The following is a 129,025-nucleotide window of genomic DNA, read 5'->3' as shown; positions in this document are numbered from 1 at the left end:
GTTTTGTTTGTTTCCTATTTTCCCAGACAAGGTTGACCAAACAGACTACACTAAAGACATATCAAAATACACAGACTTAACCCACAGAAACATTGCAAAATACTTGTTCTGTTTTACTATTAAAAATATTGTATTACCAAGGTGCCGCTAAATGGAAAGCAGTCCTTACGTGCGTTGCTCAAGCGCACATCCGAGAGCCGAGCGAGCGCCGTTTGATCTTGAGATGGGTGCTTTACCACTAAGCGAACGGACGGAGCAGACCCAAACTATTTTCCTTTCAATAGCCTGGTGTACACCAAACATAAATAATTTAACATTAGTGGTTTTTGCCAATTTTTTCAAACGATTCATGAAAGAATGATTTCGATCTAGTCAGATTTTTTGGACAGCTTCTCCACTCCGACTCCACACTTCACTCTTGCTTCAAAATATTGAGGATATTAACTCCAAACTATAATCCAGATTTTATAATATTTCCTATAGGCTTTAATTTATACTTTTCTTATAAACTTACCATATCATTAACCGTACCTGTTACTGGCGAAGACCCTATGGTCTTGCCCTCTGCTAATTTCAGCAATTTCATATAGAAGCAGTGACGCTAGAAACCTGAGATTTCTTGACTTTTACTTTTTTTTCTTGCCCCAACTTTTAATCCCGATTATGTTGGTATTGGTTAATTGTGAAGTTCACAATAAACGTTTTGTCACAACCAGTTATAAAATGCAAGAAATTTGCTGATGATCAATAGCTTGATTGACAGTTTACTATTAGCGTGCGGTTTTATTTTGTGTTTGTCGGCGGCGCTAAAATTCCATTCTTTACCCAGGCAGCAAAATCCGTCATTTTTACATTGATTCAATGTCGATTTTGCTGTCTGGGTAGGGAGTCACGATCTGACGCGTTATGAGTCATTCTTTGCTGGCAGACAATAATTAGGAAGGTAATTTGTTATTAGCGCAAATTGCTGTGTGGTGCAAAAAGTGCATGGAATACTGTTTGCACAGAAACGGAAAAAAAATTGATAAAATTCTGTGTTCAACGCAAGAATACTTTCAAAATAAAATGTGAACTGAGAAATTTGACCAAGAAATGGCGAAAATAGGTCAAAAACCGAGTCTGTATCACCTTTTCTTCCTAAAATACACAATCACGAGCCTATATTTTACGAAATAAATTGATTGAAGTGACAGATAAGGCTTTTGACCAACGGCATAAATTTTCTTGTTGTTATTTGATATAAGCCGACGGAGTAATTAGCAATAAGAGAGACGTAGACCTGATGGTCTCGGCCAGTAGGCTCTTGCCGCCAAAAGGAAGCAATAACAGATAGGCCTACGGTTAAAACACGACCTCGATCAACAACGTGGATGGTCACGTTGTCGACGTGTGAAGGATTGCATGCATTAATAAGCTACAAGATTATCCATGTCGGAATAGGGGAGATACGCCGGACTAAAATAAATTTCACCCGACTCTATGAATATACAACCACATTGAAAATAAAAGCATATTTAGAAATAAAAAAAATACTGCTTGAAAAAAGAAAACATAGGACCTATTAGAACAGGGCTACTCAATTATAGCGATCCGAATATGGACCTTAATTCTTCTTGTTGATGATAAACCTCGGCTTTTTGGAAGAATGGCCTAATTGCTAGGATTTCGTGCCTCTTTAAATATACTTTTACTGGGAAGAATCGCTGGGTAAAATCTTGGATTTTGCTGTCTCGGTGTTATAGGTAGTTACAGTTAGCCTACTATAGGCGTGCCTACGATTGGTTTTTGCATCTTCATCCTTGGACTGACTAAGTCTTGAAAGGTTATTCCTGGTAGTTTCGCATAGGCTACTTGTAAAAGCTTTTGAGCAGGGCCGGTTACCAAGACTGACAGAGTGAAGTTTCCGATTGTTGCCGGGGAATTATTCCATGATATGCCGCTGAAAGGAGAGCAGTGCTTAGAAAGCGTGCATAAGCGCACACCTAGAGATGTAAAAAAAAAACGTTTTTTTTTGTTTTAAAAAAAAAACGAGCTTCTTTTTTTGTTTTTTATCGTTTTTTCACCTATTTTGACATTACATGTCACAATATGCAGCAATTAGGGTACACTCATTGCAGTAGCGTCTCTTTCCACTAACAAACAGTCTCATAACTCGTATAACTTATTTCAAATCAGGCAATATGTCTGGTAGCCTAAAACAATGAAAATGTCTCGTAGCCTATATTTTTTCATTGCAATTTTGTAGATCTCAAGTTTTAACACACGAGCCATAAAGATTTCTGATCATCTTAAATAGTAGTAACAGTGTCCTATGGTTAACCCTAGCCTAGGCCTAAGGTAAATCTTGCAAGCAAACATTTTAATCAAACTCATTATAGTTTGGAAAACCAAGAAAGTTTTTTTATTATTGTTTCGCGAAAACTGTCAAAATTCACTTAACAGCTGCAGGGCTTTTACAAATAATCTCATGTTTATAGTCTTTAGCTTTGCTCTCACATGGCTTGGACTTGTAAATTGTTCTGTTATTTGTAGCCTATTACAAATGATCAGAAAAACCGCCATTCATTATTACTGAAACATTTTTTAGCATTGTGTTACGAAAATGGAGCTGTGGTAAGACAGTGTATTAAAAATCTTCATTGGTTTTGTTGTTTTACATTCTTGAATTGCGTCTCGCTTTAACCACAAAAAGACAATTAATGCACAAAATGCTTCAAAAAGTTTTAGTGTTTTGTTTTGATAATTTCGCAAACTAACAGCTGCTGCTGGTGGGCGAAAAAAAAGGGCTTCAGCAGGGCGACATTCGTCACTCCAGCGACAGCGCGCGCAGCCACAAAAACGTGCCAGTAAGTTTAGCGAAATTCGTTGGCGTACAGACAGCGCGCCGTTAACTAACTTGAGCGACTTTCGCGATCGAGGCGCTTACGCACAGCCGACTTTATTGTCGAATTTCGCCAGCGTTACGCCGGCTATGCGATGAGCAGATCGGTGGCGGCTGGATGGCGATTATCGCTGGCGCGTCGCCAATAACTTCGCTAGCGTGGAGCTGGCTAGACGCCAATCTTTGCTACTTGGGTACAAGGTGATGCTCTCGGAAGCAACAATCGGATTGTGATGCCGTCATGCATTGTTTGGCGAATCCGAAACAATTTTCCAGATCCAGATGGCAGTTACACAGGATTTCAATGGCCATCTGAAGGCACATTATGAGAAAGAGAGAGAATTTTTATTTATTTTTGAATAGTGATGATGAATTAAATATGAATGATGATTCGTACGATTTCTTCATTTTTCACTTCAAGTATATTTTAGGTTTTGTAGGAACGTATCCAGTACAGTTTTATTAAACTGCAAAAAACAATAAATCTTCGAAAAAAGCAACCTCTTGTACCAACTCCGACCAAACTGTGATCCACCAATTACATCTAGGAAGCGTTTGTTTCATCCGTTGCTAACGACGTCCACTTAGGATGACGTAATACCACCAAAGTCGTCCCAGAGCAGTGAAATATGGAGTTTCGCCTGTGGTGGCGCTGCGGAGCAGTCGTTTGATTAAATTACGCCCTAACCAGTCGAGCTACGAGGTTAAGATTAAAAAGTTCGCTAAGTGTAATTCTGCGCTAGGAAATGCTTTAAAAAGTTACTATACTTGGATCCAACCTGTCAGGGGCACTTTAAGCGAAAGCGGGCAGGACTTAGTGACTCTCATTTTGAAATGCTCGTGTTTTTAAAAGATGAGTAACAATAAATTTCCCTTAGAATGTGTTTTCTATAACAACGTTAAAATGACAGCGCAAACAAATGATAACATTCGTTTTCAAAGTCATTTTTGCGTCACTAAGGACTTGAGTGTTTCCTAGTGTCATTTTAGACAAAAGTAGCGGAAGAAGTAGCGGTAGCGCGCGATACATTGGCCCGAGTAGCGGCAGCGCGCGATACTTTGGCTCGAGTAGCGGTAGCGCGCTACTTTACAAGTAGCGGGTGCCCACCTCTGGATGTACAGTACTTCTATTTCAACATTTATAAAGCATATACATTAGCATTAGTAAATTACCACAAACAAGGTAATGATTGTGTGTTCTGAATGCTGCCATCTTGTTTTTGCCAAACTTTCTTCAACCTATTGAGTGTGTACAAGAACAGTGCCGGTCTTTGGGATGTGCAAACCGTGAGATGGCACAAAACCCACAAATTAGGGGGGACGCAATTTACTCAAAAACTGCAGTAATTTTGTCATTTTTAATGGAACAATTCAACAAAGGAATTAGCAACAAGAAAACGTAGAGACTCAACGGGTGCAACCTGTTTCGTCCCCTCAAAAGTTCGAAAAAAAAAAACAGAGCCGAAGTCGCTGATCGGAGTTACCGCAAACATTTCAAAATTTCTCTTGATCTTTTCAGGGGACGAAATAGGTCGAAATTTGATTTTGTTACTCCGATTTTAGGGTACGAAATAAGTTGCATCCAGACTCAACATAAAGACATAGCTTTATTTCCGAAAAATGCCAAAGAAAGCATGATCTTATCCTTTTGCTATGCCACCGGACAGCACCATTTTACAGTAGGCTAATATTCATACCCAAATTTTTGTTGAACATGCTCTCAGAATGCCCCAAATTCAAAGTAACTTTTCAAAATTTTCTGGGGATGCCCCCCAGACCCTCCGCCACTGGGTGTCGCCTTCGGCGATCACGCCGTCAGGCTTCGCCCGCCGACCGTCAAACCACCCCCCTCCCCTTTCAAAATACCCAGCTATGCTACTGAATTGGATCATTGTCATTGGGGCCCGCAAAGCATATTCTGCACAGGGCCCGAAATACCATAAAACCGGCACTGACAAGAATAACCAGTTCCGGTATACTAACATCGTAGGCTAACTTCTACAAAAGGAAAAAGAAATTCATTCAAAATCATTCAGGCACGTTTTAAACCTTTCAAGGTTTTGCCACATTTTCCCGTTCATTAACGTGCTGGTAGGTCTATATCGATTTTTGTAGTTAGTATCTTTTTCGTCTCTAACGCGTTAATGACGAAAAATAAAATGATTGATTGGTTGATGTGACCGTGTTTGGCGAACGAAGCATTAGCCTACATTTTTGCTCTCAACAAGTTAGTTATATACAATGCTTCTTTTAAAAAAATGGTAATGGTGCAGTGCCGGTCTTAGGGTATTTCGGGCCCTGTGCAGAATATGCTTTGCGGGCCCCAATGACAATGATCCAATTCAGTAGAGTAGCTAGGTGTTTTGAAAGGGGAAAGGTGGGTGGTTTGACGGTCGGCGGGTGAAGCCTGGCGGAGGGTCTGGGGGTCTCCCTCAGAAAATTTTGAAAAGTTACTTTGAATTTGGGGTATTCTGAGAGCATGTTCAACAAAAATTTGAGTATGAATATTACTGTAAAATGGTGCTGTCCGGTAGCATAGCAAAAGGATAAGATCTTATTTTCTTTGGCATTTTTCGGAAATAAAGCTATTGTATGTCTGTGTTGAGTCTGGATGCAACCTATTTCCTCTCCTGAACAATTCGCACCCCGATTTCATACCCTCACCCTGGTACGCAATAGGTTGAATCCTTAAACATTTCTAACCCTGACGTGATTGCATAGCACGAACAATAATTGTTGAGAGAATATAATTTCCAGCACATTCTCGGGCGCATCTAGAAAATGTTAATACTGCATCCCTTAGCTTCCATTCAAGCAGAAAAGCTTTGGACTTTTAGGTTGCTTCAACGTTTGATGACATTGAATCAGCATTATAACGGCAAGTTCTTTGCTAAGAATGGATGGGAGCAGTGTTGCCAGATTTTTTGAAAAAAAAGAGCCCAAAAATGCGCCAAAGCGATTTAAAAGTAGCCCAATTTGCCGTTGCGACGTCAACGATCGAGCGACAAAGGCGCAAGCTTTCTAGGGGGGTTTTGGGCATGCCCCCAAGAGTCATGGACAAAGCAACATCTTTGTCCATCATGCTGATTGTGTAGATACAAAATGCATACACTGTTACAACATAGCCTACAAGAAGTAGAATGTTCAATATTGAATCAAGCATTGTTCAATAGAAAAAAACTTAGACGGGACAATGCTATACAGACTTCCTAAAAATTCCTATTTTCAAATTCAAGATACAAATGGTTCCATAGTAGATGCTAACGCATAGCTTAAGCCCGTCAACTCAGACGAACTACTAAGAACCAAGACCCGACAAAATTCTATCATCAACTGCTAAAGCTTCATTTTCATAAATAGTGCTGTCATACTTCAGCACTGATGACCGGGGATCAAACAGCATTTTTCCAATTGTTGCAGCAGAGTTCTGATCCTCAAAATCGCTGACAAAAGTTGAAGTCCCATACGATTTCGCAGTTTGGTTTTGATTGCAGAAACTCTCGAAGAGGCACGCTCAACCAATGCATTGCTGATTGGTATACATTGTTAGTGTCAATTGAGCAACTTCTCTAAATTTATACTCCCCAGCACTGCAGCATTTCTAAACTCGTACACCTTGGTACAAAAAGTAGCCTACAACTATTGGTCACAGCGGTAAACCATAATTCTTCGTGGGAAAATTGTAACATAAAGTTCCCGGATCCGTTTGTCTGTACGTAATGACCGAAAAATAAACACACCTTCGAAACGTCTATTCAAAGTGTATTCCAGTAAAATTAGCCCGCGGTTATCGAAATGACTGGTGCAATGCCTACACCTCTAAAACTGTCACTACGATACAGATTACTTGGATAAAAGACGGAGAGTTTGTCCAGCTAGCAAGCACCAAATAAACCAGTTAAATGTGCGACCGACTTCCAACAAACAACTTCAAGAATGAATCAGAAAAATTTGTGATAACTCAAAGGCACGCCAGCAGTAGCGCGACGCAACAACATGTCCAAACAGGTTTAAACCGGTCTGACACGAGTCTTACGGACGATGGTGCAATTTTGGCTCATGTTTTAGGAATTTCCATGACGTAATATTCAGTAGACCCGAACGGTTTCTACATGACGTTTGACCAGGCGAACAACCGTCTGTAACATAACGGCCCCTAGTTATGACAGTCTGACATGGCATAACTAAAAAAGAATTGACGACAATTGTGAGCCAATGAATAAAAACACATGATACACAAATTGTTTGAATCACTCACGTTTAAGTTAATACGCAAATACAAAGGGCATGCAAAGAATGAACAGCAATAAGAGTAAACACGACGATACATGAAATTGGTACCATAGGTAGTAGGTACACGCAAAAAATGACGCTATCTACAATGGTTGCGATAATAACCGACTGTTCTGGGCTCAGACAAGTGTCGGCCACCGCAGACAAAACCAGGCTCAAACCCTAACACTTAGGTGTTCTTTACGGGGGCGAGGCACGAAATATCCCTCAACACATAGTCTACTTTCACTTTCCCCGTACTCTCATCATAGTTGCAGACGGCAACTTTAGCTCTACGAACCACAGGCTTCCCTTTCCTAATTTGTGGAACTACCTCATGCACCCTCCCAAGTTGATACTTCCCACGTTTACCAATGTCCTGGAGAGAACCTACCACTACAAGTTGACCAGGCTCCAAATTCTCGGCCATTTTTAGCCATTTTTTCCGGCCCTGAAGACCTGGCAAGTAAAAATCGATCCATTTACTCCAAAACTGATGAGAAAGTGACAAATTGAACCGATAATCCCTTCTTAGTTGGTCACGATCATGTGGTTGCCCAACAGCACAGTATGGGTCTAAGTATGGGGTCAAAAGTGAGGCAGGGGTGATGACAGTAAAATCCCTAGGGTCGTCACTCAAAGGTACCAAAGGGCGTTCGTTCACGATCCGAACGGCACTGCCTGTGTACGTAAGCAGTTCAATAAAATTGGGCTTACGAATTGAAGAGTCCAAAATGTGAAAAAATGCGATTTTAAATTGTTTAACCATTGCCTCCCAGGCGCCACCTTGCGCCGGAGCATACGGAGGTATAAATTCCCAGTTTATCTCTCTCTGTCTCAGGGCGTTGTGAAATTCAGCTGATTCTATCAACTCGGGTAACTTTATTTGAAAGAAGCATTTAGTCACATCAGCCATGAGACCAAATCTACCAAGCCGAAATCTAGCCAAGACATCTACCAGAGGGTTTAACAAGTCAGGACCCGAAAACATTACATCATTAACACAAGTTCCTCGAAATTCAGACTTGCCATCGTAAACAATGCGCTTTTTTAATTGTGACGTAACAAAGTATGGTAAATACCATTCAAATCCCTTGACATTTCCTGCTTCACCAGTACGCTCAATATAGCCATTTGACTTAAGATCTTTCATGGTGTCAGTAAGGAAATCACGAAGTTCAGGTTGTTTTAAAGCTTTCTTCCTTAAAGCAGCAACTCTATCTGACGCCAACACAAAATTGTTAGGTAGATCAATATCTTCCTTCAACGGAACAGGTATCTCAAATCGACCATCTTTCAACCCAATATTCGGTTCAACAAGTTCTCTAGCCAACTTATCATTGCGAGACAATTCACAGGTTTCATTTTGCAACGTCAAATCCTGAATGACTTTATTCAGGTCTGCTATTTCCATATCACGAGACTCAATTTTACGCTGAAAGCCAGAGATTACATCCGACTCTGAAGACGTCTGCACTCTGCACACTTTAGCAACGCTTTCCTCTAAGGGTGACTTACCACCACAAGCCAACCAACCGAGAGGAGTGAGTAAAGCATGCGGTTCACTACGATTTTCACCAACACGTTCTTCTTTTGCCCACATCAAATAAGCGTTGTCGTTGCCAATCAGTACATCTACAGTACTACAATCATTCAAATGAAACATATTCACGTCATGAAAATGACGGAAACCATTTAAATCTTGTTTATGCGGTAAAGTTTTAACATCGTCAGCCCAAGCTGGGTTAACCACCGAAGTTATATCACAAAACAGTTCATCTGTCTCTAACGACTGGATGTTGAGTTTGACAAGGTCAGCACAAGTAGCTTTCTGACCAGCCAGGGTATCCATTTTAAACGACGCTTTATCGTACGGTTTAAGATCAAGTTCACACACCAAGTCACTCGAAACAAACGTCAACTGCGAACCAGGATCATGCTGACAATACACCAACTTCGATTTGCCAGTCATTGGATTCAAAACACGAGCAGCAGTAACGCGGTTAAAGGCTGCTTTAACATTTCCAATCTTAACATTACGCACAGGAACTCTGGCACGAGCATCATCTTTCCCAACCGAATCCAGAGAATCACGTGACGTCACATAAAAATCATGCAGAAGAAAATAGTGTTTCCTATCGTTGTTAGGCCCACACTTACGACAGTTATTTGCATGAACGCAATCCCTAACCATATGCTGGCGCAAACAATTCAAGCATTTGCCAGCTTTCACAATGACATCTCTCCGATCATTAGGTGTCAAGCGCAAAAATTCTTTACAATTAGACAAAAAATGATATTCAACTTGACCACGTGACGAACAACAAATGCATGCCGGTAGGTTTTTACGTCTGGCTTCACCACCGCGCGGTGCGCCAACAACAGTCGAGTACTGCGAACTTCCTGACATCACATCATCGTGGGGTTTTACGGACGTCTGCCTAACCGGACATGAAGGCAATTTTCCTTTGCCAAACTTTTTAAATTGCTGCGACTCACCAGAATCGCCCAGTAGCATAATGCTAAAATCAGTCGACTTACGCGTTTCCTCTCGCACAACAAAATCGAACAAACTCTGAAAAGTAGGCTCATTAGTGCCACCATACTGATCACCTAAAAAGTCAAGATAACGCTGCTTAGCGTCAAACGGGAGTCGCTTAGCCAAATCCAAAACAAAACGTCCTTCTAATTTATCACGCTGACCATAAGCTTGCGCGTAAAGCAAACACTGCGATAATTCATCTTTAAACTCTTTCAGATCACTGGAAGAGGTCGAAGTCAATTTGCTACCATAGCGATACTTTCTAATTTCTGGTTCTGCGAAAAGACCTCCACGAACCCCAAAACGCTGGGACAAGCGAGCTAACGACATTTCTATCCTGTCTTTCTCTGACAAGCCAGGGGTATCAGAAACCAAATTAGCAATCGTTTGCGCAGCTGTCCTAACACAAGCTGCTTGTAACAAAGTCAAACAAGTCCCCTTAAAGGGCGAAGCTGCCATTAAGGCCGTAACACGATTTTTAAAGAAGATAAATGGCATATTATTACCATCGTAACCAATCAAGGCCGCCTTATCGAAAAACGTCCTACTATTTTGGTATTCAAAAAAGCAATCCTGCTGTTGAGAACTCGATTTAGCGGGAGAAGACAAGCTATATCCCTTAAGGGGCTGAGTGGGCGCAGTCACATGCACAGCCCGACCACGATCCTCACACACGTTAAAATCAGGAGACGCAATACGCCTCTCACAACCACCCAAATTACGTGTAGCTGGGCGATCAAAACCTAGCGGCGCAGAAAACTGTGAAGGGGGCAAAGCATTACTACTAATGGCGGCCCCGTGACCTGTACGCTCTGGGGGAGGAGTTCGGTTGTAATTCGCAGACCTTGGCTCTACAGCATTCGGAAGACCCTTAGCCGCGGCCCCGAGACCTCCTGAAACAGCTGGAAAACGTGTGGATTGCCCTGGTCTACTCACAGGTTGAACGGGCGTTTGGAAAAGGTTATGTAAATTAAACTGCGATTGATGTTCATTTCTGGAATGCCTAGAAGAGCTCTTCTTAGAGCTACGCCGGGAGCCCGCCTCTGATCGATATTCAGCTAAAACTACCTCTTTACGTTGTTCAGCCCTCAACTGAGCGTCTTTGAGTGCGAACTCAGCAGCTCTCGCTTCGGCTTTCGCGGCGGCCTCAGCTGCTCTCGCTTCGGCCTCAGCTCTCGCGGCCGCCTCAGCTCGAATGGCCTCAGCTCTCGCGGCAGCCTCAGCAGCTCTCGCTTCGGCCTCAGCTCTTGCGGCAGCCTCAGCTCGAATGGCCTCAGCTCTCGCGGCAGCCTCAGCAGCTCTCGCTTCGGCCTCAGCTTGTATCTGAAGCTCCTCTCGTCTTAGCTGCAGGTTAATTTGTGCCATTATCCGAGACGAAGTCCTAGACATCTTAGTGCTTACATTTGAGGCGCTATCCTCAGGATGTATGTCAGCATCCAACATAGGCCTATCTGAGAACTCACTTTCTTTTTGTTCAAAGTTATTTTTTAACGAGTTAAATTCGGGATCTACCCTATCACGAAGTTCTGCCAAGATTGCAGAGTTAAAGATTTTAGTCAAAAGAGCATGGAAATGCCGTAATTCCTCTTCTAAAGTAGATAAGTTAGATCGAAAAATTAACAGTTCCTGCTTATCACTCAAAGAACCTAGGGCTACAGAAAGTTCCCCAATTTGAGTCAAAATATCCCGTCTAAGATGCCGGGCTTCTCGAACTGACTTAGCCTCATCGTTATTGGGTCCCTCCCCAGAATGGCCTGCCCGACCGCAAAGAACATCATCAGGCTTAAACTCAGTCGAGTCTACGGCGGTCGAGTCCTTGTCGCCACCGAGTGTAGACATATTAAATGTTGGGGCTAAATTTAACAATTAAAAAAATTAAGTTACGCAAACACACAAAATTATTAGGCTACAGTAGTTATAAGAAACTTAACTGCAAAGACAGTAAAAATACAAAAAAGAATTTAAATGCACGATACCGTAGCTGTACGAGTATGAAGTCCTAAAGTCCACAAAACTTGCTTGGATTCTTCCACTTGAATCTACAAGCACAGATGGATTGTCTTTTAATCTTCTTTCTTGCCAATGAATGTCAAAGTTATTTTTCTTCAGTACCAAACTGAGAAGAAATGTCTTTACTTTTCTTTGCTTCTGTAAGAGTGTAGACTACCAACCAACAAATCTTCTTTTATTATTTCTTGTACTTCTAATTAGTTCTTCTGCACTAGCTGACAACAAACACGTCGTTTATTTTTATGCTTTCAAGTGCTTCTTGGCCTACCAGCTAACAAATTCGTTTTTTATTTTTCTTGCTTTAATTTCTTCTTGACCTACCAACTGACAAGAACTCGTCTTTTATTTTTTTTTTTGCTTTAATTTCTTCTTGCCCTACCAACTGACAAAAATCGTCTTTTATTTTTTATGGTCACAGCGGTAAACCATAATTCTTCGTGGGAAAATTGTAACATAAAGTTCCCGGATCCGTTTGTCTGTACGTAATGACCGAAAAATAAACACACCTTCGAAACGTCTATTCAAAGTGTATTCCAGTAAAATTAGCCCGCGGCTATCGAAATGACTGGTGCAATGCCTACACCTCTAAAACTGTCACTACGATACAGATTACTTGGATAAAAGACGGAGAGTTTGTCCAGCTAGCAAGCACCAAATAAACCAGTTAAATGTGCGACCGACTTCCAACAAACAACTTCAAGAATGAATCAGAAAAATTTGTGATAACTCAAAGGCACGCCAGCAGTAGCGCGACGCAACAACATGTCCAAACAGGTTTAAACCGGTCTGACACGAGTCTTACGGACGATGGTGCAATTTTGGCTCATGTTTTAGGAATTTCCATGACGTAATATTCAGTAGACCCGAACGGTTTCTACATGACGTTTGACCAGGCGAACAACCGTCTGTAACAACTATCTATCATTGTTTTTTCATCATACAAGGAAGACCAGTTTACATTCAGTAAATTTCTCCACTGACATTCAATTTTTCCAACTTTAATTTATAGCTTAGACACCAATAAAAGCTTCAAAAATTATGGCACTAAACCAAGATCATAACTATAATTTCCGATATTCGATACAAGTGCAATTTCGCTTTTTCCAGTCAGTCCTTCCGTTTTCCTGGATGAAAATGAATAGGCCTACAACATTAATGTAACAACAGTCAAAGCTGCTCATGGTCAGCGGTAAAATCAATCCTCATGCCGAATCATAAAAATAATGTCATTTTTTCCGTAATAAACCGAAACTTTACCAACATTTTCAAAGGCTCATCGGATTATACCAATTATTCAATTCTGCCAACTCAAAATTCACTGCCAAACAACTTAAGATTCTGCCAAATTTAAGCGCCGTATCGCGCCAAATAAGAGTCTGAAAGTAGCCCAAAAAAGCGAAAGTCGCAAACCAACATTTTTTGGCGCCAAGCCCAACTAAAAGTAGCCCAATTGCAGATAAATCGCCCAATCTGACAACACCGGATGGGAGTAGCCTAACTAGCCTACCCACTTCTACACTAATCAGCGCAATTTAGTTCAAGTGTTACATCACAATGTCTGGCTTTGATCTCCGAGTAATATTGATAAGGCAAAGTTGGTTACAAAATTAAATTATACGAGTAGGCTAAGTTTTGGTATTACAGTAGGAAAGAAAAGGCCCAAGAAAAATTCTATAAATGAGAATGAATACGATGAACCTGCAGTACTTGCTCTCTATCACTTTCGCTCACATGATACGCAAAAATAAACCTAAGAATAAAAGTCTAGTGAAACTTTGCACAGCAGAAAACAGTAACGTTACGTTAGTGCAGAAGTTTTCCGACTCCTGCCCAGAGCATTATGACGCAAGAAGCCACACGACCTTGTTCGGTGGAAGTTAATCAGTTATGTTGTGTAGGCCAGGGGTGTGCAACCTTTATTACAGGAGGGCCAGATATAAATGTCTGGGTGAAACCGCGGGCCGCACGTTTATTTAACATATGCTTTCTAGGAGTTGCGGGCACAAAAAATTAGTTTTTCTGTTATTCTTGTTATTCTTATGGCATTATTAGGGGACCTTATCTCGTTGTAGAAATAAGAAGTTAAGACGCATAAATTTCCGAAGAAAACTGCTATTCGAATTTATTGTCACACTGACTTTAAACGAGTTCAGTGAGAAATTTGCAGCTGAATTCTTTTCCGGGCGACTTCTTCTGTCTTAGAAAAAAAAATTTCGCACAAATACGTTGAGCCAAAAAGAGCCATTTTTGAAGCCATAAATTTTTTCAAATATGGAATGTCATCTTGGTTGAGAAGTTTTCGGTAAGAAACGATTCATTTTTAAATACTTTGCTTTCAAATCCGTTTTCTCTTGATGATCAATCAGTTCTTTGGTGTATTTGTGTTTTGGCCTACGTTATCATCAATATGTTTTTTTTTTTTTTTTGTGCGTATGCTGTTGTTGAAGCGCGGGAACGTTTCAATTATTATTTTTCTCTTGTAAGCTTATTTTAAATGGCAAAATCGTAATTTCCGTAGGGTGGCAATTGACTAGTAGACCGTATGGTCGTCTCGTTGTCTCCCTGTCGGTATGGGAACTTGTGTAACTTTTGTACTGTGTATATTGCATATTTCAAACATGTACCTATGTTCCTGTTACTGACAAATAAAACATTGATTGATTGATTGATTGATTGATTGTCAATGTCTGTGTTGAATGGCGAAGAGAATAAGATTTGAAGTCCTTGAAACGAGTCAAAAATTCATGCAATAATTTTTCAAATTGGTCCGCAAGTTCAGTTTTTTCCTCAGGATGCATTCCATAGCCTCTCAAAGTTGGAAAGTGGAAAAGATTTCCTGTCTGTATATGGGCTTTCCAAAGTCGTAATTTGTTTATAAAGCCTTTTATGTGACCATACATTTGATTTGCATAAACTGATTTTTTCGCTGCAGTCTTGTATTGAGATCATTCAGGTACGTAGTTATGTCAACCAAGAAAGCTGGATCACATATCCACTTTTTGTTTTCCATTTCTGCTATTGGGTACCTTTTAAATTTCAAAAAATTCACGACTTCTTTCCACAGTTTGTAAAATCGTCGCAACATGCATCCCAACGCAACTCGAAAAAGTAGCTACAGTAGCCTACATCTTTATGTGTCGTGTTGAGACCATCCAGAAATTTTTGAAACTGACGATGGTTGAGCTCTCGTGCTCGAATAGAATTACTGCCTTAATAACCGCGGGCTCAAGACGTGTTTGAACTTCAAGGATTTTGAGCACAAATTTTGCTGGTGAATAATACAATGCAAAATTGCTATGTCATCATCGATTTTTCTCTCCTTCAAGGCAGACTTCAAGAGACCTATGAATCCAATGCCAGTTTCGGACATGGATCAAGCACTATCAGTTACGATTCCGCATAAGCTGGACAAGTCCAGTTTTAGCTTCTCAAAGCATCAATTATTTCAGTAAAGATGTCAGCACCAGTTGTCGTGCCCTTCATTGACTGTAGTGACAGAAGCTCTTCCGTTTCGTTCAAGTCTTTGTCCACTCCTTTTTACATATATGGCCATCTGTGTTGTGTCCTTCTGGTCCGTACTTTCATCGATCGCAAAACTCCATGAAACAAAGTTCTTTTCCTTATCCCTGAGAGCGTCACTAATATCACAAGCAAGATTATCGATACGCCTCGCTATCGTCCCCCGTGACAGACTTATTTTCTCGAACTCACTCTTCATTTAGGGCACATTTCTTTTGCGACATCGATAAGACACTGCTTTACAAAATTACCGTCAGAATACGGTTTTATAGTTTGAGCTGTTTCCTGTGCAATTCTGTGCCTCTGATCTACTGACGTTCCAAATAATTAAATACAATCAGATTAGCGGTGGCTGGTGGGAGATTTCTAAAATGGTTAACAGAAGGTGCGAAATGTAACCTGCAATAATCCACTCTAATGAATTGTTCGCACGTAGACTACCAGACTAAACTAAATTATAAACACGTTTCGCGGGCCGCACACAATTCAAAATTGGCACATCTTTGCGGGCCGCACAACTTCTCTTCGCGGGTCGCATTTGGCCCGCACGTTGCACACCCCTGGTGTAGGCTATTGGGCAGCTACATGGCACTTTGACTCTTCAATGGTCTGGTCTGATGAAGGCCTTTCAGAGTTAAGAATTATATCAACATAAAGTGATTAAGCATGACAATCGAAGTTAAATCTGGTGTGTCCGCAGCTTGATGCGCAACGAGACCTTGCAAACGGGTATCAAACAAAAGCGGCCTTAGCGAGACGAGGGCAACAAAATTAGGATTTTTTTATTGCTAAAACGCATGTTGTACACAATGACATCACGCTGAAACAAAAAACTCGCAAAGTTAATTTGGGTTTCCCCGCCTTTTAACAAAATCGAATTTTGACCTATTTCGTCCCCTGAAAAGATCGAGAGAAATTTTGAAATGTTTGCGGCAACTCCGATCAGCGACTTCGGCTAAAACTTATTTTTTTTCTCGATCTTTTCAGGGTACGAAATGTTTAATGGACGAAATAAGCTGTTTTTCTATGTTTTCTTGTTGCTAATTCCTTCATTGAATATACTTGTTGAATTTTTCCATTGGAAATGACAAAAATTACTGCATTTTCTGAGTAAATTGCGGGCCCTGTGCGATCGCACGGTTCGCACACCCCAAAGACCGGCACTGAAACTCAAATTAAAAATTGACTACAAAAATGCACTTTGAGTCAAATTTTAGTTAAAAAAAGAACGCTTCCGGGTAGTATCGAACTCATTCCCTCTAGAATAGGAGCCGGCGAAGTATCGCATGCGCCACGGATCGAGTTGAATAAAATTGTGGAAGTTAGAACTTATATACGCGCTTCTCGTCTTTTGCTTTGAAAGAGAAAAAGTGACTGTATAGTGACGTCATAACCGGTCAAATTGTGTTCAGATTCAAAGACCGGCGCCGGTCAAATAGCCACTGCCTTAATTCAATGTTTCTCAGGTCTACTGCCTCAAACATGCCTGAAAATGAAGAAAGCGAAACAATGTAGGACTATACAAAAAACATATGCTGCCAAGCCAGGGATATCTAGAGAAGGCTCGCAGCGATTGCCTTATTCTCATGACACTACCAGGGCGGTACTTTGTAGTGCTTTAAACATGTGGTTCTTTTTAAAATCGTAGAAAGTTTTGTAGTGCAGCTGGTACAATGAGCAACAAAAGACAGTTAGCAAATGTTACGGAGAGCATATTTAAAGAATAGGCTACTTGTTTACAAAGACAGTTGAAAAGTTACCAGTAAGCTGTTTTTTTTTTAACAAAGCCTTTGCAGTAGGCTAGATCGGTGCTACTGAAACTTTTTTCGTTTTGTTCACCCCTGGCATCTATCTCCAGATTTCATTCACCCTTGTCTCATGATATGATAAAACTATCTCGTCTATATATAACAAAATATTTTTATTTGATATTTATAAAAAAATATTGAAATTTATAAAAAACAATTAGTTTTGATTAAAAAATGAAAAACTTAGAATTGATTTTGCTTTTGAAAATTCTCACCTGTTCACTGAACAGGTTGAACACCTGAAATAGCCAGCTAGAAATAAACAGCCTAGACCAGGTAGTGACTACCTGTCTAGCATGGCAAAACACAGGACATATTGCTGAAAACAACTAAACATGCAAAATGAAAATTCAACTTCTGGACAAAAACTTATCGTGCGCAAAGTTTGAAATAAGTTCGAAAAAAGGGGGAGACTTAATTGTTAACGATCAACAAGAAACTTAAATAACAACATAGGAGAGTGAACGGCATGAGTCATGAATCGAGTTTTGTACGCACTACTGCACAGTTTTACAATCAGCATGAGACCAATTTAAAAAAACGTCAAATAAGCACTTACAATAGTTTTTTGTAGATAGCAGCCTCATTCAATTTCCATAACAAGATTTATTAAACTACTATCGGTGCCAATTGTCATTTTACGATAAACAAAAGCGATTCTATTGCCAGACGTAATAAAAGCATTCGTATCCCCTTCTCTAGATACCCCTGTGCCAAGCATACACACTTAGGAATTTCAGCAGATCAATAATACCATTTTCACTAGTTTAATGTTTTTCAAGAGCACTGTAATTATTATTATTATTATTATTATTTATTTGCGTCAAACAAAGTTGTCCATATCCAAAACAAAAACAACGAAATAATACACAAACTGAAAATGCACAAAGATCACAGAGAGCCACCTTGGATGCCGTCGGTTTAAAAGCTCACTAAATGGGCTATCTACTGTTACAAATTTATATACAATGAGCGTTGGAAGAATTGAAAGTATTCAGAACGATAAAAACAATCAGATGACATCAGGTCTGATATAAAGCGATTGGAGGAGTGAATGCAACGGTTGATAAACGAAAACATGTTTTTTCTCAATAAAGCATCAAACGTTGTTATATTATACATTACTTGATATTCACGGGCACTGACATAACGAGGCAAGTTGTGCAATATTCTAAAAGAGTCATTGTAAGCAACACGTAATCGTTTTATACTAGAAGATCTAAACTTGTTCCACAACTGGGATGCGTAAAAGGACATACAATAAGAGCGAAATACAACGTTTTTTACAGAGGGTGAGCATTTAGCGAAATGAGATTTTGCATTGTTTGCAGCACAGTACTGAGAGCGTACCTGCCTTGAAATATCATTTTCATCTGAGAGAGAACTCTCAATAAATACACCCAGGTATTTTACAGAGTCTGTGAACACAATTTCAGATTTACCTAGATGTAGCAGAGGAGCACGTGAAAGATAAAAGTTTTTTGGGGAAAATAACATACCAAATGACATTTTAGAATTGAAAGTAATTTCATGTTCAACAGCTTTCATGTTCAATGAAACTCAGTTGCAAATTGTAAAAAATTTGCACCTTTTCCAGAAAAATATGAAAAAAAACAAAAAACGCGTGGTTTTTGGACAATTTTTTTTTTTGAAAAAAACACGTTTAAAAAAAAAAAAAAAACGGTTCGTCTTTTTTGCATTTACATCTCTACGCACACTCCAAAAATCGAACCAGCGACGCATGATCTTAAAGCTTCTTCGTTCTCGAAATCTCGCGCTAACCAACTGAGCCACCGGGTGGGACTATTTCTAACTGCAATTTACTTCACACTCACTCGCCTACATGATTGCCCAGCTGCTCATTATTTCATTACCAACTATAGCGAAATTCATCCGTATTATTGATTCATTCAACCTTCACATTCGTTTGATGTACCGTAGGCTACAGTATTACGATAGGCTAGGTATGATATAGTTCATCTTTGAACAACAATCCGCTCAATAAAAAGTGTGAACATAGACGAACTATCGATATAGCTCTATCCAGTGGTGGATTTGCAGAAGATTAGCTTCCGGAACGTTAGTTTTTTTACTTTCCAAATGTGTTAGGTGCGGTAGGAGAGATTCAGAAGTATGCCCTCATTAGACTTTGAAACAACACACTTGATGTAGGCTACGTGTTTAAAACGTCGGCAAAGTAAATATCATAGTTTATAGATGATATAACGATGTTCAATGCAAATATTCGTATTTTAGTAAAACAATAACACAAAAATTACAACAAGTTCCACAATTTTTCAAGAAATTTATCGTATTCAAAACCATAAGACGTTTGGCGACTTCGAGTCTCAACTTTCTCAGTAGAGGACCCACCATTCGTATAAACAGTTACAGTGTGAGAGAAGCACGTTCAGATGTCAGTATGAGGTTCATCTGTGAAAATCTGCGCTCACACTCGCTCGATGAAATTGGAAGGGATTTTAGTGACGTTATCAAATTTTGAAGAATCTGGGATCTTTTTGTCGTAGTCACATATTCACGAAGTCCCCTCACAGCTTCGCGTTCATCTAAGCGAAATCTCTTTGCCACTTGAATGATTTCGTTTTCTCCGTGTGTCATTACTGTTTTCTCTGGTCAAGTAGTTGGATCAAGTAGCCTACTTTGCAGGCGTTAATAAATGTCACACAAGATCGAAGGTGTACCAATGATGTAAAAAGAAGAATCGGTCAAGCAAAAGCGTTATTTTGGAAATGCAACGAATTTTTAAGAGATGTAGAATTACAATTAAAACTGAGACTTCTATCTTGTTACATCAAATCAGTCTTGTTATATAGAAGTTAAAGCTGGACCTGCAGCAAAGAAATTCACTAAAAAAATAATGCTTTTCAGCTATGGTGCTACAGAAGAATACTAAAAGTAGGCTACATATAAAAAACACATTACAAACGAAGCAATTAGAAAAAGAATCGGAGTAGCTTACAAGATAGATGGGCAAACGACTTAGCAAAACAAACGATGAAATTCGCGGGACATATTTTGAGAAGATCGGCAGGACAGCTACATCAATTGGTTATTGAAGGTATGGTGGGAGGAAGGAGGTGCAGAGGAAGAAGGCAACGAACTTGAAAAAATGATGTAAAACAGTGGGCTGACTTTTCAAGCAGCGAAAGAACGTGATATGTGGATTGTGAAAGCAAATGACAGCCAACTTTCGGATCGGAGACGGCACATGATGATGAATAAATGACGAGTCTGTTGAATTTAACAAGCGATGAATGGACTTTCCCAAGTGATGATAGAAAATGTGGGGATTGATTGGCGGGTTATTTTTGTAATTGATACTTCCACTGCTCAGACATAGGCTACAAGGCTACTCTGAATAGGGCAAGGCGTACTAAGAGTGGTGCTAAGCAGCGGGAAACAGTCAGTAATAAAAATGGAAAAATACAGGAAAAACTAATTGTGACATAGTAAGGTGGCTGAATAAAATATCGGAGTGTAAACGTCAGGGTGTCCCGCTAGAACAGTCAAGCTGCCTCAAGGTTGCACAATAAGGGTCAAATGAATGATACAAATTACAAACACCATCTTAACGCTATACTCTGAACCGGGACTTTGACTTAGTAAAGTCCCGAACTCAGAACAGGGTAAAACATAATAAGAGCATAGAATATTTGAGCTTCCGGAACGCCGTTCCGGACAAGTCAACTTTTTGATCAAACTTCCGGAGCGGCGTTCCGGACCGTTCCGGCTGAAATCCAGCCTTGGCACTATCCATGGGACAGTTTGATAGTTGCGCAATGGGCTCTGAACTGATTATTTTTTTTCAAACACATGCTTGTTCTGACAGAATTAAAAGCTTATTTTGCTGTGAGGGTCAAAAATAAAAACAACTGAACTTTACATATTATCAGCATGAGAAACATTCTATAACCATATAGGAAGGGTTGTTATTGTTACCAACAAAGACGGAGATTGTAAAGTGCAGTTGCAATAGATTATACATACGCATGATGATTTAGATTAGAACAATAATCTAATTTGTGATAGGATTGGTTGTCTTCAAAACCAGTTGGAGTTGAAATTACCTTCCGTAATACAGCACAAGATGGTGCAGGCCTTTCTGGAATGACGCGTTCGTTCCGTATCATAAATCTCCCATTGCTTCACTGGTTAGGTTTAGGCCTATCAGTTAGTTTCCAACTCTGGTAATGTCGTCGTTGTTGCGTTTATAGGACGGGGCTGGTCAAAACAGTCAAAATGATCGGACTTGTAAAACCAATCAGACAGGGAATGGACCACCCTTCCTTCGACTTTGTGAAAAAAAGGAAGCGTCGAGTACTTTTTCTCATAATTCGGATTAAAGATATTATCGTAATTAATACCATGGATAATTCTACATAAGTGACAAAATCCTGTCGCTCTTCTGGTATAAGTCAACTTCTCAATGTCCATCTCCCTCCATTCTAAGTATTTGCGGTAAGCGGTGTCGTTCTGATCCAAGTAATTCAAGTACTCTACCAGCTCACTAACCGTGTAATCTTCGGCGTAAATGAAAGAATTAGGTGGGGCCGCTGCGACATACTCTGCTTTGAGAGCTCCAAACACAACAGGGACAATTCCATTTTCCAGTGCTTTTCGATAAAACTTTTCAGTAATGTAATCCTTACAGTGATAGCTGTTCTCAAACGCAAGATAGAATTTATACTTTGCAAAGGGCCATTTCCAAACACCGTTGTAGAAACAACCACCAGCCAGCTGGACTTTCAAACCATGAGCAATTAATTTTTTAGCCAGGGCCATCCTCTTCCGTGCACCCCGCGTAAATCCACAGTTGGAAACCACCCACAGAACAAGTTTAGTCTTCCTCTTCATCAAAAGATCGATGTGGTAAACAGACTTTCCACGAATGGACTCAACCACACGGACAAGGTAATCATAAGGATCATAGACATCAGCATCTCGCCTGGAAAAAATGTTGTGTGAATGGCAGACTTTTATGGTGGTTGTCAAAGAAAGCTTTCATTCTAAAGTCAAATTTCAAGACAAGTTTTAAACTAATCCTAACTTCGTAATGTTTAACTTTTGACAATTTACGGAGCGGAGATGTTGAGTACGATCTAATAATTTATTATAGTACGGTAGTATATAGCCCAATGGTCTGCGTTCAGAAAAACAACTAACTTAAGACTACACAAGCAAACGCATGAATGGTGCCTTACATAGAAACTAGTTGATTCAAATTGTTGTTGAATCCAGTTTGGCTTAGCCTAATATATACAATTTTTGATTGAGTTTCGCTTTTAGCAGCATGATCGTTGCTTACTTCACAATCTAGATTTTAGCGACCTGTTTGAGCCTGATGCTGCGAGTTCGCTGCTGGTAATCGCGAATTGCACTAACTTTCGGAACACAGTTTCGTAGTCATGGGCTATTTTATTCGTCATAGCACATGACTAGGAAACTGTGTTTCGAAAACTAGTGCAATTCGCTATTACCACAGTAAAAGCGCAGCATCAAGCTAAAACAGGTCACTGAAATCTACATTGTAAAGTACTGTATATATATTTTTGTGCAACACGAGAATGTTTCAATTAGACGATTTATATATTTAATTGGGACACATAACAGAATTGGGACTATAAATGTAGATTAAAGTTAATACAGCTTTATGTTGCTGTTGTAGGCTACGTTTTGTTGCCGAGTTGATGACTGTAGAGTTATTAAACTGCACTACCTCAGAGTTTGTGAGTAATTTTGAGTTTTTGAAAATATATAGGCCTACGGCAAAATTTGGGTAAATTGTGTTTGCCCCCCCCAAAAAAAAATGTTTTACTCTGCAAAGGCTATGATCATTGTTGATGTCGTCTACGGTCTCTTCCTAGGCAATACATTCACAAAAGGAGGAAGAAGCCATTTCCCAATGGTGCATGGTTAAGTGGAAAAGCTCAACTAAGTGGAAAAGTACGAAGACGGTTGAGGCGCACCCATGCTTGTCTTTGTAGTGTCAGGCCGTAGTAAAGTAACTAAGTACCAACACTGTACCATCTGTGCTTGCTAATTTTACCAACACATGACCATTGACCACTCTATTCAAATTTCTATTTACAAGTGACTCTGCACCAACAATTCATGAAAAAAAGTTCTATTGACCGAACCACACTCCAATCAGAAAATTTAAAGCAGTACTGTAAACATGTTGTTACTGAAACATTAAAGTATATTATCTGTGGATCCCTTGAGATAGTGGGCCCGCCCCCTTTGACTAAACACTGCAAATGTATCATAAGAGAAGCCTACCGTACAACCAAACTACCAAAAATAAAATTTTGCAAGATTTTGAGCAAAAGATTAAACGACGTTGACTAAACAAATACAATTTGGCTCAGTTGTTTGGTTTGAAACTAAACAAAAATCTTAAAACGTAGGGTACGGATTGATTGCATATTTTTGATAGGCTACTACAAATAAAAGTCGATTTCGTTTACAAACCATCAACTCAATTTAAACTCTTCCGATGATATTTAACAAACCTGTAGCTCATAGTTAGATTAAACATGTCATCATACACTTCAAGGTCATACTTCATGTTGTCGTGAAGAACCGCTGATGGTTCTAAAACCCAGAACACAAAATATTGGTCCGGACGACGCCTGAAAAACAAATGCTGCTTGATGATTGTCAGCAACAACTAAAGAGCAGAAATCACTAATGCTGTGACTATCATTTACCGACACAGTCTTGTAAAACCAATTCGCTACTCACTAGGTATTTTTCGTATTATAACCCATGGATTACGCAGCTTAGCTTTTTTGCACAACATTTATAATACGACAGCTAAGCTATACCGGGAAAATTCGTTGTACACTGGAACTGCTTTGTTAAATTAAACAATCAATCTAAAATAATAATATTAAAACTCGTAAGTTGGAGCGTGGTTGAAATTATTCTGTGTGCAGCTGAACATCAAAAATTGGCTGCGGTGTTATAAAAATCAATCATGGTTTCTTATTATTCAAACGTTGCAACTTGCAAGCATTCAGAGGTGGGCAGCCTTCATCCAATTGTCAATTATTCCGAGTTAAATAGGCTATTCCAGAAATATGAAAATGGATATTAATTCTGACAGTGCAGTAATTTAGTCATTCAGTGGATACAAGCCCAACTATGGAAACAAAGAAAAATAGGCTAATCAAGCAACTACTTCAACGCACTTCTCGTCAGTAACCTTCTCAGCAACACCTGGCGCATGAAATAATCACACTAGGCAACTATATTTTAACAAATAAATTTTACCAGGGCTGTGGAGTCGGGCGAAAAATGTAGGACTCCATCACCTTGATTTATCACTGGCCGACCCCGACTTCAGTGTTGCCATTTTTTTTAATTTTTGCCCTTTTTATTTTTTTAAAATTTAAATTATGATTGAAATTGGAACAGCAACTTTCATAAAAACTAACAAGAGCAAACACTTTTGTTTTCTGGTAAAGTTGTAGAGATCAACACGAAGAACAAGAAACAATACTTTGTAAAAGGATTGCTAACAAAAAATTCAACGACTACGACTCTTGACACGCCAAAATCCTTTCAACTCCACAACCCTGGGTTTTACACTGGTTAAAGGATGAATAGATTACTGATAGTTTGGGTGTTCATCGAAGGACAATTATCGTTTCTAGTACTAGTTGCGCTGATGAAACTGCGCTGAAGTAAACAAATTATTATTATCAATGCACCACGGCAGAAAGTTGCTTCATCAACATTACATCAAAACATTGCAACATACTCAACCGGAACGACAGAAATCTATTACCAAAACCTTATAAATCATTATTGTCTCGACACGCAGGCTTCATGCCTGCTTGAACATAATTGGGAACGTTATTGTAATTTAATGTCGTTAGGAATTTCTGTTGGTCTTTACTGCTTCTAATCTATGTTTATTGTTGGAAGTTGTTACGTAATTTAACGTGGAAAGTAACCGCTCACATATCATTGGCCAATCTTTAAAATATTGTGTGTTTTATTTTTTCTTGCCTTCAATTGCACTGCACTATATAACTTTTTAAAATTTTATTTTGTATGTTATTCGCTCTGAGGATGCGCATTGTCATGGTGCGCGAAACGTCAGTCAAGCAATGAACCAACCTGTTTATTGTTGCTTTTACTTACAATTTCATCAGATGAACGTTGCAATTAGCGCTAGAAACGATAAAGGATGAATGTCAGTGTTTTAAAGCATCTACATGCACATAGAACCACCAGGATTAAGTTGCTAAACAAGTGTTTTGGGTCAAAGAAAGAAATATTCCCATAATCTTTTTGAAGTCACTTTCCAAACGATATAATGGCGAAATATACAAGGTGAGTATGAATAACATCAGGTGCAAGAATAAAACATTACTTTTTTAATGGGAGCTTCCGGTTTAGTTTAGTAAGCAGTTCAAGAAAATGAAATACCACTGCTTTCGTATTTGGCTTCTTGATCTGAAAATTAAAGAAACCAGGAAATAATCAGCGGGCATTTTCCTAACAAATAACAAAATTTATCTTTTCCTGTGATTTTCTTGCATTTATAATCCATCTTGTAGGCTAGCGAGAAATTGTTAGACATTTCGGAATAATATGCGTTTCCAATAAACTTCAACGAAGCATTGCCTTATTGCAAATACGCAGCTAGAAGAAGCATGTTTGTTCAATCAAGAATGAGATGCATAGACTGCAAAGCAAGAACACACTGCTAAGTATTCCGAGCTTTGTTGCATTTTTGCAATACAAAAACAGTCTAATAGTTCACTATTCGAACAGTCTGACATGCTGGAAGTTAAAAGATGAAACAAAATTTCACGTTTTTACAACCATGGTGTCTATGTCAATAACGTAGTAACCGCATGTCATTGCACTGAAGAGTGTGGTATACTAAGGTAGAAATTAAATATATCAATCAACCAAATTGCACAAGTAATTATCTAAATATGTTTAGACTGGATGGTGTTAACCATGGTGACCTCTAGTAAAAGGTCATGTCAACGCTTGAGAGATTTCTTCGACTGGCGGCTGATTTTAAATCGCGGCTGGAGCTGCAGTGCGAGTATCGTACGTTTAGAGCGTAATGAACTTGTGATAAGTGCAAGTACAAGGTACTGTGTAAAGCAAAAGCAGTGTTGCTTACAAAGTATTGCGTCCTAGTGTTGTGTAAAAATATTTCTGTAGGTGATGGTTTGCCTCAATTGCCTTGTGTGCAGTCAAGTAGGTTTCACATACTAGCTTACACAAGTATAATGGTAGGTCTAAGTTGTACCTTACTAAAACTGTAGAAAAGCTGGTTTGTTTGGAGTTTTAGGTATGAAATAAGTTGGTTTACACCATAAAATGCACAGAAGCAACTATATGATGTTGTATGGTATTCCTTTCTGGATTGTTCAGTTTTGAAAGCTGTTTTGTATGCTAAAATCTAGGTAAATCAGTCTCTCTCCAAATTTTGTTCGCTACCTACACCTATGTCAGTAGTTGGCCTACAATCATTGTTTTACCTTTAGTTGTAAACCTACAGTAAAACAAATACAGTATAATAACCGTTCAGCTAACTACAGTACAGGAGATAAAGATTCAATCAATCACTGCTACAGTTGCTGCTTGTTAGTGTAAAGTTAATCATGCCATTAAAGTGCTGTGTTCCACTGTGTAAAGGAAACTATGATTCAAGCTCATCAAAATTATCAGTCTATAGGTTTCCGAAAAATGAGCAGGAACGTCTTAAATGGATTAAAGTAATCCCACGAGCAAACTTGAATGTGACTAAGCATACAGTTGTGTGCAGAAAGCACTAGCCTAGTGATGCTAAATTTGCTTCAGTGCATGGCAAAGAATGTCCAATAGACCCACCATCAGTATTTCCTTGTATACCCAGCAGTTGTCTTTCAGCACCATTACCTAAACCTCGTCCAACAAAACGAGCTCGGTTATCTGTTAGAACCCAACAACCAGATGAGATTGAACAGTTCCAGAAACAAGACTGCATAGATTTAAATAAAGTTGCACAAAACTTAAGTGAAAATAGCAATGTTGTTACATTTAAAATTGAAAAAAGTGTAGTTATTCAGTCTGCAAAATATATGTGTGGTGTGCCACTTTCTGTCATCAAGCTGCAAGAAAATTTTTCATTCCAGGCATACCATTGTGGAGCATCGTGCTCTATACCTACATTAGGTGCCAACAAAATATTTCAATGCAAGTCATGGTCATGCTTACACGAAATCATCAGATTTCTAGAAAACAAAGAAATTGAGCACAAGAAAGAAATTGTATTCAGTAATTTAAATGCTTTAGGAAAAAAATCAGTTGGAAACGTAATTTACACTCCTCAGGATATTGCTCGGGCTTTTGATTATTTCTGTACATCAAGGAGTTTATACAGCAGATTGGTTAATGATTATGCATTGCCTAGTATTCGTACTTTGACACGAATAACCAGTAAGGTTGAGAAAATTGATGATGTGACTTTTGTGAAGAAAGTGTTATGTGACTTACCAGTTGAACAGCGATGGTGTAACATACTGATTGATGAAGTTTACGTAAAACCATCGTTAACGTACCATGGTGGTAAAGTATTTGGCAAAGCTGTTGACCATCCAGATAAATTAGCCAAGACTATCTGCTGCATAATGTTAAAATGCTTATATGGTGGGCCACTATTTGTTGCAAAGGTTTTACCAGTAAGTAACTTAACTGCTGAATTTCTAACCAGCCAGTGCCATCCAATAATGCAAGCTATCGCTGAAACAGAAGGTGGTAAGGTTTTAGCCATTATTGCAGATGGACACCAGGTAAACAGAAAGCTCTTCCAGGCACTAGCTATAGTTGAAGATAAACCATGGTTACTGCACAAATGCCTGCAGTTAGCATGCTTCCTTGATTACTTCTGCACTCCTTTTGTCACGTGTACTCCGCGAGGCAGTACTCTGTTTTATTCGTATCATTTCATTCTGGCAGGCTAGCGAACAACAGCTTCTTTTGTTCTAGTTCTAGTGTTGAGTTTAACAATCTTACGTTGTGTATTTTGTTGCAGAAATTGCGATTCGATCATTTTTCTTTTGTTAATACATTCAAGAAAAATAACCGTCTTTGTTCATGATCGAATCGCAATAGGATAAGGTTAATTTAAAGAAATTTGTGGAATGGTGGTGATAACATGCGCCTTTCCCAACTGTAATTTTGAAACAGCCGACGTGCCCGAAGCGGTTGCTTGTGTGGTGCTGCAAAGTCACACGTACAGTCATGCTGCTACGACGCGCAACGCTCCAGCGCCCGTAAACCTTGGCCCGAAGCTAAATCGACCTACTGTAGATATTGGAGTTTCTCCAGAAGAATGGAGCGTGTTCACCAGAAGATGGAAGGCTTTTAAAGAAGGTTGCAGCATTCCTGATGAAGCAGCGTCAGTCCAGTTATTTCAATGTACCGGCCAAGCCCTAGGGGACAGCCTTCTCCAAGCTGACGCTGAGACAGTGAGCAAACCTGTAGATGAACTTTTGCTTGCAATGCGACAACTGGCCGTTATACCTGTCGCCACAGGGGTGTTACGGTCAGCGTTTATGGCGATGCACCAAATGCGCGACGAAAAATTTCGCGCTTTTGCAGCTCGTGCTCGAGGAAAAGCGGATATATGTGCGTTCACTACGAAATGTTCCTGCGGGCTGAAAGTTAGTTATACAGATCACATGATCCGCGACACACTACTCAGTGGAATTTCGGACAGTGAGATTCGTCGCGAAATGATGGGAATGGACAAAGTATTGTCGATTCCCATCAACGATATCATCGCCTTTGTCGAGATTAAAGAAATGGCTCGCAATGCGGTACCATCTCATGACGTTTCGGCAGTGTCGACGTTCAAGCGCAAGAAAAGCCAAAGCCCTATTCCAAGAGACCGTGGACACATCCAGGCAGCACCTTCCTCTCCCAATTGGTCACAAAAAACTCACTGCCCTAAATGCAATAGATTATTCAATCGTTACAGAGAAGGCCCCAGAGGTTGGAACACTACGCCTTATTCCCTTTGTCTCGAATGCTTTCGGTCATCTCGTCATAAAAACAAATGGGGCGCTCCTCCTAAAGATGCATCAGTCGGAGCACTCTGTGTAGCACCTACTGTACCTCAAATAGGCACATTTGCCTCAACACAAACTGACATCGCAGCCCGAGACCCAATGTTCTCAACAATTCGTGGTCCTCACCACACATTCCAAAAAGGGCATTGGACACCATCCCGCATGCGAGAACATCCCACAGTTCGGGTAGACATATCTATGGATGACTCATGTCATCAAGGCAGGTACACTAGCGCGATAGCACAAGTAACAGCAATCGCAGATACTGGTGCCCAAATAAATGTATGGTCACTGAAGAACTTTGTGCAATCCGGCTTTGGACAAGAGACCCTTGTACCCGCACCAAACCTAATAGCTGCAAATCGCTCTACTATTTCCATTACAGGAGCATTTCGTGCCATCATTCGGGGTACAGCGCACGGCTGCAATGTTGAACGTCGGTGCATGATTTACATCAGTCCAGACGTTGACAAGTTATACTTATCTCATGACACACTATTGCATTTAGGTGCCCTATCCCCGAAGTTCCCAACTCTAGGGGAACATCAGATCAAGCAAGAAATGGCGCACAATCTTATCGAACCAGAAATCAACGTCGTCAGACTTGTCAACGGTGGATGCACAGTACCCAGCAAGCAACTGGAGTCGTGCACTTGCCCTCAACGTGGTGCAGTTCCAGCTCCCCCAACCAAGCTTCCGTTCCCATGCACACCTGAAAACAATGACAAGATGGCAAACTGGCTACTCCAGAGGTACGCCGCATCCACTTTCAACACTTGCCCGCACCGCGCGCTACATTGTATGGCTGGTCCTCCCATAGAAATACATGTTGACCCCAACGCGAAACCAGTGGCCGTTCATACACCAGCGTCTATCCCCTTGCATTGGCAAGAAAAAGTACACGCTGATCTCCTCCGCGACGAGGCTCTGGGAATCCTTGAAAAAGTCCCCCACGGCGAACCCACCACATGGTGTCATCGCATGGTTATCACACGCAAAAATGATGGCTCACCACGCCGTACTGTCGACCTGTCCCCCTTAAACAAATTCTGCCAGAGAGAAACCTTCGCCTCCGAAGCTCCATTCCAGCTGTCCCGTCGTGTCCCCGGAAACACTTGGAAATCGGTGACTGACGCATGGAACGGCTATCACAGTGTTCCACTGCGTCCTTCTGATCGGCATCTCACAACTTTCATCACTCCCTTTGGAAGATGGCGCTACACTAGGGCACCGCAAGGATTCCTATCCTCTGGGGATGGCTACAATCGCCGTTTCAATACCATATTAACCGATTTTGTGCGCAAAGAACGCTGTGTCGACGACACAGTGTTCTATGATAGCCAACTGGAGGAACATTGGTGGCGAACCATAAAATTCCTCACTTTAGTGGGACGGGCGGGCATTGTCCTTAACCCTGACAAGTTTCAATTTGCCCAACGCACCGTAGATTTCGCTGGATTCCGTATCTCAGAAGCAATGGTCGAGCCCCTCCCTAAATACTTGCTCGCCATCCAAGAATTTCCAGTCCCGAATAATATCACAGACATACGCAGCTGGTTCGGATTAATCAACCAAGTAGGAAACTATGCTCAACTGCGTGACCTAATGGCACCGTTCAAGCCGTTCCTTAGCCCAAAGCATAAGTTCGAATGGTCTCAGGAGCTGGATTCCGCATTTGCCGCCTCCAAATCGGCAATCGTTGATGCTATTCGCCATGGGGTAGAAATCTTTGACCCCTGCCGTCGAACATGTTTGCGCCCTGACTGGTCCAACAAAGGCATCGGATATTTCCTTCTCCAAAAACATTGCGTATGTGCTTCCACTATACCGGACTGCTGCTCATCAGGTTGGAAAGTGACTCTTGCAGGATCCCGATTCCTCTCATCGGCCGAACGACGTTATGCTCCCATAGAAGGCGAAGCCCTAGCAGTTGCGTGGGGCCTAGAACAGACAAAGTATTTTACGCAAGGCTGTGATAATTTGGTTATTGTAACGGATCATAAGCCATTGGTAAAAATATTCGGTGACCGTACGTTGGACGAAATCACTAACACTCGCCTGTTTCGTTTAAAACAGCGTACACTAATGTGGCGCTTTGATATCGCACACTTACCTGGCACAACCAACTGCGCAGCCGATGCTGCCTCACGTCACCCAGTATCATGCGATCTCATTGCTGTAGCGTCGTGTGCAGAAAATAATGTAGCAGAAATGGCGCTGGTTACTGCCATACAGGCAGATGCCGCCCATGCCTTTTGCTTGCAATGGCCTGAAATCGTTCGGGAAACAGCCGCCGATCCAAACCTTAGCAAGTTAATGGTAGCTATTGAAACGGGATTCACCTTTCCCAACACCGGCGACATTCGCCCATATCTCCCCTATCGTGACGGGTTCTTTGTTGAAGACGACGTTATTCTATATCATGATCGTATTGTTGTACCACCATCGCTTAGGCCTAGAGTACTCTCAACGTTGCATGCTGGTCATCAAGGTGTGTCTGCCATGGAACGCCGGGCACGTGCTATAGTATTTTGGCCCGGGATGACTAATGATATCCATGCTATTCGTGACTCGTGTACTTCATGTAATCGTAATGCTCCATCTCAAGCAGCTCCTCCCCCGACGCCATGTGATCCCCCAGCTACACCATTTGAGAAAATTTTTGCAGATTATTTTGACTATGGGGGTCGTCACTTTTTGGTCATTGGGGACAGATTCTCTGGGTGGTCGGATGTATTTGCCACGCCATCAGGATCGAGTGCCGCAGGAGCAGCTGCTTTGACTCAACTCTTGCGCTCGTACTTTGCCACGTTTGGTGTTCCTGAGGAAATATCTACAGATGGGGGTCCCGAATTTACGGCTGCCGTTACTGAACTCTTTCTTAAAAATTGGGGTGTGCAGCACCGCATATCGTCATCTTACTTCCCTCAATCTAATGGTCGAGCTGAGGTGGCTGTCAAAACTGTAAAACGCTTGCTCATGACTAATGTGAGCCCAAACGGAGACCTGAACAACGATTCCTTCTTACGTGCATTGTTACAGTTGCGAAACACACCTGATCCTGACTGTGACATCTCTCCAGCAGAGATCGTGTTCGGTCACCCTCTGCGCGACGCATTCGGTTTTGTAAACCGCCTAGTCAAGTTCTCCAATCGTCACATTCGTCGTACATGGCGGGATACATGGAAGGCAAAGGAAGACGCCCTTCGCCTGCGAGCTGGTCGAACCGATAAGGCGCTGTCTCAGCATACTCGTCCTTTACGTACCTTACAATGTGGAAAACGCGTATTTATCCAAAACCAAAACGGCAACTATCCTCGAAAATGGGACAAAGTGGGAATGGTTGTCGAAACGTTGCCGCATGACAAATATGTAGTGAAAGTTGACGGGTCGGGCAGAATCACAAAACGGAATCGACGTTTCTTGCGAGTAATTCCACATACTAAAGCATGTGCCGATCCCATCCCTCCTCAACCAAACATCATTGCTCACCCACAGAGCCTCCCATCATCTTCTTTTGCCCAGCCTCCTGAAACGGACTACTGCCCTCCCCACCCTCCGCATCACGAAATAGGCCCTAGCCCAGAAATTGGAGAATCTCCGATGTTGCTTCTCGATGCAGATCACAGTCCGCCCGCACTCACCTGCCCGACACCAGCCTCAAGCCCGAAGCTTTGTGAGCCACAGCACTCACCTGAACCTCCAAAGCAGCCGCTACCTTTCGATTCAGTGGAACCAACCGAACCTACAAGTGGAGTCCCTCACATTGAAAAATCGCCTGTTTTGCGCCGTTCCACGCGGTCCCGACGGCCGGCATTGGATTTAGACGCATCCTCTGGTCAATGGGTAATCAAGGGGTCGAGCTCGTAAGTCTACAGTTTCGCCTTACGAGCTGGGGGGGATGCACAAATGCCTGCAGTTAGCATGCTTCCTTGATTACTTCTGCACTCCTTTTGTCACGTGTACTCCGCGAGGCAGTACTCTGTTTTATTCGTATCATTTCATTCTGGCAGGCTAGCGAACAACAGCTTCTTTTGTTCTAGTTCTAGTGTTGAGTTTAACAATCTTACGTTGTGTATTTTGTTGCAGAAATTGCGATTCGATCATTTTTCTTTTGTTAATACATTCAAGAAAAATAACCGTCTTTGTTCAGTTACGTCAAGATGGACTGTTTCTATTGCATGATTATGTGCATTTAGTTAAGTGTATACGGAATAATTGGCTGACAGAGAAATGTGGTGAGTTGGAGTTTGAATATCAAGGAAAAAGGCATGTGGCAAAGTGGTCAAATCTGAAACAGCTCTATCAATCCGAGTCTGGAAATTTGCTTCGTTTATCAAAGCTGTCAGAAGCTGCAGTATTTCCGAAGTCAATTGAACGACAGAAAGTCACAACATGTTTGAACATTTTTTGTGATGAGACAATTGCAGCTCTTGAAGTATTTTCTGATGTGCACAAGCAGTGTTTTGAGGGTACAGTTCTTTTCATCAGATTGATTACAAAGTTATGGAAAATTGTCAATGTGCATTCTCAAGGTGCTAACATCCGCTTTAGAGATGATCGAAGAGCTGTAATTGCATCTGTTGATGACGAAAGGTTGGAATTCTTGAAAGATTTAGCAACCATGGCTAAACTGATGACCGCAGACAACAAAAAAATAAGAATTAGGAAACTCACCAAAGAAACTGGAACAATGTTGTATCATACGTGTAATGGTCTGGTAGATCTTGCAAAGTACTTGCTGTCAACATCAAAAAAATGTTATGTTATTTTTGGCTGGTTCTCCACTGACCCATTGGAAAAATATTTCAGCAAGTTAAGGCAAGGCTCTGGTGGGACTTATTTCATCAACGCACAAGCTGTTTTGGAAAAAGTAAAAATCCACCATGCTGAACTTGCTGTCAAATTAGATCTATCACTTGACGCTGGAACTTCAAATGGCCATAGTTGCAGTATTTGCAATCGACATTTAACAGTAGAAGAAGCTGCAGTTCTTGATAATCTTTTCTCTTTGGAAGAGAAATTGACTGATGATACGCTAAATGCTATGGTTTACATAGGAGGGTATATTGAAAGAAAGGCTGGTGAAAGCACTGAAGACACACAGTATTATTATAAAACGCATGGTAAATATGTGGATTATCTAAACAGAGGTGGCCTTACAATTCCAGGTGATTGCACTGTGCAATGGATCATTTATTGCTTTATTTTGTTTGTCAATATTCAAGGTGATGTGTGTAGAAGTTTTCTCATTGACCAGTTTTGCAGTATCTCTGACAAATTTAATTTATCCATAACAAGAAGACACTCCCACATTTTATCCAATATATTTTAAAAAAATGCTGCTCTTTTAGGCACACCAAGAAGTTGTAGAGAATCTCAAATGAAAGTTTTGAAACTGGCATAATTTTCCGTTATCCAGTGCATTTTCTGCTACAATCTCCGACTGTCCTTCCTGTTATGTTCCAATGCAAAGAAATTTATTCTCACACAAGTCAGTTCAATCATATACTGCCAAAAATCGATTTCGATCGGCTAGGAGCTACATCATCTTTAGTTAAGCTTATTCAAATGGAATTATATTTGAATAAGCTTAACTGAAGATGATGTAGCTCCTAGTCGATCGAAATCGATTTTTGGCTGTATATGACTGAACTGACTTGTGTGAGAATAAAGTTCTTTGCATTACAAGACATGTAACCGAGTCGTTCATATCAAGCATTGTTGTGGGGTTGACACCTGTCAGAAGCTACCTCATTTTCTCTATTATGTTCTACTATTTTTTATGTTGTTATGTGAATAATGTTTAGCGTTGTGGCTATGATTATTGATGATTATTTTTTTTTCTGAAACCATAATTACACCTGTAATAGACAGTTCGGTTTTGTGCTTAGCCAAGGTATTACGAGCTATTCTTGCTAGTGCATAGAAGCAATTTTCTACAAATTTTATTTCCACTTTCTTTTTCAATTTAGGATCCAGTAAATTGTGTACTTCAGACCTATATATTTGAGTAAAAAACTAGAGTTTATTTCAATGATTGTTAAAGTCTGAAAAGTGTAAAAATATACTAGGAAGCATAATTATTCTGTAGCTGCAAGTGCACATACACCGAGTGAGTTGGAAAAATCGAAGTATACGTTGGAGCATATGAGGTAAACTTTACATCTTCGTTGATTTTCAAGCAAGGTAGATTAGATCAAACAATAACGTTATGTTGATGATAATTGTGCCTTGTTAAAGAATTATTGATGTTTGTTACAGCTGTCAACAGCAGTTACTTTTGGCTGGTTCTCAACTGATAATTATTGTAAAATCATTCAGTTATGAGATGCGTTCGTTTGCCTGATGAAGTGTGCTTTATGTACAAGAAAGCTTAGTAGAAAGGCCACATTACACTTCAGCTTGTGTGCAACTCGGTACTGCTTGGTTTTGCTTCAAGATATCAAATTATCCGAGATAAACGCCAGACAGCAAAATCAACACAATCAGTCTCCAGTCCAGACAGCAGCATGAGCGTTGTCAAGACCTCTTATATAGGCCACCATGGTGTTAACCAACTCCACATCTAAAAAAAAATGGAATGAGATAAGCTCAAAAATAATTGCTGTATCTTACAAATGAAACATACCATTGATTTATCATAAGTGATATCACACCATCCACACTTGGCAATATCAAGTGGGTAATGCTTGCGAACATTAAACTTTGGCTCCCATATGAGAATATTAGCCTGTAACACAAAAATTTAATAACATACACCACCATCCAGACTCTTCTATCAAAGCTCAAAATAAAAGACATCAGTGGACATAGGCGCCGACTCCGGGGGGGCGGCGCCCCCCCGTGAATTTAGCTCGGGGTGGCTGCCCCCCGCAAATTATTTAAAAAAAATCCTAAATCAAATGTTTCTAAGTTCAGATTTGCGTTAGTTTGACCTTCATTGCGGATCGATCTCAATTAAAAGATCTACTTGTTGCAACAAGAGCGCTGCTCCTAAGATAACAAAAGAAACAGAAGTACGGTAGCTGATAAACGCCAGCATGGTGCAGTTGAAGCATAGTAACAATGATTGAAAAACGTTTTTCTTGATTTCTTCTGCTTTGTTTTTTCTTGGGAGTGTCAATAACGAGGTGCAGTCTGCTGTTTGCTCAGTTTAGTATCTACGCGTATTAAGAGCTAAAGTTCAAAGTGACCAGCATATAATTCGAAGTAGCCTACAGGCCTCGAAATTCGTTTTTGTTGACGGCGGACAAACGTGTCCGGTCTGCGCAGCTATCTCGGCGGACAAATCAAGTCTCACGGCGGACACACCAGTTTTAGCCGTCGATCGTCATGCTTAATCACTTTATCTTGATAATAATTCTTCACCATTTCAGAACTATAACTACGGTTTTAGAAGGCTTTTTAAAAAATCAGTAAAGTCACTCTGAAAGGCTTTCATCAGACCAACGACTTGCGCTTGAAAAGTCAAAGCGCCGTGTAGCTGGTCAATACGTCACACAACTGATTAACTTCCACCGAACGAGGTCGTGTGGCTTATTGCGTCACAATGCTTGGGGCAGGAGTCGGAAAATTTCTACACTAAGGCTAATATTTTCTGCTGCGCAAAGTTTCACAGGCTTTTTTCTTTAAGTTCATTTTTGCGTGTCATGTGAGCGAACGTGAATTTTCCTTGGGTTTTTTCTTTCTTACTGTAATACCAAAACTTAACAAATTTTGTTGCATTTTGCTGTAATAGCCTACTCGTATAATCTAATTTAGTAACCAACCTTGCCTTATCATTATTCCTCGGAGATCAAAGCGAGATATTGTGAGGTAAAACTTGAACTAAATTGCGCGTGATCAGTGTATAAGTACCTGTACTCCTATCGATTTTTAGCGAAGAATTTACCTTTGTTACGCTGATTCAATGTCATCAATTGTTGAAGCAACGTAAAAATCGAAAGTTTTCCTCCATGAATGGAAGCTAAGGGATACAGTATTCATATTTTCTAGATGCGCGCTAGAATGCGCTGGAAAATATATTGTTCGTGCTATGCAATGACGATTTGTATCGCTAGTTCCTGTGTTATTTCTCGGCGGACAAATATGACCGATCTAGATGGTACTTCCCGCGGACATCACATGCTGTGACGGGGGACATGTCCGCCGTGAATTTCGAGGCCTGAGCCTACATTATAAAGCTTGGCGATATACAATGGCAGATAGACGCAAACAAACATCAATGCTGACAAACAAACATCAGCATTTTGAATGAAAGCAATCGGTCGGCTAAAAAGTTTGCCCCCCGGCAATTTTCAAAACCCGGCGCCTATGTCAGTGGAGTCCTCAAATTAGGCAGACTAAGATGGCTTGGTCACGTTGAGCGCAGCTCAAGCTGGATCTCACAGGTCAGATGTGTCAACATCACAGCACAGCGAGGTCAAGGTAGACCAAAACTTTCTTGGGAAGAACTTGTAAAACGTGACCTTGTAGCCCTGAACATGGACTCTGCCAACCCAATAAATCGCGAGGTGTGGAAGGAAAACTTCGTTATCGACAGACAGGCCACACACTCGACATGAGAATTAATTCATGGCCTGTATAAAAGTGTATAATTGGTTGATGATGATGATCTACGGAAGTGATCACATACTTGCATCGACACAATAAAAATTTTAAGAGTAAGGCAGCCAGTTGTTCATTTTTTGCTACTACATTAAAAGAAACTATACTTAAATTGTCTATCATATTTACTATCATTCCGATAAACAATAATGTTGTTAAACATCTATCTTGGTTAGATGGTTAGCACCCAGGTTGAGACTTAACTAAGTGTTTTTCCCTACTAAGCCTTGTAGCAGCAAGGAATCTACAGCTTGTGCTGCTGGCCTATTCAAATAGATCCATTTCTTATGTTGGAATGTCTGATCAACCATCATAAATAAAACTAAAAACAATTGCTTACTTGAACATTTTCGGCTTTTTTCAAATTCTTGTCTAATGCTGTATTCAGAGCTTCAAGTGTGTAAGTTTGAGAAAAATCACTTTGCTTAAGAATTGCTGGAAATAAAGTTTCTTTGCCTGCGATATTAACTGATGTGTCTCGATTTTCCTGGTAGAATGTTTTTTTCTCTAACAATGAAACAGATAATTCCAGTTTTGACAAAGTACTGTTTATCTTCATAATGGTTGAGGTTTTATTTGAAAATTGAGTACTTTTAACTGATTGTTTAATGTAAATAAACCCTTTCTTCAGAGGCGGAGCTGCCATTAATTCGTTATAGTGTCTGAAGTAGTTTCCATGATACTCCAAACACAAAAGAATGAAGTAGCTACAGCAAAAGATGGAAACAAGTGACAATGAAATGACCAACTTCATGCTAATTCGACTCATATAGCCTAGTTTACATCAACTTATTAAAATGTTTGATTCTGCAAAGCATTGACTAAGGCTACAAGCTAATCAAAAAGATAGATTTATTTTCACATGAGTCACGTCAATCTTCCATAACCAAAAATAGATTTTAATGTGATAGATCAGTGGTTTTGAACCAGCGGCCTATGCCCCAGTGGCACAACATGGCACTATTGCCAATGGGCCACAACGCTTGACAAAGTGGGAACAATATGAAACTCAATTAAAACACTTTACCAAAAGGGTTTCTAATATCTAGCCCTCGATACATTTTTGTATGACACACGTTAGTTGTTGCACATTGCACAATGCGTTATTCTTGGCCCATAGACACACAGAAATTATGCATATTCAACTTGTATTTTTCAAAATTAATGAAGACAGCATTTTTTCACAAAATCCGGCGAGAAAAGCTAGAATAATTGTTGCATCATAGTTGCAAAATCAATTACATTATTGCCTGGGGAGTAAATTAATGAGACATGCAGTCGAGCGATGTTTCATTTTCTTGCTAGTAAATCAAACTACTGTTTTCAAGATTTCTCCGCAAATGTAAAAGACCTAATGTAATTTATTTCTTTTTGCTTGAACCATGATGAGGCTCCAGCTCACGAGCAGCTAATTGAGTTTCTCTACAATGCCGACAGCAACATCTTTGTGCCTTTTATCTTATCTCGTGCCTTTTAACCCCTTCAGCTCGGATGACGTACTTGTACGCAACGAAAAAGTGTTGCTAGGAAGACGGCGGACGTATATTTACGCATGGTGGTACATGACTTAAAGACGGTGGACGTATATTTATTATATTTACACATTTTGGTACATGACGAAAAGACGGATGGCAGATATATACGTCTTTCGAAAAATTCAAATGTTTAAATTATTTTTGGAAACACTATGACTTGTTCTTTAGGGGAAAACGGGAAAATGTTAAACTTAATCTCGTCTGAGCGACATCGGTGTCGGTAAACAATTTCGTCCGCAAGTGGTTAATCAGCACCTTGATAAAAACAAATTTCCAGAAATGCAAAAGTTTGCAAAGAAAATGTTGAGCTTGTTTAACATGTTTGTGTGAGCAAACGTTCTTGGTTATAAATTTAAACAAAAACCGTTTGAGCAACTATTAAGCATGAACCAAACTGGACCTGGGTATACAAATCAAGATGTCAAGTTTCATCCTTCACATCAACTAACACAGCTGTTTTACAAGTTTCAGACTAACTTATAAAATCCCATGATACATAGGCCTATGAAACAAAATACCTAAGAATGCATATTGTTTTTTTATATGAAAATGACATTAAATAACAACACAATATTGCTATATATATGCATCTTTCTTTACACAAAACAAGATTGTCAGACGCTGCTGGACCATGGGCAGTTCCTCCTTATCAAATCTGGCCCACGTAAAACAAGTTTGGAACCCTTGCTTGAACACACAATTAGAATCTTCAAACTTGAATTACACAAATGCAATTAAATAAGGGTGGTATAGAGCAAACAAATTTAATCTGATTGCATGTTTAATGCAAAATTTAAAACTACAATTACTTGTATCTAAGTAACTTCATCTTTTTTTTTTTTAAACTTTTGTATTTTCTAATGTGAAAATAATTATTTTATCCTATTTTTTCTACTTAAAACAATTATTTTATCACATAATTTTCTAAATCAAATTATTCTCTAATTTCTTCACTGACAATATATGAGCTCACAAGAGACAAAATAGTTATGTTTTGCAAAATATGGATATGCTATGTTTACACTGTATATACATAACTAATTAATCATAGGTTACAGAAGCATTTAAGATGCAAAGACAGCTTCCACAATGGAAGACTCAATTGTAAACACACTGCCATTCTACAAGAATTAATGAAAAAGTGACACAGAACAGCAGTATTCCATGAATTATTGAAGTACAAATGAAACAAGCCCAACTAATGCAGTTAACATTTTATGATTAGCTAAACTATGAAGCAAACACTGTTTCAATAACATACAGATCTACTGCTGATACTATGCATGCCCAGAATTGATTTTCATGCCCCAAATTTAATTTTCAGACTAATTGCTATTGAAACGTAACCAAATCGTCACTAGTGTTAAAACAAACTCAAAAAGCGAAAAATTCGCCCAAAAAAATGAACAATATTAGTGAAAATAGAAAATCAAACAAAAAACACACAAATTTAAGATCTTTTAAAAAAATTTCCCGCTACTTCAAAACAATAACAATTCAAACAGATGACTGACAAAAGTGTTGCCATTCATCGTAATATTAACTTTTTCTTTCTTCACAATTGCTTTCAGATTTCCAAATGGTTATTAGATTTTTTCCAACACTATACCAACGTTAATCGTTTTAAAAGCTTCAAGATGATTGCTAAAATTAATTTACGTTCATTGAAGTTAATTTTCTGTTAAATAAAGCATAATTTTTGAACAAAAGGCTGATTCTGACTGCCACTTTCTATGCTTTCATCTTGACGAAAAAAAGTCAAGCCAGGGTTGCCAGAACCTAGCAGTGAATTTTTCAGCAAAGTCCCTCAAAGCATTCAGTTTAATTTTCCTTAGTCAGAATAAAAAAGAAGGTGTAGTTGGTTGTAATTGTGCAAAGTTTTATCCTCGGAGCGAGAAAAATAATTTGAAAGCTTAATCCTGGTGATGGAAATACTTGAAATAGAGGATTTGTTGACATTGTAGCGGCACGTTACTTGTTAGCATGGTTGGTTTTGAATCTTTATCCTTGGACTGACAAAGCCTCGATAGATATTTCCTGGTAGTTTCGCACGCCACTTGTAAAAGCTCTTGACGCAGGTCCGGGTACCGAGATTGACCGAGTGAAGTTTTCCGATTGTTGAAGTGTTGTTGCCGTGGAATTATTCCATTCACTAGGTGCCGCTAGCATGAGACGACAACACTTCTGGGCACGGTTATGGCGAGAAGTAATCAGGACACGAGGATCTTCATCGCTATTAATTCGTTTATGGATTGATACCATTGATTCCATCGACTGAACTTTACTGAGTAACGCTTGATCACAAGTAGAGTTCTTCACGAATGCGTTGTTTATTAACTTGATTTCTAACTTCCGAAGAACAGAATCCAAACACAACAAAAATGAAAACATCGAACCACTAATAACTCTGTAGCAGACGCTGCTTTTCCGCAGAGATGTAGGGGAAGGTCGGGCATATTGTCGGACGGTCGGACGCTGCTTTTCCGCAGAGATGTAGGGGAAGGTCGGGGCCTATGAGCATATTGGGTCCTATGATCCACCCCTTTATTTTTTTAAATAAAATGTTTTGCCACTCCGTTTCATTCGAGATCTTTTCTTCATGCTTTAATGCACTTTCCACTATTTCCAGGACAATCTCCTGTGAGAATTCAAAGCAAAAGAAGAGTTTATTTGTTTTTATGTTGAAAAAGTAAATTTTGAGGGGTTCGGAAATTTTACTATAGCCTAACTTCCTAGTTTTTCAACAGATACTCAAATGGTTTAATTTGGTGACAAGTAGTGACCTTTTTAAAAGAATAATGAAAGAAGTGCAGTATTAAAATTAATAGTTTTAAAAATGATGAGTTTAGAGTCAATATATGTGAACATGTTAATATGGAGAGTTGGAACCTATGAGCCACCTTGTGTGCTGATCCTACGAGGCCGGCTCATAGGATCTTACTTGGTGGAAATTCAGCTCACAATTAGTTTATTATTAGAAAGTTGTTTATTTATTTTTTATATTGAAGCTAGTTAAGATTATAGTAAATTGTTTATGTGTATTTTTAAATTTTTGTTGAACAGTTTAAGATACATTTGTAGGCTATATCTGTAACTTACATAAGCAATTTCAAAAATTAGTTTACAAAACTGACCATAATGCCTCGAACAAATTCTAAAAGAACTCATCGTGGTAAATCGCTGTTCCATTTTCCTCCGTAGTCCACCCATCACTACTGGGTCAACAAAAAGAGTGAAGGGAATTAGAAAAATTTTGATTGACTTTTCTGCTTTTGATCTTGTGTAAATAGCCTGTTAGTAGCCTATATTCGATGGATCGATTTTGTAAGCTTGTGATCATAAAAATGATGGTACGGTTGTGACATGCCTAATTCGTTTCAAATTTTCTAGCCTTCTAGGCCTATATGATCTGTCACTTATAAAAAAAAATGTAGGCCTAATGTGATTATTAGAAATTATTATCTTTTTATTTAAAAATTGTGGAAATCTTCCAGTTTCATAATCACTTAAGCCTCTATGTTCAACTTATCACGTCCCATTGTCTTGTAAATGTGTTGTTGTGTGTATGCATGTAAATGTATTCATCAATGTATTCATGTAAATACGCAGTGTTGTACGCGTCATTGAAATAAATTGACGGCGTCAGCGTCAGCGCGAATTGCCTAAAAACTTTACGGCGTAAAGTACTGCGTAAGCTCTTAAAGAATTTGACGGCGTCAGCGTCAGCGCTAATTTCTAGCGCTATTTTTTGCCAGCGAATTATAAAATGGAAATATTCCAACCAAGTTTAGGCTAACAATAGCTATAAATAAAGAGCAGGTATTATGTATTGAGACTGTATTATAATTGGCTGCTTAGCCTATTAGTTATTTCCTTACAGAAAAACAAGCATTTCAAAACGTTTGACTGACAATGTGCTGCGTTTGGGACGCATATTGTCCTTTCCAAGTGAAAACATGCGTTCCACAGCAGCGCTGGTTGGTATTGGTGTGTTGTATTTCAAAAACAAGTTAAAAACGTTTACTCGGAAAGGTATCACTGTTCCAAGCGTGCTGTGATAGTTTAGCATGTATAAATCTTTTAACGAGGTCCATTGGTCCACTGCACCAACATCGCTTTTTCAGGAGCATAGAGCTCTTGAAATAAAGTATCTTCAACGTCCGCGGTGCCATTCATGGATTTTTCGCTTTCTGTCTCTGATCCCTCGTTCTCAATACATGGGTGATCACCATTTGGCGAACTTCTTCCGCGTGTATTCCAGGGAGCATTCCAACCAACACAAAAGCCGGTAATTCGGATGGGTCGCGCTGGCCAGAATACATTGTGAAAAAGTGAAACCATAGATGAAACTCTTTTTGTGAAACGAGATTTTCCATGAAAACAAAAATTAACGCATAGCGCTTGACGCTTAAAATCGGCAAAATAGTTGACGGCGCTATCACTTCCGTCAACTGAAAAATAAATTGACGGCGCTAGCCTCAGCGTCAACAAAAAGTTGACGCCGTCAAGTAAATGGTGCCAACGTACAACACTGTAAATACGTTTATTCTTTTGATTGTATTGGTGGCTCATAGGACCCCACGCGTTGGATCCTATGAGCCACCTCAACAAATTTACATTTTTTGCTCCACATTAAAAATCGGACAAGATGCGAAATTTCTTTTTGGTGATTCAACAGGTTATACCACAAGTTATGCTAGCATGAAATATGAGGTGAAAATATTCAGAAATAAAAAAGTTATGGAGCTAAATCAAAAACGGGGATCATAGGCCCCGACCTTCCCTCTACGTATACGCCGCAACTTCTACTCCGTAGACTTGCGGCGTAGACTTTTTGTTTACGCTAACGCTTACGACCACATTTTTTTGGATAGTTTGCGCTTGAGGCTACGCCTTAAAGTTTTCGCGGTTTTTTAGCGCATAGCATCAACGCATACTTTTTAATGTATTTTTTTTTGCCACAACACGCCAATACCTTCTAGCGCTGCAGTTGAAAGAATGTTTTCAATGGGCAAAGACATATTGGAGCCAAAATGCAGCAAAATGTCAAATGAACACTTTCAGATGCTTGAGTTTCTTCGTGGAAATTCAAAATAAAATTTGTTTGTTTCGAGTGGTTTATACCGTGTGAATGTTTGGCACCTAGCAAACAAAATTAGTTTACGTTAGTGTATGCGCTGACGCCGCCAACTTTTTTTACAAGTTACGTTGACGCATACGGCGTATGGTTTTTCGAACGTCTGTGTTAACGCTGACGGCGTCAATCGTTTTGTGTTAACGCTGACGACGGCGGTCGAAGATCACTTTTTTTTTGGTGATCTTGATCTTGATCTAAGATCACTTTTTTTTGTGTGATCTTGATCTTGAAGAACAATAAGATCAAGATCACTTTAATATTGAATTTTACTTCCTAGATGGAGGCATTTTTTTAGAACTCGTACTGTACAAAGAAGTTAGTGGCAACTACTAACATTAAGCCACTGTTAATATGATATGTGCCCAACAAAAGACGATTTAAAGTCTCCATCTAATCTGGTCAGTGTTGCCATTTCAAAATTGAAAAAGTTTTCTGTGTTGGTCGTAATAAAGAAGTCAACTTCCGTGTACTTTATGTTGACGCATAATAAAAAATGATTTAATTTTGTTCACAATTTCCAAGTGCGAATTTTAAAGAAATGTTTGCTTTCTTTGACCCAATTTTAGATGTTTCAAAAGTCTAGAATGGCGGTGTTAAAAAATCTGGATTCTAGCAAACTTTGGTCATGTAAAGTGGTTTATTGCAGCAAATCAACCAGACCAAGACTTGTTTAGGGTCTGAGTATGGAGCGGTTTGTCGGACCGCAAACCTCTGAACTTTTTTGATAGCGGACAACAGTATCAATGTTGCCAGATGGGTAAATGGTGCCATAAACATTGACATAATACTGTGAAAGTTAAAACTACTTAGTAACACGAATAAAAACTCCCACATGAACCAGACAAAAATTTTGTAAAAAAGATGCTGTTCAAAGTTTATTTTTATTTATTTATTGTAAATAAAAAAGTATAAAACTAATTGCAAATTTTGCGACTTTTTCAAAACTACTGTAATTAACCTCGGCTTTGGGTGTGACGTTGCGATTCTACGCAAACTACGTCAACAATTGATAGGCCTAATAGCAACAGTCACTAACTTATTACAATTCTTAGGCTAGCGATCGAGTAGTTAAAAGTAAAAGTTAGCAATACCAACTATATACCTTTACCCAGGTTTCTCATAGTGATTAATTTTTGCAACATCATTGATCAAAAACTTCATTTTTTTTTCCAGTAGCCTACACAAAAAGTGATCTTGAAAGTGATCTTGATCTTCAAGATCACGATCTTGATCTTGATCTTCAAGATCACATAGTTTGGTGATCTTGATCTTGATCTTCAAGATCACCTATTCTTGGTGATCTTGATCTTGATCTTCAAGATCACCAATACTGGTGATCTTGCCCATCTCTGATTATAATACGTCTCAAGATGGTTTATTGAGATTTTACATTTTAATTTATCACCTAATGAAATTTTGTTTGCCTAATTAATATTTTAGCTAATTTGGCTATCCGACTTCATTAAACATTTTCCGTATAAGATTTGTTCGAATTATAACTTTAAAACTATCAGAGGGTGTTCACATAATTAGGTCAAATGGAAAATGAAAATAAAAATTACGGAACAGTGAAGAAAATTTATAGTTTAATACAGCAGAATTCGACTGAAGGGGTGACACCTGAAGGGACTGCGGAAAAAGTGTCACTATAAACGAATGATGACGTCGTTGATAACTTCACTTGTGCAGTATCTGCGCATGCGCATCCCATGTTGGTTTAATTCAAACCCAGTCAGCAAATCAATCCTTTATGGTTCAACCTGTGCATAGGCTACGTTAAATCAATGTGTTAAATCAAAACTATCAGAGGGTGTTCACATAATTAGGTCAAATGGAAAATGAAAATAAAAATTACGGAATAGTGAAGCAAATTTATAGTTTAATACAGTAGACTTCGCCTGAAGAAGTGACACCTGAAGGGACTGCGGAAAAAGTGTCACTATAGACGAATGATGACGTCGTTGATAACTTCACTTGTGCAGTATCTGCGCATGCGCATCCCATGTTGGTTTAATTCAAACCCAGTCAGCAAATTAATCCTTTATGGTTCAACCTCTGCATACGTTAAATCAATGTGAAAAGATGGATTTGCTGGCTGGGAACTGGCAAATGCTGATAAGGACAAAATATGATTCCAACTTAAACTGGAAATACACTGTAAAGTGTCCTTATACGGAAATTTTTGAGCCCAAGGGACAGAAATGTGGTGTCACTGTAAGCAAAGTGTTCTTATACACGAAGTCACTATAGGCGAAGTCATTTCTATGCAAAACATATGGTTTGCAAACGGGACTTTGCAACAGGTGTCACTATAGGCGAATAAATTCAATTAAAAAAAATGTTGACATATGCTCTTTGAAAGAAATAGAGTACACAGAAAAGTGTTTTCAATTGAAACTCATGAAGCAATTTACTTTGGCAACATTATTACATGGCTTATTCATATGGCAGTCGTCTGCCACAGAGTTGCCAAAATTATATTTCGAAAAAATTTGCAGATACAAAAATATATAAAAACTTAATGCATTGCAAAAATACCCAGTGGCGTGTTTAGCATATGAAAATTTGTACCGTTTTGATGTAAAATAGTAAAGTTTCGTGTGGAAAAAAACTAAGATTTTTCAATGCTTGTCTTCAACTTAAGTCGCACTCATTTTACAAATTATCGTATTTGCAAAATTTCCTGCTGTAGCTGCATTTCAAAATGCTTATGCAATAGAATTAGGCTATAGTGAAATTGACTATAGTTGCTTCGGTTATGGTGACGTTTCACTACAGTTGAGAAGTCCCGTTTTCAAACTGCAGATACGATAGAATTTAGCAATGGTAACACTTTTTTGACAGTCCATTCAAATGTTACTGCTTTCATCTTTTCTTTTCAGTTTAGTCTAGTCTAGTTTTGGCATATCTTGGTATCTGCATTCTTTGTGGTTATGCAATATAATTTGAGTACAACATCAATAATACCTTTGTTTTAAACTAACTTTCTGCTTTGAATCATCGTTTGTATGGCCTAGCCAATGCTGCAAAAATCTTGTTGTGATCACATAATAATAAGTTACTTAAATTTATATATACAAGATATGCAACTTTTGGTGATATAAAACTTGATTTTAAATGATTTGAAAACTTATTTTACAAACTGTACAGTGTACATCAACCCCAACAATATTGTTCAATACGTGGTTTATACCTACCTAGCTTTTTCAAACTTCAAGATCAGTTTTCTCAAAAATTTCTTTTTGTTTTTTGATGAACTCTTAAATTCGTTTTTTCAAATGCAGAACACTGTGGAAAATTCAAAGTGAATTCTGTATCATATTATCCAAAGCTTTACTGATAGCGATAACAAAATGAACTGTGACTTATGTCAAATTCTTTTGTTTTCCTAATGTGAGAACTTTGCTTCAACCAAAAATTGTTTCTAACATTTTTTATTAACATCTTAATCTTGTTACGACATCTAAAAATCTGCTAAATTATACATGATTATAAAATTGAGTTACTTTACATGTGCATGCCTGCACTAACGTATCTAAATATTTTCTCAGTAAAAATCCCTTTAGAAAAAATCTACCGTGGTAAATGTCGCCTCCGAAAAACGCTTCTGCAAAATACTTCTCTTGGTAAACATTCAAACTAGCCTGTGTAGTTGGGGAATATTGACTAAATAATTTTTTCCAGAGAGATGTGTATCAGAGCATAAATTTTGAGGGGATTTTTACCATTTACCTGCTAGTACAGCCATTATTCTGCAATTTTTTTCATTGACATTGCAGCTAGAAATTTAGCATCAATAGAAAAGTAAAGTATGTTATGTGTGCTACTATTTTCTTTTTTTTTATCAATGATTAGTTATGCCAATGATTATTTGATAGACTAAAAAATTATTGTGTGTTGTTAAATTTATATAATATAACAATAAAACACATGATTAGAAAAACACCAACCGTGAAATCGGTGTTATTGTTATCTCTTGTTTTCCTTTGTGTTTCTTTTCTATTCATTGTCCCGTTTGAGTACAAACAATGCGATATATCTCTGGTTTCTATACAAAAGTTCTTCAAGTTGGAGATACCTGATGCTTCTTATCTGGGAAATTTGAAAAACAGTTTTAGGAAAAAAAGGATGCTTGTAATTTCGTCACCACCAATTGATGATTCTGAAAAGTACCAGGTGAGATTCTTTTATCTCAAAGCAAATTATAAGTAATAACAATAATTACACAATGGCAATTCTTACAATATCTTGTGAATATATCCTCAGAGGCTTTGTTGAACCTGTTTGCTCAAGCATGACATATATTTTTTCGCTTTTTTTTTTCTCAACAACAAAATAAGCTGCGTTTACAACTTATAAACTTGACAAATTCTAGCGTGCATGTCTGTGGCTTATAGAGAATGCCTTGGTCTTAGATAACAATGGGCTCCAGTTTGACACAGCCCAGGAATGTTTTTTTAAAAACTGTTGATAATAGTGCTTTTTTGCTATTTCCAGCTGCACCTGAATGAATAATGCCGCATAATTTACTTGTACGGTAATCATTGTTGTATCACTTGTTCTGTTTGTGCTTTTCAGTCCGGAGTGTGGTTACAGTTATAGTACCGTACATAGTCAAATTTATTTATAATTTTTCATTTTATGTATATTGCAGATTTAAGTTATTCCTATAATGAGGACACACATGCGTGTCGAAAATGTTTGTCTTGATTTTTAATCGTGCTATACCTCTATGTAATAAAACGTGATGTACCCGCTAAAGTTTGTTTGTTTTGTTTGTCTATGGTTAGATAAAAGAAAACATTGTGAAATGGTTCAGCATAATTCTTCAGTGGAAAATCTTGTTAAAACATCTGGAACAAGCCTATTAATATCTTCATTGTTCATTAATTTCATAAGTGTATTGTTTTTCAGTATTTTCTGATTTTGTGCTGTCATTAAATTCAAATAATATTATAGATTGGGAACCTAACAACTTTAAATGAACATTTGGATGAAAAATTGAAGTCAGCATCTGTTGAAAAGGTGAAGCACAATAGGCCTACATACTGAATCTACAGTAGGTGTGTGACTCAAAACTTTTTGTTAGTGCTGCAATTTACATAGAGTTTTTAGAATGCAGCAAGTCACATGCGAGTACTATATCTACCAGAGAAATATTTTTGAAAACAAAGCTACATACTTTTTAGATATGGCTTGCAAAATGTGGTTTAGTGTAGCTTACAATTACATTTATAAATAGGCTTCTTTCTGTTTAATGCTTTTGATAAATTATAAGTCAAAAATTGCCTGAGTTTGGCCTAAATCCCCACTACTTGTAGCCTAGACCCCTGGGCTGCACACTTGAGCCAATTACGAAGAAGTCATTTTATTTTTGCTACAGTCAAAACGTGAATTAGAATAATAATATTAATGCTTGTTTTTAAATAATGCTGTATCCATTGCAGAATGCGTTGCTCCTTTAGTGCTTTATTATACAAAGCAGACAGTGTCTAATAACGAAAATCTGTGAAATCAATGGAGTAAACATCTTGTCAGTGCAATTATGATATTATTAAACGTTTTTGGGGATATTTTTAACCGTTTTTGATATGTTTATAAAACTGCTTTTTTCATGTCAGATTAATATTCTCCTATGGTACCTACCTTGGGGTGTCAGTAAGCCCGGTCAGTTTCAGATCATCAATGCCTCGGAGTGTGGTTTGTGTCATGTCACTCATGACAGGACATTGGTAAGCTTTTTTGAATTTTCTGCAATTACATAGTGCAGTCCAGATTAAAGCGAGAGAAAAAGTTAAAACACATTATTTACAATGCTAAACAAAAGATGCGAAAACCATTATTTTATACGTTGAATAACATAACACATTCAAGCAACTTAGGAGGCCACTGGTCAAAGCATTCACGACAAACAAAATATTTGGGACAAAATTAAACTACAAGGGCGTTTCCAACTGATCCAAAATAAGCATGCAGCCTGCTCATCAAGATGATAAAGACTCAATAAAGATTCAAGATGATAAAGATTCAACAGCTAACTTATTCCTTCTGGAACATTATAAGAAGTGAATACTGATGACAAACAGGCCTCGAATTCACGGCGGTCATGTCCGCCGTCACAGCATGTGATGTCCGCGGGAAGTACCATCTAGATCGGTCATATTTGTTTGCTGAGAAATAACACAGGAACTAGCGATACAAATCGTCATTGCATAGCACGAACAATTGTTGCAAGAATATAATTTTTATACCAAAGACAGGCAAGACACAACAATACCACAGGGTTGAGCATTACAACAGTATATATTTTACATATTTACAAAATAGTTTAACATAGGGTCTAGTTTAACATGTTAAACTATTTTGTAAATATGTAAAATATATACTGTTGTAATGCTCAACCCTGTGGTATTGTTGTGTCTTGCCTGTCTTTGGTATAAAAAAGCAAACTCTCTCCCGAAACTATATTAGAATATAATTTCCTGCGCATTCTAGAAAATGTGAATCCTGTATCCCTTAACTTCCATTCAAGCAGGAAAACTTTCGATTTTTACGTTACTTCAACGATTGCTGACATTGAATCAGCGTAACAAAGTAAATTCTTCGCTAAGAATCGATAGGAGTACAGGTACTTCAACACAAATCACGCGCAAATTAGTTCAAGTCTTACATCACAATGTCTGGCTTTGATCTCCGAGTAATATTGATAAGGCAAAGTTGGTTACAAAGTTTGTTAAGTTTTGGTATGTTACAGTAAGAAAGAATAAACCCAGGAAAAATTCACTTTCGTTCACATGACATGCATGAATAAACCTAAAGAAAAAGCTTATGATAAAACTTTGCACAGCAGAAAATAATAGCGTTAGTGTCGAAGTTTTCCGACTGGTGCCCAGAGCATTGTAACGCAAAAAGCCACACGACCTCGTTCGATGCGGCGTTTTAAGCAGCTACAGGGCGCTTTGACTCTTCAAGCGCATGTCATTGATCTGATGAAAGCCTTTCAGAGTGACTTGCTGAAATTTTAAAAAGCCTTCTAAAACGTAGCTATAGTTCTCAAACAGTGAAGAATTATCAAGATAAAGCGATTAAGCATGACGATCGACGCTAAAACTGATGTGTCCACTGTGAGACTTAATTTGTCCGCCGAGATAGCTGCTCAGACCGGACACGTTTGTTCGCCGTCAACAAAAACGAATTTCGAGGCCTGGACAAAGCTACTCAGTGAATACTGTTTGTAAATTTTACTACGGCAGTTGCATTGGAGCTGACAAAACGTCAACTTATTAAGCCTACCAGGTTTTTCGTAAATGTGGAAAACTAGGTGCCTATTAAATGAAGTCGTAAATATGATTGTGAAGAAGGGGGCGTTCTTCCTGGCTATCAACACAAGGTTGAGCATTCACTGCCGAGAAACCGTAAATATGATCTTGGAATGAAATTCTGAGTGATTTGAGATATGATAAGCGTCGAAATATTAGATATCGTAGTGTTCATTATTTATAATATTAATCATACTTTTGGAATGCGATAGTTCTTTCTTGCCACCTACAACGGGGTAGCAAGATCTTGCTCTTTGGAAAGATATCCACTTGCTTATACTTTCTTCGCTTTACTTTGTTAATCATTTAATCGCTCGCTTTTCTTGTTTTGTACCTTTGTCCTACTGCTTTTATTCGTAGGTAATACAGGTAGAATGGCTACAATAGTAGCCTAACTTGTATTAAAATATATTTTTATAACGTTAACCTTATTGTTACTTGTTAAAATTATTTGACATGATTTCAATCATGGTTGGTTTATACGAAATGGCCGTTTCGGCGAGTCCAATTCGGCGATTTTTTGAAAATTCAACGACGCCTTCTGTAAGTCCAACGATTGAATATTATTTAATATTCAGACATTGAATCAATGTAAATACGAACTGTTAGGCTAATTGGGTTCTTTGAATTGGGTTCTTTAATTGGGTTCAACCTATACCTGGTCAGTAAAAATTCCCTTTTTTACACGATTTCAACGTCTGGCGACGTTAAAACGATGTAATTGCCTTTACATTACATTCAAAAGTTTTGTTGACATCACAAATTCTTTGACTGTTTTGAGTTACAGCATCGTTTTGTGAAAAAGGATGTTTTGACTCGCCGAATAGTAGTAGACTCGGTTTATATCAGGGGTTTTCAACCTTTTCTGCACCGCGATCTTCTCAGAGCAATCAACGTAGCCTCGTTCACCAAAAGCATATTTAACGCAAAAGTTAACTAAACTTATTCACACCGACATCTAAAACCAAAAAAAAGAGTTTTTTTCGCGATGTTGGTAGGCTAGCCTACTGCTTTTGTTAGGTTATATTTTCTCCGATTTTAATTATTCCATTTCCTATCAAGATTGGCTAGATTATGGGGGAAAAAATAATGACAGCTCAGCAAGTGCTTCAACTCAGCAAGTACATTTTTAGCAACTGCCAAGTCAGAAAATGAGATTTATGTGCTCACGTCGGACTTGCTTGGTCATCGCTTGTTAAACTGAATTTGTTGGCTTGTTGCATGACAAATTTCAGCTTGCTCAGTTATTACTTTCTCAGTTTCATCATTTACTAACTTCAGCCACTTGCTCAAATGCTGCTAGCTCAGTTGTAACTTGTTAAGTTTCGCTTGCTCAGTTCGCAACTGCTGACTTGTAGGAGACCCAAAATGCCCAACCTTAGTGTTGGTGTCATTCTTGTCGGTATCAGCGTATATTGATGTTTCCCGCAATAGTCAAATGATTTCTGCTTTGATTTTTTCACGCATTGTTTCCATGAAAAATCTCTAAAAACGAGTCATTTTTTCCCCTTTCAATCGGAAAGTGATGGGTAGTGGGAGCGCCACTAAAAAAAATGTAGTGCCTTTCCGCTACGGCTGCATTGAAAAACAATTAGCGCCGCTACTGCAACCGTTACTCCAACAAAAATGTTGCGGCTCTACTGCTACTTCTACTAAAAAACGTCTATAGGCTACAAGAACTTGGTGAAAAACATCGAAAGCTTCCCTATTGTTAAAGCATTTGCAACGTCTGAAAGCTTACACAATAGAGTTGTACTGTTGTTCGTTGTTTCTGAAGTTCTGCCACCCGTTAAAATATTAATTAGGGATGGGTCAGTTTTGCAGAAGGGGTGTCTTGATTTAAGTCGCAATGCTTTTGGTGCTTGGTTCATTTGTTGAACTACTGTAAGATTTTCTGCTGAGTTGAGAATCGATGGTGCAAGTTTGGGGAGCAAGTCTTTTAGGCGCCGACAGTTAGGTGCCGGTCAAATAGGCGCGCACACTGTGGCGTCAGGATATTTAGGTGCGGAGCACTGTGGCGCCCGTTCATTTAGGTGCTATTCCTAGTAAAGTCTGCAGATGGCAGGTAGGGCAATGCTTTTCACACAAAATGTTGTATTGAACAGAAAAATATGTCATGGCTTCCGTGAGTGAAGCTGCTTTATCCGGCAATGCTTTTCACACAAAATGTTATATTGAACAAGAAAAATATCTCATGGCTTCTTTGAGTGAAGCTGCTTTAACCGGCAATGCCTTTCACACAAAATGTTACATTGAACAGAAAAATATGTATATTGTTTTTTTAATGCGCGTGTTCATCATTTATTTGTTTTAGCCCAGGTTTGCGTCGGCCACATCTTTATGAATAAATTACATAAGTTTTCGAACATGACTGAGTTCACTTTTAGCTAAATCAAATAATAACTACACTAAACGTCAGTAAAAAATATACCGTAGCTTATTGAGTGAAGAGTAACTTAGTTTTCCATCAAAACCCCGACTAGGTTTTGCCAAAGCTGAGCTGATACTATCTGCAGACTTTACTAGGAATAGCACCTAAATGAACGGGCGCCACAGTGCTCCGTACCTAAATATCCTGACACCATAGTGTGTGCGCATATTTGACCAGCGACTAAATGTCTGCGCCAAAGAGACGTGGACCCCAAGTTTGAAATTGCTGCCAGTCTTCGGATGTGTGGTGGAGAAACATTGCAATATTGCACACTGTTCGCTGGTTTTTTTTTTCACTGAGACTTGTCGATCATTTGTCCGAAATGACTTGAAAAAATCCGGGCATTTTTTATTGATTTCGGTCATTTTTTCTGATGAAAATATTTCCTTTCATGTAGCTGATACAACATATATTTTTTTTGCACATTTTGACGGAATTGACTATATTTTTTTCGGAGATTTTGCTAAAACATCGGTCAATGACCGATAAATGACCGAAAAAAAATCCCTAAACTGTTCGTAACCATTGTGTGGGGGTACATTTCAGTGGTCAGATGCATTATGGTTCGCAACTGTACGTCAACTTTGCTTACCGTACATGGACTGACTGTGCCTAAACAATAGATTAACCTCAGGCCGAGGAATAGTCGATTACAAAAAAAACACATTTTTTAATCTTTTCTGCCAAAGAATATTTGCAAGCAATGCACTGGATTTTTGGCGTCTTGTGACCCCCTGAAAAGCGGCTCGCGACCCCCAGGTTGAAAACCAATGGTTTATATCATAACAGGGGGTAGCAATTTCTTTCAAACCTTTCTTTTTAACCCAATCCTGTCAGTAGCCTATGCCTCCGCTACTAAGCCAATCAACGTCATTATTTTTCGTCGACTGCGTCGATGGGTTGGGTTTGCTAAATCATGCGATGTGTCATTGGGTTCAGAAGACTGGCAGATTTTTTTTTTGCATTAGCCAAATGATTTATCGTTCACCATATATTGATTAGATTGAAGACCCTGCAACAAAAGCTGTTGTATTTCATTTCTTTGAGTTTCACCCGGAACAGTTGCCTTTACATAGGTAAGTGAAATGTTTTCAGGCACAAATTACATAAATTCACATGTGGGAGTGAGTATATGAACTAGAGTAGGCCATCTTATTTGTAATTTTTGACAAATGTCAGTTTATTTGTGTTATTAATGTGTAAATTTAGGTCCTAACTGCGATTAGTGTCATAGGGGTGCATGATAATGAACAGAGGAGAGAAACGTCCAAGATTTTGTGACATTTAAACGACGCGTAAACACTTGAGCTATTTGGGTAGCACGTGTTCGCAAATAGTCAGCTCAGTGGTTACGCGCCCGGCTCAAGATGACACCGCGCTGGTTCGACTCTCGGAGTGTGCGCTTGAGCAACGCATTTCAGGACTGCTCTCCATTCAGCGGCACCTAATGAATGGAATAATTCCCCGGTAGAAACATTTCTGCTTTCTAAGCTGTTTTCTTTGGGAGGCTTATACGATCAACATTTTCCATCGATAAAAAATCCGGTATATGATGTAATCATTGAAAAAACGAAACCTATTTGCTTCCTAGGATTTCAAGTGCAAACGTTTCGCTTAAAATCACGGTTTGATTGTGCTCAAATAGAACCAGTACTGATTACTGTCAAACTATCCTGTGTACTATACAGTCAAACGTCTTTGGTTTGGTTCCCCAAAACAAGCTGTTTTCTTTAGGTTTGACCTAATTGCTTATGCTTTAATCAAACAAAGTCCTAAGCAAAAAAGTTTTCTTCAGCTTTGACTAAATCACTTTATGTTTTCGTCAGACGATTGGACCAGTATTATGTTTACTGGATAATGGAGTCTCCTACCTATGCAATTGACAACCATGTAAAAGTTGAGGACTTCAACTCCGTATTCAATTTAACTATGAGTCACAGGCGAGTCACTCATTCAATAAACGTGGAGAGTTTGGATTGAGTTTTTTTTTAGTTTGATGACTCATCACTGCGTTTTCTATTACAGAGTTGAATCAAGCACAATTGTAATTGAATGTAAAATTAATTACATATTTTCATGTAATCATAATTGAGAAGTTACAGACTAAAGATAAATGGTATAACCGCAAAGTCAAATTGCCAAATTTTCTGATCCGTTTAACTGATGCATGGGAGTATCAAATTGAAATATCTTGCTTCGTGGTTTGAGATTTGAAAATCGTATGCGATAAAACCGTTTATGTTTTAAATGGTATTCGCGCCGTATACAGTATGTTTTTCAACCGTTATTCAGATTTCTCCACTTGGAAACTTCTAATGCATACAATCCTCTCTTCCCGCAAGGCATCATATGATGTTTGAATATTTCTTTAGTCTACTCTGTTAACGAGAATTTTTTGTGATCTCTTTTAGGCCAGATTCGGATATCATAAGCCCATATGGGTTTCCCATCCACACTATTATGCGTGTTCAACGCGAATCTCGCATAAATATCGATGATTTGATCAAGATGAAAACGAAACTAGCTCTTTGGGTAGTGTCTAATTGTCGTAGAAGTCGCGGCGCTTGGATGCGAATGAATTTAGCAAAAGCTATGATATCAGCTGGGCTCAAAGTGGATTTGTTTGGAAAATGCTTTCCAAATCAGGGCAGTTGGAAAAATGAAGATTACAAATTCTATCTAGCTTTTGAGAACAGCTACCATTGCAGAGGATACATCACTGAAAAGCTTTATCAAAACTCTCTCATACCAGGCGCTGTTCCTGTTGTATTTGGAGCTCTCAAATCGGATTATCTTGTAGCTGCTCCACCTAATTCCTTCATTTATGCCGAAGATTACACGGTCAGTGAGTTGGTAGAGTACTTGAACTACTTGGATGGGAATGACACTGCCTACCGCAAGTACTTGGAATGGAGAGAGATGGACGTCACAGGACTACGAGACTACCGTAGAGCATGGAGTTATTGCCATTTGTGTAGAGTTCTTCACGGGATAAACTATGATAACATTTTTAATGAAAACTTTCATAGAGACCAATTTCCTCTGTTCGATAGTCGACCTCGAAAAGAAGTAAAGTCTATTTCTAAATGGTTTTATGGCAAAGAAGATGAGGATTGTCTAATCCATACCAGTCGTCCTAAATGACAAACCAATCGAGGACCGTAGGCCTACTTGCCTTTTATCTCGTACGTTTCAGCTGAAAGTTCTTAGGTCAAAACGTTTGTATATATCCTTTTTCACGTGTTTATTTTCACAGCTTCGGCTACGTTAACTTGTCATAGTCTTACGTATAGTATAGCGCCATTAGCCATATAGCTTACGTTTTATCGTTGTAGACATACTTGTAGACTTATGTGCTGTTTTCGCCTATTGTTTGAACAAATTATTTTTAAGTGCGAATTTTAATAAGTTATTGAGGTAGCTAGACGCGTCACCGGTCTTTTGGGCTAACAGTGTTAAAGGCTATTTCTTTGGGGTGAGTTGAGCCACTGCTCCAAATTACTTTAACTAAGATTGCACACTTTACCCTGTTTTGAGTTTTGCACACAAATTACAAATATTTTTAAAATAACAAGACGAAATAATATAAACTTTTATTAATATCCCAATTCCCTACTTCTTATACTACCTAAACGACAAAACAGATTTGATTTAGTGTAACAATAACTTTATTAAATTTTTTGCAACCACAAAAAGTTCCATTATTTTAACATAAACAAAATAATTGCATGCTATTGTAAAATAAGATTCTTACGGGACATAATAATAATGTTAGTTTTTATATAGCGCATTAGCACTGTATCCATCGCAGAATGCGTTGCTCCACAACGCTTTACAAAGCAGACAGTGTCAATGCAGCCGTATAGAGGCGCAACTGAGTACATTATTACCCGAATCCACTCCATTGCTCAGTGCCAAGCAGAAATTAGATTCAGTATGTACCATTTTTAAAAAGTCTTTGGTATGACCCGACAAGGTATCGAACCCAAGCCTACCGCTACAGAGGCGGGCGCACTAACCACTAAGCCACTGAGCCGGAGACATAACAAATTAATTGACTGAAGTTACGTTATGGGTATACTAGGGTGTGGCTGATGCCCCGACCTGAAGCAAAACGCCCTAACTTTTTTTATAGGTGACACTTGGCACAAAAACAATATGTGTAAAGTTTAAGACCAATCTATTAATGTTTAGGGGGTCCAGATTTGAATTGGAAATTAAGAAATTTGGTGCTTAATCGGGTAGTTTTACAGTGCGACATAGTCCTTCATTTATCATGGTAAATTCTGTCTTTGAGGTAATCTAGGCTCCACAGTTGCAATGTTTGACACGGTATTATTATGTTCCATTCTATTTTTTAACAAGTAGGGTTTTGCAAGCAGACAGCCAAACACTATTTTGAGAAGTAATGTGACAACCTATTGCAAAATATGCTGGATGTAGTTGCTGAAGAATGCAAGTATTAAGCAGTAGAACAACATAGTCTGTGTCAGCACAACACACAACTTTTAATAAATGTAAGTGACTGAAATCTTCCTGGTCACTACTTGTCAGCTTTACCTTGAGAATCGCTAAAAATGAAAACATGCTTCTGTGATGTCATAATACCTTCAAAATGACTTACCACTATTTAGCTCAGTCAAATACCTCCAGTTTCAGTCTAGTAAGTGCAGATCATTTCTAAGGCATTGTCCCCAGGTTCAGAATAAGGTTAAATGTAAGGAGACTTGGTGCAATGTTGCGGAGATGAATCATGCAAGATCAAAATTCCAGACGAATCACCGATTACATGTATTCCTCCATTCTTTGAACCTCCTATTGCATATATTTGATCATTGAGCACAACACCTGCAGGACCAGACCTTGAACCCTTCATTGAAGGAGCAATCTTCCAACCACGTTGGCGAGGATCGTGATGAACAACTGAGTGTAATGGATTACCATTGTTAGAACCACCAAGTGCATATATTCATCTGTTGTTAGAAACTAAGACGATGTTGTAACATCCTCCAGATCGTAGACCACCCCATCCACCACAATTGTAAATGCGATCATTGAAAACAACTGAAGCACCATCTATTCTCCAATCGAATCCTGTTCCATCTGTTCTTATTAATGTTGTAACATCCTCCAGATCGTAGACCACCCCATCCACCACAATTGTAAATGCGATCATTGAAAACAACAGAAGCACCATCTACTCTCCAATCGAATCCTGTTCCATCTGTTCTTGTCAATGTTGTAACATCCTCCAGATCGTAGACCACCCCATCCACCACAATTGTAAATGCGATCATTGAAAACAACAGAACCACCATCTCCTCTCCATACCTTTGTAGAAGCTAATTCCTTCCAACCTAACGCCTGATCGTCCAATTTTAATCTTTCCACAACGTTGGTATTCTTTCCACTTATGATGTAAACATTTCCTTTGTGACGCACCCTTGATCCACAGCTGTGATCAAACAAAGTGTTTGGAAGGTTACTTTTTTCTTTCTTCATGACGTCATATTTCCATACTTGCTTTCCAGTGAATGCAATGGAATAGTTTTCTGCTTTATGTTGCTCAACAATGGCTTGATTGTTTTGTTGAGATCGAATTCGGGAAAGAATTGATTGAAAACACATTTTGATGCATTCGAGACAATTCATGAACAATTCTTCTTGGCTGACAACATCTTGCAAGAAATCTCCAGATAATTTTTCTAGTTTCAATAAACTGAAAAGTTCAATCAAGTGTTGCTTACGTGCATCGACGTCATGTTTGATCCATTCAATCATTCCATGGAAAACAATTTCTTCTGACATCACATATTTATCTTTCACTTCAAATATTTCTTTGATGTCATCAAATTTAAGTTTGTAAAACTCATTTTCCTTGACTAGACTTTCAAATTTGTTTGCCATGCGAACATTTAGTAAGAAAGAAAGCAATGAATCTGCATACAAAAGCAATATGATATATATGAAAACTACAAAAAAACACTCTTTAAGATAAAAATATTTACAAAAAAGATTGCATAATATTAATGTTCAAGTGATGTCTCTTAACCTCTGTTCTGGTTCCTCGATGTTAGTGAGGATGAAAAGTTACACAAGGATCCTTCATCAAGAATACCACCAAACTGTTAAATATAATAAGTGAATGAAACCACCCAGGTTCGGGAACTTCTTTAATTTATTGACAAAGCTTTTGCCGCTATAAAGGCGGCGGCTTCTTCAGTACCCAACAATATGCCTATGCTTATCTAGCATTTCCAGAAAAATCGATCAAAAATCACGAAGTAAACCTGGTTTTTTTTTTCGGTCATTGACCAATTTTTTAAGAAAATGTCCGAAAAAAATATAGTCAATTTGGTCAAAATGTCCGAAAAAATATATAGTCAATTTGGTCAAAATGTCCGAAAAAAATATAGTCAGTTCGGTCAAAATGTCTGAAAAAAGCAACTTTTCTCAGCGAAACTTAATGTAGCTAGTCAGGAAGTGCAAATTTTGGTTTGTATCACTTTTTGCTGATGACTCAAACTTTCATATGTCAGATAAATGCCTGTCATCTCTCCAAAAAAATGTCAATAGAGAAATAGGAAAAATTGATGTGTGGATGAAATCCAATAAACTTTCATTAAATAATAGTAAAACTACTTATATGATCCTCCGCAACAAAAAAAGTGCAGCAGAAAATTTTAGTCTGTCCATCAGTGGCCGATCCATCGAAAGGAAGAAATGTATAAACTATCTAGGTGTAAATTTGGACGAGCGATTGACATGGGATAGTCATATTATTAATCTTAGAAAGCAGCTTGCAAAGGTCTGCGGCATAGCATTTAAGCTGAGATACATTGACCCTTTAACAATATTACAAACTATATATTATGCTTTGTTTCAATCCAAGATCCAATACTCGATTATAAATTGGAGAAGAGCAAACTCTACATTGCTTGCTCCACTACAAGTGTTACAAAACAAGCTCATTCGATCCTGCTTATTTTTGCCGAGGTCAACAAATACAACTGTTTTTTATCACCAATTTAATGTGCTCAGAATTGACGATATTATTAAATTAGAGACTGCAAAATTTATGTACAAATATGTGCACAAAATTCTGCCCCGGGCCTTTGCTGGCTGCTTTATTTTTGTAAACGAAATTCACCATCATAAAACCCGTCAGAACCAAAAGAATGATTTATATTTGCCTTCTACAACGTCAAACTCTGGTAAGAAGATGCTATCTTTTAATGGAGTGAAACTATGGAATCAAGTACCAAAAGAAATAAAAGAAAAGTCTTATAATGTTTTTTAATTTAAATATAAATGTTTATTAAAGAATTTGTACAATGATCACTCCTGAAACGTATCATCCGCTTATTTCTCTACACAGTTTTTTTTATGTTGCACTGTGTTATTCCATTGTAAATGTATTATGTAAAGTGCTGGTATTGTGCTATATGTGTTAATGTTCTTAATTTTGGGTCTTTTGTTTAAATGTTTGGGTGGCAGCTGACTTTGATGACCTTTTGGTCTTTCGCTGCCATCCTTTTTGTGCGAATTATTTGTGTTTATTGTGTTTTTGCTTTTTGTTTCTTTCTTTTTCACCAACAAAACAAAAAATAAACTGAACTGAACTATCAGCCACTTGAAAGGAAATATGTTCATCAGAAAAAATGCCCGAAATAAATAAAAAATGACCGAATTTTTTCAAGTCATTTCGGACAAATGACCGAAAAGTGTCAGCGAAAAAAAAAACAGAAGTAAACATGATTATTTGCGTCACGCTGACATACAATCATACATGCTACATAATTTCCTTACACTTGTATGCAGTCCTTGCATAATTGACTGTAGTAAATGATACAATTTGAAGAACGTTTTATCAAGGATGTATAGAACTCTCTGTGGACCAACACTTTATACAGTAATATAGGTTAAGTAGACATGACATAAAGAAACTCCGCTGGTTAAATTTTTTTCAAAATTATGAGTTGCTCAACTTACCCCATTGGCCATTGCACACTTTTTCTCACTCTCTCTTGGTCTCTTCGCAACAACTTCGTGTGCGAAAGAGCGCCCGAATTTGTTTACAATTGAACCGCATGAAACTAGATGGCGCTATACGCTCGGGATTTTAACTGCATCAGGTTTAGCTATCCATTCAATTATCCATCTACTACTTATAGTACGGTACAGCAGATGAAATAATTTACAGACAACGAATCTTTGCAGGGTTTTAAGGCTTTTCGATTTGTAATGCCTATCAACCTTTTTTGTCTTGACACGCCGGCTTCATGCTTTATTTGAACACAGTTGGAAACGTTCCTGTAATTTAATTTCATCTCCAATCTTTGTTGGTCTCCTTTGCTTCGACTTTATGTTTAACGTTGGAAGTTTTTACGTAATTTTACGTGGAAAATAATCGCTCACACATCTTTTGGCCAACGTTTGAAATACTGCGTGTTTCATTTTTTCTTGCCTTTTCAACCGCACTGCAGTATATAACTTTGCAAATTTTATTTTGTATGTTATTCGCTCTGAGAATGTGCATTGTCATGGTGCGCGAAACGTCAGTGAAACAATATATCAACTTGTTTGTAGTTTTCTTTTTTTTTACTTTCATCTTCATCAGATGAACGTTGCAACGAGTGCTAGAAACGATAATTGTCATGACTCTTCGCAAATTCTTCAGTGTTCTCTGCAACAAGATGGCAACTTCACTTTGTGAATTTCCGGGCTTGCGCCAGTAGTTCAATCTCTACAAGTAGGCTAGTATTTTGAAACAGCCAAGATGAAGTTTCCAAAGAGGATTTATCCTAAGTTCGCCCCGATAGCTCAGTTGGTTAAACGTCTAACTTTACGAACAAAGAAACTGCAAGATCAAGCTGCTCTGGTTTGGTTATCGTGGTGTGCGCTCTCGATTTAGCGACACATATAGTTAATGGAATTCACAAACAACAATAATCAAAAAGTTTACCCTGTCAAACTCGATGACCAGGGCCGTGTCAGCGGTTCGAAGCTTCTTCAAGCAGGGAATGGAATGGAAAATGTCAAGGGTAGATAGCCTACATATCTTACTAGGCTACAGTCAGTGATGGGCATTGTCGGCGATAAATTTTTATCGCTTATCGTTATCGCTCAATTATTTTTTCAGTTATTGTTATCGCCAAAGGCAATATTTGATTATCGCCGATAACATTTATTTCGGATCAACACACAAGGGAACGTTCAAATATTACGTAACGCTTTTTTTCCGAATTTTTGACCCCCCCTCCCCCATGTAACGCCAACGTAACGCTTTTTTCAATCCCCCCCTCCCCCATGTAACGCTTTTTCACTACGAATTCAGCACAAAAAACTACCATTCCGTACTCGAAAGCGTTACGTAACGTTTTGCTTGAACCCCCTCCCCCCGATGTGACGCTAACGTAACGCTTTGTATAAACCCCCTCGAAGGCGTTACGTAATATTTGAACGTTCCCCAAGTGGAAAAACCATGAAAAGTAATATTTTTACTAGCCACCTAGTTAATGAAACTAAAATTGAAACCAGTTCTTCTTCAGTGCCTGAAGTGTGTGTGCACAGGTAGTTGTCAGGGGAGGGGGCACGCCCACCCTGCAGCGACGGCCTTGACAGCACAATAATTTTTAGAGTGAATTTTACGATTAAAATGTAAGCGCAACTCTGATTGCAGCATCGTGCATTTTACCGCACTTTTCGAGGTCAAGACTCTGGAAAGTGGGATTTTATTGCATCGGCTTAGATTAGGGGCGTAGCAAGTTAAAAGTTGTTTCTGTTTAAAGTTAACGAAAATTAGCCATGCTGTGAGCATGAAGTAGATAGGCTATGTCCAGAAAAGATGCAATACAGTAGGCCTATAGTTCAGCGCTCTTGCCTGAGCGAAAAAAGTAGGGAGGAGGGGGGCACCTGCCTAAAGTGAGAGAACACCAAAATGTTAACCTAATGAACAAGTCATAAAAAAGCCGGTCACATAATAAACGCCATAAGTTTTCGTGGGGCAACAATATTATGAATGGTAATTTTGCAAATCAAAGTTAACAAATAACTAATCAACATAATAAGAAATCGGTTGGGGAACGTTCAAATATTACGTAACGCTTTTTTTCCGAATTTTTGACCCCCCCCTCCCCCCATGTAACGCCAACGTAACGCTTTTTTCAATCCCCCCCTCTCCTATGTAACGCTTTTTCACTACGAATTCAGCACAAAAAACTACCATTCCGTACTCGAAAGCGTTACGTAACGTTTTGCTTGAACCCCCTCCCTCCTGATGTGACGCTAACGTTACGTTTTGCATAAACCCCCCTCCCCCTCGAAGGCGTTACGTAATATTTGAACGTTCCCTTGATAAGGAGAGGCCACAGAGACAAAAAATGTAACAAATAATAGCCTAGTGAATTTGAATGAAAAATCATTTAAAATGCAGCCAGAGAACTGGGGAAGCGCTGCAAACTCACTCAGTGGAATCCGAGGATCGGAAGCTCAGGGAGTTTATCAGAGAGTTTTTAGCATTAAATGGCTAATTTTTACATTGAAAAATCCGATATTGTTGTTCCGATAAAAATTTCGTTTGATTTTGCGTTTTTTGGAATTTTTTCAATTATTGCTGACTTTGCTGTAAACAGCCCTAAGCAAAATACAAAGTTTGGAATTTTTTATTATATTTTCATTTGATTTAATTATTTTGCCTACTGCGCGTAAGCGGCAGTGTAACTCAATTGATAAAAGCATCCAACTAGTATCTGAAGGTATAATTATAAGCACGGCGGTTACCTCAGTGGTTTGATTTTGGATCAAGAGGTTGAAGATTCGATAGGCTACCCACTGCCGCTGTTGCGATTCTATTCATGCATAACTTACAAAAAGTTTTGTCCCTTTACAGTTTACAGTAGCTATATTATGTTCGATTTTTCGTCATGTTGGTGAAAACAGTTCGTGCTGCATGGGATGGGGCAGCGCTAATTAAAAAAAAAAAAATTATTGTTATCGGACATCATCGGCGATAATTTTATCGTTTATCGTTATCGCTTAACTTTTTTTTGTTTTATCGTTATTGCTTTAGGCATTTTTCGTTTATCGATTATCGTTATCGCTTAACTGAAAAATGAGTTATCGCGCCCAACACTGGCTACAGTATTGTAACTAACAATCAAGTTTAGTTTTGAACCGTGGCGACAACATAGGCTACACTGCGATGACAGATGCAACACAATCAGGGCCGTAACTTTGTTAGTGGGAGCCCCGGTACAAACATCAATGAGGGATCCCCTACTATTTCTTTAGCTTATGTTTTTCCAGTAAAGACTTGCAACGCTTCTTCTATTGGTCTGCGAGAAATCAATTCAGTGAATGCTCAACACCCGCCCAAACACTTAGCCCGAGTCGCCGCAACTGCTCATGGGTGGTTAAAGCAAAGCCTCTCGTCCCTTGGAGTGGCCAAGAAGAAGACCATCATACATGACACACACCAGGGATGGAGGAACCACGTGGGCCTGGGCCCACCTACTTTATTTTCTGGGTGGGCCTGGCCCACCCACTTTTGAAAGCCAAATATTTTTGAAAAGGTAGCGAAAGATTTGACCAAGATAACCTGCGTACCACAGTTTGGGAAAGCCTGACCTATATAGTGACAGTTGAAGAAACCTTGTTGTTGTTTGATACCAGTAGGCCTATTATATTTGTATATTGGTAGTGCAGCTGTTGTGTAGTGTATGCACATAATACTGCAGGCTGTAACTTTGCTAACTGTTAAATATGTGTATATAGGCTACCAGTACCGGTACTCCTAGTATTGAAACTTTGTGGCAATTAGCTGTGCATTGTTGATGCCAGTATTATATTTGCATATTGGTGCTGATGCTGCGGCATATATGCGCACAGCCAATTGTATAATCCTGCAGATCATTTATCCCAGGTGGTATTATAACTGTGTGTGTACTGTGTAGGCTATTGTTTCTTTTTTATTTGTGTGTTCATCACCATATTTTGTACAGCACTATCAAGCATAGAGAAATAAAACATGGTAACCTAAGCGGGTTTAACATACTTTATTACACACAAAAAATATAACATAATCAAAATAAACTCAAACGTTTTCGACACATATGTGTGTCTTCATCAGAAATTAAATCTGCTATATACATAAAATGAAAAATCGGAAGATAAATTTGACTTTACACTGTAACTGTAGGCTAACGACATTGTGAACTGAAAAGCACGAACTGAACAAATGATACAAGAATGATTACTAGTAGCCTAAATTATGCGGTGGGAAACAGATCACATAAGGTGTAGACTACAGGCATTGGACAAACAATTAGAACACACACGAAAGGAACGATGAGCCACAGTCGAATAACTGCCGGTTGAGAGATGGATTGTTCCGTTTGTTTGTGCATGTTTCACAAGAGGCGATGTGCTCTTTAATTGCACTTTTAGTTGGTAGGTTTGGGTTTAAGTGCTCCCCGGCTCGTGTCAACAAATGTGTGGTTGGCATAGCCTACCAATGTACGGTATGTCATATGTGTTGTTTCCTGATGAGGACACACGTACGCGTCGAAAACGTGTGAGTAATTTTAAATATGTTATATTGTTGTGTGTGTAATAAAGTATGTTAAACCCGCTAAGACTACTATGTCTTATTTCTGTATGGTTTAAGGGGGGTCTGGGGGGCTTCGCCCCCCAGAAGTTGGGTTGACTTTGACTGCTGCGCCTCTGGGCCCACCTACTTTCAAAATGGTTCCTCCATCCCTGACACACACCACCATATAATGAGCGGAGCCTTCATGACCTTGAACTCGCTGCAATAAACGTCTTCAGTGCGTTAACGCTGTTTTATAATCAGCAGAATTGGTCGTAAACAAAGGTTCATGCTTGGTGAATAACATAACGATTTGTAGTTTTTGACCTGATTGTGTTACCATAAACAGACAAAGCTGAGCATTTGCCACATCATTTAACATTTTTCTTTTTCTGTTTATAGATTTAGTTAACCATTGTATTTTATTCAGATGTAGTTAAGTTGTATGTATGTTATTCCTGAAGAGGACATCTTGTGATGTCGAAAACGTTCGATATTTAATTGTTGCGTAGTTTTGTGTTTTTGTAAATATAATAATCTTTAAATATGCTAAACTTGGTAACGTTGCTCGGCTTCGTATGCCTATGGTTCAACAAGACAAACTCTCTACCGAAGCTGTATCATTTAACATTATAACAAACAAAAATAAAGCAAACGTTTTCGTAAAGACAACACTGGCTACACATAGGCCTATAGCCAGGGCCTCCAAGAGCCCTGCGGGGCCCCGGTGCAGATGTTGCTGCCGGGCCCCCCAGCGCGACATGTCGCGTGATATCTCACCAATCACAAGCAAAATTTGCGGTGCGCGTTCTTACAAAGGATAAATTAGGTTACAGTATTAACACTCCACTATTTCACAAACAATGGCACACTATTGTAAATATAACTTTAAATTCGCAGATACACACTAGTTATACACAAAGATACAATGCTAAAACACTACATAGTGTAAATATAGCCTCAATAGCGTTGTCAGATATGGAATTCTGCCCTAATTTGAGGAAAAGTTTATAGCTGTTGAAAACAATAACTTGTATTTTGGATATTTTTTTTAGTCCTGGGCAAAGATCAAAACCCTAACCTTTCCTAACTCTAACCCTTCCTAACTCTGGCAACACCTGATTGTAACCATGGCAACAAGTGGGTAAAATCATAGATATCTTACATATAGATATGCAACTCAGTGGTGCGTAATGATGTTTGAAGGCTAACAGCGTAGCTATGGCTGTATGCATTGACTTCAAACTTGGCACAGCAAAACAACTTTATTTTTAATATATTTTTTTGGTTTTTGTTTAAATAAAACTTTCTTCGTTTTCAAGTTGACGTATGGATTGCTTGTGATGACGTCACATTCTCGTTCCGCATGGACTGCTTTATGGAGATTCTGGCGATTGAAAACAAATCACAGTCACAGAGGGTACCTCTAAGGCTCTAAATACCCATTGTCGGGCATTGTCTGCTTTTTGGGGGGTTGTGGAGCATTTTCAGGGGTTGTCGAACACTTTCAGGGGTTGTCAGGCATTGTAGAGTAGCTACTTTCAGGCATTGTTGGGAATTTCCAGGCATTGTCTAGGATTTCCAGGCATTGTTGATCAATATCAGTGTTTGACAGGTTTGGTAGTCATTATGGAACATTTTCAGGCATTGTCGAACATATTCAGGGGTTGTCGAGCATTTTCAGGGGTTGTCAGGCATTGTAGAGTAGCTACTTTCAGGCATTGTTGGGAATTTCCAGGCATTATCTAGGATTTCCAGGCATTGTCGATCAATATCAGTGTTCGACAGGTTTGGTAGTCATTATGGAACATTTTCAGGCATTGTCGAACATTTTCAGGGGTTGTCGAGCATTTTCAGGGGTTGTCAGGCATTGTAGAGTAGCTACTTTCAGGCATTGTTGGGAATTTCCAGGCATTATCTAGGATTTCCAGGCATTGTCGATCAATATCAGTGTTCGACAGGTTTGGTAGTCATTATGGAACATTTTCAGGCATTGTCGAACATTTTCAGGGATTGTCGAGCATTTTCAGGTGTTGTCAGGCATTGTAGAGTAGCTACTTTCAGACATTTGTTGGGAACTTCCAGGCATTGTCTAGGATTTCCAGGCATTGTCGATCAATATCAGTGTTCGACAGGTTTGGTAGTCATTATGGAACATTTTCAGGGGTTGTCGAGGATTTCCAGGGGTTGTCAGGCATTGTAGAGTGGCTACTTTCAGGCATTGTTGGGAATTTCCAGGCATTGTCTAGGATTTCCAGGCATTGTTGATCATTATTAGTGGTTGAGGGGTTTGTCAGGCATTGTCGAACATTTTTAGGGGTAGTCAGGCATTCTAGATTAAGCTACTTTCAGGCATTGTTGGGCATTTCCTAGCATTGTCTAGGATTTCCAGGCATTGTTGATCATTATTGGTTTTTGACACATTTGTCAGGCATTGTCGAACATTTTCATACATTTTTATTCCCAGCTTTGCATGCGCAGCAGAATGATCCCTTTCTATTTTGCGTAGGTTGTAAACATATTTACGGTATACACAAACACAGCAGCGTTTAAATGACCTGGCTATCATAAGTATCGACAATGCCTGACAAACCTGTCAAAACCTGGTAATGATCGACAACCCAAGAAAACGTTCGACAATGCCTAACAAACCTATCAACCACTGAATATGTTCGACAATGCCTGAAAATCCTAGACAATGCCTGAAGATGTCCGACAATCAGTGGCGTAGCTAGGGGGGGAGGGAGGGGCGGACCGCTCCGGGCGGCACGTCTGGGGGCGGCACTTTCAGACTACGATTTTTGATTTTGATTATAATCTGATAAAAAACGCATTTCATTTTCACACAGGGCCGGATTTAGCTAATGGGGGGCCCGGGGCACTTTTAGATCAGGGGTCCCGTGCAAAAAAATTCGCCTACGGCGCGAAACACCCCCTCGACGTCTACAGTAGCATTAATCCAGCACTGCACAGTATTTTGCAGAAACCACAAAAGCTAAAAGAAAAAAAATCACATTTTTTTCACGTAGGGGGGCCCTTTAAAAGTCGGAGGGTCCGGGGTACCTGCACCCTCTGCCCCCCCCCCCCTAAATCCGGGTCTGTTTTCACATGCTTTTTCTTAAAGGGGCGGCAAAATCTGAATCCACTCCGGGCGGCACATTCCCTAGCTACGCCTACTTTACAATGCCTGAGAGCCCCTGACACCTAAAAATGTTCGATTAAAAATTTCGGACAATGACTGATAATGGTTGACAAGCCTGTCAACCATTGATAATGATCGACAATGCCTGGAAATCCTAGACAATGCCTTGAAATTACCGACAATGCCTGAAAGTAGCTATACGGTAGGCCTACTCTACAATGCCTGACAACCATTGAAAATGCTCGACAACCCCTGAAAATGTTCGACAATCCCTGAAAATGTTCGACAATGCCTGAAAATGTTCCATAATGAGTCATTAATGACTACCAAACCTGTCAACCACTGATATTGATCGACAATGCCTGGAAATCCTAGACAATGCCTGGAAATTCCCAACAATGCCTGGAAATTCCCAACAATGCCTGAAAGTAGCCACTCTACAATGCCTGACAACCCCTGGAAATCCTCGACAACCCCTGAAAATGTTTGGCAATTATCGCTACCGTATATCTCACCCTAAAATCGTTCCGGCGCCCCTCTATCTCAGGTTTGTAAACTGCCTACAACAAGCTTTAATGAGTCACTGGAAATAAGCTTAAATGATAGTTCCAACGATCATGAAACAGAAGTTGCATAACCTACGTGAAGAAAGATTATTGTCTTGATTTTTCATAGTAGGCTATTCTGTGAAAACTTGAAATATACGCCAAACAAAATATTCCAAAAGAGCTCAAAAGCCACCACTCGCCAAGCCCAAACCGTACAATAATAGCCCATCATAGATACGATAGCCAAGCTGGCAACCTTGATTGTTAATTATGTCCATAAAGTCAGTCGAGCGTGACGATAATTCCACGATTGCTGAGTTGCATATCTATATGTAAGATATCTATGGTAAAATCAGCTATTTCGAAGATAAAAATTGCAATATTATCCGACATGGCTGACATAGCATTGCATAATGCATATTAGGGTGCCACAGGCGCCCCTCAAAAATTAAAATTGCCTCCAATACACCTGAACTTTTTTTTATATGTGACACTTGGTAAAAAAAGCATATGTGAGAAATTTCAATAAGTTTTGATACAATTTGGACGTGCAGAATAAGTTTAAAGTTTTTAAAGGTAAATTTTCACAATTTCAATAGTAAAATCCTCTCTAGATCATCAAAACTCAGACATTTCTTCTCAGTTACGGAGTATTTGAACTTCGAACACTTTCTAGTGAACTTACTCACTAATTTACAATCTTACAGACCATGTGTCAATTGTATATGTTCAACAATTTATGAAAAATGCCTAAAAATATGAGGTTTCATGCATTAGACAATTCTTCCCGCTTGCTGGCAAGCAGATCAATTTCCTCGTGCGATTTTGATGTATGAAAACAACCTGATGCGCTATCAGAAAGAGTTTGAAAATTGCTTTTAAAGCGTTGAAATATGGAAATGTTGGGTTCACTGCTGCTTTCTATTTTGAGTTCTTCCCAAACATGCGTCAGTATTATCTCCCCAATATGATGCCTGCATGCTACCCAAAGCAGGCCTTTTCCAAGATGATTTTGTGTTTGGATACAGGCTGCAGTTTTGTGGCCCGTATTGCTACTTGTAGTGTCAAACACCATTGCAGCAAGACATGCAGTACAGTTCTAATTGTTTAACAATTCCATGCTTGCATTGGCTATTTGCTTTTCTTTTGGATTGGATGTTGTGCAGGCAAATAGGAACACCAAGCAGTTTTGAGCCTCCAATACCTGATAGTAATATCGGAAGCCTATCAACTTGCTTATTAGGGTTTGTTAGTGACTCCATCATTTTACCATCCCAATGAATGGTTCCAACTTCAGGAGGTATCCAACCTTTTTTAACCGCTTCAGAAATATTGAAAATCGTTTCAACTCTATACCTTTAAGCCATCATGTGGTTTAAGTTTACGCGAATAGCTTCACCAGAACAACTCTTGATTAACGAGTGTAGTGTTGCAGATAATGCAGTTGGTGTTATTCTGTTTAGTAAACTTGTGGCCACTAAACCAGGTGATCGTAAAACGTCGTGTGGTACAAATATTGCGGTACCGGTTTTTACAACTCAACGGTGACTCCTTTTACTTCCTGTGGATGTAGAAGGCTCGGCAGTGTTAACTGCAGTCACTTCATCACTTTCACTGGTATCATCGCTAGAAGAAAGTGAAATGTTACTTTTGCTGCTGGATTCAGCCTCTTGACGTTTTATTTCTTTTTCTTTCCTTTGCACTTCTGCTTCTTTTCTAGAATGTTTTCGTTTCAACGTCTTACGCAAAGCATTGTCTCTCCCTGCCATTGACGCCTCTCTGGTAGTTTGCATGCTCCACAAAAATTCTTTATCTTCCTCAATTGACATCTTCATTACATCGCGAGGCCAGAAAGGAAAGATCAATTGAATTTCTTTTTAAATTCCTTAATCCTTGCCGATTGCTTTCCATCACTCCTATGGAAGTATTCGATCTGACCTTTGAAGATAAGACTCATTTCATCTCGAAAAGATTGAATTTTTTTGAGCCATTTTTTTAGATGAATTGTTGGAATATTAGCTTTGTAGTAAAACGTTAAGATGTCCTTCACTGTCTCGTTTGCTGCATCTACTGGTATTTGGATTTTCCTTTTCGTGGGATTTTGAGATTCAATCTCCTGCAGGCAAGAAAGCTTAAAATCACTTGATGATAAGTTGGCAGTTTACTTCCCTTGATTTTTTGATCATCTTTCGTTGGAATAGTAGAAAGAAGAAGATACTGTTTCTCAGCATTCTGAGACTGGCTGTTCAGTGTTCATTATTGTAATGCTAACCAGACCGATTTGTAAAAGCACTACCGTATCAATTATCATTAGTAGAATAATCTAAAAGACAATACAACCATAGGTTTTGCAACATTATTAGCCTTTCCTGCAAGAAGCGAAGGTAACATAACCCTTTCTTACAGTAGGCTACCTGCCTTATCTTTGCTGTCTGCTATATTCTCCCAGATTAAGTCACAACTTGCATGGGTTTAATACTAAGCTTTCCTGGGCGCAGCAATACTGATTCAACAGAAGAAGAAATACTAAAGCCATTATTCCAAGACCTTGAGTGAGGTCAAGCCAGCTATGTTGATTCAATGTTGCAAGATGATGAATCAATGTAACAGGCGCGGAGCTGTCATGCTTGACCTCAATTGAGCTCTTGACATACTGGCACTGGTCTCCTAACCTAATTCTTGAATTTACCTTGTTTCAATGTTGAGAAAAAGATGAAAAATAGCAAAAAAACTGATGTTCAAACTAGGGAAATCCCCTAATTTTACTGTATTTCAGTTTAGACTTTCGTTTTCAATCTGCACATCCAATTTTTGTCCAATCTCAATCAAACTTTGCAAAGTGCCTTAATATGTGAAATGTCATACCAGAAAAAAAGTTCAGGTGATTTCGGTCACATGAGGGCGCCTGTGGCACCCTAATGCATATGTGTGCTTGCAGCTTTACATTAACATACAATACCATTTCTGACCTTGAAATCTGCAGAGACTAGGGCAGCAAACTTAGGATGAATGCATTGCTATTGTTATACCAACTTCAATATAAGAAATACCAACTTCAAAATAGTAAAAAAATTTTTTGCAAAATTGACCTTTGTTCCCGACAATTTTCACCAAATCAAACGTCATATAAAACCGTTATGGTCTACTTAACCTAGCTGGCATCTTACGTCATGGAAATTGCTAGAAAATGTCCAAATATTGCACCATCGGTCGTAAGACCTGATGAAATATTGCATTAGCCGCTTGAACACCTGTTTGAATGACTTCATAATTGTCTTTCATTATTGCGTCACAGTTACTGTCTACGTGCATTTGAGATATCGCAAATTATTCTAGTCATTCGTAAAATTGCTTGTTGGAAGTCAGTCGCAAGTTTAACTGTTTGCTTGGTGCTTGCTAGCTGGACAAATTTTCCGTCTTTTATCCAAGTAATCTGTTCTGTAGTGACAGTTTTAGAGGTGCCCATTTTCGATAGCCGCGGGCTAATTTTACAGGAATACACTTTTTGAATAGACGTTTCGAGGAGTGTTTCTTTTTCGGTCATTACATGCAGACGAACGGATCCGGGAACTTTATGTTACAATTTTCCCACGAAGAGATTATGGTTTACCGCTGTGACCATAAAAAATAAAAGACGTTTTTGTTAGCTGGTAGGCCAAGAAGCACTTGAAGGCATAAAAAATAAAAGACGTGATTTGTTAGCTGGTAGGCCAAGAAGCACTTGAAGGCATAAAAAAATAAAAGACGAGTTCTTGTCAGTTGGTAGGTCAAGAAGAAATTAAAGCAAAATAATAAAAGAAGATCTTGTTGGTTGGTAGTCTACAGAAGCAAAAGAAAATTAAAGACTTTTCTTCTCAGTTGGTACTGAAGAACTTCAAGTTAAAAATTAAAGGCGTTTCTTTGTTGGTACTGAAGAAAAATAACATTGACATTCATTTGAAGAAAAAAGATTAAAGACAATCGATCTGTGCTTGAAGATTCAAGTGAACGAATCCAAGCAAATTGTGTGGAAGTTTACGACTTTATATTCCCCTACATCTACGGTATCGTGCATTTAAATTCTTTTTGTATTTTTAAGGTCTTTGAAGTTAAGTTTTTTATAACTTAATTTTGTGTGTTTGTGTAACTTAATTTTTTTAATTGTTAAATTTAGCCCCAACATTTAATATGTCTACACTCGGTGGCGACAAGGACTCGACCGCCGTCGACTCGACTGAGTTTAAGCCTGATGATGTTCTTTGCGGTCGGGCAGGCCATTCGGGGGAGGGACCCGGTAACGATGAGGCTAAGTCAGTTCGAGAGGCCCGGCATCTTAGAAGGGATATTTTGACTCAAATTGGGGAACTTTCTGTAGCCCTAGGTTCTTTGAGTGATAAGCAGGAACTGTTAATTTTTAGATCTAAGTTCTCTACTTTGGAAGAGGATTTACGGCATTTCCATGCTCTTTTAACTAAATTTTTTAACTCTGCAATCTTGGCAGAACTTTGTGATAGGGTAGATCCCGAATTTAACTCGTTAAAAAATAACTTCGAAGAAAAAGTAAGAGAGTTCTCAGATATGTTGGACGCTGACATACATCTTAAGGATAGCGCTTCAAATGTAAGCACTAGAATGTCTGAGAGCTCGTCACGGATAGTTGCACAAATTAACCTGCAGCTAAGACGAGAGGAGCTCCAGATACAAGCCGAGGCCGAAGCGAGAGCTGCTGAGGCCACCGCGAGAGCTGAGGCCGAAGCGAGAGCTGCTCAGGCCGAAGCGAGAGCTGCTCAGGCCGAAGCGAGAGCTGCTGAGGCCGCCGCCAGAGCTGAAGCCATACGAGCTGAGGCTGCCGCGAGAGCGGACGCCGAAGCGAGAGCTGCTGAGTTCGCACTCAAAGACGCCCAGTTGAGGGCTGAACAACGTAAAGAGGTAGCTTTAGCTGAATATCGATCAGAGGTGGGCTCCCGGCGTAGCTCTAAGAAGGGATCTTCTAGGCATTCCAGAAGTGAACATCATTCGCAGTTTAATTTATCTAACCTTTTCCAGACGCCTGTTCAATCTGTAAGTGGACCAGTGCAATCCACACGTTTTCAAACTGTTTCAGGAGGTCTCGGGGCCGCAGCTAAGGATCTTCCGAAGGATCTAAAGCCAAAGCCTGCGAATTTTAATCGAACTCTTCCCCCAGGGCGTACAGGTCATGGGGCCGCTGATAGCAGTAATGCTTTGCCCCCTTCACAGTTTTCTGCGCCGCTAGTTTTTGATCGTCCAGATACACGTAATTTGGGTGGTTGTGAGAGGCGTATCGCGTCTCCTGATTTTAACGTTTGTGAGGATCGTGATCGGGCTGTGCATGTGACTGAGCCCCCTCAGCCCCTTAAGGGATATAGCTTGTCTTCTCTTGCTAAATCGAGTTCTCAACAACAGGATAGCTTTTTTGAATACCAAAATAGTAGGACGTTTTTCGATAAGGCGGCCTTGATTGGTTACGATGGTAATAATATGCCATTTATCTTCTTCAAAAATCGTGTTACGGCCTTAATGGCAGCTTCGCCCTTTAAGGGGACTCGTTTGACTTTGTTACAAGCAGCTTGTGTTAGGACAGCTGCGCAAACGATTGCTAATTTGGTTTCCGACACTCCTGGCTTGTCAGAGGAAGACAGGATAGAAATGTCATTAGCTCGCTTGTCTCAACGTTTTGGAGTTCGTGGAGGTCTTTTCGCCGAACCGGAAATTAGAAAGTATCGCTATGGTAGCAAATTGACTTCGACCTCTTCCAGTGATCTGAAAGAGTTTAAAGATGAATTGTCGCAGTGTCTGCTTTACGCGCAAACTTATGGTCAGCTTGACAAATTGGAAGGACGTTTTGTTTTGGATTTGGCTAAGCGACTCCCGTTTGACGCTAAGCAGCGTTATCTTGCAAAAGCTGGTAAATGCTTGAATTGTTTGCGCCAGCATATGGTTAGGGATTGCGTTCATGCAAACAACTGTCGTAAGTGTGGCCCTAACAACGATAGGAAACACTATTTTCTTCTGCATGATTTTTATGTGACGTCACGTGATTCTCTGGATTCGATCGGCAAAGGTGATGCTGGTGCCAGAGTTCCTGTGCGTAATGTTAAGATTGGAAATGTTAAAGCAGCCTTTAATCGCGTTACTGCTGCTCGTGTTTTGAATCCAATGACTGGCAAATCGAAGTTGGTGTATTGTCAGCATGATCCTGGTTCGCAGTTGACGTTTGTTTCGAGTGATTTGGTCTGCGAACTTGACGTTAAACCGTATGAAAAAGCGTCGTTTAAAATGGATACTCTGGCTGGTCAGAAACCTACTTGTGCTGACCTTGTTAAACTCAACATTCAGTCGTTAGAGACGAATGAACTGTTTTGTGATATAACTTCGGTGGTTAACCCAGCTTGGGCTGACGATGTTAAAACTTTACCACATAAGCAGGAATTAAGTAGTTTCCGTCATTTTCATGACGTGAATATGTTTCATTTGAATGATTGTAGTACTGTAGATGTACTGATTGGAAACGACAACGCTTATTTGATGTGTGCTAAAGAGGAGCGTGTTGGTGAAAATCGTAGTGTGTAGCATCCCGCTAGGTGGATGGCTGGTTTTTATCGCTAACCTACCAGTCTAGCCTGACTCTCACCACAAGTAAAGACTACAGTCAACATGAAAATTGTAATTTGACCAGAAAGTAATTAACAAGTGATAAACAGCATAATTTTAACAGTAACTAACCAATAGGAAGCAATTTAAACTAAAGTTTTCTTACCGTCCACCTTGCGACCGAACACCACATGAAAAGAAAGCACAAGAGATCAGCAACTTCGTTGTGCTACATTGTCACACAGGTTCAAGTAAGAATAAATTGTAAACAAAAAGGGGCAAACATGAAATGATAGGAATCGTCCCCAACATTCTCCCCACAAAAACGTAAGTTGCTAACGAACGTTTTTTAACTAAGGACGATGCCACACAAGAGATAAATTGACACTGGCACACGAGCAACTGCCAAACAGTACCGTAGGCGACAGGCAAGCGAAGACAACACAAATAGCAGACCGTGCATGAGCACGAAAGTCGAAATCAAATGCGATCACGACATCGAGTACGAATACAGACTATCCAACGACTAACTTTGAAATTACATAAAACTTGATGTAGCTAAACGTATCAATGAAAGGCTTAAACTCAAGTACGCCTCTACATTATGCTTAAATGTCGTTGTTGCTTCTAAACAACAAAAAAAAAACAATTCAAAATATACCAGTAAACTAAACAAACATGCACACGAAATGAGAAACTTACTGTTCGTCAGCAAAACCCTCTAACAAACAAAGTTTTCGAATATCTCTTACGAGGGTTGAGTGAGCCATTCGAACTCTCACTCTTCGAACCAAATTATTACTGTCAGGCATTACGGCCTCGACCACACCCTTCGGCCAACAACCACGCTTGACCGATTCGTTCACAACTAAAACAAGATCACCAGGGCGCAAATTACGAGACGTGCCAAACCATTTCTGGCGTGGCTGCAGCAGCGGTAAATAGTCCTGTAACCATCGATCCCAAAATACATCTGCTAAGTATTGTGTCTTTTTCCACGATCTGCGGTACGCATCAGCCTTCATGAACACACCTGGGGCAACTCCTTCGCATAACGATCCAGTAAGGATCATACTGGGGGTCAAGGCTGCTAAATCATCTGGGGTCGCGGCAAGCTTGGTAATTGGTCTGTTGTTTAAAATTCTTTCAACCTCTGTTGCCAAGGTTAGTAAGTCGAATTCTTCTAGTGTAGCTTCTCCGACAACCGAACGAAAGATTTTCCTGACAATACGGAAAAAGGCTTCAGTAAAACCGTTTTGATGTGAGGCCAGAGGAGGCCCGAAATGCCAGTGGATGCCTTCTTGCAACATGGCATCTTGAAAATTCTTGCTTTTCCAAAGCTTGATACATTGGTTCAATTCGCGATTAGCTGCAACGAAATTGCCACCATTATCACTGTAAACATCACGAACCTTGGTTGTTCTTCTGTTGCAAAATCTTCGAAAGGCTTGTATGAACGCAGTCATGTCCAATGATTGAACTATTTCGAGGTGAACAGCTCTGCTGGCTAAACAGTTAAAAAGGCAAACATATCGATTCACATAGCTTCTTCCGATTTTCACATGCAATGGACCCATTAAATCGGTCCCACAAGCGCTGAAGGGGGGGCTCGGCGTCACTCTGTGAGCAGGCAGATGACCCATTTGTTGCTGACCTGCTTTCGCCGCCCAAAACTTGCAATTTAGACACGAACGTAGCACTCTCTTCACAGTGGATCTTCCTTTCAGAATCCAATAGGTTTTGTTTAGCGAAGACAACACATGAGGGGTTCCCATGTGTCCTTCTCGTTGATGACACGTCAAAATTAGGAGAGCGGTAACTGGGTGATCACTTGGGAGCAAAATGGGATGTTTTTCTTCATCTGTCAGCGGAGATCTTTGTAAACGGCCGCCAACGCGAAGCACCCCATCGACAAGATACGGATTGAGCGACTGAACAGTTCTCAAATTGGCACATTTCTTTATTTGAGCTTCTTCTACTGGGACAAACGGGGCATCAAAACTTGGGTGATTGTAAAGCGTCTGCATCACGTCGGAAAAGGCTTCAACTTGAACAGCTTTGATGATCACGGACGTAGCTTTTGTTAATTCTTCCATGCTCAACAGACCACACTTGGGAGCATCACGAGCTGATTTAGCTTTCCACATCAGAAACTTCTTAAAACGTAATAACCAGGCACACGTGCGTCGAAGACGACTGAAATCTGAATAGTACCGCAGCAATCGATGGATCGAGTCACTTGATGGATCAGACAGTTGAGTGGAACAAACCTTCACTTCAGCATCACATTGTTCGATATTGTTCACAAAATCTGGCTGTCCTGGCCATTCGTTTTCGCGCGCGCGTAGAAATTCGGGACCACAAAACCACATGTCTGCATTGGACACCTTAGAGGGCGCCATACCGCGCGAAGCTATATCAGCGGGATTTTGGTCGGTGGGCACGTAACGCCATTGCTGCACTGACGTAAGAGTATGTAATAATTCCAGTCTGTTAGCTACAAACGTTTGAAAGCGACTGGTAGAATTATGCAAATACCTTAAAACTACGGTGGCGTCAGTCCAAAACACAACACTACTCAAAGAATACTCTAATTCACTACAAATCATTTTACCAAGTTTAGCACCAAGAACAGCAGCAGTAAGCTCCAATCGGGGAACACTAACGGGTTTTAAGGGAGCTATCCTGGACTTCCCCATCACAAAAACACAATCAATGAAATTATCCACATATACTATACGTAAATAAGCACATGCACCATACCCAGTGGTGGAAGCATCAGTGAAAATGTGCAACTCAATGTAGTCAACCACACGATCTTGGAGCTTGAAGCTCCTTGCAAGAGACACCGCCTCTAAACTAGGGAGTGCCTGCACCCATTCTTCCCAACTATCTTTCCCACCCCCCACGACCGGTAAAGGTTCATCCCACGCCAATTTCAAGCGGCAGGCCTCTTGCAACAATTTCCTAGCAGGCAACATGAATGGTTGGAGAAACCCTAGAGGATCGTATGTCTGCGAAATCATTGATAGGAGCCCTCGTCGAGTACACGGTTTTTCTTTTATATTTACCTTCACCTTTAAACTATCGCTTTCAGCATCCCAGTAGACGCCCAAAGCCTTATGGGTTGGAAGTTCACGTTGCTCCAAATCGAAAACGCCTGAAGCATGGTCCTTGGATGGAATTGAGCTTAAAACCTGCTTGTTATTGGAAAGAAATTTTGTTAATTTAAAACCACCACTACTCAAAAGCTCTTGCAGTTCTTTCACTAGTCTCACTGCCTCTTGCACAGTTGTACAAGATTTACACATATCGTCTACATAAAAATTGTTAAAAACAGTCTTAACTGTGTCTTGACCAGAGTTTGTGAAGTTCTCCTCAGCTGTCCTTCGTAGGGCGAATGCAGCAACTGATGGCGATGAAGTCGCTCCGAACAGATGCACCCTCATCCGGTATTCAGCTGGAGGTTGAGTCAGATCATGGCCTGGGAACCAAAGAAACCTCAAGGCATCACGGTCCTTTTCATCTACCAAAACCTGGAAGAACATGCCTTTGACATCTGCCACAACAGCAATGGGTTCCTGCCTGAAACGCATCAAAACACCTACAAGACTATTAGTTAAATCTGGGCCTTGAAGAAGCCCATCATTAAGAGAAGAACCATTCCACTTCGCACTGCAATCAAAAACCACACGAAACTTTGTTAACAATGATGTGCAGTGGTGTGGGACATACGAGATTTTTCCTTCTGGAGGCGAATCAGTCAATGGAACAAGTTCACAATACTCATTTTCTATCATTTCGTTCATTTTTTCACAATATTTTTGACACACTTCTGGATCAGCCTCTAACTTTCTTTTTAAACCAGCTAAACGTTTCTCTGCCAACTTTCTGTTATTTTTGAGATCTACCCTGTCCTTTCTCCATGGTAACGCTACCTGGTAGTGATCTCCCACTTTCTTCACAGACTCTTCCATAATCTTGACCGCACGTTTGTCTTCTCGTGAAAGACAAGCATTCTGGGGAAGGTCAAGGTCCTTGAAATCTTGGTCCATTATCTGCAAGACTTGCTGGCAAGACTCATCTGGCAGGCTTAACTCACTGATAAAACTAACACATACTTGGTTAGAGTAACAACCGGGCGTCACTTTGTCAACTCCCCACAAAGCCCAACCTAGGGCCGTATGAAAGCCGAATGGCTGGTCAGTATCACCATAACGCAGTTCAGTGACACGAAATGCGTTTTGCACATCTTGACCAAGCAACAATTCAACTTCATTTACCTCCATCTTAGGGAATGACAAATCTTCTAAGTGTGGAAACATTTCCGCAACATCATTGGTGGGGATACTAGACCTTACATTCACGATGGAATCCTGCACCAACACTCTGTTCGCTTGAAACACCTCTGACTCGTCAACTCCTCTTATATGCAGGTTATTCATCTGCCACGAAGCTTCTGACACAGCATTAGCCGTGCATATTTTCACCTTGGCCTTGGACAAAGGAGCGCAAAGCTTCTCAGCAAGTGCACGGGTGCACAAAGTTGCTTCCGACCCCTCATCCATATAGGCCCAAGTATGCACAGCCTTTGCTGGATCATGCAGCCACACTCTTACAGGAACCACCTTATGCAATTTCCTGCCCAGTCCATCAACAGAACTTGGACAAGAGTTACACGCCACTAACACATTGTCATTAGTTTCAGGGCTACTGTCACCAACACTCCTCACCTCTCTTTGATGTCTCTGAAAGTGCAGTAAGCTATGGTGTCGCTTGCCACACTCTTGACATCTCTGTTTGGAATAACAATCACCCACACGATGACCTGGTAACAAACAGTTGAAACACAACTTGAGACTTTTGACAATATCATTCCTTTCATTTACCGACTTCTGTTTAAAAACAGCACAGCTTAACAGTTTATGTCCACCATCACATATGTAGCATTTTCCTTCTGCCCTCGGTAAACCTGAGTGGACTTCTTTCACAGCACTTACTGTTACACGTTTATTAAAATGACTACTGGAATGCTGGTCTCTGGAAGTTTTTGCTCTTCCAGCTGGTTTGAGGTCCAGCTGATACAGCTTCTTTCCAAGAGCACACTCAGCGTCCGCAGCAGCACTATCTACCAACTCTCTTAACTGACGAAAACTACCTTGTCCCTTTCTGTACAAGGGAACAAAATCCCTTTGAAGTTGTTCAGGCAAGCGACTGAACAATTTATGGATTACCTCATGACTGTCTAAACTATCTAAACAACCAAGACTGAGATAACTCTGTTCGCACTCAAACATTTTGTCTCTTAGACTATTCAGTGCTGACGAATCATATGCCTTGATGACAGGTCCGTTAAGCATCTCATTACGCACCTGTGCCATCAAAAGGTCATGACTGCCAAACCTTTGGTCTAAGCGATTCCACGCTGTCTGGTAAGCCATACTTCTATTCACATGACCACCAAGGCCACGAATTGCCCTACCTGCCTCTCCAACACACAGAGATTGCAGGTATGACATGCGTACATAATCATCCTGGTAAACATTCTCTACAAATTTTGTAAATTTACGTTTAAACTCTAAGTAGTCCATCACATTACCACTAAACTTATCTAATGTCACTGGAGGAGCAACACCAAGATGTGGAGGCCGCATGTATGGAGCAGCGACACCTGGGAATATGGGGATTTGCTCACTCTCAACTCTCACTGGAGATTGCACTGGTGGAATACTGTATGAAGTACTAGCACTAGGATCTGGCAAATGCACTGTTGCCCTAGGCCCCTCATGATTATTTACGACCGGTTGAGGACTAGTGACAACTTGAACATGGGACTGATTCTCATCTCTCATGTTATTTGAAATTCTAGAATCACTTAACTCCTTCACTTGACTTAAAGTCACATTCAAGCTATTCCAGTATCTCTGGGCTCTAGATTTGGCCGAATCAGAAAAACTAGTACCAGCATTGATTTTCTCATATAAGAACTTGGCATCGTCATTGCCAACTCACATCTTTCGATTAGCTCATTGACCAACTCATCGGCATCTGGTTGACCAATGGCAGTCCACATCTCATGTTTGAACTCGCATAATTTTCTCTCAACGCTTAGAAATCCTTTCATCAGCAAGGACAATTCCTTGGATGAAGACACTTGTTTATTCACCACAGTTGTCACTTCAGAACCACTTGGCTCACTGACACTTGAATGACTGGCCACAGAACTCACACCGAGTACGGCCCCATTGTCACTTTCTACAGCTACACTGTTACTTGTATCAGACTGCTCAGACATTTTCTTACAACTGGTAACACGAGATCTAAGATAATAATTATGCTGACTTTGGTGCATTCAACCAAATTCACTTAATGAGGCTACACCACCAGCAAACACAAGTTCAACACTTACTTTATCCTTAACATTAAACAATGTCTCACAACTTCAACACAAGTTTAACAGCACAACACAATTTCTCAACACAGCACAAGAGTTAATCAACACTAAGCAAGTTAAAATGACTAGCCTTTCAACTGATTACACAAAGAAACAAATTCACTAAAGACCAAGTGCAAACAGCACTATGACGACACAATTAGCATTGAAATTTACAATGCATAAACACTAGTGGTTACACAAGACACCACAAATCATTTACTAGGAATAATCCAATTTAACACAACACAAATTAAGAGGTCTTTAGTTTAAATCCAATGTAGCATCCCGCTCGGTGGGTGGCTGGTTTTTATCGCTAACCTACCAGTCTAGCCTGACTCTCACCACAAGTAAAGACTACAGTCAACATGAAAATTGTAATTTGACCAGAAAGTAATTAACAAGTGATAAACAGCATAATTTTAACAGTAACTAACCAATAGGAAGCAATTTAAACTAAAGTTTTCTTACCGTCCACCTTGCGACCGAACACCACATGAAAAGAAAGCACAAGAGATCAGCAACTTCGTTGTGCTACATTGTCACACAGGTTCAAGTAAGAATAAATTGTAAACAAAAAGGGGCAAACATGAAATGATAGGAATCGTCCCCAACATAGTGAACCGCATGCTTTGCTCACTCCTCTCGGTTGGTTGGCTTGTGGTGGTAAGTCACCCTTAGATGAAAGCGTTGCTAAAGTGTGCAGAGTGCAGACGTCTTCAGAGTCGGATGTCATCTCTGGCTTTCATCGTAAAATTGAGTCTCGTGATATGGAAACAGCAGACCTGAATAAAGTCATTCAGGATTTGACGTTGCAAAATGAAACCTGTGAATTGTCTCGCAATGATAACTTGGCTAGAGAACTTGTTGAACCGAATATTGAGTTGAAAGATGGTCGATTTGAGATACCTGTACCGTTGAAGGAAGATATTGATTTACCTAACAATTTTGTGTTGGCGTCAGATAGAGCTGCTGCTTGAAGGAAGAAGGCTTTAAAACAACCTGAACTTTGTGATTTCCTTACTGACACCATGAAGGATCTTAAATCTAATGGCTATATTGAGCGTGCTGGTGAAGCAGAAAATGTAAAAAGATTTGAATGGTATTTACCATACTTTGTTACGTCACAATTAAAAAAGCGTATTGTTTACGATGGCAAGTCTGAATTTCGAGGAACTTGTGTTAATGATGTAATGTTTTCGGGTCCTGACTTGTTAAACTCTCTGGCAGATCTCTTGGCTAGATTTCGGCTTGAAAGGTTTGGTTTCATGGCCGATGTGATTAAGTACTTTTTTCACATTTTAGACTCTTCAATACGTAAGCCCAATTTTATTGAACTGCTTACGTACACAGGCAGTGCTGTTCGGATCGTAAACGAACGCCCTTTGGTACCTTTGAGTGACGACCCTAGGGATTTTACTGTCATCACCCCTGCCTCACTTTTGACCCCATACTTAGACCCATACTGTGCTGTTGGGCAACCACATGATCGTGACCAACTTAGAAGGGATTATCGGTTCAATTTGTCACTTTCTCAGCAGTTTTGGAGTAAATGGATAGATTTTTACTTGCCAGGGCTTCAGGGCCGGAAAAAATGGTTAAAAATGGCCGAGAATTTAGAGCCTGGTCAACTTGTAGTGGTGGGTTCTCTCCAAGACATTGGTAAACGTGGGAAGTATCAACTTGGGAGGGTGCATGAGGTGGTTCCACAGATTAGAAAAAGGAAGCCTGTGGTTCGTAGAGCTAAAGTTGCCGTCTGCAACTATGATGAGAGTACGGGGAAAGTGAAAGTAGACTACGTGTTGAGGGATATTTCGTGCCTCGCCCCCGTAAAGAACACCTAAGTGTTAGGGTTTGAGCCTGGTTTTGTCTGCGGTGGCCGACACTTGTCTGAGCCCAGAACAGTCGGTTATTATCGCAACCATTGTATATAGCGTCATTTTTGCGTGTACCTATGGTACCAATTTCATGTATCGTCGTGTATTATTCCGTATTGCTGTTCATTCTTTGCATGCCCTTTGTATTTACGTATTAACTTAAACGTGAGTGATTCAAACAATTTGTGTATCGTGTGTTTTTATTCATTGGCTCACAATTGTCGTCAATTTTTTTTTAGTTATGTCATTTCAGACTGTCATAACTAGGGGCCGCTATGTTCCCGACAATTTTCACCAAATCAAACGTCATATAAAACCGTTATGGTCTACTTAACCTAGCTGGCATCTTACGTCATGGAAATTGCTAGAAAATGTCCAAATATTGCACCATCGGTCGTAAGACCTGATGAAATATTGCATTAGCCGCTTGAACACCTGTTTGAATGACTTCATAATTGTCTTTCATTATTGCGTCACAGTTACTGTCTACGTGCATTTGAGATATCGCAAATTATGCTAGTCATTCGTAAAATTGCTTGTTGGAAGTCAGTCGCAAGTTTAACTGTTTGCTTGGTGCTTGCTAGCTGGACAAATTTTCCGTCTTTTATCCAAGTAATCTGTTCTGTAGTGACAGTTTTAGAGGCGTACGGTGTTGCGTCCCATTTTCGATAGCCGCGGGCTAATTTTACAGGAATACACTTTTTGAATAGACGTTTCGAGGAGTGTTTCTTTTTCGGTCATTACATGCAGACGAACGGATCCGGGAACTTTATGTTACAATTTTCCCACGAAGAGATTATGGTTTACCGCTGTGACCAACCTTAACACACAAATTTAAACATTTTATTGGCCCCCTGAACGCAAAAAATGCAAATATTGTTCTAAAAAAGGGCATTCCCATGAGGGGGCCCATTCAAAATACAAAACTAATATTCATATAAAAATCAATATTTTATGCAAAATTGACCTGAGCACGCAAATTTAAACGTTTTGTCGGGCCCCCCTAAACTCAAAAAATTAAAAATTCTGTAATTTAAAAAAAGGGCATAGCCTAGCTAGGCTACCCATAAGGGGGCCCCATTCGACATACGGAACTAATATAAAAACAATATTTTATGCAAAATTGTTGAAATCAATCTTTTTATCGCGTAAATTTAGACATTTTGGCGGGCCCCCTTAAACTCACCGGGCCCCGGTGCAATGCACCAGTTGTCCCCCCTTCTTGTGGGCCCTGTCTATAGCCCTTAATCAGTGATAGGCATTATCGGCGATAAATTTTTATCGCTTATCGTTATCACTCAATTATTTCTTCAGTTATCGTTATCTCCAAAGGCAATATTTGATTATCGCCAATAATCACCTATAAATTTTAATTCGGATCAACACACAAGTGGAAAGACCATGAAAAGTAATATTTTTACTAGTTAATGAAACTAAAATTGAAACCAGTTCTTTTTCAGTGCCTGAAGTGTGTGCGCACAGGTCGTTGTCAGGGGAAGGGCACGCCCCCCCTGCAGCGACGGCCCTGACAACACAATAATTTTTGCAGTTGCAAATTGCAATGCAATGAAATGCATGCAACAATTCTCTTGTTGTTTTGCTGCAATCGGCAATCGCGAGTGACTTTTACAATTAAAATGTAAGCGCACAGGCGCACAGCATTCTTTGAAGCGAAGCGAAAGAAATTGACAAGTGGTTTGTGAAAGAGTCGCAATACGAGTCCACTTTCAAGAAAGCATTGCAGCAGAAAAAGAACTCTGATTGCAGCATCGTGCATTTTATTGCACATTTCAAGATCAAGACTCTGGAGAGTGGGATTTTATTGCATGTATATAGGCAATAGGCATAGATTTGGGGTGTAGCAAGTTAAAAGTTGTTCCTGTTTAAAGTGAAAGAAAATTAGCTATGCAGTAAGTATGAAATAGATAGGCTATGTATGACCGTCGAGAAAAGATGCAAGAATAATACAGTAGGCCTATAGTTCAGTGCTCTCGCCTGAGCGAAAAAAGTAGGGATGAGGGGGGCACCTGCCCAAAGTGAGAGAACACCAAAATGTTAACCTAATGAACAAGTCATAAAAAAGACGGTCACATAATAAACGCAATAAGTTTTCGTGGGCCACAATATTATCAATGCTGAATGGTGATTTTGCAAATCAAAGTTAACAAATAACTAATCAACATAATAAGAAATCGGTTTATAAGGAGAGGCCACAGCGACAAAAACGTAACAAATAGAATTTGAATAAAAAATCATTTAAAAATCCGATATTGTTGTTCCGATATTAATTTCGTTTGATTTTGCGTTTTTTGGAATTTTTTCAATTATTGCTGACTTTGCTGTAAACAGCCCTAAGCAAAATACAAAGTTTGGAATTTTTTATGGTATTTTTATTTGATTTAATTATTTTGCCTACTGCGCGTAAGCGGCAGTGTAACTCAATTGATAAAAGCATCCAACTGGTATCTGAAGATATAATTATTAGCACTGCGTTACCTCAGTGGTTTGATTCTGGATCAAGAGGTTGAAGATTCGATACCCACTGCCGCTGTTGCGATTCTATTCATGCATAACTTACAAAAAGTTTTGTCTCTTTACAGTAGCTATATTAGCCTATGTTCGATTTTTCGTCATGTTGATGAAAACAGTTCGTGCTGCATGGGATGGGGCAGCGCTAATCAATAATTTTTTTTTATCGTTATCGGACATTATCGACGATAATTTTATCGTTTATCGTTATCGCTTAACTTTTTTTTGTTTTATCGTTATCGCTTTAGGCATTTTTCGATTATCGTTATCGCTTAACTGAAAAATTAGTTATCGCACCCAACACTGGCCCTTATCAAACCTAAAAGAAAATATTACATTGTATAATAATAAGAACCTACCTGAAAAGCATACAATATAACAAAAGTATGGTCTGATCTAAGCAATTTAAACAAACTGATTATCTTGCTCACATGAAATGAAAACTGCATTACGCTGCACAACGGGTCGAGTATAACGTGTAACTTCGTGAACGAAGAAGCTTCAAGATCAAGCGGCGCTGGTTTGACTCTAGGGGTGTGCGCTTGAGCAACTCATTCTAAGGACTGCTCTCCCTTCAGCGGGACTTAACGGATAGAATAATTCCCCGGCAACAACTGGAAAAACTTCACTCTGTCAATTTTGGTAACCGGCCCTGCGTCAAATGCCTCTGCAGCTCTGCAGATTATAAACTTTTTTATGTGGTAGTCTACATGTAGTGATTGTACTTCAATAACGGTTGTCAATTTAATAAAACGATTACTATTGCTGTTACTTGATGACAGGCAGCACCTCGACTAGAAAACCGCAAAGTTATTCAGTGCTCTGAGTCCTTTCTGCATTATATCATACCGTAAGCTATATATGTTCTATAGTATACTCAATTTTTTCTCTTGCTGGCAGGGCAAGTAAAACACATTTCTCTCTCTCAATGTCGAGCGAAGATGAGAAAGTGTTGGGATTTCCTTGAAAACATCACATCTTCTGGCTGAATCCTCTCGCATTATCAATCAAAATCAGGGCCGGATTTAGAGGATGGGGGGCCCGTGGCACTTTTAGATCGGGGGGCCCCCGTGCAAAAAAATGTTTTGCGCCTACGCGCGAAAAACCATCTTTACGTCCACAGTAGCATCAGTCCAGAACTACTGCACAGCATTTTGCAGAAACTTTGAAGGCCAAAAGGAAAAAAATAACACAAAATCACATTTTTTCTCACATAAGGGGCCCGGGGCAACTGCCCCCTCTGCCCCCCCCTAAATCCGGGCCTGATCAAAATACCTTAATTTAAAGCTTATTGAAAAGGAAAACCTGTGCAAGCAGTTACAAATTACAGTACTAGGCCTACATTGTTATGGTTATAAACTTATAACCAGAGGTGGTGTGGCACGAAGCAGCTAAATCCGTTTTCGGGATTTTGCTTTACTTCGTTACGTACCACAAACCTAAGTTGTTTCTGATAGAACACAAGGGTCGACTTGCCTTCGCTGAGCAACCCCAACATCCAAAGGCCGGTTCTTTAAAGTCTCTGACCTGGCTATGTTTATTGTGTTCTTCTCGCCGTGTCAATTATTTTGTACTCGTGCGTCGTTGACCAAAATAAAACAGTTCATCATCCCATTCTCTCTCAAAAAAGAAAAAAAATCTCGCAAAATAAAAGGCAACGTCGACCAATGGGTGTGAGGACTAGAGACCGTAGAGACTAGTAGCGCGCCTCTTCCTGCTACTAACGCCGATATTTTTTTGGGTAGAAGAGAGTCGCTACATTTTTGCTAAAGTAGCGGTGCTACTTTTTTTTCAATGTAACGATAGCGAAAGACGCTACATTTCTTTCAGTCGCACTCCCGTTACTTTCCAATTTAAAGGGAAAAAAATAATTCGTTTTTAGAATGCGAGAATAAATGAAAGCAGAAATCATTCGATCTTTGCGGGAAACATCAAGCCACGTTGATACGGACAAGAGTGACACCAACAACAGTCACGACTCCGAGGATGAAAGTTTTGGTATGTTGGTGCCATCACATGAAACGTCGAAACAGAAAAAAGTTAATTGTGGAGATGTTTTTTTTCAGACGGAGGCAAGTCCTTTATTTAGCCTATACATTATAAATTTATTGTTATGCATCTCTGAAAAACACTCTAGAGAACTTGCGTCTGCCATCAAACAAGTTAAAAGCGGAAAAGCACAAGGGCCCGATAACATCCCTCCAGAATTCTTGAGGCACTGTGGCTCCAAATGTCTGGCATGGTTGAAAAGGTTTTATTCTGCTTGCCTGACCCTCCAGGCCATACCTAAAATCTGGCGAAAAGCAACTGTAGTGGCAGTACCTAAACCAAGCAAGCCAGCTGATGACCCCAAGAGCTATCGCCCAATGTCACTACTCTGCATCCCATACAAGATCCTGGAACGGCTCCTGCTAACTAGACTTGAGCCAGCTGTTGATCCCCAGCTACTAAAAGAACAAGCTGGATTTCGGCACGGACGCTGCTCGACTCATCAAGCAGTCAAGCTGACCGAGGATATTGAGGAAAGTTTCGAGAAGGGCAACAAAGCAGGAGTAATCTTGGTGGACCTCACTGCTGCTTATGACACTGTGTGGCACGAAGGGCTAACCCTAAAGCTCCTCCGCATGATCCCAGACAAAAAGGTAGTGCGATTTCTCGCAAATATTCTTGCAAATCGGACCTTTTTGCTTAAGACGAGTGACGGGAAGTGCAGCCGGCCCCGCCGCTTAAAAAACGGTGTTCCGCAAGGATGATGCTTATCACCCCTACTATTTAACATCTACATTAGTGACATGCCAGAGTCACGTCACGTCACGCCAGTACGGCTATGCTGATGATCTGGCACTCTTCAATTCTGACAAGTCCTGGCATGTGGTAAAGGAAGCACTTACAGATGACATGGCCCAAATCGCAGACTACCTGAAGCTGTGGATGCTGAAACTGAGCCTGGCAAAGACCACCGTCACACCTTTGCAACATGGAATCTACGCGCCAATTGTCAGTCTCTCTCAAAGGAAACCCACTCCCACACCACCCGTGTCCCACCTACCTAGGAGTGAAGCTCGACCGACAATTAACCTACAAACACCATGCTGAAGCCTTCCATGCTTGCTGAGATGCCTAGCTGGAACATCCTGGGGTGCTAGTACATCCTAGAGACGGTACATTACGGGACGCGCAACTCCGTTGTTCCTTCAACATTAGAAGGGTCAATTGCCAATTTGACATTTTTTTACGCTTTACTGCAGGCTTGCTTTCAACTAAAAACCTCTTATTAGCCTACTTAAACCAACTTAACCCATAAAAAGTAAAATATTTTGTAAATTCGAAAAAAACGTAACCCTTCTAGTGTTGCGGATAAGCCAAAAGCGGATGAAGTTACGCATCCCTATGATCTACAATCCCTAGTACATCCTCACTCTGTACAAGTGCTCTTGCACTTGTTTACAGCACCTCCGAATATGCTTCCCCTCACTTGGTGCCGCAGCGTACACACTTCCAAAATTGACACTGCCCTCAACACCACCATAAGAATAATCACTGGTTGCCTGCTTCCAACTCCCACTGACTTTCTGCCGGTACTATCAGGCATCGCCCCAGGTAGACTTCGTAGGGAAAACCACGTACATAGTCTGGTCCTACAAGCTATGTCAAGGGATGACCACCTCCTCAACCAGATTGTTCTAAACTCGCATTCCCAAAAACCCCAGCGCTTGAAATCTCGACGTCCGTTCTCCCGACATGCTGCAGCTATGTGAAAATCGAACTTCCACATTTCCGAAGTTTGGAACCGTGAATGGAGAGAAGTTGCGAGACCAACCCAATTCACAGTCCTTCTCAATACCAACACCCCACCTGGAGCAGAACTACCCCGGAAGGAATGGGTGAAGCTCAATCGCCTGCGGACTGGAGTGGGCCGTTTTAACAGCAACATGTTCCAGTGGGGCCTCGCCGATTCACCATCTTGTGCGTGTGGCTCAGATTTTCAAACTGCACACCACATTATCTATCAATGTCCTGTATACCGACCACAAGACAGACATTTAGACCTAACAACGCTCGATGAATACACAATCCATTGGCTGCTGCGCCTGGATGTAACAATGTAATCTGTAGCGGCCTCAAACGCAAGAAGAAGAAGAAGAATTATAAATTTGTTGTTATGCATCTCTGAAAAACACGAGCAATTTAAAATGCGAATTGCTGAGTCCTGTCTGCTTTGGTCTATTCCAACATAAAAAAATCTCTTCACCGCGGCACTTGAATTGATGGGGTGTTGTATTTAATTAAATTTAACCTAAAACGTGTTTTTTATAACGGCTTTGAAATGGCAGTTGACGTCACAAAATGTTACCCGTGGCCGTGTCAGTTTAAAGTGCCGCGTTAGCTACTTTAGCCTGAGTTGCGGGTAACGCGCTAGTTTTATCGATTGATAGCAGTAGCGCGAGCTACTTTGGCCCGAGTAGTGGTAGCGGGTAGCGCGCTACATTTAAAGTGGCAGATGCCCACCTCTAGCTATAACTATAAACATTTTTACTTTAGTTTGCTGTTACAGTAGTTTCTGGTTGTTAATCTCACCTCCGAATCGGACGGTTTCACCTTATTAAGCGGGAAGGCCCATTAAACGGGGGCGATTCTCTGCCACTCCTATACATTCAGTAAATTGGGATCGGATCAAGAGTTTAATAAGCCGGTGGGCTTTTTAACTGTTGGCTTAATAAGCGGGTAAAACTTGTAGGTGAATAAATTGGAAAACTAGGGCTTGCCCCTTTGTAAACAATGTAACTGCATACAGTGTCATTGGTCACGTGATTTTGCTGAACCGCGAAAGTTTATGAAATTAATTTCTGCTAAAATTTTACACTGTACAGTCTGTACTGCAGTCTGCACTCAGTTTGGTTTGGGCACCCCGCACATGGCTTTCATTTTTGAGAAGTTTCTTCATTTGAGGAAATCTGACTTCAGAATTCATGATTGAGAACATCAGGGAAAAAGAATTTTAAAACTAAGTGTTTGTTTGTTATCTAGAGATACAGCAAGTGTAGTTGTATGTAAAAAAAGTCACATGTAACTGTCTTTATATTTCAGCTTTTTGACTATCGTATCTTAGTTGCTTTGATAATTTGAGGAGTGGTTAAGTTGTCGGCAGAGGAGTTGTCGGCAGCCGTGGCCGAGTGGTTAGCGCGTTGGGCTCGCAGTCGAGAGCCTGCATGTTCGACTCCAGCCACTCGCACTTGCTGTTGTTTCTCTGGGCAAGAAACTTTACGATAATTGCCTCTACCTAGTGATCGATTTCGAGTAATAGGTAGTACCAAATTTACGTCATAAGTAGAGTAGACAACCGGAAACAGACATTGCCGTCGGCTGCAGCGTGGGTCAGGTGTATGTCGAAAGGCGTACACCGATGCATAGCGCTCAAGTCCGCTTTCCCGCAATGCAGGATAAAGATAAACAAACAAGGACTTTGAGTGGTACATGGTGCATTATGTGAAAATGAATCAAAAAGAGCATCAGTTAAGTAAGTTGACACTTTATCTTAATCACCTTGACTAGAGACCTTGGATTTATATAGCTGGATTTAAGACCTATTGTACAGTAGTGTTGACAAGGGAGTCCAGGGATTAATTTTATATATGCATATCATGTCATAGTCATGTCACAGAAACAAAAATAAAATGACCATCCATCCATAGTATATCAACAAGAATTGCTTTCATCAGGGTCCATGTGGTGTTGCTGTCATCGCATTATTTATGATGTGTGTTTATGGATTATTGGAGCTGGTATACAAATCCCCCCCCCCCGGTAAATCATGACAACAGGAATTGACCAAAACATGTGGATTGAAGTGTGTGAACAGTAAAGCAAAGGTAAAGTATTTTCACCCTATATGTTTGGTCGATTCCAGTCTTTGTCATGATTTACCAGGGGGGGACTTGTATACCAGCTCCGGATTGTTTTATTAGGTGGATCATGTAGATTTTTTTTTACAAAAGTGTCTTGATTTGGGGCAGAAGGATCTAGTTGGTACCAAGTCCGAATTATTATTTGAACTGCCTTGCTACTGTTTAGTGTTTAGGTTATGTAAATATACACTTAGACCCAAGTAAACCAAATCTGAGAACTTAGATTATAGTGCTTATGAGAAAATTAGAGGAGAATTTAATGTACGGTACAAAATGAGATAAAATTATAATCTAAAAATGTAAAAATACAAAAAAATGTTTAAGTTTCAAGTGTAGTAGCTTACTATAACACTAGATATCAGTCGAACAATAAATATGTTATTAATTGTACTTTGGAATGCAGAATTTGGCAAAAAATCCTACAAGTATTTGAACCAGTGGTGTGGTCAAAAGTTTCGAGCAATCTCAAAAAGTTATCTTCATGATTTTAAAAAACATATTAAAGCATCAGCTTTGTAAAGCTATGGTACTTCATAAGTGGGTCTCTATTTGGCCTAAGCATATCCTAATGTTCAATGATACCTATTGGTTATCTGTTTAATGTTCATGGTATCCATCTGTGATTTTCATCGTTAATGTTTCATTGTGAAATCTTGTATAAGATTCTATGAAGCTGACAATTAATTGTAAAGTTACTAATCAAAGTATTGGTCCTGTATGTTTTCTTTTTTGGTTTTAACCAATTTAGTTAAATTGTTGAATAGTGTCATAATTTAAATTATTCTTTCCAGAGTGGCAACTGACCAGTGGAAAACTGACTATCAATAACAAAACTTGAACATTGTTGGTATTATTGCTTTATGTCTTTTTTGTGTTTATTTTTTTGACAAAATAAAACATTTGATTGATTAAGCCCTGGTTGGTCTTCTGCCATATTAACATTCTTGCCAAATTTCTTAAATCTGGCATTTTGCGATATATTTGGCAACAAAACTATCCTTGGGGTTGTTCAGGTGCTTTTAGTTGTAGGACATTCTTATTGATTGTCACGATACAGTTATAAAGTTTCAGAACTTTTTGTTGAATGTTTTCTTTTTTGTACCCTTATAGTTTCTTGTTGTTGATGACATTTACATTCTTTTTTCTAGTTTTAAAATTTGGGCCCGATAAGTTTTGTTAAGATAGAAGTTGAATTTCATTTTACATGTTTAGTTGGTTCGCAGCAACACGGTCCTTTATTTTGCCATGCTAGACAGGTAGTCACTATCGACCTAGCCCCCCTGAAGAAGTCAGTCGTGTCTGATTGATGAAACATCGTAATAAGAGCATACAATCAATTTAGTCTAACTTAGAGCTCGTCTAACTGTATTAAGTTAAGTGCCTTTTATGTTTTATGAATCATCAGTACTCTTGGTAAGGTATTACTGCACAATAATATGTAGTTTTTTGTTTGAATTTAAAACAGTTTTGAATTAAGCATTTTATGGATTGTGAATGTTACTTGGTCAGTTCTGCTATATAGCTGTGAATCCTGGACTGTATAATATGCCCGCAGATAGAAAAGAAGATCAACAGTGCTGAAATTTGGTTCATTTGAAGAATGATGGGAAATAACTGGATGGATAAGATCACTAACAAAGAAGTGTGGAGATGCTCTGGCCTCTGGGTGCACCCCTGGCGTCCTCATCACAACTATCAAAAAAAGGCAAATGACATTTATCAGGCATGTATAGTTTTGTCTACCGCAAACGCGGAATTAAACACTCGGCAATGATGGGGCAACCTCTTGGTCAGAGGCACTGAGGGCATCCAAGTTTGGAAATCTTCAAAAATCTTTCAACATGGACAAATCAAAATTTTAAAAACCTAACTAGAACTATGGACAATCGATCATTGTGGACTGTGGAGACTCACGGTAGCCGACGCCTTATTCAGGCATGGTCGATGATGATGATCATGGATTGTGCAAAATGAAATTTTAAATCATAAAAGATGAGTCTACTTGATAGAGAGTAGACAATCTTCATGTCTGCATGGTAGATATTGTATACAAAACAAGATAAAAAAAACAAACAAATAAAAAATAAGTTTATGTTGTCAAGGTAGAGAAAAAAATTCCCAAATCAGATACTTCTGTTTTGCACCTATCGTCGATTTTTGAAAGACGAGCTACCAAGAAAAACTAAGACTTGTATGCCTATATTCATTAATCATCACATGTCATCCAAGTGACTCCTTACGTCTTGTCTTTTTTGTGTTTTGGCTTTAATATGGACATTGGACAACCTTGTCTGATACAAATAAATAAATAAAATTAATCAAATGCAGAAATTGGCAAATATTATGACAATGTATTTGAAATAGGATGTTTCTCTTGAATGAAACAAACTTTAAACTATTATCTCTAATACCAGGCTAAACAACTAATATCATACCTTGTGAAAATAATTTTGGAGTTTTTGTGCAGAATTGGAATAAGATAAATAACATGTCAGTTATTCAACATACTCGAAGAAAGACAGTTATTAATTTAATTTTGTTGATAATTTTTCATTTGCTTTGTGTTTCCTTCTTCTTTCTTCGTGTAATGGAGAACAAGAAATATAATCGAAAGCTGGCCGCTGTACAGCAAAAAGTTTCCATACTTGAAATGAAGTATAATTCAAGCACTGGCAATATTTCTTTACTGAAAAGTGTTGAAAATCGCGTCATAAGCAAAGGACAATTTTTATTGCCACAGTTGCCAGCTACTGACACAGAAAGGATTAAATTAACAAAGGTAAAATTTCAATTTATTCTAAGCAACTTACATAAATATTATATTTTTTATTCTTGGTTAGTTTGATGACAAAATCAATAAAAATCCCCCTGGAAAAAATTGACCCTGGTAATTTTCCCCACAGAAAAGTATCCTTCCACTGAGCAATTTCAGTTTAAATTTTTTTTTTTCTGTGGGGGATATTAACCAAAGAGATTTCACCTTGATGTATTCACTGGATTAGATTTTTTTCTGTGAGGTTATTTACCTACATTTTTTTTGTTGTTGTTTGAATTCTTTTGACCATTTTGTAGTTGGATTGGCGGTTTTACAAACTTTAAATCCAGTTATCTTTATTTAGTGTTTAGTAATAAATAGTAATGTAATTTTAACAGTACATTATTTTTAAATTTTTCTACTTTTATAAATGGCAGACTTTTTTTTATACATGCAGTGTAATGTCCTATTATGTCTTAGTTTTGTTTTTATTTGGTTAACAAGCTTTAAGATCGAGGAAATACTCTACAAAGAGAGTGGATTAATGTAAGAAAGATATATTATATATTCAGAGGTTTTACTTTTATGAGTTGCTTTTGTAATTAAAGTTGTTTAGTAGAAGTGGAACATGACAAGCTTGAACAAGCAATTGGATGAAAGCTTGAAGGCAGCCTCTAAAGAAAAGGTAAAGCGTAGTTTGCAGCCTAGTGACATTTGCAAACCTATCATTTTGTATATTGTTTAACTTAACTCTGTGGCGTGTGCATAGTTGTAACAAACTACATACATACTGTCATCACCCAAAGGTAGGTTTTATTTGGTGCAGCCTACATCAGGTGACGGAATGGCCCGTTTCGGATAATCCGATTCGAAGACAGCCTTTTTCGGAGAAAGCCCTTTTCGGAGATTTTTGGACAATCCAACGACGCCTTCTGTTTATATGGAGAATTTTGTATTTTATTCCTCAATATCGTTTCTTTTGCATTCCGACAATGAAAAATAAATTGAATTGAAATTTAGCAAAAAATAAAGGCGAATTAAATTTATTTTTGAACTATTAAATTAAAATGTTTGCTCACATAAAATTGACATGTATCCTGCGTCGCCGTCTGTATGCAAACTTAGAATATATTCGAATCCTCAACTATTAGAAAATTCCAATCCCTATTTAACAAGTCAATACAAAAACGCCGGAGATGATTCAATCGATGTTAAATAACAAAACAAACAAAAATAACAGTTCATGGGTTCATTTGGAAATTATGGCTGATACCACATAGGAAGTCCCACATGGACTGAGGTGGAACATTGTTATGCCCATCGAAGCGAACGACAAGTTTCTTAATGCGGTCGTCAGCATCTAAGAATTATTTACTGTAAATACGTAACAATGAATAGACAATGGACAATTTGCAATAAAAGTGACTGCTGATCCAAGTGGGCATTGTGACATATTTCCTGCTTTTATTGGTTAATATGCTGGTTTAATTGTGTCGCAGTTCATGATTTACAATGCTTCTACGAGGATTTTGATAAAAATTACTCTCAAGAAACACAAAAAGTTTATCAAAACCCATAATTTGACAAATTTTGACTTTATTGTCAGTTTTGACTTTATTTTGACCTATAAAATTCTTAGAAACAGATGCTGAAAACAACTTTATTCTTTGATTCATGGACAGACGAGGTCCTTAAAAAATTTTGACTTTTGCGGGCCCTAGTGATCATTCATTTCTTTATTGTAAGCTAATTCCTTTCAATATACATATGCCGCTATGATTTTACAATTCTCCGAAAAAGGCTGTCTCCGAATAGGAGTTTCTCCGAATCGGATTTTCCCAATAGTAGCAGATCCACCACGTGAACATGTCAAAAGTGGACCATGCACATGTCATGTGCATTGTAAATATACTGACCATTTAAATTTTAAAGTAAGCCCATAAGTGTTAATATATTCTTTGCGTCCAGTTTCCAATTGCGGCATGCGGCCATTTCTAAAAACAGGATGATTTCCAGTCAGTTTTTAGAAACTAGGCTACTTTCTTTTTCTATGTACCTAACCAATTCAAAGAGAACACAACCTCTTGTCCTTGTTTAGTGTGCAGATAAAACCGGTCTACCACAAATTGTAGCAAAGTTTGATTTTACAAAAATTATTTGATGCAGTGTATATAGGCGGTGGGATGGCGCAACAGATAAAGTGTTGGCTTTCCAATTATGCAAACCTGGTTCGACTCCCGGCTTCAGCTGGTTGTTGAAAACACCGCTCACCTCTACCCAGGGTGTAATAAATTGGGTGGGCGTAGTTGCTGAAGTAAAGGCGGCCGAGAGAAAGGAACTGGCCACCCTACTCTCCTTAGTGCCGAAGGCTTAGTACAATGAGAACCTTATTATCTCATACCCGACACTTGAATCAAGTATGGGACCCACCTTTACCTTTTTTTATATATAGGCTTTATGCTGTATTACCCAGACTAGAAATCGCTTTTTCCCTGGATCTGTCAGTGCATTTTTTTTTTACATAGAACAGGAGAAACGGTTAAATTCAAAACGATAAATAACTCTTTGAACTGTGGTGTTCGAATTATGTGTTATTTGAAATATTTTCCTTATTCATAGATGTATATTCTTCTGTGGTATCCACCATGGGGCGTGCGTAAGATTGACCTGTTTTTCATCGTAAATGCTTCAGAATGCGGCTTGTGTCGTGTCACATATGACAGGTCGTTGGTGAGATATTTTTAGTTCATTTTTTAATTCAATTGTTATAGTCTAAGCTCAAGTTAAAGTTACTTATGTTATCAAAAGATTTGATGAACACACATAGCTGTACGGGATGAAAACGGAAAATTGTGCAATTTTATTGAAAATAACTAAATACATTGTACATCGAAACAGCTATTGAGTTCATTTAACTTAGCTTAACACATAACATAATATCATTTGCGAACAAGGTTGTAGGGTTTTGCTATGCTATGGTCTATATAAATTTTGCACATTACGTTGACCTACTACTGGGCTACTAAGACCTTTGTTAAAAACCTAATTTCAGACGCAAAAAATAATTCGAGTCACTAACCCTCCGATTAATGAAAAAAAAAAAAACTTAACCCTGTTGGGCCCACTGTAAGAAAACACGTTCAAAAAAATTTTTTTTGCTGTTCAGCACTTGGTTTGTGACTCATTTAAACCAAAAACATATTTTTTTTGTATGCTAGCCCTTTCGGCCAAGTTTTGGGCCATGTTGCATATATGATACATTGGGCCTTGAGTGGTAATTAGCAGACAGCATTGTTGATATGGTGGAGTGGCAAAGATGAATGTAGATAGAAATTTTTTGTTTGGAAAAACCCTGTCAAAGACTGTAACTTTTCCGATGATCAGTATTAGGGCCAAAATTCCCCAATGATCTTTAGTGATAGATTATGAAGCTTCATCCGAAAAGCAAAAATAGTGTACTATCGGAACTGAATGATGCAAACCACAAAACGCAATAGCAAAAATTTTACTTTTCAATTGTGAAAATCATAAAAGCAATTTCGGGTTTCCACAAAGCAGAAGCGGATCTCGCATTACATCTCTCATTACACCAGAAACAGGGCTATGCCAAGTACTAAGCTCTCAGTAATGTCGGACTCCATTCATTTGTACCAGACCCATGTTGAAAAACATGCCGATTACTTTCTCTATTTCTTTAGTGTTGGTATCAACACTTTTTCCAGTTTTTTGCACACTATAGAGATTCGTATTCTGAACTACATTTTCTATCATGTCCTCGCTGACAAACCTAAAAAAATACTGCAATGGCGTTTCCATGTGTTCATTAGCAGGTGGTTTGATCAAAGGTCCTGTAAATGATGCAGCAGGTTCTAAAAAGTTCTTTTTTCTCCATTTGTAAGCAGAATTACTTCGGTTCCGGATACCATTGGTAGCTCTTTTTCTTGTAGTGGTAACATTAACAAGTGGAACACCATCATCATTGTCTTCTTCAATGCATGGAACATTCGCAACCTAAAGCAAAATATTAGCATATGAACAACCAAAATTCAAAAAATCCAGAGGCAATGTAAGCCAAGTAGGCTATTGACTGTACCTGATTAGTGTGTTGTAACATATGCTCATCATTATCATCGTCGTCATCAGATTCAACAAAATTAGGATCATCGTCATCACTCTCATCCCAGTTGATCATATTGATCAAATCTTCTGTGGTATAACCACGCAAGCCATTTTCTACAAAAAATTTAACAGTTGAACTAAAAGAAAAAATCTCAAAGAATTGAAATTTGTGACTAAGGACCATGGTGTAATTATTGATCAAGACAAATCAAAAAAATAATACAAAAGTGGTTAGCAGTAGGGTTGGACTAACTTGGTATTCTGTAGCTAGTTTTCATGCTCCAGCGTTTGTCACTTTTTTGAAGGCATCAGTTCATTCAGTTTCACAGTAGGCTACAATAATTTGATATGGTTTCCAACATTAGTGTAAATACAATAGCCTATATAGCCTAGGGTTACCATATTTGAAAAAACAAAATTCCGGACAGTGCATGACTATTTTCATGAGACCATATATGCACTACCGAACTATTAGCCATTAGAATTAGTCAAGGATTCTGTATCAAAAATTCACTAGGCTTCCTCCTCTATGACATTTCAAGTAAATCTCTGATTAGGCTATATGTGCGAAATCGCCTGCTTTTATAGACTGTTGGAATGTTCTAGTAATTTTCGCAGCACGTGATCTATATCTAACCAATTCTGATTCAGCACAACGGTCAATAAGTTCAAGAAAGATCTAAGTGGTAAACATCACTGATAAGGAAAACGCTCTGTTACATCATAATTCCGTACAACCTCGCAGTAAAAAAAAATGGCAGTGTTGCACAGTACGATTGCAGATGCAGTAAAATGAGCTGGCTGAGCGAATTTTCTAGAAAAAATTTTTCTAATTTCCCAAAACGCCCATCATAAAATTCCGGACATTTGAGCATTTTTTTAAATTCCTCCCGAACGCAAAATTTAACACTAAATTCTGGACATGTCCCGAATTTTCCGGACGGTATGGCAACCCTAATATAGCCGTATTATAAACTGATCAAAGACATAGCCTACAACTAGTAAGGTGTGATTAAATTTGAACTGTGTGCTTATTTTTACAAAGTTTAGTGTGGAATAAGCAATGCACAAGCTCAGCAGATCAAACAATTTGGATAAACACAGTATGTCAACAATGACTTGTCCTTCATCTTTATCAGGAATCAGTGGCATGCAAAGCCCAATGTTGCACCCGTGCAACATCAAATTTCAAACATTTATAAAATAATGAAAAATCAAAAATGTTTATTCAAAATGAACTTACAATGAATTACTAGCTCTAATGGAACATGTTTCTCACAAAAACAACAAAATAACTTACCCTATAAAACGAGATATCTTCTTCAACTTTTGTGTACTTCTCAACTCCTTTCAGCAGACAAAATCGCGCCAAAAACAAACCTGGCTAAAGCACGTGACTTACATCTACCAATCGGTTTTCAACAAAAAACTGTAGCTCAATAGCGACACCAGCCTTTTATAAAAAAAAAAGTAAGTTTCGCGATATCCAAGGGGGCTCTGGAAGAGCCCTAACGTCATGTTGCATATATGATACAGTGGGCCTTATAGGGTTAAATTGTTGTCTACTGGGGTGCATTGGACCCCAACCACCTAATGTTTGAAAATTACGCACAAAATTTATATTTCCTGGTTTGTGATAGCGTAAAATACAACAATATTTGTTCTGTTTGTAGGCTAATTGTTTTTGAGAAGTCGTCGATTTTAATAAATGAACATCAACTCAAGGGAGAATTTTAAGAACAAATTTCAACCCGAAATGTGAAGAGCGTTGAAAATATTTGTTGTGTAAATACGATATTATAACAACATTACTTATGGTTTTAGTGCAACTGGTGATTTATTTTAAAATACCACGTTTTGAACTAAAGATAATTCACCAGACCAGTTGAATTAAAAGTATGAGTAATTTTGTAATATCTGGCAGCACAAACAGCATTTTCATCCCTGAAGATATGTTGTACACTTAGTTCAATTTAATGCTTCACAGAAGTAGACCTATGGCAATGCTGGCAAATGGTGTTGGAGTGCTCTCCACAGACGTTCTTCAGACATTTGGAATAGACGGTTTTGCATTTTCTATCTCGACATCTTTCACAAATCCAGCATCTTGCCTTTTTTAATGGGGGAGCACGAGCATCTCCACTCTCTGCAGCTGGATATCGTTTTCCGACATTTATCGAAGGTTGTTTGAAGAACTTGTTCCAGTGGTTCCAGTATGAGTTTGTGGTATCAGACCTGCCAACACCTTACCAAGCTGTAATAGAAAAGATCTTTTTTGTTTTACTGTTGTTTTGCTACTCTTTCTGTTTAGTTCCTGCCACACAATAAAATAATTGAGAACAGACACGTCAACCATGTTGAAAAGCAGTGTTAGACAGGCAGTGTAAACATGCTTCTTTTTTTCCGAATTGATATCAACATTTGATTGATCATGCATTACAGAAAGCTTTTGTTACAATCCAAACAGGGTGCTTGTGATTTCCCTCCATCTTGTTTTTGTGAATTCTGGTGGCGGTTCTGGCTTGTTTTTTTTTCTCATAGCGCAAACTATACATATATGTATCAATTTTTTGCTTCAAGCCTGCCTTGCAAGTGGGATCTTGGTAAAGATCTTATCTCGGGTAATATTTTGACCCGTTTTTTCAATTTTTTGGTTATATCCAGGACAACTCTAGTTCCCTGGTTGACTTCTCGTCCTATTGTTCGTCTTTTCTTATGTAAACTTGCATTTTCTACGTATAATACGAGGTAGCGTCAAAGATGGTCCAAATTTTTATGCCATATTTACCCAGTTTGGATGGGATGTACTGTCTGAAGGGACAACGTCCTCTAAAAGGCACCAATTTTTTCATCGACAGTCATGCAAAAACTAGGTGTTTAGGAATCATGCAAGTATGACACCCATGATTCGAAGACTACCCTTATTGGCTAGAGCTTATCAGGAGACTTGCGTGCTCTAAGCAACTGAGCATTATCAAAACGCCAGACTTTGAACATTAAGCTCAGTATGCTAAGCTTAATGTTCAAAGTCTTGCGTTTTGATAATGCTCAGTCGCGTAGAGCACACTTGGCTGGGTGCCTAGAGCAGTGGCGTAGCTAGAGGGGGGGCGGACCGCCCCGGGCGGCACATCTGGGGGCGGCACTTTCAGACTACGATTTTTTATTTTGATTATAATCTGGTAAAAAACGCATTTTATTTTCACATGCTTTTTCTTAAAGGAGCGGCAAAATCTGAATCCGCCCCGGGCGGCATATTCCCTAGCTACGCCACTGGCCTAGAGTGCTAACGCTGCCACAACGTTTGACTCAATTGGGCTATTAAAAATACTGATTGCTGATACTATTTTTATTGTAATTAGATTCGAAATCCTGCCACAAAAGCGGTTGTATTTCATTTCTTTGAGTATCGCTCTGCAATACTGCCACCAAATAGGTAAGAAATCTATTATGAAATGTTTCTTCAACCAAAATTATAACTTATACTGAGAACTGAGAAGTATCTATCTTCTCTTCATAAACGTTCTCTCCAGTTTCCCAACAAAGAAGCTTTATTAGCTTAATAATCTGTTTTGAATAAGGACTTTGGAAGACAAGTTATTTGTACCTTAGCCTACACACATTTACTCTATTTTGAAAGGTATATTTCTGATTAGACGATCGGACCAATATTATGTTTACTGGTTAATGGAGTCATCTACTTTTGCGATTGACTATAACGCGAAAATGAAAGACTCGAACTCAGTATTCAACTTAACAATGAGCCACAGGTTAGTAAGTTCACATCGTGTTATTTAATACTTTGCTCCATATCCTATCTTTCAGTGTGCGCAAACGGTTTTGTTCTCTTGCTTTTCTTTGGTCTAAGCTAGGTTTATAACTCCATGCTAATAATAAGAAACAATTGTGCACGTCTTCGTTTTATTTCTCCATTTTTCTCAACTCTGGTGACAAGCAAAACAAACGACCGTTCTGTAACTAAACCAAACTAAAACTGTGTGAATGTTTCTTCACGTAGTCAAAAAATGAATCGTGTGACTTACAAAAAATGTGAGATTATCTGAAGGCAAGCGCGAACTTGCGGTGATCGAAGCCAAACGTCACATCAAAACCACTACTGTTGGCGTATTTGTAATCTGTTGGTCGCTGCAGCAGTCGGAGTTTTACAAGCACCTGATATTGTTAGTGTTCTTCTCGAAACATTTCCAATCGAAACTAAATTTTAAAGTGAACGTACAGCCTGGCCTAGCGGTTTAGAGTTAGGGAGGTATGGTATTCACTTCGATGACGTGATTCGATTCTCATCTGTGCGATCATTTTTTTTATATTACAAAAATAAGTTCAAAGCAAGAATCAACTCTGGCTGAGTGCTACAAGGGTCACATTCAACGTGTCTACAGATCAAAGTACCCCATCTGCTGCAGAACCCTACAGTTTACAAATACATTTACCGCAGTGATGTTGTTTGTTTGACATTCGAGAAAGTTTATTAATATTTTAACAAGTACTACTTTTTACATTTTTTCAGACCAGATGCAGACATAGTCAGCCCGTATGGGTTTCCCATTCTCACCGTACAGCGCACCCAGTATGAATCCAATCATACCATTGACGATTTGATAAGTAAAAAGAGGAAATTAGCTCTTTGGGTTGTTTCCAATTGTCATAAAAGTCGCGGCGCCCGTATGCGAATGAAGTTGGTAAAAGCTATGGTAGCAGCTGGACTCAAAGTAGATATGTTTGGAAAATGCTTTCCAAGCAAAGTCCACTGGAAGTATGATGATTACAAGTTTTATCTTGCTTTTGAGAATAGCTACCATTGTAGAGGTTACATCACTGAAAAGGTTTTCAAAAACTCCCTCATACCAGGCACTGTCCCCGTTGTATTTGGAGCTCTTAAAGCAGATTATCTTGTAGCTGCTCCACCTAATTCCTTCATTTATGCCGAAGATTACACGGTCAGTGAGTTGGTAGATTACTTGAACTACTTGGATGGGAATGACACTGCCTACCGCAAGTACTTGGAATGGAGAGAGATGGATGTCACAAAACAACGAGACTACCGCAGAGCTTGGAGTTACTGCCAGCTGTGTAGAGTTCTCCATGGCATTAATTATGACAATATTTTCAATGAAAACTTTCATACGGATTTTGAACAATTTGCTCTGTTCGATAGCCGACCTAAAAGGGAGGTGAAGTCACTTTCCAAGTGGTTTTATGATAAAGAAGATAAAAACTGTCTGATCGCCACTAAACGTTTAAAAAATAAAGTGAGTTGAGGACCGTACTTCGATACATTCCAATTTTCGTTCAAGCTGAAAGCTCTTGTTTAAAAGGTGGGTAGATTGAAAAGAACATCGTGCTCTTCAAATTGTTCGGTTCTAACTTTAATAACCTCAACAATAAGAGTGCAAATGATGGTATAGTTTGTTAGTGAAAGATTTTCTCACTCTTACTGCATTGCTTCGATTATTATGGAACTTTCATTGATTGACAAAGTTTAAATTATGATTGCCATCAATGAATACCTGTGACATCAATGATTCGATTTTGCTTGAAGTGTATTCACGTGGAGTAGCTGTTGATCATGCCAAAGATTCTTTGCTGAAGGTCACTTGGTTCCAATCATAGCAACCTACTGCATACACACAAGCCTTGCCAATGCGTGAACCTCTATTAAGGACCGGACACTGATGTAAGTTCGATTTTGAGCACAAGTCTGAATGTAGACTACTGGAACACTGTACAGTGGTTTCACTTTAAAAATTAACAAAAGCTTTTTCCATTAGGCCATTACTAGAGTTGGCAGATCCTTTTTGAAGTTTTAACACAAGTGTCAAAATCGAGTTAAATATTTGCATGATAACAGTCACAAAAAACTAGCCCGAAACCACAAAAAATGTGCACAAAGACTACTTATCAACTACCCAATTTAGAAACTTGCACTGACGATAAGTTCACCCCCTCCAGTCAAATTTGAAGCTTGCATGTTGACGTGGCTTGTGTGTATAAGCTCCCATGGTTTCGACCGACAACTCTCGCATGCACGTCACCATGTTGATTTTGGTAAGATTTGGTCCTCTTTTGTTGTGTAGCGGATACGGTAATTGCGCTGACACATTTTAGCATATCTTAAATGTTTGAATTGTTGAAATACTTGTGAATTCAGTCTCATTATAAGATAGTTATTTTCAGCATACTGTTTATGGTTTGTATATTTGAAACCGGTACGCATTTTTAAATGGTGTTTAGGCTTTACAGCAAGTTGTGACTTGTGAAGTTATGTTAGATTATAAAATACTTATTTACTTGAAGAGCTAATGAGAGCGTAAAAGTATGCGATGAGTAAATATTCTGTCTGGAGATGTTAAAAAGTGTTCTTTTTTTGTAGTCTTTTTTACATGTTTTATAACGTTTATTTGTATTTTTGTAGTTTTATCTGAATAATTATTTCATACATTTTTTTAGCAACGCCATTTTTTTATGATTATTAGCCTTTAAACAACTAGGAAAGCGAAAATGAAAGCACAACTGTAAACAACTAAACATAGATCAGTTTCTACCTGTTTTAGTTTTGTGAATCATAACATGTGAATGACTTATCTGATGCTTGCCGAAGAGGCTGTAAGTGTATAGGCTAGTTGCGTCGCCTGACACAGGTTAACTTGCAGATATCCTGTTTATTTTAAAACAGATAACTTAAATCAGGGATGACTTAAGTCTGCAAAGTTTAGAAACTGTTTCTTTATGTAATTCCGCAGATTATTTTTAAAAATATTTCTGGTTTTCATTTAAACAAAACCGAACACGTTCAAGAAAAAAATTATCCAATAAATAGTTATGCTCTGTCTTTAGTTTGCAGATTAGTTTTACCACATAGACTATATTAGTTTTCACCATAGACTTTGTCGTAGGCTAATTGTTACCATAGACCAGTGTTACTCAAACTTTTTGTTACAGCCTACCGGCAGGTCTCTGTCATTTTTAATTTCAACTTTAACCCTGATTTTAGGATACAACAAGGCATTCTAAGACTTACTGGAAGAAAATTGAAATTTCCGTCCAAAACCTTCTTTGAAAAGTAGTTTTTGGAGATAGGTGTTGATCAATTTTTGGGTGCTCAAATGCAACCAGCTTCATACCAACTGTTTGCATTAATTTCATGCTTTTGCGCATGTTTTGGACCAAACTTTCAAAAATTTGTTTTCAGAGGTCTTAGAATGTCCTATTTCATTTTAAAGCCAGGGCAAAATTTAAATTTGGAAAAAAAAAGATTAACCCCCTCCTCCCCTACTATAAGAAAAAGTCTGTACTTTGTTTTTCCCCAGGTTTTAGTTCGTTTCGGTTCCTTTCATCATCATCATCCAAATTCGGTTTTGTCTTCGCTAGTGGAGGTGGCCGATTCTATCCTTGCAGCGATTGCCTTCACTCCTATTCTTCATTTCTTTCTGTTCATTTAATCTTTCTTCAGCCCGACTTTGTCTGCCTTATTCCTTTTGGATGTCCCCGTTTTTTTCCCATTTACCTTCAAAGTCAATGCCTTTCGAAGAAAACTTTCTTCATCCTTAGAACATGCCCATTGCCTATAGCCTACCATCTTATGCCATTTGCTCTTGCTAGTTGTTCAATAGTTTCCCTCATCTCTCGTATATCGATCAGCTTTTCAATCTTTTCCACCCTCCTCGTTTTTACCCCACACATTGTTATCATCATTGCCCTTTCCTGTTTTTTTTTAATTGCAAGTTCACCCTTTGTTAGCCCCCATGTCTCGCTGCCGTACATTATTGCAGGTCACACACACCTCCGATCGACTTTTCCTTTGATTTTTAACGAAAATGTTTTCCGTATAACAATTCCCCACATTCCTTGAATTTTGCACAACCATTTTGCGACTCAATTTGATTAAATACTTGTCCATGTTGACACACTACTAAGTAGGGAGACTCAGGTAAGTTGACCCAATGGGCAATAGGGTGGTTCGTTTTTGAACTTTTTTTTTAAATTCTCCCGGGGTGTTACGATATAAACCAAACTAGAAACATAACTTGGCTTTAATCAACTTAAATTCGTGCTAAACAAACAAAACAAATATAAGGTTAATTAAATATATCTACGATAGACATAGTTCTGCACAATTCTATTCTCCTCGTTCTGCCAGTACAACTGCAAGATGAATCAGTGGCAAGGCTAGAGTACAGAACTAGAAGAGCGTACAATTACCTAGAGCACACATGATTACATAAGCGAGTAAGCAAGGTGAACTACAGGCAAGCAATCATTACATTCCTCCCCGCTGATTTATGAACATGTTTAGAATTTCGATACTTGTTGTCTCAAGAATATAGATTAGATACATCAATGTTTCACATAAGCACCATATCGGTCATGTTCCTTTCGTACCCGAGAGGATCTGCGAAGGGCAGGAACCTCAACATCGATCACGGCCGGTTTGTGCGAGTGTTCAACAACCGGATTTTCAGGTGTAGACTTTGGAGATTTAAGTCCGGACTTTGGTGATTCAGGTGCAGGTTGTGAATTTAAATCCAGTAGTTCGGGTGAGGCGGTAACGTTGTCTTCTGCTGGTTTTTCTTTTTGCGGACAAGGAGCAAGGTCTGTAGTCGATACAGTTGATTCTCGGCCATTTGGATATCGAACATATGCAAAGCTAGGGTTCGCATCGAGCAATTCAACTTCATCTACTAATGGCTCGTCCTTGTTCCTGACAAACCGACGAAGCAGGACAGATCCTGGTTGGAGCAACCAACCAGGTAAACTCTTCCCGAGCATTGAACGTCGTTCAAACCTAAGAAAACGTTCGTGCGGAGTAGCATTTGTGCTGGTGCATAATAATGATCGCGCTGCATGTAAAGCGTCAGGTAGGACTTCTTCCCACCTCTCCTGTGGAAGTTGACGATCATGTAACATTAACTGTACGGTTTGCCAAATAGTTTGATTCGTTCTTTCTACTTGTGAATTACCAGTGGGATGATATGGTGTGCTCCTACTGGTAGCCACACCTTTACTTGTAAGGTAGGTTTTTACATCATTGGACATAAAGGCAGAACCTCTATCACTATGTACGTATCCAGGAACGCCAAATAGTACAAAAAGTTCTGATAAACACTTTAACACTGTTGATGAGGATTGGTCTTTGCATGCGAAAGCAAATGGATAACGAGAGTACTCGTCAGTAACCATTAAAATGTATGGTTTGACACCTTTTACTGGACCCTTGAAATCGATACTTATTCTTTCCCAGGGACTGGTGGCACGTATTAAATGTTGGTTTTTATCCAAGCTGTGATAGCGAGGCTTCACTTCACAACACGAACGACAGCTTTTGCAAACGTTTTTCACATCATCTAGAGAAAACGGCAAGTTTTTTGAACGAGTGAATTGCCAAAGACGAGTAACTCCAGGGTGCCCAAGTTGGCGATGAATGTCTTTTAGATTGGGTTGTTGAGAGTAGCTAGCGATCACTTTGGAGCGAGATAGAGTGTCAGGAGCAACGTTATCGACTCCTGGCCGATGCTCTACACTGTAGTCGAAGCAACCCAATTCTGCTCTCCAAAGTTGAATTTTGGCATTTTTGACTTTACCTTTGCTAGTTGGGTCAAGCATAAATGAAAGAGCTCGTTGATCAGTAGTTAATTTAAACTTTTTACCATGAAGATAGTGACACCAACGTCTAACTGCTTCGATTATAGCTAAAGCCTCTTTTTCTACAACAGGGTACGCTCTTTCGCATTTTGAAAGTGTTTTTGAGAAAAAGGCTACCGGTCTCCCCCCTTGGTTTAAAGTTGCAGCTATTGTATGTTCAGATGCATCACAATCAACCTGAAAGGGCAAGTCATCACGAATAAACGATAGACAAGTATTCATAAGTCCTTGTCTTAATGATTCAAAAGCTTGTAACGCCAGTTGAGATAAGGGGAAGGTGTTTCCAGTAATTGCGAGGTTTAGTGGACGTACCTTTTGTGAGAATTGAGGTATCCAGCGAGCGTAGTAAGCGAACATCCCAACGACTCTTTGAAGTCCAGTTTTACACTTTGGAACGGGTAAATCCAGTAGTGGTTGCAATCTTGTGGGATCGGGTTTGATTACTCCATGAGAAACCCTGTAGCCAAGTACGTCGATTTCGTATTTGCAAATAAGAGATTTTGAATCGTTAAACGTTAAACCTTCTTCATCAGCAGCTTTCAAGAGAGCTTCGAGCTTATGATCATGATCTTCTTTACTTGTTCCAGCAACTGTGATGTTGTCTAAATATGCATATGTCCCTCGGAGTTTATGCTTGCGGATAATATCGTCTATAATTCTTTGAAATGCTGATACTCCATTTGTAACTCCGAAAGGGAGTCTACAATATTGAAACAGTCTACCTGCGGCTTCGAATGCAGTGTATTCTCGATCTTCCATGCACAGGGGAACTTGGTAATAAGCTGACTTTAGATCTAATGTGCTGAATATCTTTCCGTGGGCAATGGCATTCACTTGGTCATCAATTCTTGGTAAAGGAAAGGCGTCAAGAAGTGTAAACTTGTTAATGGTGCGAGAGTAATCTATTACCATCCGCTTTTTATGGCGTCCGTCATCTGCGATTAAAACTTGAGCTCTCCAAGGTGAAGTAGAAGGCTCTATAACCCCATCAGCAAGGAGTTTGTTGATTTCCTGGCGAATAAAATGCTGATCTTCTGGATTAAAACGTTTAGACTTCGTCACGATTGGTCGGACTCCTGGATCCAGATTCTTGAATAGACGAGGTGCTGTGACTTTAGCCGCTGCAACACTACAGTTTGAAGGTGTTATTATGATATCCTCTTTTTTACCATTGAATTCAAAAATCTCCCGTCGATGCAGCGCCATGAAGTCTTGTCCGAGGATGATGTCTGCACAAAGTTCGCGTCCAACTCCCAGTTGTAAATCATATTCGCGATTAAATAAAGTCATTTTAGCAGCAGTCTTTCCGAGACACTCAAAATTTTGAGTTACGCGAGCTAGTGAAACTGAAGAAGTGGGTCCTGATGGAGGATCCAGCCCAAGCCATTTCGCAACCTTCCAGTCAATGTGGCTATGAGATGCCCCGGAGTCTAGAAGAGCAGTGATGTGTTTTCCGGCTATTTCCACGGAAACTGAAGAAGACGACAAACAGGATGGCACACCGGCTAAAACCGACAATAAATAAGAAGAAACTGTTGAAGCGACAATGCCATCATCAGATCCAGACGATAAGTGCTGATCTCTCAGTATTGAAGCAGATGTAGATTGTGCTTTGATACGATTGTTTTGTCTTTTTTGTGATTTTAAACAGGCTCTTTCGAAATGACCCTTTTTTCCACATGCTCGGCAAGAAGCGTCCCGAGCAGGACATTCCATCCTTCAGCCCGGGTGCAGTTTTCCGGAGCAAAAGTAGCATTTCCTTAGTGGGATATTGGCATTTCTTGACGATGCAGCGACGGAAGATTGAAGAGTAGTTGAAAGACATCCGGATTGATTGTGCGCTTGTTCGAGTAATTCAGCCTTAGCTATAGCATCCTCAAGGGTGAGTGATTTTTCTTCTAGTAGTTTCTGCTTGATAGCTGAAGAAGAGATTCCAGTAATAAATGCATCTCGAGTTAATTCCCTTTTGCAATCTCCTGCGCTGACAGCTCGCCACTGGCAATCTCGGGCAAGTGCCTTGAGTGCTCTTGCGTACGATGTGATAGTTTCATCATGCTTCTGTTCCCTGGTGAGTAAAAGGTGACGGGCAAAAGTTTCGTTTTTCTCCTTTAAGTAGGCTTTATCGAGTACTTCCTTTGCTGCGTCGAAAGTAGAACAGTCCTCAACAAGGTCGTACACTTCAGGTGACAAATAGCAGTGCAGTAATGCTATTTTATCTACTGCTGAGAAATTCTGAGAGCTTTGGTCGCCTTCAGAGGGTTCACGGCTTGGCACAGAACGCTGAACTGCTTCAAGAAAGGCGTTAAACGTTTTCAGCCAATGTCTATAGTGCTTAGCAGCAAGTGCGTCACTCGGGTCAAGGTCTAGCACTTTCGGTTTCAACAAACGTTCCATCACCAGATAAATAAGTTGATTAAATTGTTACGATATAAACCAAACTAGAAACATAACTTGGCTTTAATCAACTTAAATTCGTGCTAAACAAACAAAACAAATATAAGGTTAACTAAATATATCTACGGTAGACATAGTTCTGCACAATTCTATTCTCCTCGTTCTGCCAGTACAACTGCAAGATGAATCAGTGGCAAGGCTAGAGTACAGAACTAGAAAAGCGTACAATTACCTAGAGCAGTGGTTCCCAACTCGTTTTTAAGGCGACCTATTTAAAAAAAAAATTCAGTTCGGTAAAATCTTGCGACCCAAGCAAATTGTCGTAATATTTTAAAAGCCATACAAGATTGTGTTGCAAACAAACAGCACTACAAAAGCAGTAACTTTTTCCGAAAATAATATGTTTATCAAATCACTAATGAGATAGCTGTGCTGGCTTGCTGTCAGTGAGTTTTTGAAGTCGAGGCGTTATTTTGCTTAGGCATAGCCGCATGTCGGCTTTACCTTCCAGCCGGTTTCGCTGTTCAGTTTTCAATACACACATGGCGCTAAATCCAATCTTACAAAGCCAAGTTGTTGCAAATGGAATCTATTTTTGAATCTCTAATTGTAAAACTGTGGGATATACTTTGTACATGAAAGCCCAAAAGTGGATGTTTGCAGAATCTTTGGGGTATTTGTCTTTGAAGGACGCAAAAGAAATACGGTTTGCTACTTCTGTCGTTATGTCCATAACTGTTCTGCAACATGGATGGAAAATTGAGGCAGATCTTTTCCAACAAATGGATCAATTATCCAATCATTATGGTTATTAAGTGTTAGAGATTTTCCATAGTAGTGCACAAACTTTTTGGCAAACTGTTCCAGGTGTCTAATTAATAATTATCGTTTGTTTAATATCAACTTCATTGCCACAGATATATTGCGTTAGCTGAGGAAATATATCGTACTCATCTCTGGTGACTATGAGTTTTTTGTGGTAAGCAGAAACTTTTGCGGCGTGATCAATCACCGTAAAACCGTTGCCTTGCATATATAAATTTAGAGAATTCAGAGAGTCAAATATATCGGCAAGGTAAGCAACTCTTGCCTTGAAATCTTTTTGCAAAAACTTCTCGGCTAATCTCACGCAGTTCTGTTGCCTCAGGAAGATAGCAATCTCCTCTTGCAAATTACAAACTTGCTTCAGGACATGACCTCGTCACAACTATCGCACTTTTGTGTGCAACAGTAATGCACTAATGCTTGATAATCAGAATCCACAAAAACGGAAACAAATGCTGATTTAGTGGACTTGCTTTGATTACACAGTTTACACACTTCACATCATCCAACACTTCGTGCAGCTCTTGAGACAGCTTTTTTGCAGCAAGGGCCTCTCTGTGGAGAAAGCAATAAGTCCATACAGCACTTGGGGCTTTGTCTTTGATGCGTTTTACCACACCAGACTATGCGTGGTCCAACGTGTGGAAAAATTTGTCATAGTTTGTCCGACATAGCGTTCGTGACATATAGTGCACGTTACTATGAATATCCCGTAACTTTGTCAAGTTAATTTATGTTTGAGACTGAAATTTTTGTTGGGTTTACATTTAATAATAATAATAAAAGCGAAAATTGTTAAAACTTCTTGCACTACGATCATGCTACAAAGCTTTCCGATGTCTCGTCATGAAACGCTTCATGACTTGTGTTTATTTTTTCCAGTTTTGTGATCGATCTCATCACGTTTTAAATTTTTTTTATTGTTATTTTTTTCGCCCAAGATACAATATGTTTGAAAAACAAGCGACCCAAAAAAATTATCAGGCGACCCAACTTTGGGTCGCGACCCATGAGTTGGGAACCACTGACCTAGAGCACACATGATTACATAAGCGAGTAAGCAAGGTGAACTACAGGCAAGCAATCATTACACGGGGTAGTGGGGAAATGGTGCCAATGAGTGAGAAAACGCTCATGACAAAATTTGAGATTCGTAAAAAATTGTCTTCAGCCTCCTCATGGGGCCCAAAAATTGAAAAATGGGGTCAAAAACGCATTTTTTTTCAAAAATATTTTTAGTTTGGGTAGATACAATATTGTTTAGATATATCTAATTAGCCTAAGAAAAAAAATTGGAGTCATTTGAACTATTCCTTCAGCTTCCTCACAGCTTCTGAAAAATTTCATTTTGCTGAAAATTTTGCATTTTTGTGGGTGGTTACATGATACATAATTGCGTTAGACATTTTGCCAGCTATAAAACGTCATTGTATTTCTCTTTATAGACCTGCCCTGAGCTGTTGCGTCATTTTTTAATGAAATTAGGTTAATTTAGTAGAAAAAAGTGACGTCTTTTATATGAATTGACGTCACTGACGAAGTTTGTAGTTATGTAACCACAAACAAAAATGCGAAATTTTCAGCAAAACAAAAATTTTCAGAAGCTGTGAGGAAGCTGAAGGAATAGTTCAAATGACTCCAATTTTTTTTCTTAGGCTAATTAGATACAGTAGAACTCGGTTAATCGGGATTCGGTTAATCCGGATCTTCGCCTAATCCGGATGAAATTGGAAGTACAAATGATTTGTAATCTTTTTCTTAAGAAACAGCTTCGGATTATCCGGATTATTTAATCCGGATCTTCGCCTATTCCGGACAAAAGTTGCGCTTTCTCTATCGCTTTATCCGGATTTTCCAGACAGTTTTGCCATTTTATGCTAAAACGTAACGTGGCTTATTGCGAGAAATTTCTTATCTATTGTTCCGTTAATGTGACGCAATAAATTATTGCGGATTTCTTCTTTTCATGAACAGTAATCCCTCCTAACGCAAAATTCGTGCGCAAATGCCCAAACTCGTACTGTCACTTGAAAAGATGTCGGTGGAATTTTCGGCGGTATGTCGGTGATGTTTTTCCAATAGAAGACTTTGTTTGATTTTTTGTAAGTTTTCCAAAGAAACTCGTCTTCCGTAACTGTTTTCAAAAGTTTTGAGTGACTAGGCTACAGATTATTCCGACACGCATGTCTGAAGATATAACTTTTGCCAGTGTGTTCTTGCGTTAGACGCAGAGTCTACAAATACAATCGTTTTACATGCATAGGCTACTGCATTTCAAAAGAATTCTATCGCTAATATGGTGATCGCGCGTCTCGGAATTGACAGATGACCACACTAATGCGTTCAATTTCGGTGATTTTTACCGATACCCTTCTATCTAGGTAACGTCAGGTTTGATAAAAACCGTCATCGGTTAATCCGGATCTTCGCCTAATCCGGATGGAATCGCCGGTCAAATCGAATCCGGATTAACCGAGTTCTACTGTATATCTAAACAATATTGTATCTACCTAAACTAAAAATATTTTTGAAAAAAAATGCGTTTTTGACCCCATTTTTCAATGTTTGGGCCCCATGAGGAGGCTGAAGACAATCTTTACGAATCTCAAATTTTGTCATGAGCGTTTTCTCACTCATTGGCACCATTTCCCCACTACCCCGATTGAACTTAAAAAAAAGTTCAAAAACGAGCCACCCTAATGGGCAAGTTGGCCCACTCTAAATATTTTTTTAAGTACAATAGTTATTGTGACGTATCATACACATACCGAGAAAATGCTGCTGAAACTACCTTGACCACCAGGTTGGGAGGCTCTAGCAAGCAATATAAACATGTGAGCACGATTTTAGTATGAAAAATTGTGATTTTTAATTTTTTTGGATTTTAGAATTTTTTAGATGTCGAGTGAGTTTATTCTTACCATATAAGAAAGGTTCGGTTATTATTTAGTGAGTGCAGGGCTAGTGTGGTTATTAAGGCTCACTTTGACGGTGAAGCCGTTGTTGGAAGCTCGATAGTTTGACATAAATTTTAGTTTTTACAATATGGCTGCCATGCAGGGAAGTTGGCCCATTTCGTGGGTGGGTACGTTGGCCACCATGGCCAACTTGCCTTCATAAGATATTATATAGAATGATAATGGACTAATTAATACGATGACTTATTTTTTCAAGATTGAAGTATCAAGTATCCAAAGTAAGTAAATTACTACTTTACATCAGCATTACGCGATCATTAGTTCACTTCCTAACATCGTTTTTATGCCACAGTTTGCGACAACTTATTCCTAATCCATATAGTAATAATAGAATAATGGTATAAATAAGTAATTAGATCAAGAAAACCAGTCGCAGAAATGTGTCTCAGCAGGTGTATGAAGAGGGCTAAAGATATTGAGGAATGGTGTGAGTCAAAGAAAAATATGCAACCACTTCTCAAGCGACGTCTAAAGCGTACCTCGCTGCGGAGATACATTAAAAAATGTTCCGATATTGGTAGGCTACCCATGCAAAATGGGGTTTGTACTGCAAACAAGGTCCTACTTTTCAGTATCATTAGGAATATAAAGGCATGCCGTTTCAACTACATGACATTTGATACAGCCTTCATTATTTTCGAAAGTTTATTTGGTGTAGGCCTACTCATGTAAAAAAAAGTTTACTGAAGTAAAATACTGCATTATAATAGTAGGCTAGATTATATTATAAACCATACCGGTACATAAATGCATACAATGTAGGCTATGCCTGTATAAAACCAAGCAATAATTAGAAAGAAAGTAAAATTGAGGAGAAAGATAGCATTTTCACTGTTTAGTATACCGAGAGATGGACACGTGGCCAACTTACCTTCCATGGTGGGCCAAATTACCTGCATAGGCGGGCAAGATGGTCCATTTTATTTTTTTCGGAAAACTTGAAAAATTACATACCTAACAATATTGGTTTGATGCAAAAATATGTCCACTTGTAGAGTGATAAATTCTCTACTCTTTAATAGCATTCGCTTTAACATAAGTTTTGTTATTAGCTCACAAATTCAATTTTACATTTTGCTGGGCCAACTTACCCGAGTCTCCCCTACCCAAGTCCCCAACGACGGAACAGGCAGATGAAGTCAATCAAGCTCAACGACTGTGAAGGCTGCAGCATGTCACCAGCTCCAATCGTCTTAGTTTGCATAGCCATTGGACAAAGCTGATGGCCTTGTTAAGTTTACGTGTGATTGTTGAGTGTGCGCCATCAATTCCACGTTAATCAACCCACGCACAGGCGTCTTCGCAAGACGTATTGCGAAGACCACCACCCTCAAAAACGAGGGATAGCCATCACAAGTGATGGTTGTTGATTTTCCCTGACCAAAGAAAATTTCTCGCAGGGAGCAAAGTGTGATTACCTCTATGAAATCACACAAATCCTATTTACTGCCAAAACAAAAAAGAAATCTCGACTATTTTGGCTTTGCTTTCTAATAATTTTAAAAAAATGATGCTTTTCAATGGAAAATTATATCTATATTTCACTAAGACCTCTGTTCCATAGGTCCTACAGCTCTCCTACTCGATGGTGGGACCATCGCCATTTGGGTCAGTGGCTGGTCAGAAACAAAGCTCATTGGCTTGTTAGGTGTTGAGGGCTGCCGTGTAGCCTACCTAAGCACACACCTTTGGTGCACTGCGGTCAACTTTTCGAGAATTGGTTGCATCGTGCGTTGTAAGTTTTTAAAGTTTACTCGCATTATGAGCCACCGCTGTTTAAACAAACAGCAAGATGCATTTTAAAAGCATTCATTGTTAGTTTGTAGCTTTCAACCAACCGTGATCCTAATTTACAATTTAATAATGTAGATAAACCGTAAAAGTTAAAGAGCACTTCAAACAGTGTGGTTAGGATAATGTTGATTTACGTTTATAGCTGACAGCACGCGATCGCCCGAATGCATCACAAAACTTTAATTTGTGTGCAAGCCTGTTTGTTCATTGACAAATGTTGTTAAGTCTCTAACGAGGACAGAAATTATATAGCTAACTGCGGAAAAAAAGATTTTAAATTTTTTTGTAATTTAAGTCAGGACCTCAAGTGGTGAATCCTGGTAATTGATCCTTGCAATCTAGCAAATGAAAACAATTTAATACAGCAATTGTAGCACTCTAAATACAACTCTCATGAGCAAGAAGAACCAGATTTGCAAGACCTGTTTCCAGGGGGAGTGTGAATGCTAAAACTTTGCATTATGAACTGACGTAAGAAGCTATATTTTTTATTACGTTTTTAAGTAACATTTTTAATTGTAAGTGACCATTACTTTTTTAGCCTTTCTAGAATGGGTTGCGATAATTTGTTGGGATTTCAAGGTGGTGTCAAACGAGACAAAAGTCAAGAACCACTGATTTAGCTGCTTTTCATCATCATCCAACTTCTGTTTTGTTTGCACTAGTGGAGGTGTCCGATTCTTGCAACGAGTGCCTTTACTCTTATTTTCAATTTCATTGTCCATTTCATTTTTTTATCACATCTGGCAGTCCGACTGCCCCATTCTTCACCTGTTCTACCCATGTTCTTTTTGGATGTCCCCGTTTCCTTTTCTCATCTACTTTTAATTTTCTTCGAAGAAAACTTTCTTCTTCCCTCCTATAGTACATGCCTGTAGCCTACCATCATTACTCCATTTGCATTTACTTTTTTCTCAATATTTTCGCTCTGCAATGCTTTGTGTTATAACAAAATTTATCTTTAAAAAGTATCTTAAAAATTAAACACTATTTAGATAAGCTTGTGTTAGAATTAGATAAATTATCACAACTCAAACAAAAATTTAATTTGGGCTTTAACAATTCCAAAAAGCAACGTTTGCTTCAGACTACACAAACTAACATTGGCGTAAGAAAATATTTGAACTATTGTAGCCTACCACCGCAAAGAACATTCCAGAACTGGTTACCCAAAAAAATATATGTAGAAGAAAACTGTAATTCTCTACTAAAGCAGTGCTTTCAAAACTTGTAACATCACACCATAACCGTTTCAGCGATACAGAAATTAAAGAAAGAATTGAGATATTAGCCTATCTTATACCCTCTTCCACTAATTTTATGCTCGGACTCACAAAGCTCCTGATAGGTTATTCCTGACAGTTTCGCATACTGGTAGTGATCTTAAACCATGGACGCAAGAACGGTTACCGATAGTGAAATTTCCAATTGTTGAACTGTTGTCTGTGAGCTATTCCATCCACTAGGTGCCGCTGGATGGAGAGCAGTCTTGAAATGCGTCGCTCAAGATCACACCCCGAGAGCCGAACCAGCGCAACTTGATGTTGAGTGTGGCGTTTAGCCACTGAGCTAACTTTTACGAACATTTCTGGTGTGCAAGCTAAGTAGGCTAACATCATTAATTGTACAGCTGTAGGGGAAGGTCGGGTTAGTTGAGCCACTGGGTTAGTTGAGCCACTGGGTTAGTTGAGCCACTGGGTTAGTTGGTCCACCCTTTTAATACTTAAATGTGGTGAGGTAACTACATTTTATCATCACGTGATCTTAAAGTTTCTCATCGCGTGGTCTCCCATCTGGTTTAAGTCGACGATTGATATTATATGTGGTGCTGAAGTTAAAAAGTTGTGTTTTGACCTTGGAAAGTAAATTTTGAAAATATAGAGGTATGTCCAATAATATTTTATTATACTTGGTTACTGAGACAGCTTCACTGAATTTGTTTGGTAGCTTACCAAACAAGCTACGTTCTGAATAAAAAGCGGCATAGTGTGCCATGAAGTTTCGGTGTAGTTTTAACATTTTCATGACGTTATAGTTAAGGTGTTAGTTGAGCCACTGCCTTCGGTGTTAGTTGAACCAGTGTAAAAATGGCGTTATAATGCTTACGATACATCCACACACCTTGCATAGATTGCAGCCGTTGGATAAGTCTGTTTACGGCCCAAATAAATCTCTTTGAACTACATAAAACTTAACAAAGGCACATAATCTTGGTCAAGCTTTAGTGAAATGGTGCTATTTGGATCCTGTAGCAATACCTTCATTATTTGATGTGTACATTGAGTTACGAGCGACTCTTGGAACAAATCCTGTTTTCATATATTGATATTATTACTTTAAATATAAACTAAGGCTTGGAAAAGAAACGTTGTTAAATTTGTGTTTTCAAAAATAATAAATGGGGCTCAACTAACCCCAGTTTGTGGCTCAACTAACCCTTACCGTATAGTGTTAGTTGAGCCATTTAACTACTAGTCTTTAAACACCTGTGGACTCGGTTGTCGTTCGGTAAGGCTTGTACTTCCTACAAATATTGTTTAATATATCCAGAAGGTAGAGCACTGTGAATGAAGAAATAAAAGCAACTCCTATAAAAAAAATTGCAAAAAATGGCTCAACTAACGCGACCTTCCCATACTGCAATGACAATTTAAGGAGGAGCTGGGGTATGATGAGCCGTGCGCGGACATTTTGCCGAAAAAACGGTTTGCTTTGAAAAAACTTAAAAATAATAATAAAACGGTGGACTTAAAGCGCCAGTGGATGAACAACATTTTTGATTGAGCTTCATCATCTTACGATTTATATATTTTTTACATTAATATTAATATGCGCATTGCTCAACTTACCCCAACAAAAATTTTCTGGGATAAGTTCAGCAATGTTATGGGTAATGTTAGTTAGGTTATATTAAGTGTTAAAGCATTATATGATTCTTACAGAAATACATTTCCAAAAGTGTAGGTTGCTTTCTTACTTAATAAGGTTTCCGGCCCCTGTGTTAGACTATACACCACTTCAGAGACCATATGTCTTACGGTTATGGGTAATATATTCGGGACACGTAAAAACAAAATCCACCGGTCACTTTTTCTAAAAACAGGGGTTAGCCTACACATCTGACCCGATTGCACACTTCACCCCACCCTTCTTCGGTAAAAAGCTGTAAGTGGGTAAAAATGCATTGATTAAACAAAAAGTAGCCTAATCATCCATACAAGAAGCTATAACAGCAGGACTACGGGAAGAATCAGAAGTTGTTCTTCCCAGAAAAATGCACCAAGACCAACCGAACTGGATGTCGCAACAAACTAAAAAAGCCATCCAAGCTAAACATAAAATTAGAAAACAACATGGATCCTCATCTACTCAATACAAAATCGCTAAATCTGAGTCAAAGAAGCTCGTGAAAAAAGACCAAATGAAGCAATTAGAAGATAAAATCGATGAACTCAACACCCTACCTCCACACAAAATCTATTATGCTGCCATAAAGAAACTTAAAACAAAACCTAAAAACATCAGTTGGGGAATTAAAGATGCAAAAGGAAACATCCACACGAGCAAAAGCTGTATCCTCGAACGATGGGCAAAATTCTATGAAGAACTCTATCACGACAATCCGCAACAGATACTCATCGATGACTCTGCCTCTGACGAAATCCCATCTATTTTAAGAAGCGAAATATCTAATGCTATAAGCAACTTAAAGTATGACAAATCTCCCGGTATAGACGGCATTTACTCGGAATACCTCAAAGCAGGAGGCGAACCTCTAATCACAGCACTGCTTCATCTCTTCAATTCTATCTTAACAACGAAAAAGATACCCAGCAATTTTAAAGAAGCTCTAATTGTAATCTACAAGAAAGGCAATAGACTCGACTGCAGCAACTACCGTCCAATAAGTCTACTCAGTCATGTATACAAACTCTTTATCACTATCATTGCGGCACGCGTAAAAAATGACCTATATGCATCCCTCCCCCCTACACAAGCAGCCTACCAACCAGGAAGAGGAACAATCGAGCAAATCTTAGTGCTGGAACAAATCATAGAAAAGTCTATTGAATTCAACAATCCCGTTCATATCACCTTCATTGACTTCAAAAAAGCGTTTGACAGTGTTAAATTACCCTACCTTTGGCAACTTCCATCAACAAAAAATACATCAACCTCTTGAAAGCAACGTACGACGACTCTAAAGCACTAATCAAAACAGACATCGGAACAACCAGACGAATTGATATTATAAAAGGTGTTAAGCAAGGAGATGTCTTGTCTGCTATCCTGTTTTGCATCGTAGCGGCTGCAATATTCTCAGAAACAGAAAATAAGTGTACAACTGGATTCACCATCGGCGGTCATGTAATATCCAACTTAAGCTACGCATACGATATGGCCATTTTGAATAATTCTAAACTGAAAATGCAGGAATACCTAGATGCTCTGTCAAAAAATGCTGCTAAATTCGGCCTCCAAATAAATGTGTCTAAAACCAAATGTATGACAACCGACAAAACTAACAACACACTCAATCTCACTCTCTATGGAAAACAAATAGAACAAGTACCAGAATTCATATATCTTGGCCACCGACTATCCGCAACCAACGATGGAAAGACTGCAGTGCAACACCGAATTGGCTTAGGCTGGGCAGCATTTGAAAAGAACAAAAAGATTCTAACATCCAATAGACTCCCAATCAAACTGAAATCAAAAATTTTCAACACCTACGTTTTACCAGTCGTGCTGTACGGTCTAGAATGCGTAAATTGGACATCATCAACAGTGAAAAAACTTACTACCGTCCAAAATCACATCATGAGAAGCATGACCAACAAAAGGTTACTTGATCACACAAAAATAGAAGATCTTTTAACTATGACAAAACTACATCCAATTGCAGCAATAATAAAATCAAAAGTTTTAAAACTGTTCGGCCACACTAAAAGATTGTTGTGTTAGTCTCGAATAATAATAATGTTATGGTTTTTATTTATTGTCGCTCTACAACAGCTAAGGTCTTTTAGCGACAGGGCTCATTTTTAATTTATATCAGGTTTACGATGTTTATCACATTATTACCCGACTCATTCTCACTGCGCTACGCAGGATAGAACACAATCGGTACCGTTTTTAAAGTCTTCGGTTTGACCCGACCTGGAATCGATCTCAGATCTACCAGCACCAGAGCCGAAGGCGAAACCACACGGCCACTGAGCTGGTGTTAGTCTCGAATGACCACAAAAACCTCAGTCATCGCTCACGTAGCAGTCCTTGCGTCGCCCAACGGCAGGTACGCGCACAGTGCTGCGTAATTACCATTGCGTGGCGTCTCAGGGCATAACATGTATTATGCCTTTACACTACATCTCCGCCCAAGCATCGAGGTACTGTAAAGACATCATACAGAAACAGGTGTATAACCACACATCGCAAATACAGTACAATAAACAGAATAAGTTTTCACACGGTTCATGGGAAGATAATAGGGTACGGTATTAAAGAAGATCAGTTAAGCTTCTGTGAGCCAGTCTCATGTATACAAGTCAAACAATCATGAAACTTCGCGGAACGTTGTCAACTTTCCTATCGTAAGACACTTTCAAGGAAATATGGTAAATTAAAACAATATGCACTAGTAAGACACAACTATAGTCCTACATTATCTCCCTCCCAAAAAAACACAAGACGTAAGTAGTTAATATGACAAGCGTTCAGGTGGTTTTGAGATCCTGCCGGATCTCGTTCTTGTAGATTGGACGTCGCTGGTCTCTGTATTTGCTTCGTTGTTAACTAAGTGATTGTCAATGGAATGAGAGATTTCACATTTCACGCTAGGCCTACTACTTATATCAAATTCACCAGCCTGTGGTATTTTTACCAATGCTCTGCGGTTTCTACGAACTGATGTTCCTTGATTGGTGTCTATGATGTATGACCATTTGGCGTCATACTCGTTTCTCACGACCCCCTTCTGCGTGGCACTGCTGTCTCTAACAAACACCTCATCACCTGGATGGAGAGTGGGTAGCGGTCTCGCTCCATGGTGACGGTCAAAGTCTTTTTTTTGTTTGATTTGATCCTCAAGGTCAAGCTTGCGGACAAGTGCAAAATCTGGCCAATTTGGCAGCAAGTTGTCGGGAAAACATGGAAGTTTTGTCCGGAGCTTGCGGCCCATCATCAACTCTGATGGAGAAAATCCATTCCTCAATGGCGTCGAACGATAAGCCAACATTGCCAAGTACGGATCTTTGCATTTGTCGAGAAAGGTCTTCATGGTTCTGACGGCTCTTTTGGCTTCGCCATTAGATTGTGGATATCTAGGACTAGACGTAACATGAGTTATGCTAAAATCTTCTACAAAGTTTGAAAAGTCTCGGCTTTTATACTGCGGGCCGTTGTCAGAAACTAGTATCTCGGGAATGCCATAACGAGAAAACATAGACTTCATGTGATTAATGATGGAAGGAGATGTTGTACTCGATAACAAGGATAATTCGATCCATCTCGAAAAATAGTCTATCAGTAAAAGATACTTCTTACCTTTGAACTCAAATAGATCACTCGCTATTTTTTGCCATGGTCTGCTCGGTCTTTCCACGGGCAGCATTGGTTCACACCGATTGCGGGAATGTTCCGCGCAACAAACACAACTCCTCACCATTTCCTCGACTTGTTTACTCATTCCTGGCCACCAAATTGCATCGCGAGCTCGTTGGCGACACTTGACGATTCCCATGTGGCCTTCGTGGATTTTCTCCAGGATATCCAATCGTAATGAAACGGGAATCACTAGTCTTGTTCCTCGAAGTAGCAATCCATCGTGTACGGACAATTCGCTTCTAAAGGGATAAAATACTTTTAGTTTTGGGCCTAACTTATTTAAGGTCGGCCATTCATTTGTGCAATAATGCATAATCTCACAGCACACTGAGTCATCAGCCAGACGTTCTTTGATTTGTTGTAGACGACTCTCCGTGGCTGGCAGCGATTCAACAAGAGAACAGACGAAAGCATGGACCTGCTGACAGTCATCTTCGTCTGTTTTGGAAGGTGGCTCTACCGGAGCTCTAGAGAGTGCATCTGCAAGGATTAGGTCTTTTCCTGGAATGTGCAAAACAGAATAAAAAAAACGCATTAGGCGAATCCGAAACCGTTGCAGTCGTGGCGTCAATTCTGCTAACGACTTTGCTCCTAAGATTGCAACTAATGGCTTGTGATCGGTTTGGATAACAAACTTCAGTCCTATGACGTAATCAGAAAACCTCTCACATGCCCAAGTGACACCTAGGGCCTCCTTTTCGATTTGAGCATAGTTCTGTTCTGTGGTACTCAAAGAACGCGAAGCAAAGCATACAGGGCGCCAATCACCATTCTGTTGTTTCTGAAGCAAAACTGCCCCTAATCCAAATGAACTAGCATCTGCTGAAACAATTGTTTCTCTTGTTGGATCGTAAAAACACAATACTTTTGTGGAACAACATAACTGCTTCACTGTAACAAAGGACTTCTCTTGCTCCTTTTTCCAAGCCCACACAGAATTCTTGGTGAGTAATTCTCTCAGCGGCTTAGCTGCTTCTGAAATTTCTGAGGAAAACTTCCCTAATTGATTGACCATACCGAGGAATCTTCGAACTTCGCTTACGGTCTTTGGAGCACCCATATCGCGTATGGCTTTCACCTTGTCTGGATCGGCACGGATTCCTTCGCTGTCGATGACGTGACCTAGAAACTTTATCGACGTTTTACAAAACTCGCATTTTTCGTTTAATGTTAATCCACACTTTTGTATTCTACTCATTGTTTTGCGCAGCCTGTCGTCATGTTCGTTCTTGGTAGTTCCAAAAACTAAAATATCGTCCATTTCACAAACCACTCCCTCAATACCTCCAACGATTTGGGACATTCGTCGTTGGAAATACTCTGGGGCACTTGATATCCCGAATGGCAAACGATTAAAGCAGAATCGTCCGAACGGTGTAATAAACGTTGTCAACAGTTTTGACTGCGTTGATAGTTTGATTTGCCAGAAACCCGATTTTGCATCTAATTTAGAAAAATATTTTGCACCTGCCAGTTGGCCTAAAACTTGATCTACATAGGGTAACGGGTGTTTTTCACGTTTCACACATTTGTTGAGTTGAGTGTAATCGACACATATGCGTAGTTTGCCGTTTTTCTTTGGGACGACGACCATCCCTGAACACCAATCCGTTGGTTCATTAACTTCCGATATGACACCATCTTTTACCATTTGATCAATTTCACCTTTAACTTTTGGAAGTAGAGGGATAGCGACTCTTCTCGCTACGGACACTTGGTAAGGTTCGGCATTGTCACAAATTTTTATGTTGTACTCCCCCTCGAGATATCCCAATTTTCCGAACAAGTGTGGGAATGCCTTTTTGTATTTATCTGACTCTAGGTCGAGATTATCCACAAATTTAACTACATTTAATTCCTCTATGGCGGGTTTTCCGAGCAAGGCTCTGCTACCTGAATATGTAACATAAATTTTTTGCCATGCCGCACGTTTTTTGTAGGATACGTAGTAGTCGAAGTATCCGACAATGTTCAATGTTTGTCCATCGGGTCCTTCTAACCTTTGGTCGGGTTTTACCAATTGAAGCTTTTGGAAATCTTTAATTAAGGTTTTTGGTATAACTGTAACATCCGCTCCTGTATCTACTTTAAAATCAATGACGTCGTTGTAAATTTTAATAGGCACGGTCCAATTACTCGTTGAAGACTCATTTATTTCACCTAAGTAAGACGTCTTTTCCTCTTCGTAACTAGTTACGACTTTGTCAGCTGATATCGACGAGACTTCCTGGTATTTATTGCTGCGGCATTGTCTTGCAAAGTGGCCTATCTTTGAACATTTAAAACAAGTAACGAATTCAGCTGGACATTTTTTGTTTTCGTAATGTTTATTTCTACCACATCGTTGGCAGCATTCTCGCTTGGGGAAGAACTTATTGCGACGTTTTCTTTCAACCCCGTCCACGTAGTCGAAAATTTTCTCCGCTCTACCTTGAAGTTCACCTTGTTGCTCTGCAATGCTTTCTGCGTGTCGTGCGGCGTCGATAGCTTTTTGTAAAGTTAACTCTGAGTTCATTTGCATGCGTTCCGACAGCGACTTATTTGTAATTCCTACGACGAGTCTGTCTCGCAGTAGCTGATCAGACATATCGCCATACTGACACTTTTCTATCATGCCATACAGAGAAGTAACATAGTCATTAAAGCGCTCGCATGGCAGTTGATCTCGGCGGTTGAATACTGCTCTTTCGAAAATTACGTTATTGCGCAGTTTGAAATGGTTGTTGAAGCGTTCCTTGACTACGTCGTAGTTGATCGAATCGGCCTCTGATAACTTAAATGAAGAAAACACATCCTCGCCTTTGCTTCCTAGCAAATAGACTAGAGAGTTGACTTGCACTTTTTCAGGTTTCGACGCTAATTGGGATGCTTGCCTATATCGTTCGAATCTTTTAATCCACTGGCCCCACTCGTTATGTTGCCAGTTAAACGCATCTGGTAACATTATCTGATGCGACATTTTATCTCACTTCTGACACCATGTTGTGTTAGTCTCGAATTGATTGATTGTTATGGTTTGTTTTATGTCGCTTTACAACATCTATGGTCTTTTAGCGACAGTCATTATTATAATAGCTATTTAGCACAGTTAGAACACAACAGGGCATAGTGAAGGGTGCAATACGACACAACACAACATAATACGATACAGTAGTTTAAACACATCATTAGTGGAAAAGAAATTCTTGTAGGAGGTTAGGCCCACGAAAGTCAGGTACTTCTTTGGAATTGCACGCTTGGTGTTACAAACTGAAACAAAATAAGGAAAGCCCAGCCAGCAAATCAATCGCCTTCCACACCGACTCAATGTCCAAAGACGCTGAATCAATGTAAAAAGCGATCGATCTCTGGCTGGGAGCAGACACGACACGGGTGCACTACAGTATAACGTGGATGATTACAGTGATTAAAACAATAATTTAAATGAGCTTATTGCAGGAGTTTATAAAAGCCAGCAGATGTGTAGTAGTTGGACGATTTTCAGCAAAATTTTTCACCGATATGTTTATTCCATGCTTGCTCAGATTTTGTTCAAGACACTTCCTTTGAGTTGCATATTTACTGCAATGAAATAGAAAATGATTCACAGTCTCAGGGGTCATACATGCGTCGCATAGTCCAGAAGTGTGGCATCCGATCTTGAAGAGGTGTTGGTTTAAACGGCAGTGACCGGTGATGAGTCTAAAAACGGTTGGATGGTCAGGCACTTTGTTTGTTCCTGCACTTTTGGTGTCAGGATATATAGATTTGTAGAGTTGGCCTGTGGTTCTGTTTATATAATGATTATTCCATTTTTGCAGAGCTAGATCTTTGGTGAGGTTTTTAACTTCGCTTAGGCTGAGTTTTGTGTTTGCGGAGATGGGGGTAATGGCTGATGTTGGTATTGCTGGTATGGCTCCTGAAGCAAGTTTTGCAAAGAAATCAGCAGTTTCGTTTCCAGGAATGCCTACATGACTAGGAATCCATAAAAACTTTACTTTTGTTGTATTTGATATAATGCTGGAGTGAAGCAGAAGTATGTCATTGATTAAGCTGTGTTTTGTCCAAGTTGGATTTGAAATCGTCCGTAGTGCACTTAAGCAGTCGCTAATGATGACCGACTTACTTT

General features: G+C 39.2%; 5 protein-coding genes across 5 annotated transcripts; 2 read left to right on the top strand and 3 right to left on the bottom strand.

Annotated features, from left to right (window-relative positions):
- Window positions 1-17,285: 17,285 nt before the first annotated feature.
- LOC145764303 (4-galactosyl-N-acetylglucosaminide 3-alpha-L-fucosyltransferase FUT6-like) lies at window positions 17,286-35,801 on the bottom strand. The gene is made up of 3 exons (XM_082575923.1): window positions 35,771-35,801; window positions 23,566-23,685; window positions 17,286-21,998 (listed from the first exon to the last, which is right to left on the bottom strand). Exons 1-3 carry the CDS (start codon window positions 35,782-35,784, stop codon window positions 21,221-21,223), a joined length of 912 nt encoding a protein of 303 aa, XP_082432049.1. The 5' UTR covers window positions 35,785-35,801; the 3' UTR covers window positions 17,286-21,220.
- Window positions 35,802-48,446: 12,645 nt separating this feature from the next.
- On the top strand, window positions 48,447-57,756 carry LOC145764817 (alpha-(1,3)-fucosyltransferase 7-like). The gene is made up of 6 exons (XM_082576495.1): window positions 48,447-48,597; window positions 49,381-49,446; window positions 50,043-50,153; window positions 55,174-55,247; window positions 55,998-56,111; window positions 56,583-57,756. The coding sequence occupies exons 1-6, from the start codon at window positions 48,550-48,552 to the stop codon at window positions 57,313-57,315; spliced, it is 1,146 nt and encodes a 381-aa protein (XP_082432621.1). The 5' UTR covers window positions 48,447-48,549; the 3' UTR covers window positions 57,316-57,756.
- On the bottom strand, window positions 50,076-82,561 carry LOC145764816 (uncharacterized). The gene is made up of 2 exons (XM_082576493.1): window positions 80,113-82,561; window positions 50,076-50,172 (listed from the first exon to the last, which is right to left on the bottom strand). Exons 1-2 carry the CDS (start codon window positions 82,558-82,560, stop codon window positions 50,134-50,136), a joined length of 2,487 nt encoding a protein of 828 aa, XP_082432619.1. The 5' UTR covers window position 82,561; the 3' UTR covers window positions 50,076-50,133.
- A 13,712-nt stretch (window positions 82,562-96,273) lies between these two features.
- On the top strand, window positions 96,274-107,020 carry LOC145765380 (alpha-(1,3)-fucosyltransferase 7-like). Its single transcript, XM_082577196.1, has 6 exons — window positions 96,274-96,565; window positions 97,161-97,226; window positions 99,161-99,271; window positions 104,020-104,093; window positions 104,314-104,427; window positions 105,186-107,020. The coding sequence occupies exons 1-6, from the start codon at window positions 96,275-96,277 to the stop codon at window positions 105,934-105,936; spliced, it is 1,407 nt and encodes a 468-aa protein (XP_082433322.1). The 5' UTR covers window position 96,274; the 3' UTR covers window positions 105,937-107,020.
- A 5,016-nt stretch (window positions 107,021-112,036) lies between these two features.
- On the bottom strand, window positions 112,037-112,711 carry LOC145764302 (uncharacterized). Its single transcript, XM_082575921.1, has one exon. It carries the CDS (start codon window positions 112,709-112,711, stop codon window positions 112,037-112,039), a length of 675 nt encoding a protein of 224 aa, XP_082432047.1.
- Between the last annotated feature and the right edge of the window lie 16,314 nt (window positions 112,712-129,025).

This window comes from Aplidium turbinatum, chromosome 2 (assembly GCF_918807975.1).
Source record: "Aplidium turbinatum chromosome 2, kaAplTurb1.1, whole genome shotgun sequence".
In the NCBI taxonomy this organism is placed as follows: domain Eukaryota; kingdom Metazoa; phylum Chordata; class Ascidiacea; order Aplousobranchia; family Polyclinidae; genus Aplidium; species Aplidium turbinatum.
The sequence above is the reverse complement of the archived record's forward strand: the minus strand, read 5'-3'. Positions and strand labels throughout refer to the sequence as shown.

Coding starts and splice junctions, on each gene's coding strand:
- LOC145764303 (XM_082575923.1), bottom strand. Junction 21,999..23,565: donor AATCTAACTATGAGCTACAG/GTTTGTTAAATA, acceptor CATTTTTTCCAG/GCGAGATGCTGATGTCTATG.
- LOC145764817 (XM_082576495.1), top strand. CDS start 48,550: ATGCTTGTAATTTCGTCACCACCAATTGATGATTCTGAAAAGTACCAG. Junction 49,447..50,042: donor AGTCAGCATCTGTTGAAAAG/GTGAAGCACAAT, acceptor TTTTCATGTCAG/ATTAATATTCTCCTATGGTA. Junction 50,154..55,173: donor TCACTCATGACAGGACATTG/GTAAGCTTTTTT, acceptor TATATTGATTAG/ATTGAAGACCCTGCAACAAA.
- LOC145764816 (XM_082576493.1), bottom strand. CDS start 82,560: ATGTCATACCTGCAATCTCTGTGTGTTGGAGAGGCAGGTAGGGCAATT. Junction 50,173..80,112: donor GCGATAGTTTAAAGGTGAAG/GTAAATATAAAA, acceptor ATGTAATTGCAG/AAAATTCAAAAAAGCTTACC.
- LOC145765380 (XM_082577196.1), top strand. CDS start 96,275: ATGTCAGTTATTCAACATACTCGAAGAAAGACAGTTATTAATTTAATT. Junction 97,227..99,160: donor AGGCAGCCTCTAAAGAAAAG/GTAAAGCGTAGT, acceptor CCTTATTCATAG/ATGTATATTCTTCTGTGGTA. Junction 99,272..104,019: donor TCACATATGACAGGTCGTTG/GTGAGATATTTT, acceptor TATTGTAATTAG/ATTCGAAATCCTGCCACAAA.
- LOC145764302 (XM_082575921.1), bottom strand. CDS start 112,711: ATGGAACGTTTGTTGAAACCGAAAGTGCTAGACCTTGACCCGAGTGAC.